The sequence below is a fragment of the Pelophylax lessonae genome (genome assembly GCF_965119305.1).
Source record: "Pelophylax lessonae genome assembly, chromosome: 3".
Taxonomy (NCBI): Eukaryota; Metazoa; Chordata; class Amphibia; order Anura; family Ranidae; genus Pelophylax; species Pelophylax lessonae.
Window position 1 is genome coordinate 141,081,486 of NC_138770.1, and position 144,179 is coordinate 141,225,664.

Consider the following 144,179-nt stretch of genomic DNA (forward strand, 5'->3'; position numbering starts at 1 on the left):
AACTGATATTGCTGATTTTGTAAAAAGGTCACTAGAACTACATCTGCTGTTTGGATAGAAAACCGTATATTATTAATATGCAACATTACACTTACCTGAAAGACACAAAACGCTGCCACAATGCAAAAACGCTGGCAGTGTTATACTTTGCCTCAACCCCTCAGAAAGTGTCACTTTTGCTGGAAAATAATTGTGGAGAAATATATACAAATAAAACAAAGGTAATAGAAATAAATAACAATAACTGCACATATTGAAATACTACAGTCCTTTTAGTAAAAGTGACATTGTTGAGTAATATAAATGCAAATTTGGAGCAAGAATCCTTCAATAGAAAAATAAATTCTAAAATTATCAAGAATAAAATGGCTGATAATATGTATCTCAATGCACCATGTCTTATTTAAATCATTCTTTGATGTGACGTGTCTTTGAAAATACATCTGTCTCTGATTAGATATATATGAAAGTCAAAGTACAATATCTTGGGGAAAGTGGTTTATTTACATAAAAAATACTCTTAGAACAAATTTGTCACATGCTAATTGATTAGTCGGAAAGGAAATTAGCTAGACCATTGTAGATTCACGTAAGAAGCTGATTGTGTGATCAGGAAGCCAAGGACTACAATCAATGAAATTACAGAGCATAAAGATCTGCTCAACTGTGAATGACAGTGACAGGGTCTATGGTGATAAAAGGAGCCTTGACCTTTTCATGGTGAGTAGTGAAAGTGACGTCATGATAAATAATAACATTACAACAAAAGAGAAAGAAATACATAGTTGATACATCTGGTAAAAGTGAACAGAATAGTGATAGAGAACATGGTGAAATTATAGGCTAACTATACACCTAAATGACAAGCATAGCAAAAAAAATATTGTATTCTGGTAACTAACTGCATAGTTTAATGTATGCAATGATATTGATAATGCCAGTTTATTATATTTTCATTTTTTGTTTATATTTTTTGCTGTCTGTGTTTCATTGGGGAACTTTCCCTTCACTTCCTGTCCTAGAGACGCAGCATTTAGTTAAAGGAAGTGGTGGTAAATTTTTTCTTAGAGAGTTGTCCATGGGCAGGTTTCCCCATTAGAAGATTTAGTCTGTTTAAAGAAAACGTCAACATTTTGGTCTTCCCCTAACATTCATTCTCTGTGGCAGTGGTCACCGATGCAAACAGGGGGTGGAGTTAGCTTTGTTTGATGCTTACTTGAAATTGTCATTTGTCCAGCCTGTCCATAGGGTGACAATGCTGCTGTGTGATTTCACTATACATTGCCATTTTGTTAAAGGCAGTGGAAAAATAATGAATCTACCAGCAGAATTAGTAAAACAGAAGAGACTAAACTAACTGCTGTGTTAATGCAGCATATACAGTATCTCACAAAGGTGAGTACAACCCTCATATTTTTGTAAATATTTTATTATATCTTTTCATGTGACAACACTGAAGAAATTACACTTTGCTACAATGTAAAGTAGTGAGTATACAGCTTGTATAACAGTGTAAATTTGCCATCCCCTCAAAATAACTCAACACACAACCATTAATGTCTAAACTGCTGGCAACAAAAGTGAGTACACCCCTAAGTTAAAATGTCCAAATTGGGCCCATAGTGTCAATATTTTGTGTGGCCACCATTGTTTTCCAGCACTGCCTTAACCCTCTTGGGCACACACACTTATATGTATTTATACACATACACACATATAGGTGTGATAGGAGCGAAGCCATATGCATGTTAATTATTTAATTAGCGCAAGCATAGGGTTCTGCTACTTTCACACCTATATATGAGTATGTGTATATATACATACATGTGTGTGTGTATATATACCCCTACACAGAAGTTCTGATGTTATGCCTGCCTCCAAAGACGCCCAAAAAATGCCCAAAAAAACGCCTGCTACAAAAACGCCCAGGTGTGTTGTTGCAGGCGTTTTTTGGGCATTTTATGGGGGTCTTTGGAGGCAGGCATAACATCTGAACTTCTGTATAGGGGTATATATACACACACACTTATATGTATTTATACACATACACACATATAGGTGTGATAGGAGCGAAGCCATATGCATGTTAATTATTTCATTAGCGCAAGCATAGGGTTCTGCTACTTTCACACCTATATATGTGTATATATACATACATGTGTGCGTGTATATATACCCCTACACAGAAGTTCTGATGTTATGCCTGCCTCCAAAGATGCCCAAAAAATGCCCAAAAAAAAACCTGCAATAACACACCTGGGCGTTTTTTTTTTTTGGCGCAGGCGTTTTTTTGGGCTACTTTCACACCTATGTATGTGTAGGTGTATATATACATACATGTGTGTGTATATATACCCCTATTCAGAAGTTCAGATGTCATGCCTGACTGCAAATATGTCCTCAAAAAAGCCCTATGAACGCCTGCAGCAAAAAGCAGGCTGACCGGCGAGAAGCCATATCGCTGTTCTATAAGTGACATAAGAGAAACAATCTTTTCTCTATAGCGGTCACCCTGACATGGAAGGGTTTGGTCACCCTGCCATAGCAGTCAGAGTCAGTTAACCCTACACTACACTACGGTCACCCTGGCACTTAACACTTTCCCTACAGAAACTAGATTATTAAAGCTAACTAAAGTGGAAAATAGCACCCTAACTACACTAGATATCCCTTTCCTCACACTAAAAATTGCTAAATGACACTTTGAAGCAGAAGTAACAGAACTGCTTCCACTCTCTTCCATGTCCCTGTATTACAATGCTAGGAATTTGGCGGGGCTATCTTATATACTGGGGGGCGTATTCACTAATGATTGGCCTCTGGACCCCCTAGTCACTCCAATCACATTCCTAGCATTCTCCTGCTCCCTCAATTGGCTATTACTGATGGCTCTGGTCCAATCACGGGCTTTTAAAGCCCATTTCCTGTCCCATTGCATTTTGGTCGGTTCTGGTTGCCGAATTCCGAACTTTTTCAGCAAAATTTCGAACAGCCAATGTTCGGGTCGAACCGATGGTCGACCCGAACCGTTCGATCATCCCTAGTGAGCAGCAGATTTTGAATCATGCATCAGCTGAAGGACCTTAAATCGTGCCTCTTCAGGGCCATTCTTTTTTAAAGGTCCAGCGGCCCTCATGAAAGTCCATGTGCAAATTTCCTGGTGGATTGTTTAAGAGTGGGTCCTGATCATAGGTTTCTTTATGCTTTGAAAGAAGCGCTGCAGGGTACTCCCAAAAAGTGTCTGTCTTGTAAGATAGCACTTACTGGTTCTACTGGTGCTTTTCCATTTTTACATCCTGGTCTGTAAGAAATTACAAAATTTAATCTTGAAAAAAAAGATTCCTTGCATTGAGCCTCTTTGTGGCTTTAATAAATTCAAGATTTTTGTGGTCAGTAAGAACAGTTACGGGATGTGTAGTGCCCTCCAGTAGGTGTCTCCATTTAGTGAAGGCTTCCTTTATTGCTAAAAGTTGCTTGTTGCCGTATCATAGTTCTGTTCTGCAGTTGTAATTTGGCGGGAATAAAAGGCACATTGGTGTAATAACATTTTCTCACCAATTCTCTGAGAAAGAACTGCTTCAATGGCTGTACTGGAGGCATCTACTTCTACTATAAAAGGAAATTCTGGGTTCGGATGTACCAGTACAGGTGCAGTGGTGAATAGGTTTTTCAAATGTGAGAAAGCCATTTCTGCCTCTGTGGATCACTGGAAGTGTGCCTCCTTCCTTGTCACATGACTAATGGGATCCACAGTTTTTGAAATTTAAAAAAAATCTCCGGTAAAAGTTTGCGAACCCCAAGAACTGTTGCACATCCTTTATGTTCTTGAGGGTAGGCCAGTCTAGGAGGGCTTGGATCTTGCTGGAATCCATGTTCAGCCCTTCAAGAGAGATGATGTAGCCCAAGAACTGTATACAGGTCTGTTCAAAATCACATTTTTCCAATTTAATATATCATTTATTTTGTCGTAGTCATTCTAAGACAGTACGGACATGATCTCGGTGTTCCTGTAAATTAGTCGAAAAGATAAGTATATCATCCAGATAGGCCACCACAAATTGGTCTAACAAGTCTCTGAAAACATAATTTATGAAATGTTGAAAGATAGCTGGTGCATTAATAGGGATTCATAATGCCCATATCTTGTTCGAAAGACCGTCTTCTATTCATTTCCAGGTCAAATGCGAACAAGATTATATGAACCACGCAGATCAAGCTTGGTGAAAATCTTTGCTGTTCTTAGTCTCTCTAATAGTTCTGGAATTAATGGAAGTGCGTAACGATTTTGTGACTCATTTTATTTGATTCTCTGTAATCAATGCATGGGCGTAGGGTTCCATCTTTTTTTCAACAAATAGCGGGGCACCAGCAGGAGAGGTTGAGGGAGGGATAAACCCCTTTGCCTGATTCTCGTGTAGAAAGTCCCTTAACACCTTCAGTTCTGGTTCAGAAAGATTGGAATACCTAAGATAACAGGAAATTGAGGAGAAGAAATCAGATTGAAAGACATTAAATCTTGGTGTTCAGGCTCGATACTATACTGCAGGGGAATGATCTCATGAGTGATTACTCCGGAAGCGAGCAGAGAACTGTTCACTGTCTCCATATGTACTGGAGATGGTTTGAATATTTGGGTAATGCCATTTTCTTCCGCAAACTTTGAATCCATAAAGTTACTACCAGCCCCATAATCCAGCATTGCTTAAGTGGAGAGTAAATGGTCTTTCTTAAAAAAAAAATGCGGACAATGACAGACGATCTCCTTCTCTCCTGGTGTTCTGGAAGACAAGGGTTGTGTAATGGATCCCACTTGCTCCCTAGAAGCGGACAATTCTCTTTGACCGGACGCTGCAATGGTCTGTCTTGTTCATCATGATTTATTTGGACACCTGAGGGTGTAGTGATCTGACTGACCGCAGTAGAGGCAAAAATTCAGTTCATGTCTGTGTCTGCTCCAATCTGCATAGGTTTGGGTTCAGGTTCAGGTTCATAGCTAGCAAACGATTTAGCCGCTGGTTGAAGATTGAATGAGGAACTAAACTCAACAGATCTTTGTTTCTCAAATCGTCTCTCCATAAATCCTCTATCGATCTTAATCGTAATCTCAATTTAATAAAGTCATCAAGATCATTGGGCGTAATCTATTCGGAATAGTTCATCTTTTATATTCTCAGAAAATCCTTTTCCAAAGTAAAAGCGCATTGCACTATCGTTGCAAGTGGTATCAGTTACATATCGATTAAATTCAGCAGCATATTCAGCAACAGGACGTCTCCCTTTGCGCGAGTTCAGTAAAACAGTTTCAGCTGTTGTAATTCATGGTTGTCACAAACCCCTCGAAATCTCCTAGAATCTCACGGTCTTGCTCCAAGTATGGGGAAACCCTTGCCATGGCCTCATCAACAAGCAGAGATATAATAAAGCCTGCGAGGGGTTGCAAATCGGTAAGGTTGCAGCAGAAAGTGCAGTCAACATTTATTCAGGAAGCCTCTATAGAGTTTAGAATCCCCATTGAATTTATCAGGAAAAGGAAGCAGTTTGAATTACTGTTAGTAGCTGTTTGCTGGCGTTGCTGCACAAGTTGTGTTCGCAATTCAATTACTTCTCCTTGTACCTCTTGCACTCATGTTTGTAAGCCTTGAACAACCTCAGTTAGCGAAACAACATGTTCACTCAGGGTTTGTTGAGTTGCGACGGTCTAGATGTTGTGGCCAGATTATTCGGTTAGGAGACCAGTGGTGGAGACCAATGGCCGACAACGTCAGGCAAGCTCAGTTCTCAGGTCTGCGAGAGATAGGAAAGTCTGAATTACTAGACCAACAATCCATGTTGGGGTCACAAGCCAAGTTCGGTGCAGGAGAGAGTTTCGTAGTCAGGGTCACAAGCCAAAGTCATTTTCCAAACAGCAATAGAAGCAGCTCAAGTAGTATACAGGATCAGACCACAATAATCTGGCAACAGGAAATGCAGAGGCAAGGCTTATATAAGAAGTTCATGGGAGGAGCAAGGAGTTTAAGGTTCAATAGCAATCAAGACATGAGGCAGGGTTGTCCATTAGATCAGGCTGCTGTCTAGCATCCCAGATAGCTCAGTGAGCATAATCAATGCCAGATACAGAAAAGGTCCTAGGTTCAAGTCCAGCGCCTGACAATCTGTTTGTTTTAGCAAGTTTTTTCTTTCTGTGTTGGAGGCCCTGTCTAATGAAATCACCTGTGTAGAGAAGTCTGCTGTGATAGTATTCCTTTAGCAGTGGTTAACCCCTTAGGGGTTTTCTCTCACCTAGCAAACAAACAACTGTTACTTTGTCTCTCTGAACAGCATAAGAAACATCTGCAGCTTCCGTTTGTATTGGGAAGGTTATTTAATACATTTCTGCATTGCTTGAGTAGCAATTGTACATGTTATAATATTTATTTTCTTAACAATGGGGAGTTCTCCATTAAACTTATTGAGATTTGTTTATTTCTGCAACAAGTCCTTTGAAGCATTATACCTCTATGCCTTGTCTACTCTATGCAGGTTTTAGCAGGAGGGGCAGTGTCTTCCTTACTGATACTGTTCCTGGATTGTCAGCCCTTCTGCATGCCTATTAAAGCTAGTGTATGGAAAGCTAACTCATGGACACTTGCTATTAACCTTCTTAGCGGCATTCCCGAGCGTGGCTCGGGGTTAAATTTCAGAGCCAAAAGCGGTAACACCGAGCCACACTCGGGGTACCACCAGAAGCATTGCTGGATCCTGTAAAAGAGGTTACTTACCTTGTCACCGGGATCCGGCGTTGTATGTGAGCGGTATGCAACGGCGGATCTTCCTCCTGATCCTCTCCGTGCCCTGACTTCCGTCTCCTGCGACATGACGTTCGCAGGGGGGTGGAACCGGCGGCAAATTCAAATGTAAAACACACCAAACACACTGATACCATTCAAAATAAAATACATTCACATTACATTGCATTACATTGCCCCCCAGTGCCCTTTCCTGCAGTTTTACTGTGCTTTTTATGTATATGTATATATATATATATATATATATATATATATATATATATATATACAGTAAATATATATATATATATATATATATATATATATATACATACATACATACTTTAACTTATTTATAGTTTTTTATTATATTATGATTTATGATTTTGTGTTTCAAACTTTATCATACCCAAGATGTTATAAAGAAGAACGCACAGTAAAAAAAAAAAAAATATGTAAATAGTTGGTTTGGGCTGCCCATTCTCAAGAATTACATGCAAAATAATGGTACCGCTTTCAGCACCTAAAATCTGAAAGAATCATACCGCCAGGGAGGTTGAGCATCTCCAGATCTACACGTATTATGCACACCATAAATTGGGCCTTTGCTGCTCATGCCTTGGCTGGTAAACCCTGCATGAATTTCCTGCCTTGTTCAGGCATTCAGGGAGCAAGATAACAGCGACCATCAGGTTGCCATGGTTAGTCAAGACACTCTAAAGGAGTCTTTTACAACTCTCCCTGTGCAAGGATTCTCTACTCTGACAATGTCAAGTTTTTCCTTGCAGGAACATTCAGTAGCCAGGAGGTTTTCCAGCCTAATGAGTCATCTGTTTGGTTGTGGTATGGGGCCTTCATCAGCTTAGTCATTTATATGGTGTTGTCATTGGAGGATGCTGTGTCCTTCAGGGGTATACTCAATCAGGATGATTGGGTGTGTCCTTGGGGGGTGTAGTATCTTCTGGTGATAGCATTGTGTTGGACTTGTCCCTAGGGGGTATATCTGTATGCAGTTGCAGCCTGGGAGCATTCCCTAACCCTTGCCTCTCTTCCAATGCAATGGAAGTTGGGATGACAAATATTCTATCCTAAATAATAATTCTGAAAAGTGGGACAATATGGTCTGCATTTCTAGATTTTATTCTGCTACCTTCAGGGACTAGCTTTATCTTGATGGCAAATAGCTGGAGATGATTCAAAAAGTAGAACATTCTTGTCTGCATTTCTAGAGTTGAAACAATCCCCTTACAGGGCTAGCTTTATTTGATAGCTAAAAAGCTGGGAATAATTCTACAAGTGGGACAATCATATTTGCATTGTGAAAGCCTAGCAGTCCCCTTCAATGGCTAGCTTAATTTGATTGCAAAAAGCTGGGAATAATTCTACAAGTAGGACAATCTTGTCTGAATTGGATAGTCTAAACAGTTCCCTTTAAGGGCTAGCTTCAATTGACAGCTAAGAGATGCGTTTAGTCTGGCTTCCTTCTCTCAGAGTACATGTCTGCTGAATGAAAGAGGACTGAAGTTCAAGAGTCAACGTCTTACTCCAAAAAGGTTTGCTCCTGCAGTTCTGGCCTGGAGTCCAGAAAATAATTGAAGAGAGAAAGATTCTTCAACCAAGTAGTCTGCAAAGAGCTCCACTTCTGGGGAAGAGGTTGCTTACTGGTCTTTTTCATATTTGTGCCACCCATACACATCTTATGGGTACCTGGTTGCTTCTCTTCTGGTAGGAAGATACAGCTTTGGTCTCAGATGGTTGGATGTTCAGGTCAAGCACTTCAGGCCATGTTGATTAATCAGCCACCTTCAAGCCTCTGACTGTGCCAGGAGGAATCCTTTGCTCCAGCAAAAATAAGCAAGTTCTGCTAGCCAACGTGGTTCTTACTGTCTCTAGGGATGGCAATTCCAATTCCAGCAGATGTGATTTTAACCACTTCAGTATAGGGCAGTTACACCCCCTTCCTGCCCAGGCCAATTTTCAGCTTTTAGCGCTGTTGCATTTTGAATGACAATTGCGCGGTCATGCAACACTGTATCTACACCAAATTTATGTAATTTTTTTCCCACAAATAGAGCTTTTTTTTGGTGGTATTTGATCACTGCAAGGATTTTTCTTTTTTTCTACACAAATTAAAAAAAAAAAAAAAGTTTTTTTTGTTTTAAAATTGTTATAATTGTTTATAATTGTTATAACATTTTGTAAATAGATACATTTTTTCCTGCACTGATGAGCACTGATGAGGCCGCACTGACAGGCACTGATGAGGAGGCACTGATGGGGTGGCACTGATGGGGTGGCACTAATATGCAGCACTGATGGGCACTTATAGGCGGCACTGATATGCATCAGTGATAGGCACTGATATTTGGCACTGATAGGTAGCACTGATATGCAGCATTGGTGGGCACTGATAGGCGGCACTGATGGGCACTGATGGGCACTGATAGGCGGCACTGATGGGCACTGATAGGCAGCACTGATGGGCACTGATAGGCGGCACTGATGGGCACTGGTGGGTGGCACTGATAGATGGCATGGGGTGCAGCACTGATGAGGAGGGCTCCACTGGCAGGCTCCCTGAGCCCACATTGCCATCCCTGGTGGCCATGGTGGGCATCCCTGGGGTCATGGGTGGGCAACCCTGGGGTCATGGGTGGGCATCCCTGGTGGTTCTAGTGGCACCCCCCCCAAGGGTCTGCACTGGTAGTCAATGCTTTTATTACCAGCACAAACCCCACCCCCCCCCCTGTCAGGAGAGCCACAGATAGGCTCTCCTCTACTCGTGCCTATCAGGCACGAACTGAGGAAAGCCAATCAACGGCTCTTCCTGTTTACTATGTGATCAGCTGTGATTGGACACAGCTGGTCACATGGTAAAGAGCCTACGGTCAGTCAGTAGGCTCTTTACCCAGATCGGAGATACGGTGTGTCAGAGGGACATGCGTCCCTGGGGATCATATGACGTCCGGTCAGGATAATGTAACCACCTTCCCCCCATCAATTGCCTTTAGGGTGGGAAGTGGTTAGGAGTACTATTGTTGTTTAGAGTGATGCCTATTTCAAACTCCCAGAGCTTCCTTCTGACATACGTTTGTTTCTACATGGATTAAGACGTTATGCAGCATATATGTCTGCTGGTTGGGTTCTCGAACTATTCTTCCTCTAGACAGGAATTCCTGTCAAGTATACAGAGGGCGTTCTCAGAACCCTACAAGAGATTGGCTGGCTAGTCTTTCAAAAAGGGTCTTGTGACTCCTACATAAATCCTTGTGTATCTGAGAGCTTAGGTAATCAAAAAGAGGAAAGCCGCTCAGGTGTGTCAGTCCGACCTGGTGCTGGCAAGACCCGTGGTCCGGAGCAATGCAAGAGAAGTAGTGGAACCGCACTCAGGTGAATGAAAACAATAAGGTCTCTTTATTCTTCAAAATCATAAGTAGACAGACAGTGCAGGGAACAGGTAGTCCAGGTTTACGCGTTTCACGGCACACACGGCCGCTTACTCATAACCATAGTGAAGGATGACGGAAATCGGTTGCTTTTAACAGACAAAAATTCTTGACTGATTTATGCGATTACTCGCAGGTTTATGTTGTTAACTTCATTATCCTCAATGAGGAACCAATTATTCCGTAATCCAACACCTGAGACTATTGGGAGTACATTTGGAAATCGCTTCATAAAGAAGCTCAACACAAAAACATGACAGTGCATAATTAAACAACAATACATTGATGGAGGAACATGGTAAAATAAACATTGTAATAAAATCATGTGAGCGCAAGAAAAATCCAAAACGGCAAAATACATAAAGGGAGTGAAATGCAATACAAGAATGTATAACTTGTGTATACACAATTCTTATGTATTCCCATATACATATACATTAAGCTTCAGAATAAGGTATATATATAAAGTCAAATAAAATTATAGACCTTCATTTTTATCCGAATAAATATCCACAAAGGAAAATTATACGTGTGAGTGGAAAGAAAATGTGTATGTGTATGAACCATATGTGTGTGCATATAAGTAGCAGAGGGACACATATGTATATGTGCACTTGCATGAGGTATGTTCTAAAACTACAGGAGAACATGCATATGTAGTGAATTGAAAATGAAAATTAAATTGAAAAATAATAAATGAAAACACATGCATGTAACTATAGTATATGCACGCATATTTGGAGTATGTTCTAAAACCACAAAAAGAAATATATATATAATGAATTCAAGTTTAGACACATAGGTATGTTGTTATAGTGTGGTGACAAGCATACTAAACCAAACATAAGGCTCATAAAGTATATATGATAATGAAAATGCATGATATGCGGACACTGGTGACGACAAATGTGAAATTGTGTAAAAAAATGACAAGTGATCAAAAAACATTACGAGTGAAAAAACGGTCCGGTGACACACACTGTTGATGAACAACAGATAAATGTAAATGAAAAGTATTGATTATGTAACATAGTGTATGAATCAACCAATAGTAATGGTGATGGTGATGAATATGATGATAAATATAATGAACAAAAGGCTTGAATGAAAAAAGGCAGATGAACCTTAATGCTGTTGCTGTAAGCAACAGAGTGCAACAACTTATATAGAACACATAACATATATGTAATATAAAATAATAATCATGTGTATATATGTATATGGAAATATTAAATAAATAATGGATAAAAGTGCATATGTGCAAAAATTATGGATTTTTAGTATATATTGTGGATATATTAATGTGAATGGAAAAGTGGATTGGAAGGTCAACTAAATCTGAAGCAAAAAATTGGTGCCGGGATGGATGTCCTAATCGCAATGTACATGAACCCGTTGAAAAGAAGGTCCCAAGCCCGAACGGACAGAATAGTTAGATATCGTAAAAAGATTTTGTATATATAGCCCATCTCTGTCAATGGCAAAAAGGCTCAATTGAGGTAATCGTGAGCACAATTTTGAATCATGATTTCTAGTTAATATACTATTTTGAGTCAAAAGGAAGAAAAAATTGTGCACCATGTCCAATTGAAACATTGAGTGCCAGACTGAGTGGTTTTTCAACAAAGTTTTAAAATAATTCAATGTCAAAAACAATGCGGGCGTGGGACCAAAACTCCACGGGAACAAAGATAGCGGAAGACCCTTTTACCAGTCGCGTCAAGACAATTTATATGTCGTGTGTGTTGGATATCATCTCAATCGTGCATCCACACACACGGTCATCATATTGGCCATGCGAACTAGGCAAATGAAAAAATGTATAAGACCAACTTAACTTGAATCTAAGTCGCATAGTAGAAGATGGGCGCAAAGAGTAATTGAATCAATATAGGCAAACATCATTTAAATCATCATCGTTGAATGGAACATGACACATGAGGCCAAAATTAAGTAAATAAATGATGATAGCCAAGGAGAGGTGTCACTCATAAAAATGAGTGACATCCCATTCCCAGTTTAAACCATGAGGCATCCTAGTATGTAACCTAAAGATCCATAGAACCTCCCTTTTACAAAGTATTCTGAACACATCTCCACCTCTAACAGGCCTCATAATATGGTCTATAATTTGAACTTGTACCAGGGATAAATCGCCACCATGGGCATTGTTGAAATGTTTCGCTATATTGGTGGATTTAAGAGTGCGTATATCACTAAGGTGCTCCCTGAACCGATCTTTTAACCTTCGTGTGGTTCTACCCACGTACTGGACAGAACAAGATTTGCATGTAATTAAGTAAATGATATATTTTGTGTTACAATTGAAAAAATCTTTTATAGTATATGTTTTGTTATCATGGGTAGAGACAAAATTGTCCCTAGGAATAATATGGGGACAGGTGACACAATCTGTCATACTGCACTTAAAGTTCCCTTTACAATATAGCCATGTCTTAGATGTATTTGGTTTTTTAGAAATATATAGACTGGGAGATAGAGAATTGCCCAAAGTGGCAGCCCTTTTAGCAACTATATTTACCCCATCTTCAAGAATGTTTGCACAGATATCATCCATGTACAGGGTAGGTAAATGTTTCTGGATGATCTTTTTTATTTTATTAAATTCTAAGCTATAGGGCAAAGACAATGTAACAGAGGGGATCATCTTATTCGAACTTTTGGACACAGTCTTGTTTCTAATCCTATTTTTTTGTTGTCTGGATTTATTTCCATTACTATCATTGGGAACCTTATCCTGCTGTGTATGGGGTGTATCACATGGAGCACCCGATGAAAGAAGATCTGAACGATCTTTTTTTATGGCTATGGAGTATGCCCTATTTAGCATCCATCTGGGATATCCTCTGTCAAGGAATCGCTGGTATAGTGAAAATGCTTGTTTTTTAAATTCCTGCAGACTGCTGCAAATCCTCCGCACTCTGAGGAATTGCCCCACAGGGATGCCCTTGATGGTATGGAGAGGATGGCTGGAACATGCATGCAATAAACTATTGCCAGACTGTGGTTTCCTGTAAAGATTTGATGTGACTTTGTTGCCTGTGTGGCTCAAAGCAACATCCAAAAACTCTATTGTGTCCATACTCTTGGTGCCTGTAAACTTTAAATTGAGTGAATTGCAGTTCAAGTATGACAAAAAATCATCTAGATCCACGTTCTTGTGACAAACAAAGATCAGGTCGTCTATATAGCGATAATATAGAGCGACCCGATCTCTGTATGGATTGTCACCTCCAAAGATGTGGGGTCTCTCCCACCAACCCATGTAAAGGTTGGCGAGAGAGGGGGAAAACTTGGCCCCCATCGCTGCCCCACACCTTAGGAGGTAAAAATTGCCACCAAATGAAAAAAAGTTATGTGTTAAAAGAAATAGCAACACTTCAAGGATATAAGCCTGTAATTCAACATTGAGGTGGGTGCGTTGTTTCAAGAAGGTGTCTATAGCCGTAATTGCAAGATCATGGGGTATAGAGGAATACAGGCTGGAAACGTCACATGTGTAATCCAGATATAGTCCTCTGCCCATGAAAATGTGTCCATTATATTCAATAAATGTTTGGTGTCTTTTAAGTAACTTGGGAGCTCAAGGACTAAGTCTTGTAGTTGACCATCCAACCATTCTCCTAATTTTTCACAGAGAGACCCTATCCCAGAAACGATTGGTCTCCCCAAGACTGGGTCCAAACCCTTGTGGACCTTGGGGAGATGGTGAAAAATAGGTGTGACCGGGTAATCTGGGATGAGTTTCTCTGCTTCTTTGGCAGAAAAAGCGCCAAGGGTTATACCCCTTTCCACTAAAGTGCAAAGTGCTATTTTATAACTGTCAGTGGGATCCCTATGTAGGGGTTGATAGGTGCAAGCGTCATTTAGTTGTCTAAGGGCTTCTATTCTGTACGCCTCACTATCAAGTATGACTATTGCACCTCCCTTGTCAGCATTCCTAATAGTAATGGATGTGTCTTCTTTCAAAGATTTTAATGAGGCTCTTTCTCTGCTAGTTAGATTGTCAAGAGATCTGGACACAGAGGAAGGGGTTTCAATTGCTAGACCGAATATGTCTCTCTCCACTGATCTTTGGAAGAGATCCATATTCGGTGATCGCGATTGAATGGGATAAAAGGAAGAAAAAGTGGACAAAGCAACTCTTTTAACTCCCTCCTCTGCTTCATCGCCCGACTGGTTCAAATTTTCCATGGCCAGATCCTCCAGCTCGACCACAGCACATGTCTCACGGAAGGTGAGCATCGGCTTGTCAGGATTGGAAGATGTGGCCAGATCGGTGTTATTAAATGAAATGTCGGTATCACTGAAAAAATGCCTTTTAAGGGTTAAATTACGAACAAATTTGTTAACCTGTAAAACTGTTTGAAAAGGATCAAAATGGACATGTGGGCAAAAGTTAAGGCCCTTAGATAACAAGCTTGTATCATCAGTGGTTAAACATCTTTTAGATAAATTTATAACATTGTTACTTGTTGTTTCTATGTCCATGATGGGGCTTTCCATATCTATTTCCGAAAAGACCGGAGGCGAGATCTGCCGATGGTGTCTTCTCCCTCCTCTTCTTGTACGTTTTTTCCTTTCTTCTTTGTATATCGCCTGCTGCGTTTGCTTGAACCGTTTTTTGATGCAGATGATATATTTCCGGATCTAGATTCCATGGATGTGTCCGAAGGGGGGCCATCGATGTGTCTGTGGCTCCCATGTCGGGATCAGAGAAACTGACTCGTTTTTTGTGCGGATGTTGGCGATGCCAGGAATTGGATTTCTTCCATGTGTAGACGTTTTTAGTCTCGTAATCGATCTCGTCTCTGAGCAACTTCTCTTGTTTTCCCTTAAAGATGTCTATTTCAAGTTTATCAATTTTGTCGTTGAGCCCTTGATCCAAATCTGCAAATAGTGAGGAATCTTTGAATGGTAAAAGTTCTGTCTGTAGTAAAGAGATATCATCTTGCAGTTTGTCAAGTTCCAGGTTTTTGGAGTCCACGATTAGTCTCATAAGATCAAAAGAGCATTTAGACAGCGTCTCAGTCCATTGCTGTTTAAGGTCTTCATTATAAAGTTCAAACGTGTGGAATTTTTTGATACGGAGACCTCTTGGGATTCTTGCAACATCGATGTACTCACTCAATGTAGTCTTTTCCCAATAGGCTTTGACCTCCTTGATCATGAATTTCTCCAACTTGTGGAAAATGGTTTTAACAGAAGACGAGGAGTCATCCTTGGCTTTTTTGAGAGTAGCCTGTGCGTCCTGTCTTAACGGGTTATTGCTCAATAATCTGAGCGTTCGACTGGTAGAGGGTACTTCCATACTGTTCCGTGTGTAATGAAACACATGCACCGTCTGTCAGAGATCAGATGTAAAGTCCGTGTACTTGAAGAGATGAAGGGAGAAACTGAAAAGGACTCACCGGGCTGGCTGTAATCACGGAGACCGAAGGTAATCAAAAAGAGGAAAGCCGCTCAGGTGTGTCAGTCCGACCTGGTGCTGGCAAGATCCGTGGTCCGGAGCAATGCAAGAGAAGTAGTGGAACCGCACTCAGGTGAATGAAAACAATAAGGTCTCTTTATTCTTCAAAATCATAAGTAGACAGACAGTGCAGGGAACAGGTAGTCCAGGTTTACGCGTTTCACGGCACACACGGCCGCTTACTCATAACCATAGTGAAGGATGACGGAAATCGGTTGCTTTTAACAGACAAAAATTCTTGACTGATTGATGCGATTACTCGCAGGTTTATGTTGTTAACTTCATTATCCTCAATGAGGAACCAATTATTCCGTAATCCAACACCTGAGACTATTGGGAGTACATTTGGAAATCACTTCATAAAGAAGCTCAACACAAAAACATGACAGTGCATAATTAACCACTTAACGACCAGCCACGTAGATCTACGTCGGCTGACTTTGAGTGGTTATACCAGGATGATGCCTCTAGCTAGAGGCATCATCCCGGTACCGTTGTTTGAAGCCGGCGGTCGGCTTTCCGTCGGTAACGATCGATGCGGCTCGGGAGCCGCTCGATCGTTGCCGGCGGTCGGCTTTCCGTCGGTAACGATCGATGCGGCTCGTGAGCCGCTCGATCGTTACCCGGAGGGGCGGGAGGGGACGCCCCCCCCCTCCCGCCGCCTTCCGCGGCTTTGCTCGGGGCTCCCGTCCCACCGGGAGCCCCGAGCACCCAGCCGGCACGTCCGCCGGCTGGATGGAGTCCCGATGAATGCCGGAAACGGCATCGATCGGGTCTCCGATGACGTAACCCGGAGGCGGCGTCCATGACGTCACATCCGGGTTACTGTGCCGCAAAAAGCGGCAGATTTAAAAAACGGCTGTATGCAAAAATGCCGTTTTTGGCGTTTTGCATACAGGGAAGTGTAGTGGAGGGGTCTAGGGTCTTTTAGACCCTCGATCCCTCCATAAAGTGTACCTGTCACACATATTGCTGTCACAAGGGATGTTTACATTGCTTGTGACAGCAATAAAAGTGATCAGATTTTTTTTTTTTTTTAAAAACCTGTAATAAAGTTAAAAAAAAAGAAAAAATAAATAGGAAAAAATAAAAAAAAAAAATTTAGCCGCCCCGTCACCGTTAGCTCGCGTACAAAAAAAAACGTATACGCAAGTCGAGCCGCAAATGAAATCGCTGTTCAAACCACACATGTGAGGTATCGCCGCGATCGCCAGAGCGTGGGCAATAATTTAAAAAAAAGAGCTACACTCTAACTCTAAACTGGTAACCGTTAAATAAATTTAAAGCGTCGCAGATTGAGATCTCTATTGACTGTAGTTTGTCGCCATCCCACGGGGGGGCGCAATTTTAAACCGTAACATGTTTGGTATCTATTTACTCGGCGTGACATGTTCTTTCACAATATACAAAAAAAATGGGCTAACTTTACTGTTTAGTATTTTTTAAAATTAGTGAAATGTGATTTTTCAAATTTTTTCCAAAAAAATGGCGTTTTAAAGACCGCTGCGCAAATACCGCGTGACAAAAAATTTTGCAATGACCGAAATTTTATTCTCCAGAGTCTTTGCTAAAAAAATATATATAATGTTTGGGGGTTCTAAGTAGTTTTCTAGGAAAAAATACTGGTTTTAACTTGTGAACAAAAAGTGTCCGAAATAGGGCTGGGGGTAAAGTGGTTAAACAACAATACATTGATGGAGGAACATGGTAAAATAAACATTGTAATAAAATCATGTGAGCGCAAGAAAAATCCAAAACGGCAAAATACATAAAGGGAGTGAAATGCAATACAAGAATGTATAACTTGTGTATACACAATTCTTATGTATTCCCATATACATATACATTAAGCTTCAGAATAAGGTATATATAAAGTCAAATAAAATTATAGACCTTCATTTTTATCCGAAATATCCACAAAGGAAAATTATACGTGTGAGTGGAAAGAAAATGTGTATGTGTATGAACCATATGTGTGTGCAACCATATGCACGCATATTTGGAGTATGTTCTAAAACCACAAAAAGAAATATATATATAATGAATTCAAGTTTAGACACATAGGTATGTTGTTATAGTGTGGTGACAAGCATACTAAACCAAACATAAGGCTCATAAAGTATATATGATAATGAAAATGCATGATATGCGGACACTGGTGACGACAAATGTGAAAATGTGTAAAAAAATGACAAGTGATCAAAAAACATTACGAGTGAAAAAACGGTCCGGTGACACACACTGTTGATGAACAACAGATAAATGTAAATGAAAAGTATTGATTATGTAACATAGTGTATGAATCAACCAATAGTAATGGTGATGGTGATGAATATGATGATAAATATAATGAACAAAAGGCTTGAGTGAAAAAAGGCAGATGAACCTTAATGCTGTTGCTGTAAGCAACAGAGTGCAACAACTTATATAGAACACATAACATATATGTAATATAAAATAATAATCATGTGTATATATGTATATGGAAATATTAAATAAATAATGGATAAAAGTGCATATGTGCAAAAATTATGGATTTTTAGTATATATTGTGGATATATTAATGTGAATGGAAAAGTGGATTGGAAGGTCAACTAAATCTGAAGCAAAAAATTGGTGTCGGGATGGATGTCCTAATCGCAATGTACATGAACCCGTTGAAAAGAAGGTCCCAAGCCCGAACGGACAGAATAGTTAGATATTGTAAAAAGATTTTGTATATATAGCCCATCTCTGTCAATGGCAAAAAGGCTCAATTGAGGTAATCGTGAGCACAATTTTGAATCATGATTTCTAGTTAATATACTATTTTGAGCCAAAAGGAAGAAAAAATTGTGCACCATGTCCAATTGAAACATTGAGTGCCAGACTGAGTGGTTTTTCAACAAAGTTTTAAAATAATTCAATGTCAAAAACAATGCGGGCGTGGGACCAAAACTCCACGGGAACAAAGATGGCGGAAGACCCTTTTACCAGTCGCGTCAAGACAATTTTTATGTCGTGTGTGTTGGATATCATCTCAATCGTGCATCCACACACACGGTCATCATATTGGCCATGCGAACTAGGCAAATGAAAAAATGTATAAGACCAACTTAACTTGAATCTAAGTCGCATAGTAGAAGATGGGCGCAAAGAGTAATTGAATCAATATAGGCAAACATCATTTAAATCATCATCGTTAAATGGAACATGACACATGAGGCCAAAATTAAGTAAATGAATGATGATAGCCAAGGAGAGGTGTCACTCATAAAAATGAGTGACGTCCCATTCCCAGTTTAAACCATGAGGCATCCTAGTATGTAACCTAAAGATCCATAGAACCTCCCTTTTACAAAGTTCGAATTGGTCCCACGCCCGCATTGTTTTTGACATTGAATTATTTTAAAACTTTGTTGAAAAACCACTCAGTCTGGCACTCAATGTTTCAATTGGACATGGTGCACAATTTTTTCTTCCTTTTGACTCAAAATAGTATATTAACTAGAAATCATGATTCAAAATTGTGCTCACGATTACCTCAATTGAGCCTTTTTGCCATTGACAGAGATGGGCTATATATACAAAATCTTTTTACGATATCTAACTATTCTGTCCGTTCGGGCTTGGGAACTTCTTTTCAACGGGTTCATGTACATTGCGATTAGGACATCCATCCCGGCACCAATTTTTTGCTTCAGATTTAGTTGACCTTCCAATCCACTTTTCCATTCACATTAATATATCCACAATATATACTAAAAATCCATAATTTTTGCACATATGCACTTTTATCCATTATTTATTTAATATTTCCATATACATATATACACATGATTATTATTTTATATTACATATATGTTATGTGTTCTATATAAGTTGTTGCACTCTGTTGCTTACAGCAACAGCATTAAGGTTCATCTGCCTTTTTTCATTCAAGCCTTTTGTTCATTATATTTATCATATTTTTTTACACAATTTCACATTTGTTGTCACCAGTGTCCGCATATCATGCATTTTCATTATCATATATACTTTATGAGCCTTATGTTTGGTTTAGTATGCTTGTCACCACACTATAACAACATACCTATGTGTCTAAACTTGAATTCATTATATATATATTTCTTTTTGTGGTTTTAGAACATACTCCAAATATGCGTGCATATACTATAGTTACATGCATGTGTTTTCATTTATTATTTTTCAATTTAATTTTCATTTTCAATTCACTACATATGCATGTTCTCCTGTAGTTTTAGAACATACCTCATGCAAGTGCACATATACATATGTGTCCCTCTGCTACTTATATGCACACACATATGGTTCATACACATACACATTTTCTTTCCACTCACACGTATAATTTTCCTTTGTGGATATTTATTCGGATAAAAATGAAGGTCTATAATTTTATTTGACTTTATATATACCTTATTCTGAAGCTTAATGTATATGTATATGGGAATACATAAGAATTGTGTATACACAAGTTATACATTCTTGTATTGCATTTCACTCCCTTTATGTATTTTGCCTTTTTGGATTTTTCTTGCGCTCACATGATTTTATTACAATATTTATTTTACCATGTTCCTCCATCAATGTATTGTTGTTTAATTATGCACTGTCATGTTTTTGTGTTGAGCTTCTTTATGAAGCGATTTCCAAATGTACTCCCAATAGTCTCAGGTGTTGGATTACGGAATAATTGGTTCCTCATTGAGGATAATGAAGTTAACAACATAAACCTGCGAGTAATCGCATCAATCAGTCAAGAATTTTTGTCTGTTAAAAGCAACCGATTTCCGTCATCCTTCACTATGGTTATGAGTGTGTGCCGTGAAACGCGTAAACCTGGACTACCTGTTCCCTGCACTGTCTGTCTACTTATGATTTTGAAGAATAAAGAGACCTTATTGTTTTCATTCACCTGAGTGCGGTTCCACTACTTCTCTTGCATTATCTGAGAGCTTAGTCCATCACGGTTTAGTTTTTGCCACTAGAGCATACTGGTGGTAGAATGCTGAGTATTACTACTGACTTTCCTCTCTTCTTCACCTGTCAGCATCACAATACCTGATGATCAGGACCATGGTCTCTCCCATCCCTATATTGAAGTGTGCTTAATAGAAAAGGCCTCCTGTCCTGAAAGGGTTTTTTCTCCAATGTTGATCATGCACCCAGAGATTCATGTCTTGCAAACGGCCAGATGAGGCCATGGATGCTGGCACATTAATAAATCTTCTGTGCTGCTGAGTTACGGCCAGTGGAGATCCCCTGTTGGGAAGCTGTTTTGCCAGTAGAACGCTCCAGTTGGGAAGTTAGTTTGAACACTCTGGTTTACTGGCCAGCTCTTTCATGCTACCTTTCCCTTTTGTGATCTGACAACAGGCTTTTTAGTCTCCAGTGAGGCTGAACAACTTCACAGTGGTTTCCTACATCAGGGGGAAGGTCCCAGCCTGCAGGGTCAGTCCACTGAGAAGGGGTAGAGATGACTGTGATCTGGGTGGGGTAGAATCTTCCTTATCTCTTTTGAGTCTACATAGAATTTCTGGGAAGAATCCATATTCTGTGGCTCAATTGGTCAATAAGTGGTTCCTACTGTACATACAGGTCCCTCCAAGTGGATTTTATCTCTGGACAAGATTTCAGAGTTAGATCTGGTAGCATCTCTTTACTAATACAAGCTGGAAAGCTTTTCACTAGGGGCCTGAGCCAAGCCCTGGGTGCGGATGCTGTGTCAGATCAGGTCTCACAAGCCATATGCTTTCCAGTTAAATCCATATACAGTTTTTGGGAGGTCTGTTGCTAAGACTGTGGCAATGTTTGCAGTAATTCCCTATTGGCCAAACAGGCCTTGGTTCCTGCCTTTGATACCGGGGTATCGGATTTAAGTCCTTTCTCTTGGATGAGATCTTCTGTCGTAAAGAGCAATATTCCACCTTTGTTCATCTCTTCCACTTTCTCATCCTGGCAGGAAGAGACTAATCAGGCTTGGCTGTTGTTTCTCTAAGCTAATATCTATATATCCTACAAAAGGATTTGAATAAAGCTTGTTCATTTTGGACTGCTTTGTTTTATTTGCTTCAGTCCTCTGGTCAGGTGTATTCCGGACTTCAACTGATCCCAAATCTCTCTTAGAGGGCAGATCTCTGCAGTCCCTGTAATATCCAATGTCTCCTGGGTAGAATATCCCTTACTTATCCAATACTTTGACGGGTGGCTGCATCTCAGACTCAAAAGAAGAACCAAGACTCTCTAGGCAGGGTTTACTTCTTGCTCTGGACTTCCTTGCCGGCTTCAGATGAGATATTTTTGCAGTCCAGCCTGGGTAAAGACTGGTTTTGAAGACATGCACGCTAGAGGCTATCTCTTCAGGAAGGAAGTTTGCCAAGATCACAGCTTTAGGCTATGAAGGATCCTTTGGTGACTTACAGCTCCAGATGGGATCCTCTCCAGTCTGTTGGAGTAAGGATTGAGCCACAATGTCAATCTCTCTAGGGCTACATCCTCAGCAAGAAGCTTGGCCAGAATCAGGGCTCTTAAGGCTCCTTGACAGCTTGCTGCTCCAGATGGAATCTTCTTCAGTTCAGTTTTGAGTAAAGTCTCAGTCATGAAGGCAGCCTTTCTATGGGTTATTTTCCTATGGATTTCTTTATCTATGGGCCTTGTGCCGAGAGGGATCCTTGTGGCTTTCTGCCTAGTACAGGTAGTGTTTGTATCCATACTGGGTGGGAATCTGAGGTGTCTTTGGGATTCTATGAGAACAAAGGATTTGTTCCTCTCATATGCAGGACCACCGAGAATAACTGGTTCCATGCCATGGATATTGGGATTTTTCGAGCATGCTCTCAAGCTACTGTTTTGCTCAGAGTTTTAGGACATATTTGTCACTTCTTCTAGAAGAACCAGCTAGTCATTAGGCTTATAAAGCTTAGGGCTTGGTCCTATGGAAGCAGTCACCACACACTCATCCAGGAGTGTGTGGGCTTCGTGGGTTCCCTAGGAAAGGGCGCCAGGAATAGTTGGAGGATGACAAGTCTTCCATTAAAGCTGTTCTGGCTCTTTGTGGGGTGTAGCTAACTTCCTTATGCTGTCAATATCTACTTATAGGATTTGTTGGCTATGATTGAAACCCTACTTTCTGACATCCCATCCTTGTTTTTTGGGCTAGTTAGTTCCCAAAAGTATGCTACCATGGAAGTCTATCGGGAAAATGGAAAATTTACTATCAAATACTTACCATAATTTTCCTTTCCTGATGGACTCCATGGCAGAAAGAGTTCCCTCTCAGAGTCATGAGTAGGCTAGTTACGGAATGTGATCTCTGGCTCAGCCTGAAAATGTATGGGAGCAGAGTCCTATGGGGAAGGAGCGAGGGCAGGGCTACCCAAACGTATGCTGCCGTAGAGTCCATCAGGAAAGGAAAATGATGGTATTTGATAGTAAATTTTCCATTTTCTGTCTCTCTGTGGCTACACTCATTTCTCTGCTGAATCTATGAGGGGCACTATGGCTGTCACACACTTCAAGCAATTGTTCTTCTCTATTGCATGGTAGGTATTGGAATTAGTAGTGTTTTGACATTGTTTTTTTGCTTATTGTATCTCACAGGAAGTGACAAGGACATTGTATTTCGGGCAAGATCAACAGGTATCAACAGGTAAAAAAACAAGGATGGGTAAATTGCAATACTGTATATTACATTTTTCTCTTTAAAGTTTCGATACATGTAGCACTAACCCTACAGGAGCTGCTGAATATTCTGGGTTCCCTGTTTCTCACTAAACCTTGAGCAGAGCACTACCCCTGCTTACACCACTGAAATACCTTGGCAAGGCGATTCCCTGCCAGTCACACGAAAGAAAAATGCTTTGAGATAAATTATTAGCTTGTATTAATATCAATAAAGAGGTTAAACAGACGGAGAACATTCGATTGAAGTTATTAAATAACAAACTAATACAGAGAAAGGGCAATATGACACAGTACAATACCACTTTACTCACCTGCCCTGCAGGACTGAAGATATAAATGATAGCTCTCAAACCAAGAGATTTTTTCCCCAAGTGAAAAAAAAAAAGTTCAAAACCCACCTCAGGCTAGTTCACTTGTGAGCTCTCAGTAAGAACAGTCAGGAATTAACCTTCAGGAAATGTAACAGGAAATCCTCCCACCGATGAACTATAAACACCTGATGAATTCTTCTTTTGGCTAGTTGGGGCATTGGTGCACAATAGCAACGTAGTCTCTTTAAGAAGAAACTGAATTACTATGGATGGTAAAGTGGCCAGTGGAGTTCCCCTTTTGTAAATGAAGATAGTGTGGAGATCCACTTTAGGAATATTAGATGGTAGGAAGAAGTTACTTTAACAGAAGTGGGAGGAGAGAATTTGTCAGATGTATGTCCCTTTAAATGTAGAAACTGATCTTGAGCACCTAATTCCTTCTTTGGGTGACTTGAGATTGAGCTGGAGTAATTGTGGAGTTCTGCCTAAAAGTAGGGGGAGCATCAAGGATTAACTCGCATATTCTGCAGAAGTATTTGCAGAGACAGTTAAACATGTTAAGCTACAGCAATAGATGGGCTCTGGCACATATGCTATGTTCAAGAGACTGGCAGACTGTAGTAATAGATAGTGCTTAAATGTAGAGGTCTGTACTATTCAATGTGCTTAAACTTACAGCGACTGGAAATGGCAAACACACTTAACACAAGGCTAGTGTCGTATGGGTTAGGAACCCTCTCACCCAGTCCTTAAGCAAAGCAGAGCGAATCGTTTGGCATCCTGTTGGGGGGCCCCTTTTGTCCTCAGTAGATGTGCCTGCAATGACAATGATAACCTGAAAAGACCACCCACAAACTCCTTTAAACTCCTTCCTCCGGATGCTCCGTTCTCCGGGGACACTTGCATCTTTCTGGCTCAACCCAAACCCATCTGGGCCTATGCAGATCCACACAGCTCTTTCTCACACAATCAAACTTCAGCACCGTCTCTCTCTCTCTCTCTCTCTCTCTCCACCCAAAGTGTTCTGGGCTTTGGATTTTATATTCTCCAGCTCTATGGCAATAGAACTGGACAGTGTAGTTCCATCTCAGCTAAACTGCATGAAAGGTTATGCTTACAGCATACAAGTCCTAGTGACCTCAGCACTTCCATATCGGGCCTTATGTTGAACTAAATTGCTGAACACTGTCATCTTGTGGTCAAAATGAAGTTCTGCAGTACAGTAACTATGCACAGTGTTACATACACTTTAACCTCCCTAGTGGTATTCCCGAGTGTGGCTTGGGGTTGAATTTCAGTGCCAAAAGCGGTCACCCCGAGCCACACTCGGGGTACCGACAGGGGTATCTCTGGATCTTGTAAGAGAGGGTACTGACGTTGTCCCCGAGATCCAGCGATGTATCCTGGCGGTGTGCGGCGGCCGGATCTTCCTCCCGATGCTGTGTGCCCCGGCTTCCGTCTCCTGCGACATGACGCTCGCAGGGGGGGTGGAACCGGCAGCAAATTCAAACAGTAAAACACACCAAACACACTGATACGTTACAAAATAAAATAATTTCACATTAGTTTGCCCCCCAGTGCCTTTTCCTGCAGTTTTACTGTACTTTTTATGTATATATATATAGATATATACACATATATCTATATATATATATATATATATATATATAGATATATATATATATATATATATATATATCTATATATATATATATATATATATATATATATATATGTATACACACACATATATATAATATATGTATATTACATATATATATATATATATATATATATATATATATATATATATATATATATATATATATATATATATATGTATATATATATATATATATACATACATACATATTTTAACTTATTTATAGTTATTTATTATATTATAATTTATGATTTTGTGTTTTAAACTTACCCGAGATGTTATAAAGAAGAACGCACAGTAAAAAAAAAAATCATATGTAAATAGTTGGTTTGGGCTGCTCGTTCTTAAGAATTACTAGCAAAATAATGGTACCACTTTCAGCACCTAAAATTGGAAAGAATCATACCACCAGGGAGGTTAACAAAGTTTTGACCAGTAACCCGAATAGGCTGAATTATTGGTCACCAGAAGCCTAGTCTGTTGAGAACTGTCCAAGTGCTTCTAAGTTTTCATACGTTTTCAGAAGCAAGGTGTCGATATGGGATTTCAAACTATATAATCTCACATCCTTGAGATTAAATAAATAAATTAAATGTCCTCTAGTGGCCTATAGGGTCTCAGATCTCTCTTTTCCTGATGGAGAGCAAGCTGTACCTGAGGCCCTCCATTTTATCTCCTTGTCTCAACTATATTCGTTTTGATCCAGGTAAGTAGCAGAACCCTCCTATACAGCTCACACTGCCCTTAAAAAAAAAAAAAAAGGGCTTATCTCCATGCTTCTTCTGAGTCACTGACTCATAAAGCACTGAAGACAAAGTATCAGCATTCCATCCAGGCAAGTAGAACTTATATAAGCAGCAATTACAAATCCCTTTAAAAAGCAATAGCGTTTTTGTATGTTTTTTTTTTTTTTTTAATAATAATAATAATAATAATGTTCAGGGCTATAAAGTTAAATTGTTAAACTTATGTTTAATTTCAACCTAGGAAAACATGAATATTTCTCATGCTTACAGTTTTCAGACAAAACTTGTTGGCTAAATTTTGTAAGTTCACTAGGGTAACTTAAAGTGGATGTAAACCCCATTTATGAAATTTGACCTGGGCACATCTATCTGTAGTGTTTACTTATTTCTCTTCAAAGCCTCAATTTCCATGGCTTTCTCCTGCTCAATTCTTCTGTTATCAGCATGATAACTTCTGACAAATTCTCCGTATACTGAGATAAAACCAGACTGAATTTTGTGTCAGGGTGGGTGCTATAAATAGATTAGCAGAGAGCTGGTCTATTCACAGCACAGCTCTTCATGTTTCTGACTATGTGGAGGGGGGGGGGGGTGCCTTTCCTCCAATCAGCTGCCTCACAGTGTATGGCAAGAATCCACACCCACAGGTGAATCAGGAAGAGAAAAGCCTAACAGGACATGCACTTTCTAAACAGTATAGGAAGCTGAAGACAGCACATATACAAATAAAACTTGTGTAGGTAGATTTGTTTCATCCCTGTGTATCATCTGAGGCTGTTCACTTCAGTGGGTATGTGTTAAGGTTTACATTCACTTTAACTGCTTTGCTGAAAAATGGCTGTTTACAGAGCAGAATACATGCAGTTCAAAGAATCTTAATTAAAGAGATGCTGTCTTAAAAAGCAGAAGCCATGGCTGTATTCTCTCTTTAGAAAACCAAGAATTCTCTACAATGCTGTGCCTTAGTAAGAATACTGTATACATATTTTTATATTGATAATAGAAAAAAACCCTATTAGAAATAAAAATAAAATAGTTAATAAAAAATTTAAATATAATTGATGACAAACCATCGCACTAACACACCATATTATTTTGCTTAAGTACTTTTCCATTAATATATTGCACACTTTCCTGTATTATGTGGTGACAACATATACTGTAAATGCAGAGATTACCACTCATACCTTAGAACGTTGCAGCAAATGTTAGATCTCTTTATCTCCCTGAATGAATGGGGCCAGAGTCATTCATGTCAGCATTCTTTTCTAGGCTGTGTGTGAATGATAGCTCCACTTATCCACAGAGATGAATGGAATCTGCCCTTTACCCAGGAAAGTACATCTAAGAGTAAAGCAATAAACTGTATCTGCATGACACAGTTCATTGTTTGTCTGAATGAGCTCTAGAAAATAGATTTCATCATTTATAATGGCCTCTAGATGGAAGAAGCCTACAATCTAATGTCCCTAACACAGTTACATACTACCATTATCACTCTTCTTATAAATAATAATAATTTTCTGCAAAGAGTTGTGAAATATTTTGTACCGCAGTAGACAAGACACCACACATCATCCACAACAGTTACTGCCCCAGACGAGCAATTGAATGGACCCACAACCACCATACATAGTTATTATGGGTGATTTATGTAAGTTGTGAGTTATTCTGCAGCATCTCTGTGCCTACTATTACTAAATATAAATAAAAATGACTGTGCTACTGTCATAAAAAAAACAGCTGCAAGCACCACAACACAACAATGTTGTAAAAGGACTGAAAAAAGGAAAAAAGTGCTGCACTACTAAGCAACAAGCTTCTAATGAAATAAAGTGTTGCATATAATCATATACAATTGTGTATATCAAAGATATCAATATCCATAAAGCACATATAATTGTGCAAAATAGCAAATTTGCAAAGAAAACTTCAAATAAAGTCCAATATGTGCAATATAAATAAATATGCAATGTGACAATAGTTCCATCAAACATAAAATGAAAACGCAGAAAAAAGATGAAAAAAGTCTTATAAAAAAAGGATACTCCGAGATATAAACTCCATATCCGATCAAAGAAAGAACTTTGCGTGTTCAGAAAAAGGAAATTATCAAGTGCGACCATTACCAGAATAAAGAGTGAGAAGAGCTAACCAAAATATGTGGACTCTAAAACCATAGGCTAAGAATTATTCAACCAGGAAGTGATGTCACTTGTAGTGCAATGGTCTCACAATAGTTGTCACCGTCTCCTCAAGTCTTTTGATTGGCATAAAGGAACAGAAGTTGATTGCTTCCTGGTCATTTCGCTTTGCATACATTTTCAGCCAGTAAGTGGTACTCTCACATCCTAACTGGTATATTCTTAGCTGTCCTTTGCTCATCACAATTAGAGTCTTGTGACTTCTGTCAGTGTCTGGATAAAGCTTGTAGGAGGAGCATTTATTCTCATCTGACTGTCCTATGAGGCTGCATGACCCCTGACCCTCTGGACAGTGCTGAATGGTCCTGTGCCAATCACATGCACCCTCCCTTTAACAGAGCAGCATCTGTGTGCATTCCTTCAGCCCAGAGTATACTGTATACTTACAGTATACACTGGTAGACTTTACGACTCTTTTAAGTCCTGACAGGGCCTTACCCCGTCACATCTAAAGTCGAGTTTGACCAAGAGAAGCACCCCCACAAAGTATCAGGCAACAAAGGAAGTCTCCAATGACCATTACTGTCTTTCTTTGCCCAATGATAAATATGTCCACTGCTGGGTCGTTACCCATGAACACTTTTATTGATTATATAATCAAATTTGATACTATGCTGCTCCAATATACAGCTCCCTTGCTCCTCCTGAAGAAGTAGATCTGTGGTCTAAGAGATGTGTTGAGGAATTTATATCCCCCTGCTTCGGTGATATCATCAGGAAACGATGTGATGCATATTTGGAAGATATAGAAGCAAAACATACAATATAGAATTACTTATTTTGTGTTATAAATCATGTATTTATTTTATTTATATATACTGTGTATATACAGTGGGTACGGAAAGTATTCAGACCCCCTTAAATGTTTCACTCTTTGTTATATTGCAGCCATTTGCTAAAATCATTTAAGTTCATTCTTCTTCCTCATGAATGTACACATAGCACCCCATACTGACAGAAAAACACAGAATTGTTGACATTGTTGCAGATTTATTAAAAAAGAAAAACTGAAATATCACATGGTCCTAAGTATTCAGACCCTTTGCTCAGTATTTAGTAGAAGCCCCCTTTTGATCTAATACAGCCAGGAGTCTTTTTGGGAAAGATGCAACAAGTTTTTCACACCTGGATTTGGGGATCCTCTGCCATTCCTCCTTGCAGATCCTCTCCAGTTCTGTCAGGTTGGATGGTAAACGTTGGTGGACAGCCATTTTTAGGTCTCTCCAGAGATGCTCAATTGGGTTTAAGTCAGGGCTCTGGCTGGGCCATTCAAGAACAGTCACGGAGTTGTTGTGAAGCCACTCCTTCGTTATTTTAGCTGTGTGCTTAGGGTCATTGTCTTGTTGGAAGGTAAACCTTCGGGCCAGTCTGAGGTCCAGAGCACTCTGGAGAAGGTTTTTGTCCAGGATATCCCTGTACTTGGCCGCATTCATCTTTCCATCGATTGCAACCAGTCGTCCTGTCCCTGCAGCTGAAAAACGCCCCCACAGCATGATGCTGCCACCACCATGCTTCAATGTTGGGACTGTATTGGACAGGTGATGAGCAGTGCCTGGTTTTCTCCACACATACCGTTTAGAATTAAGGCCAAAAAGTTCTATTTTGGTCTCATCAGACCAGAGAATCTTATTTCTCACCATCTTGGAGTCCTTCAGGTGTTTTTTAGCAAACTCCATGTGGGCTTTCATGTGTCTTACGCTGAGGAGAGGCTTCCGTCGGGCCACTCTGCCATAAAGCCCCGACTGGTGGAGGGCTGCAGTGATGGTTGACTTTCTACAACTTTCTCCCATCTCCTGACTGCATCTCTGGAGCTCAGCCACAGTGATCTGTGGGTTCTTCTTTACCTCTCTCACCAAGGCTCTTCTCCCCCGATAGCTCAGTTTGGCCGGACGGCCAGCTCTAGGAAGGGTTCTGGTCGTCCCAAACGTCTTCCATTTGAGGATTATGGAGGCCACTGTGCTCTTAGGAACCTTAAGTGCAGCAGAAATCTTTTTGTAACCTTGGCCAGATCTGTGCCTTGCCACAATTCTGTCTCTGAGCTCTTCAGGCAGTTCCTTTGACCTCATGATTCTCATTTGCTCTGACATGCATTTTGATCTGGAAGGTCTTATATAGACAGGTGTGTGGCTTTCCTAATCAAGTCCAATCAGTATAATCAAACACAGCTGGACTCAAATGAAGGTGTAGAACCATCTCAAGGATGATCAGAAGAAATGGAAAGCACCTGAGTTAAATATATGAGTGTCACAGCAAAGGGTCTGAATACTTAGGACCATGTGATATTTCAGTTTTTCTTTTTTAATAAATCTGCAACAATGTCAACAATTCTGTGTTTTTCTGTCAGTATGGGGTGCTATGTGTACATTCATGAGGAAGAAGAATGAACTTAAATGATTTTAGCAAATGGCTGCAATATAACAAAGAGTGAAAAATTTAAGGGGGTCTGAATACTTTCCGTACCCACTGTATATAAATATATATGTGTATATATACATATATTATTATTATTTCAGGTACTTATGTAGCGCTGTAAATTTACGTAGCGCTTTACATATACATTACACATTCACAATCTAAGGTCCCTAACTCACATTCATAGTAGGGCCAATTTTATACAGGAACCAATGAACCTACCAGCATGTCTTTGGAGTGTGGGGGGAAACCGGAGTTCCCAGAGGAAACCCACGCAGGCACAGGGAGAACATGCAAACTCCAGGCAGGTAGTGTCGTGGTTGGGATTCAAACCAGCGACCCTCTTGCTGCTAGGTTAAAGTGCTAACCACTACACCACTGTGCCACTGGTGTGTATATGTATATATATATATATATATATATATATATATATATATATATATATATATATATATATATATATATATATATATATATATATATATATATATATATATATATATATATATATAATAGTAAGAAATCAAGTGAGCTTTGCACCTTCACAAATCAGATCACCCCAATTCCTGCACCATCACACCTCAGACCACCCCAATTCCTGCACTATCACACCTCAGACCACCCCAATTCCTTCACCTTCACACCTCAAATCACCCCAATTCCTTCACCTTCACACCTCAGATCAGCCCAATTCCTGCACCTTCACACCTCAGATCACCCCAATTCCTGCACCTTTACACCTCAGATCAGCCCAATTCCTGCACCTTCACACATCAGATCAGTCCCAATTCCTGCACTATCACACCTCAGATCACCCCAATTCATGCACTATCAAACCTCAGATCAGCCCCAATTCCTGCACTATCACACCTTAGATCACCCCAATTCATGCACCTTCACACATCAGATCAGTCCCAATTCCTGTACTGTCACACCTCAGATCAGCCCCAATTCCTGCACTATCACACCTCAGATCAGCCCCAATTCCTGCACTATCACACCTCAGATCACCCCAATTCCTGCACAATCACACCTCAGACAACCCCAATTCCTGCACCTTCACACATCAGATCACCCCAATTCCTGCACTATCACACCTCAGATCAGCCCCAATTCCTGCACCTTCACACCTCAGATCACCCCAATTCCTGCACTATCACACCTCAGATCAGTTCCAATTCCTGCACCTTCACACCTCAGATCAGCCCCAATTTCTGCACTATCACACCTCAGATCAGCCCAATTTCTGCACTATCACACCTCAGATCACCCCAATTCACGGGGGGGGGCTTAAGAGCACTGGGGGAGGGTTAAGAGCACTGGGAGAGGGCTAAGATCACTGGGGGGGGGGTTAATAGCACTGGGGGGAGCAGTAAAAGAAGTTGTATAGGAGGGGGATGGAACAGCTGCATTTAGAGAAATTGATATTTCCATATTTCTCCTGCAGCCGCAGAATGCCTGCAGAAGGGAGGAGGAGAATCAGGCATCCAGGAGCCGGAATAGGGAAACATCAAATCCTCTATATGCAGCCGGCGGCAATCTTCTTCCAGATTTGACTAATGGAAAAATGCATCAATTACTGTACATGGAGGAAACTTGGTTCCTTTTTTTCCATATTTGGCTGCAAATACAGTATATTTTCCTAAATGCAATAATAGAGCATACTGGAACCATTGCATACTACAACTAAAAACTGAAGATGATGTTCAAACTGGGCTCACAGCTTGCTTGTACTGAGTCAAATATGGCCAGTAAAATTTTTTCATTGGTTTAGTGATCTTGTTGGTGGCTTTGTTGGATGGAGATATTCAGGATTCATAACACAGTCAGAGCTTGATCTTCAATCAATGCCAGGCCAGCTGCTGGCTGTATAGACAAGGTATATAGACAAAAATATAGACAGGAACAGACACCTGCTGGTTAGCAAGAGGGGGTAGATTGGGGATTGTCCTATATATCCCACTGGGGGGATATTCATGCCAATAATCAAACACTGCCCCCAATATGAATATTCCAAATGTGCTATTCCTTGGTAGACACTGCAGATGGAAGAATGAGTGACCCAAATTTACCCAGAAGGGGTTCACAGCCTTGTACCAGGAGGACCCACAAACATAAATTCCATAAACCTCCCCCCAACTTGTACATACAGTAACAGCAATTATCTATATATGAGAGCCTGTGCCCCCTCCATGCTCCCTATGGTGCACTCATGTCTCCAACGCTCAGGGATGAGGTGCAGGTGAGGGTAGTACAGGTCCACTTCATGCTGCAGGACATCTTTGAAGAACCTCTGGCGGTCCCGGAGGTGCTAACTGGAAGTCTGACTCTGGTAAAGGGGGTGTCCCTGGGGAGACAAGACAGCATGACACCACCCGAATCCCTAATCTCTGCCATACACATCAACTACAGAACACACACAGCAGGGCTGCACAAGTGTGCACAGCACTGTCTGAAGGCACTTACCTTCTCCCCATCGCCGCCCCATCCCCCTCCTATTTAGCACACAGCAGGGCTGCATAGCAATGGCACTTATCTTCTCCCCGCCGCCGAACACCCCCCCCCCCGCGAGCAGCCCAGTGGACTGAAGGAGCTGCGGCTGCCACATCTACAGCTGCTTCACAGTGCACACACAGATGCGGGCTGGGCTGGCCACGCTGGGCAGGACACTGGCCTGACACCCGGCCCTATTGAGGTGAAGAAGTGGGAACATTTGCTTGTCCGGCTCCGCGGCCAATCAGCCTTCTGAGCAGAAGGCTGATTGGCCACGGAGCCGGCCTTTAGAGCTGCGGCCCACTGGCAATATGCCCGGTCTGCCCTATGGCCAGTCTGGGCCTGTATATATATATATATATATATATATATATATATATATATTGCAATGTGCTTTCTTATGCACTATACACCCCTGATGAAGCCTTGCTTTTAGATGAAACATGTTGGGTAAAGGAATTTACTATTCACAGTAACCCTCAATATCAATCCATGCCTTTGGGTTGTGGTATGTGGCCAGGATACTGACCCAACACCTATACACATCTCCACTCAGACAGAAAGATTGACCAACCACAGCTAAAGACATACTTGCTGTCTGGTTGTTATCTCCCTATAATTAAATTTTTTCCACAATTTTTTTATTTTTGCACTAATTCCACGTTGCGCTATATGGTTGAACACCTGGCATTCTTATAACTTCCTTGCATTTTCTACATTATGGATTTTTAGATAGCTATAAATAAAAGTGACATTTTAGGTGTGTAGGTATAGTGCACCCCTGCTGATGTTTCTCCATTAACATTTTTATTTACTTTGTTTGAATCATTATACCCTAAAAAGTCCCACTTTTTTGTTCAATTTTTTGCCATTGTTCGATATTTTGGGATGTGGGTACAAATATGTACATATAATCATCGAGCCATACATCCTCATAAAATTATTTCTTTTTCTTTACAGAAATACCAGTCTGACATTATTTCTCACAATGCTTGCAAGTTGCACTACATCCACATCAGTTCAAGTGGCACACAATTCTAAAAACTAAGAGTAGAGGCCAATGTTATAGCATCCTTATATATATGAATCATGCTTGTGCTCACCTGATGTATTGCTGCTAAAATAAATATTAAAATTTGTTTCCTAAAGGATAGGAGCATTTCAGGCAAAGTAGTTATCCTTTCAGCCTTCCAGGACCTAAAGTATCTCCTAATGCCTACTTACCCCACCCCACAGCTGCTACTTGCTGCAATGTTGACATTGTTTTGTAACACTTTTGCTCTGACTGTAAGTACAGTATGTATACATATGGAGCAGTGAAGGGTAGGGATAAAAAGACTTTGTATAAAAGTGCTCTTATTCTGTAAACTAGGCCTGTTATGCCCAAAAAAAAAAAAAAAATCCCCAACTTTCCTCCCAACCTTGTCTTTCTTTCTTTTTGGCTACAGAGAGTGCAGGTATGAATTCTGTGGTAGATCAAGTGAGCTACCATTAAGTTAATTTTCCCTTTTTCATCCAAGACTAATTCAAAATCAAGTCAAGGACAAGGCTTGATTATTGTTCAATGACTGGACAGGCACTAGAATATGGAGAGACACATGTTAGTTTAAGTTGATGTTTTTTAATCATTTTGCGTCAGCATAACACTAACAGATCCTGAGTCGGCCTGTAGTTAAAAGTAGAATTGTTGTTTAGGCCCCATTTACACCGCGTAAAGGAAACTTCACTTCAATGGGCTGCTCTATGAGGCCTGATTTGTTGCCCCAGAAAAAAACTCCTGCTCCCTTTTGGGTGACAAGCTTCATGCAATTTTTAAAGTCGCATTTTACCATTATGAGCAACAAAATCACACCACTTTTGGGGTCCCTTTAGAATGAATGGCACACAATCTTTGGGTTGCACGTTTTGCACTGATTGCAATGCAACTTGGGATTGTGGACAGAATCACTGCAATTCCATCTGCGATTCCAAATTGCTAAGTGTGAATGGGGCCTTAAGGAGTGTGGAAGGGTGAGAACATCTGAGCAGACTTCTTCCCACTGACTGAAGTTTCTACAAGAAATTATTCCAATAGGGACACATACACCAAAAAACACATTTTTAGTAAAGTGGATAAAGGCTTGAGCCTTCATCAGGTTTTTATTGTTACCTGAAATGCTTTTCCCTCACTTTCCGCCTTAGTGGCAGAAATCCACACAACTAACCAGTGCAAAACGAATGAGGACTTATTTAGGGTTTACACACTCTATCCAAAACATAGGGAAAAAGATAAAAAAAACTGGCTACAGTTCTAGTGGAAATTAAACACATTTTGAGCTCTGTTATATAGTCATGCAGTTGACGGGACAGCAACAAGAAGATGACCTCTCCCCTCTTTTCAGGGCCTAGAGTCAAACTCAGACAAGTTAGTAAAGCTATATACACCGCTCAAAAAAACGAAAGGAACACTTTGAAAATGCATCAGATCTCAATAGGGAAAAATATCATGCTGGATGTCTATACTGATATGGACTGGGTAATGTGTTAGGAACGAAAGAATGACACATTGTTTGATAAAAATGAAAATTATCAACCTTCAGAGGGCTGAATTCAAAGACACCCTGAAAATCAAAGTGAAAAAATGATGCAGCAGGCTAGTCCATTTTGCTTAAATTTCATTGCAGCGACTCAAAATGGTACTCAGTTTGTATGGCCCCCACATCCTTTTATGCATGCCTGAAAACATCGGGGCACACTCCTAATGAGACTACGGATGGTGTCCTGGGGTATTTCCCCCATATCTGGACAAGGGCATCACTGAGTTCCTGAACAGTGCAACCTGGTGGCATCGGATGGACCGAAACATAATGTGCCAGAGGTGTTCAATTGGGTTTAGGTCGAGCGAGTATGGGGGCCATACAATGGTATTAATTCCTTCATCTTCCAGGAACTGGCTGCATACTCTCGCCACATGAGGCCGGGCATTGTTATGCACCAAGAGAAATTCAGGAGCACTGCACCAGTGTAGGGTCTGACAATGGATCCAAGGATTTTATCTCGATACCTAATGGCAGCCAGGGTACCATTGTCTAGCCTGTAGAGGTCTGTGCATTCCTCCATGGATATTTCTCCCCAGACCATCACTCACCCACCACCAAAATGGTCATGCAGAATGATTTTACAGGCAGCATAACATTCTCCACGGCTTCTCCAGACCCTTTTACGTCTGATACATGTGCTCAGGGTGAACCTGCTCTCATCTGTGAAAAGCACAGGGCGCCACTGGCGGACCTGCCAATTCTGGTGTTCAATGGCAAATGCCAATCGAGCTCCACAGTGCCGAGCAATGAGCACAGTAGAGGACATCAAGCCCTCAGGCCACTCTTATGAAGTCTTTTTCTGATTGTTTGGTCAGAGACATTCACACCAGTGGTCTGCTGGAGGTCATTTTGTAGGGCTCTGGCAGTGCTCATCTTGCACAAAGGAGCATATACCAGTCTTGCTGATGGGTTGAGGACCTTCTATGACTTTTCTGTTTCCTGCAATCTCCTTCATGCTCTTGAGACTGTGCTGGGAGACACAGCAAACCTTCTGGCAATAGCATGTAATGATGTGCCTACCTGGAGGAGTTGGACTGCCTGTGCAACCTCTATAGGGTCCAGGTATCGCCTCATGCTACCAGTAGTGACACTGACCCTAGTCAAATGCAAAACTAGTGAAACACAGTCTGAAAAGATGAGTAGGAGAAAACAATGTCATGTCCTCCACTTGTAAAACCATTCCCGTTTTGGAGATTGTCTCATTGTTGCCCATCTAGTGCACCTGTTGTTAATTTCATTAACACCAAAGCAGCTGAAACTGGTTAACAACCCCCTCTGCTACCTAACTGACCAGATAAATACCCCAGGAGTTTAATTGACTTGATCCTATGCTTTAATTAACCGCTTGCAAACCACCCCACGCAGAGTTACTGCAGTAGGGCGGCTCGGCTGCTCATAATCACGTAGATCTACGTGATTATGTGCAAATGGTTTTGGCGGCACACGCCGTGCACGCTGTGCTCCTGCTGTTATTAGACACCACAGGAGCCAGAGCGTGGGAGGAGTGGGCTCGATTGCCGCCGGCCTCCCACGATCTTCAGCTAGAATGTTAGAAGAGCCGCCTGCCTATGTAAACAAAGTAGGCGGCTCTTCTGTCAAAGAGGCAGGAAAAGATTGTGATTCAGCTAAGCTGAATCACCAATCTCTCCCTGCCTCTGTCCAACCCATCCCCCACACAGTTAGTAAGCACAAAAGGGAACACATTTAACCCCTTGAACACCCCCAGTGTTAACCCCTTCCCTGCCAGTGTCATTTATACAGTAACAGTGCATATTATTTAGCATTGATTACTGTATTAATGTCACTGGTCCCCAAAAAGTGTCAAAAATGTCAGTTAGGGGTCTGATCTGTCCGCCGCAATGTCGCAGTCCTGATAAAAATCACTGATCGCAGTCATTACTAAAAAAAAAATAAAAAGTCCATAAATCTATCCCGTATGCAAAAAATTGGCAGGACCCCAGCTCTCCCTTTCGTAAAGCGGACTTTACTGGCACGACTAAGAGACCAAATAGTAAAAAAATATGTGTAAATGTTATTATTCAATACTTATTTTTTAAAAAAGACAAAACGCATATATTGCTATATAGAAAATATTTCCACAATGAACATATGACAAGAACATCACAATATACAGAATATAAAACCAGTGAAACAGGACATGGAACAAAGGACACTTGCTCTGTATCCCTTTGGATGGGAGGATCATTGTTGAACACAGAAAATTGGCGGTTGTAAAAATATGTTATTCAGGAAATTATCTGGTTGATATCCATGATGACAATGGCTCCCCCTGTGGATCTGTGAAATTTGCCCCATGCACGTGTTCTCAAATTACAAATTTAAACAAAGACTGATCTACAGCCTGGTCTTGATAAAGCTAAGGTCTGCAAAATTGCGTCGACCCATTGGCTGTATCAACTTTCTGTCACTGGAACGGGGTCACCTCATGGTAATCAAGTGGGGGATATAGGATCATCCCTGTCTCCCCACCAGGAGCAAGTGTCCTTTGTTCCAGTTCTTTTTCACATGTCCTGTTTCACTGGTTTTATATTCTGTATATTGTGATGTTCTTGTCATATGTTCATTGTGGAAATATTTTCTATATGTCGATATATGTGTTTTGTCCTTTTTTTAAAAATAAGTATTGAATAATAAAATTTACACATATTTTTTTACTATTTGGTCTCTTGGTCATGCCAGTAAAGTCCGACTTACGAAAGGCAGAGCTGGGGTTCTGCCAATTTTTTGCATACAATTAACTGGATGTGGCATTTTATAGAGAACTACTTTAAATCTATCCCGTAGTTTGTAAACATAGATACATTGTGACATAGTTACATAGTTACATAATACACCCCTTAATGAGTATGGTGAATAGTTTACAATCCATCTAGCATAAACATATTTTCATAAACAAAAGCAGCCCTGCATATCCGCCAGGCATGTTCCTTTGGTTCTTGGCCTGGGAGCCTCAGTGTATCTCAGCAATAGCGGTTTATATACACCCAAATCAAGGGAATTGTTTTTGATCTTCCCTTGAAAATTTTGATGTAATCATCAAGCATCTAATTTCCCATTGAGGATGCTCTGATCCTAAATAAGCCAAATAGTGTATAGTATTATCTACATGTCCTGTACACAATTCAATAAATATAACTTTAATCCCTTTTTCTTTTTTTCTGTACATCATTTTATATGCTTATTATGTAATTATTTGGATGTTAATACATAATATAATGTGATATGTTTTTTGCAGTATTGTGATGTCGTGGGATACTCTTGAGGTATGGCAACGCTGTCCCTGTTTTCAACCAGGTACCGGCCCTGGACATTTCCGTAAATGGTCACTAGATGGAGATGTGGCACGGTCCCCTTTGGCGAGTGTGCGGTCCTTGGGCAGGCGAGCGAGACACAAATAAATCGTTGTCTCAGCTCTGCCTTGCAGCTTCTGGGAGCCCACAGCGCTGTGGAGCTCCACATTTAGCAGTGAGCATGGTCCGTAATGGCGCATGCCCACTCGAGGACCGGATCCGGAAGTGAGTCATCGCCATGTGCGATGACGACTTCCGGGTTGGGGCTTCTTAATGCCAGTGTAAAGCCGCAATGGCGGCAGATAGGAGATGGAACTCGAGATGGTGCAGCAATACAGGTAAATACCTTTACAGGAACAATGCAAATCTACACCAATATGGCCTGATAGATGCTAATGGCTTTTCTTTCTTTTTTTGTATGCCTTTGTCTTCCCTAAGAATGTTTGATATGCTATTGGCCTAAAAGAGCTAAAAGCTGGAAGTGCTGCAGGGGGCTACACTTTGCCCTTATCGGGTATATATTTCCATCAAGCAGCATCACAAATAGGGATTCATAACAGTGTATCTAGCCACTGCAAATAATTGGAGGTAACTATATTGGACTGTATTTTGCGTTCTTTGTTATCACTTGCTTCCCCTTAAAGTATAAATAGCAAAATTATAAACATGCTTTTCCATACTATTATTCCAGTTGGAACCGCATTGTTTGCAAATCTGCTGCTTCCATTTCCATCTCCATCTGTATTCGCTGATAATCATTGAGTGACAAACCGTTTGGTAGGTATATATGCAATGTTTTTCGTTAAACAACACATAATATAAGATAATCTAAAATACCGTACCCTATGGTAAACCATAAGAAGAAAGCCCCCGCACTCGCGGGGGAGACTAGTTATGTCACATCATTAGCCATCTAATAACACCAACTGACCATGTTTCCGGGAATGCGCATGGGTGGGGGAGGTGTAGATATGAGACCACCATGTTTGCCTTTTTTACTCTCAGAGCTACCACACCATACGCAATACTAACTACTTGCATTTGATATTTCCATAGATGATAATCTTTATTGAATTCTGTTTGCCCCTGAGGAAGCAATAATCTTTTGCGAAACATGTCCCACTATGCCCTCCTTTTTCTTCCAATGCACACTTGGTAAATACTGTTTTACATAGTTACATAGTTTGTGAGGTTGAAAAAAGACATCAGTCCATCCAGTTCAACCTATGATGTGTGTGTGTGTGAGAGGCTCTGAGGTAGAGGCGCTGCCTCGAAACGCGTAAGTCTGCACAGCTTCAGGGGACGATTCAATCCCGATCTTGTTGCTGAGGATTTTATTCTATTTGATGTGCTTTTTATCAAGAAACTCGTTTGTGAGTATTTTTGATCTATTATTTTAATAAACCTGTCTAAGAGATAATGCACTAGGCCGGTCCGCCCTTGTTTTGTTGTCGTTTATAGTGTGTGTGTTTGATGTTAACCGTACATTGTATACCCCCTTATGTTGTGGTCTTTACGGTGCCCATCTAATAGTTTTTTGAAGCTATCAATGCTCCCTGCTGATACTACTGCTTGTGGAAGAGAATTCCACATCCTTACTGCTCTAAAATTAAAGAACCCCTTACGTATTTTAAGGTTAAAGCGTTTTTCCTCTAGTTTTAGTGAGTGGCCACGTGTCTTATTGTATTCCCTTTCTCTGAAAAGTTTGTTCCTTATGCGAGGGTCATCTCCAGTACAGTATTTGTACATTGATATCATATTTCCCCTCAAGCGTCTCTTCTTCAGAGAGAATAAGTTCAATGCTTGCAGTCTTTCCTCATAGCTGATGTCCTCCATTCGCTTAATTATTTTTGTTGCCCTTCTCTGGACTCTTTCCAGTTCCAGCACATCCTTCCTGAGGACCGGTGCCCAGAACTGGATGGAATACCCCAGATGTGGCCAGACCAGAGTCTTGTAGAGTGGGAGAATAATCTCTTTATTTCTGGAGTGAATCTCCTTTTTTATACATGCCAGTATTTTGTTGGCTTTGCTTGCAGCGGCTTGGCATTGCATGCCACTGCCCAGCTTGTTGTCCACTAGGACCCCCAGGTCCTTTTCCATCTTATATTCACCCAGAGGTTTCTCCCCCCCCCCCTAGTGAGTAGCTTGCTTTCGTGTTTCTGATGCCCAAGTGCATTACTTTATATTTTTCATCATTAAATCTCATCTGCCATGTAGTTGCCCACCCTATTATTTTGTTCAGGTCTGCTTGTAAGGTTTCCACATCCTGCATCGAAGATATTGGCATGCTTAGTTTAGTATCATCCGCAAATACCGAGATTGTGCTAGATATACCCTCCTCTAGGTCGTTTATGAATAAATTAAACAGAATTGGTCCCAGGACCGAACCTTGGGGGACCCCACTTTCCACACCCGCCCAATCTGAGTATTCCCCATTTATTACCACTGTCTGGACTCATCTGGACTCGTAAGCGTTTGTGGGGAACTGTGTCAAATGCCTTTGCAAAATCCAGATACACCACATCCACAGGCTTTCCTTTGTCTAGATGGCAACTCACCTCATCATAGAAGGTTAATAGATTGGTCTGGCAAGAACGATTTTTCATGAATCCATGCTGATTACTACTAATAATACCATTCTCATTACTAAAGTCTTGTATGTAGTATCTTAACAACCCCTCCAAAATCTTGCAGACTACTGATGTTAGGCTGACTGGCCTATAGTTACCCGGGATATATCTTGGCCCTTTTTTAAATATTGGTACCTTGTTGGCTTTTTTCCAATCAGCTGGCACCATACCCGTCTGTAGACTATCCTTAAAGATCAAGAATAGTGGTCTGGCTATCACCTGGCTGAGCTCTTTAAGAACCCTCGGGTGCAAGCCATGCGGTCCCGGTGATTTATTTATGTTAAGTTTCTCTAGTTTAGTTCTAAGTCTATCTTTTGTTAACCATGGGGGTACTTCCTGAGGTGTATTATTTAATTTAGCATTACAAGCTGGGTTAGTGTAGCTCCCTAATTATTTTGTGAAGACTGAAGAGAAGAAATTATTTAACACTTCCGCCTTCTCTCTGTCCTCTGTGGCCAGATTCCCTTTGTCGTCTTTTATGAGGCCAATGTGTTCTGGCCTCGCTTTCTTACTATTTATATACTTAAAGAATTTCTTGGGGGGTTTTTTACACTCTTCCGCTATATGTCTCTCGTGTGCTATTTTAGCCGCCTTGATTTTGCCTTTACATTTCTTATTACACTCTTTGTAATGCTTGAATGCTGCCAATGACCCCTCAGCCTTGTAATTTTTGAAGGCCTTTTCTTTAGTATTAATATGCATTTTTATGTTGGAGTTTAGCCACCCAGGGTTTAGTTTTGCTCTTTTAAATTTATTTCCCTTTGGAATGCACTGGTCAATCCCTTTGTTAAGTATGCTCTTAAAGCACTCCCATTTTTCCTCCGTGTTCTTTGTTCCCAGGGTTCTATCCCATTTGATATTTTCTAGCAAAGAGTGCAGGTTTGGGAAATTGGCTCTTTTGAAATTCAGTGTCCTTATATTGCTCTTGTGTTTCCTGTTACTATGATTAATACTTAATACTTATTGACCTATGGTCACTGTTTCCTAAGTTGCCCCATATTTCTATATCCATGAGCAGGTCTGTATTGTTGGTAATCAGTAGGTCTAGTAACGCATTGTTTCTTGTCGGTGCGTTTACCATCTGTCCCATAAAATTGTCCTGCAAAACATTTAGGAACAGCCGAGCCTTGGATGAATGTGCGGTTCCTTCTGCCCAGTCTATACCTGGATAATTAAAGCCCCCCGTTATAATGACATTTCCCATCCTTGCTGCCACTCCAATTTGTGAAAAGAGGTCCGCCTCCCCCTCCTCCCTCTGGTTGGGGGGCCTATAGCATACACCCAATATTACTTTCCCCATAGTGCCTTCCCTTTGAAGTTCTACCCATAGGAATTCTACCTCATCCATAGCTCCATTATTAATATCATCCCTCATATTTACCTGTACACTGTTTTTAATATACAGACATACCCCTCCCCCTTTTTTACCTTCTCTATCTCTGCGATAAAGGGAATACCCCTGAATGGTCGCCAGCCAATCCTCCTCATACATCAGCAGCTCTAACTCTCCCATCTTCTTGGCCAGGCTTCTAGCATTGGTATACAAACCTTGTAATTTTGACCGGATGCAAACTATATCCTCGTTTTATGTTGTTTTTAGGCTGCTCTTGTGATCTTTCCCCATACCAACCTTGGATTTAGGAACTCTGAACACCCTACTGCTAATGTCCCCATTTCTGCCCGCTGAACCTTGCCCCCCACTGGCTAATTCTACATCTGAACCCTCCCCCCATCACCTAGTTTAAAAGCCCCTCAAGCTTGTTGGCCATCTTCTCACCCAGTAAGGTTGCACCCTCCCCATTTAGATGCAATCCGTCCCTACTAAAGAGCCAGTAGCCGACTGAGAAGTCGGCCCAGTTCTCCAGGAACCTGAAACCCTCCTTACTACACCAGCTCCTCAGCCACTTGGTAACTTCCCTAATCTCCCGCTGCCTCTCTGGTGTGGCTCAAGGTACAGGTAGTATTTCTGAAAATACTAGCTTGGAGGTCCTACTCCTCAACTTAGCTCCTAAGTCTCTGAAATCGTTTTTTAGGACTCTCCATCTCCCTCTGTCTAAGTCATTGGTACCCACGTGTACCATGACAGCTGGGTCTTCCCCAGCCCCACCCAGTAATCTGTCCACCCAATCCGTGATTTGCTGAACCCGAGCGCCCGGTAAACAACAGACAGTTCGGCGCTCACGGTCTTTGTGACAGATTGCCCTGTCTGTCCTTTTAATAATTGAGTCCCCTACCACCAGAACCTGTTTTTCCTTTCCCTTTCTCCTGCCCTCACTGGAGGAGTTCTTCCCCTGGCAGCTAGGGGCATTGCTCTGCTCCAGTAATGCTGGTCCCTGACTGGTTTCCCCAACATCACGCAACAGGGCAAATTTATTGGGGTGCTCAAGCCCAGGACCGGCCTCCTTGCATTGTACCCTTCTACTCCTCCTAACTGCCACCCAACTACTCTGCTCTGATGCCTGCACCCTTGTATCTCCGCCCTCCTCTTTGCAGGCCCCTGCCTGCACCTGATGGGTACGCTTCCAGCTCTCCTTCAGTATGGACATTCTTCTCAGTGTTGCCAGTTGCTTCCCTAGATTCAGGACCTGAGCTTCCAGGGAAGCAACATGCTTACATTTTGTGCAGCTGTATTCACCCTCGATTGCATGATCGAGGAACGTATACATGCCACAAGATGTACACAAACCCCATCTCCACACCCGCCGGGCATTGTACCCACTAATCTAATCTGACGGGGATTCAGTAATTTAAGTCTGTCCTGTGTGGCTGTTTTCTAGCTCCCTAACTCTACTGTCTTGCCCTCTGGTACTTTGCGACACTCCCTGACACTCTCACAGGCACTCACTGACACTCACAGGCACTCACTGACACACACAGGCACTCACTGACACTCACGGGCACTCACTGACACTCACTGACACTCACAGGCACTCACTGACACTGACACTCTCTGACACTCACTGACACACTCACGCTAAGGTATTCTCCCCGGTCGCTAAGGTATTCTTCCAGTCGCTAAGGTATTCCTCCCAGTCACTAAGGTATTCCTCCCGGTCACCGAGGTATTCTTCCCGGTCGCTAAGGTATTTTTCCCGGTCGCTAAGGTATTTTTCCCAGTTGCTAGGGTATTTTTCCCCAGTTGCTAAGGTATTTTTTTTCCCGGTTGCTAAGGTATAAACGTTATAACTTTTGCGCAAACCAATTAATATACGCTTTTTGGGATTTTTCTTTACCAAAAAAATGTAGCAGAATACAAATTGGCCTAAACTGATAAAAAAAATTTGATTTTTAATTTGTTTTTTTTTTTTATTTGGAATGTTTTAAAGCAGAAAGTAGAAAAGTTAATAGCGCAAAAAAAAAAAAAAAAAATCGCAGAGGTGATCAAATACCACAAAAAGAAAACTCTATTTGTGGGGGGGGAGGACATTGATTATATTTGGATATGGTGTCGCACGACCGCGCAATTGTCAGTTAAAGCAACACAGTGCCGAATCGCATAAAATGGCCTGGTCATTAAGGTGGTAAAACCTTCCAGAGCTGAAGTGGTTAAAAAGTGTTCCTTTAATTTTTTTGAGCAGCATATATAAGTAGTAGTAGTAGCAGTAGTTTTAGAACGTTGCACAGTAAAAAAAAAAACATGAACACACTAAAATTCATATTCTACTATGAGCCAAGTAGTCTGTGGAATTCTATAGCTCTCACGCTGGAAACTCTGGTTTGTGAATCTTAATTTAAATTTTCCAGGTAGAGTTCTATGTCTGTGCAGAGTGTAACATAATTGTCTTCTGATCATACTGAGTGGTCACGCTGTACTGCGTAGGTGTCATATGTCTGTACAGAGTGCTGTTGTACATAATATTTCATTTATGCACGCTGCCACATCCACCCACAACAAAATAGTTCACATACTTTCACTATGCCAAAATTAATATATATTCATGACTTTTTCTTACAAATCCAAATGAAAACACAACAGGCCACTTGTTATGAACTTCAACAGCATTATCTAAATGGAACTGAATTAGCGCTAAGCAAGAAGCTCTAAAAAAAATTACAGTATATGAAAAATGTACTTAGGGAATACTTACTATTGTATATGAATTTTCTTTAATGACCATCGCATGGCTCCTTCCTTTTTGTATGCCATATTTTAGAAACCTGTGCTATGACTCGGGACCCAACTTAACAGAGTGAACACCCAAACCAGTGGCTGAATACTTCAACTTAGTGAGCAGCAACATGGCTTTACAGAACTGGTCTTCTGGCCTACCAGAGGCCTTTGTGTCCACATTTGTGTTGGTGTCTTTCCCCTAATCTAAGAATGAAGGCCTGGTAAGGCTGAATGTCTGTAATAAGGACATTGGATTGTAAAGCAGGAAGCAATGTAGCAGGTTCTATGTTCTCTGCAAAGCTTTCTGTAATGTGTTGGTCATAAATATGGTAAATATTTTTATGCGGTAACATAGTAGGTTAAAGGGCTCACCACTGAAGCCAACCCTAAAACCCTATAATTGCACGTATAGTGAACCATCACAGAAGACAGTCCTAACATTGTAGGTATAGGGGGTCCGCCACAGGTACCAGTCTTAACATGGTAGGTATAAGAGGTCCACCACAGAACTCAGCTCTGACATAGTAGGTTTAGAGAGACCACAACAGAAGCCAACTCTAGCAGGCAGGAACACCACAGAAGCCAGCCCTAACATGGTAGGTATAGCGGTCCACCACAATTCCTGTCCTAAGAGGGTAAGGTATAGTTGACACTGTAAGGAAGGGTGGCGCTCACTGGTGTCAATGGGTAACTGTCCTCTATAGATACAAAACCAAGAAATGTCTCTGTATAGTATCACTCATATTTATTGAAATCATGAAGGGTTAAAAAGATCAACCATGACAGTCCCGACAAACCTCCCCCACCTTGGGTTGCTGTGGGATACCAAGGGGGGATGTACCAACAACAGGTAGATGACCGATGTTATTTGGGAGTCTGCTGGCATCCCACTTGATGCAGATGTTTGGTAAAAATGGTGGAATAAAAAGTGGGGTACCTCGAGGGGCACATAGGTGCCGTAGTCCAACTGAGGGGAGGACACTGTGCGCGGCCACCGCACGGTCCAACGATAACTGCAGCTTGCCTGTGTCGGATCTCGGGGTTGTCTGCAACTTACGCGATCACCGGAACTGATGTAGGGATCGCGTCACCGGAAGTGACGATCCGGAGGTCGGAAGTCGGGCTGGTCACATGTATCAACAATCTTGCTTTCTGGTTGCCGCAACTACATGTTTCGCGCGCATGCGCTTTGTCAAGTCTGGGACTGTCATGGTTGATCTTTTTAACCCTTTATGATTTCAATAAATATGAGTGATACTATACAGAGACATTTCTTGGTTTTGTATCTATAGAGGACAGTTACCCATTGACACCAGTGAGCGCCACCCTTCTTTACAGTGTTGCCTATTCATGATCTCATCCCATGCTTAGGGTTTGGCAGCCTTGGAAGGTCACAGTTTACAGCTTATTTATACATTATTTTCACAATTGGTTCCATTATTACCTAGGGACATCGCTATAGGATGAGCGCCTGGACTATTTTTTTGTGTATAAGGTATAGTTGACCAGCCACAGAAGCCAGCCCTAAAAGTGTTCACCACAGAAGCCAGCCCTAACATGGAGACCCACTACAAAAGCCAGTCCTAAGATAATAGGTATAGGGAGCCAACCACAGAAGCCAGCCCTAACATGGTAGGCAAAGGGGCTCTCCACAGAAGCCAAGAAAATATAAGCAAACTTTAGCTTTAAAAGGTAACTCCACTTTCGTGGGGAAAAAAATCAGCAAATAAAGAAAACAAAATATAGAGTATACAATTGTGACACAAATCATATTGTTATAATATTAAAATATATAATTTTTAATTACTACTTTAGATTCCTACAGTCTCTAAGCAGACAATTGCAAAGGCCCTAAGTCCACTATGGTATGCTTGCTATAAGCTAAAAACAAGATTACCCAGGCCATAATCCATAGCAAAACTGAAGCTAAACTTTTCAATCAAATTCCACAATATATGAAAGTCTGGTAGCCATGGGTGGGACATTTTTTACCTGCTCAGTTTGATGAATCCTTGTTATTGCCTGGACCATACTCATTTCATTTGCTTCCATGGTCTCCCATCCTCAGTAATAAACAGTTGGTGACCTCCAGGAATATTCTGGGCCTTTTTGGGTCAAATATTTGGAAACCTAGGAAACTGAGACTGACATTGTCTGAATGAGTACTAACCAAATGACCACGCTGTTCATGTATATCTGTACTATGAAGTTTTAAGGTTCCAATAAACATTTTTTGTACTCTGAAAATAAGTATGAATAGAAATATCTGAAAACCCCAGTACCCTGCCTTGTACCCGCTGATGGAAAAATACAGCACATTCACTGTATGTTCTCCAAGGAAGGATGTATAAACAGCTCAGCAGTCTTTCCTTTCAGTAGGACTCAAATATAAGAACACGGAACTTCAACAACTCTATATTTACTCTGCATGTTTTTCATATCCTTCCATTATGTTAATGCTCGCTGTAAAGCAGCTGGAGCACTGCACAGACAACACATCAACACAGCGCAAACATACATTTTATAATAACACCATGTTAGACACTAACATATTTATAGCCTAAGAACTAAAAGATCTTTAGGAAACCACTAGGGATGCAAACTACCGTTGCCAATGAAACAGTTTTCACACACGATTCCCTAGAGCTCTTTTCAATAATTTCTTTGATTGCGCAAAGAAATAAAATTATGCACGCCTCCCCGAACAACAAATAAAACACAGGTTTAAAATCATTACTCTGCTTTGATCTTTCTTTGTCTGAAATGTAACTAAAATCATTCCACAGTACTTTTTTTTTTACATGTAATTGCTTAGAGACAACCCAAATTAAAACGCCAGATAATGATTTCAAGAGAAATTATTTTCACATATGGAGGTATTATTGGAACATTTACCTGAAATAAAATGATACCACAGCTTTCACGTATTGAATTGCTTTCGGTTTTATTTTTTGATTACTGTATTATATGTGCACATTTGTCAATGCTCTCTTTAATGTTCATTGGTCAACTGTATATCAGGAAATGAGATTAGGGATCTGTTCTGCTCAGGCATGTTATTTTTTTAACACAAAAAAAAAAAAAATGTTTTTACTTTAAGTGATATTAAAGGTTTTATTTAAAAAAAAAAAAAAACATCTCATACTTATCTGCCTTGTGCAATGGTTTTGCACAGAGCAGCAGCCCTAATCCTCCTTTTCTCTGGTCCCTCGATGGTGCTCCTGTCTCCTCTTCTCCAAGTTCCCCCATAGCAAAGGCACTTGCTATGAGGACACTCGTGGAAACCTTGGGTCCTGCTATTCATTTGCATGTTACTTGACACGTACCACCTACCTAAACATTGTTGCTGACCAAGTACACCTCTTCATGAAAACAGTATTCCCTAAAAGCAGTGGCCTCTTTTAGCAGAATAATGCACTCTGCCACACTGCAAAAATGGTACAAGAATGATTTGAGGGACACAATAATAAATTCAGGGTGTTTACTTGGCCTTCTTTAGATGTCAATCCAATTGAGCATTTGCGGGATGTGTAGGAAAAACAAGACTGATTCTTGGAGGTTCCACCTGGCAAAACTTGGTGCCAGATACCACAGCATACCTTCAGAGATCTAGTGGTGTCCATGCCTCAACAGATCAAGGCTGTTTTGGAGGTAAAAGGGGACCACCTCAATATTAGGTGGGTGGTCATAAAGTTATGGCTGATTGGTATGTATATAAATGTATTTGTAGCACACTCCTAGGTAGGTGCTAGAAGAGAGTATAGTTTTTGGGTCTGCTTACCAGGAAGATTAAAAGGTAAAATTATAGTGCTCTCTGCCTACCAGGGAGCAGGATCCATTGGCAGGGCATCCAATACGCCAAAAGGAAGGCATATTGGACAGTGGGAGGAAACCTTGCTTCAGCTGTGGAAAACCTTCCTATTCATCAAAGAAAATTGGAATCTGGGACGGTCTTTATACATTGATGGAGTGGAAGTCAACTGTCCAGACAAGAAAGACCAAGCTTGGGCCATCAGCAGCTTGAGTCCTGAAGGCAAGATGGTTTATATACCTCATCATGATCATTACTACTGAGGTATGCCGAGTTCTTGGTCTGCTTAGAAGAGTTGTATGTTACAAAGAGGCTGTTGAGCCCAAAGAATAACCACCATTGAAAGGTTGCTACTAGGGCTAGACGCCCTTTTCCCAAATCCCCTTTTCCCTTCTATCCTTGCAAATGAAGAAGGGGATCATTGAAACTGACATTGTTTCATCGCCTGGGAGAAAAGAACTTCTGCCACTGAGGACTTCTCCTGTTAAAGCCAGACGGTGCTACCTGGAGGGGGTAAACCCCTGGTTCACAGGGACACTTTGTGAAGATTCTTTGGGCGATGGGCCATTACCATTGCCGAGGCAATATCTCATTAAAAAACACTTTGCTAAGATACTTCATATAATGGAAACTTTGCGAAGATACTTACTTTAAAGGACAAGATTCCTCTGGGCCAATGGGTCAGTGGTATGTTGGAGGAAAATTTGTGCGAGTTGCTACCTTTTGAGAAAAAAAAAAGTTAGTGGCTCATTGTCTCTTCAGAAAAATGGGTGCCAGAGAAAAAGGGCCCCTTGAAGAGTTCTTACAGACACTCACAAGTAGGTCAGTTGTTGCTAAGGCTCCAGCAATGACAGCATGCCGCCAGGAGATATGTTGCCTCAGTGTTGCAGAGGGAAGGACACTGTGAACACCAGTTGGATGGACTCCGCACCTCTTCATCCTAACTTGTGGGTCTAACTAGAGTATGAAAGCATCAATACCCTGGTAATTGAGAGGGCCTATTGCTAGTCATGTGGTTCCTGAGTGGAACAATTACAGAATATGTTTAGTTAGTCCGAATGGCAGGTTGTTCTGTTTGTCTATTACAGGAACACAACAGGACGACGAGTCAAGAGTTGCCCTTAGGGGGCTGGATGCATCAGCTGTCTTTACATGAATGCTAGTGGTAGAGATTCTTCGGGTGAGAAGGTCACCTCTACCGAGGGGACAGTCTCACTGTAAGTAAATGGAAAGTAAATTTGCTACATGCTTGTGTTCTCTTTGCAAATTTTTAAGGAATTTCAATGCCTCTGGGGAGGTTGTCCATGGTCCATTTCTTTGTATATGTGTACAAATGTTATTTGTAGTATAGTTAGTCAGGGTGTTTAACCATTTTCCTGTCAAGCTGTTTTTGTATGGCGGGGGGTGCATTAATATAATGCACTTGGTGGATACTTTAGTGTAAATTTGTAAATTCTTGCACTGCAGATGTCTATATTTTTTCACGTAAATGATTGTGCTTACTGGCCACATAAGGGGTTTGCCCCACGGCCCTGTACATATGTTATTTCACTTTTCCCCCTTTTCCAAGTTTGTGGTATACTCCTTGTATATTTTTGTACAGGTATTTTTGTAGGATGCCCAAAGCCTGACATGGCTCAGTTTGGCAGGGGGTGGATGGAGCACCCTCCTAGGTAGGTGCTAGAAAAGAGTATAGTTTTTGGGTCTTTCTGCTTACCAGGAAAATTGCCAGGTAAATTTATAGTGCTTTCTGCCTACCAGGGAGCAAGATCCATTGGTAGGGTCTGCTCATGGTGCTCAGGCGCAGCTCAGCTTGTCTGAATGTTTCACACTGGTCCAATAGGGAGGCATATTGGACAGTGGGAGGAAACCTGACAAGTGAGGGCACAGGCATTGTTACAACCTTGGTGATTGGCAGAGGAAACTGCCTCAGTGCATCCTGGGTGACTGTATAAATGCCAAGGGACTGTATAAGTGCTTGGGGTCTTCGGCTGGAGATCGGGATCCCAGAGGGAGGGGGCGGCTGTCCTTCCTCTGTAGAAGCTGCCATGTGGCCTCATGTAGTCGACCTGAGAGCCTGAAAGTCAGATAGGAGCTGAACCCAGATGTCCTGACTAGAAGAGAGATACTGGAAAGGATCTGATTCTGCCTACAGTGAGTACAGATCTGTGTCATGGGGCCTGTCATGTGAGGGCCATCCCTTCAGTGGAAGAGTCAGTGGACAGGTGTCAGTCAAGGGGATGCTAGAGTGTGTCCTAAAGATAAAGTAGTTGCATCAAGTCTGCTGCAATAGAGAGAGCAAAAGGACTTAATTCTTCCAGACAAGTAGCAGTATGGTTAAAGCAGTGTGTCTGCTTCCACAAATAATCTGGTGAGGCCAAGTGAGAGTTGTCCTCATCTACTGAGAATAGTTCAGTTGGAGTATCCCACCATCTTCTTCTTCCATCCAAGTTCCAGAATAAATACAAAACCAAATACCCTAGACTGTTTTATGAGTAATTAGCAAACGAGAGTAAGGGGGGGATTGAGGTGAAAAACCCCCAGCAACTGCCTGCAGATAATCAGTGGGAGGCCTAAGAAGTCAAAACACAACAAGCCCTACGGGGACAGTGCTACATACATACTGTATATATATATATATATAGTGCCTTGTGAAAGTATTCGGCCCCCTTGAACTTTTCAATCTTTTGCCACATTTCAGGCTTCAAACATAAAGATATAAAACTGTAGAAGAAATGTGAAGAATCAACAACAAGTGGGACACAATCATGAAGTGGAATGAAATTTATTGGATATTTAAAACTTTTTTAACAAATAAAAAATTGGGCGTGCAAAATTATTCAGCCCCCTTAAGTTAATACTTTGTAGCGCCACCTTTTGCTGTGATTACAGCTGTAAGTCGCTTGGGGTATGTCTCTATCAGTTTTGCACATCGAGAGACATTTTTTGCCCATTCCTCCTAGCAAAACAGCTTGAGCTCAGTGAGGTTGGATGGAGAGCGTTTGTGAACAGCAGTTTTCAGTTCCACAGATTCTCGATTGGATTCAGGTCTGGACTTTGACTTGGCCATTCTAACACCTGGATATGTTTATTTGTGAACCATTCCATTGTAGATTTTGCTTTATGTTTTGGATCATTGTCTTGTTGGAAGACAAATCTCTGTCCCAGTCTCAGGTCTTTTGCAGACTCCATCAGGTTTTATTCCAGAATGGTCCTGTATTTGGCTCCATCCATCTTCCCATCAATTTTAACCATCTTCCCTGTCCCTGCTGAAGAAAAGCAGGCCCAAACCATGATGCTGCCACCACCATGTTTGACAGTGGGGATGGTGTGTTCAGGGTCATGAGCTGTGTTGCTTTTACGCCAAACATAACGTTTTGCATTGTTGCCAAAAAGTTGGATTTTGGTTTCATCTGACCAGAGCACCTTCTTCCACATGTTTGGTGTGTCTCCCAGGTGGCTTGTGGTAAACTTTAAACAACACTTTTTATGGATATCTTTAAGAAATGGCTTTCTTCTTGCTACTCTTCCATAAAGGCCAGATTTGTGCAGTACACGACTGATTGTTGTCCTATGGACAGAGTCTCCCACCTCAGCTGTAGATCTCTGCAGTTCATCCAGAGTGATCATGGGCCTCTTGGCCGCATCTCTGATCAGTCTTCCCCTTGTATGAGCTGAAAGTTTAGAGGGACGGCCAGGTCTTCGTAGATTTTCAGTGGTCTTATACTCCTTCCATTTCAATATTATCGCTTGCACAGTGCTCCTTGGGATGTTTAAAGCTTGGGAAATCTTTTTGTATCCAAATCCGGCTTTAAACTTCTCCACAACAGTATCTCGGACCTGCCTGGTGTGTTCCTTGTTCTTCATGATGCTTTCTGCGCTTTAAATGGACCTCTGAGACTATCACAGTGCAGGTGCATTTATACGGAGACTTGATTACACACAGGTGGATTCTATTTATCATCATTAGTCATTTAGGTCAACATTGGATCATTCAGAGATCCTCACTGAACTTCTGGAGAGAGTTTGCTGCACTGAAAGTAAAGGGGCTGAATAATTTTGCACGCCCAATTTTTCAGTTTTTATTTGTTAACAAAGTTTGAAATATCCAATAAATTGCGTTCCACTTCATGATTGTGTCCCACTTGTTGTTGATTCTTCACAAAAAATTACAGTTTACAGTTATCTTTATGTTTGAAGCCTGAAATGTGGCAAAAGGTCGCAAAGTTCAAGGGGGCTGAATACTTTCGCAAGGCACTGTATATATATATATATATATATATATATATATATATATTTATATATATAGTAAGAAAATGGGAACTTTGAATCTGTGATTTTCCTTCATACTTTGTTTGAAAATGTTATCATTTGCAGGATGGGTTGGTCTGTTTACGGGACCACAGAATTAACACTTTAGAGGAAAGGGGTACAGATGGACAGTCTGTGTATGAATCCTTAAACTGAAGGAGATTGGTAATCGCTGTGCTGGGGCAGGCTAAAAAGTCATATGGTACTAAGTATGTTCTGTGTGCATCCGGAATGAAACTTAACCAGCACAGCCACAGGATATTTCAGTAAAAGTTGTGCACTTCCATTATGGAAAGGAGCTGGAACCTCTCCAGCATGCACAGGCCAGCCAGTCATGGATATCCTGCTTTGGCCACAAAGGGCCTGTGGAGGAAGCAAGCGCACAACAATTGGGGAAAGGTTTGTAACCACAGGAGTCAAATAAATGAAGCCAACAGCAACTGCTGCCAAGTGATGCAATCCATAAAAAAGGCTCCTACACTGCAACATTCATCATTCGCTGTGACCTTCCAGGAATGCGCTGACAGACGCAAAGTGTTTTGTGTAACATTCTGCCAGTGAACTGGAACTCACTTTACATACAGCTGTGCATCTTGATGAGGGGAGCCATCTGCTGGCTGATCAAGGTACAGCATTATAAATGCCACAAATTAAGCCTTTATTTAGAGGTGAACTTCATTTAATTGTATAAATCTTCCATTTGATTCAAATACCAGTACAGCTTACATATATTAAAATAAATAAACTCCTCCGCACGCAACTGACAGATTTGAATCCACACAGTAAGCTTGTAATTCAATCCAGATCAGAATGGTTAGCAGGCTGCAATTTTTTTTTTTGCCTTTTTTTTAATAGGTAAAGGGCAATTTTTTAAAGCTGAACTTGAGAATAAACAAATATTGTCTTATTATAAGAGGCACGTGTATTCTTACTGTGATCTCGGTGTCCTTTGTGTATTTCTTCCTGATCTGTGCAGTAATTCAGTGTAAAACGTTGTCTCTGTACAGAAGCTTCCTGTAAAAAAGACCAGTCATTGCTGCTACTCACCTTGTGCAGGGTGACTGGACTTGTTTCCACCCCCTCCTGTAGTTGTCTACAGGCAGCCTGTAGTGGGTGGATCTGCTATGCCCCACCCACAGTTCTGCCCTCTCTGCACAGGCTATGTGCAACACAGCGATGATACCACTGATACTTTTACATTTTAATATCTGGGTTTTCTAACCCATTTGGTGCATAAAAATAGGATTTATATTGTGCGGACTAGGGAATATATCTCAACGGGCAGCTGGAATTCAGCTTTAAATTCTCATATAACTTTTACCATGTTAATCTAATTTTAAACATCCCATTTTTCTAAGTCTGCACCTTTTATTAAAATATTATCTGGGAATCCTGCCATGAAAGACATTGTTCAGACACTTCCTTTTCTGGGGTAACAGCTGTCTGCTAGATATGTTCCTGCATTGCCACCCTGACCAATGTGCTCCTGTTGGAGACTACAATTAGAAATGCTGACACACTGTGCTGGCATCATCCACCACTGTCAGGAAGCCCATCCAGGACAATGATGTGCAGCTGATGCCGAAGTGAATGTTTACAGACCAGTGTTTTTCAACCTTTCTTTCAGTCACGGACCCATTTTAAGTATGCAAAATCTTGAGACACCCCAGTTTAAAATGTAAATGTAGCACCCTCTAGTGTATGCTGGATGTAAATAGGTTTGTTAGTGTTGTTAAATTGGTTTTGCTTAGAGCCAGGCCTGGGTTGAATCTTGGTTAGGGTTGAGTGACTCAGTGAGGGTGGATGACTCAGTAAGCAGCATCTCTGGTAACTTCCCCTGCTTTCTGAAACCTTGGAGAAGCTTCCAGAAGTAGAGCGTGGAGTCTAGGAGGAGCTGCTAGGCATATTTATGAGGTCCTTGACCAATCCCCAGCAAAAGGCCTGGAAGGAGGCCATTTTACTTATAAATGTGCATTAATCATTTCAGCAGGGGCAGTAGGGTTTAAGATGGAGAAGGAGTGCTAGGGAGGGTGTTGTTGTCCCTTGAGGGTGCCCCCTAGTCTTGGGGGCGGGGGTGACCTCAAGCCTGGGTTTCAGTTGCTGAAGGGACCCTCTACAACACACGGAGGAAATCCTTCCTGGAGGCACGGGAGCAAGGAGAGGACAGTGGGAGCAGGTCAGCACATTCAGGAGTCTCCAGAGGAGTCAGCCTGGAGGGCTGGTGAGTGAGCAGTCTGGGAGGACTGTGGAGAAGTAGCCAGGGGGGCTAGAGAAAGGGGCAGCTGCAAGTAGGCGGGCTGGCAGTGCCTGAAGAGGTGGTGCTGGGATCAGTAGCTACAGGGATGTAAGAAGCCTGGGGTCCCTGCCTGTAAAGGGCTTTTTCTTTTAAATCTGACTGAGATCAGTGTCAGAATAACTATCTATGTGCCAGCTGAAATTCTACAAGCAAGTGTGCTGGAGGAAGTGATGAGTGTATATATACTGTGGTGTATATATACTGTGTATAGGAGAAGTTGTCCCTGAAGTTGTTTTAGGTCAAGTGGGCATCCCATAATACCCCATTCCCTATCCAAGTTCAATACCCTCAATAAAACAAAAAATAAAACAAAGTACTGCACTGTTTTGTGACTCTAAATTGACTGTGAAAATGTGGTGTGCCTGGCTATGCAGGGTGGGGGATCCCGTTTCACCTGTGCTTCCTTATGGGTTGTGCTACATAAAAAATGTACATTTTTCTTATCAATGGAAAAACTAACAATCCCCTTAATGAATTTAAGTTCAAATCAAAAGGCCCCCATCAGAAGCTCATTAAATTAGCATCCCCCCAACGTTCCAATCAGAGTTCCCACATCACTTTTGAGTCCCCCCATCAAATCAAAAGCCCTCCCCCCACTTAATTCATTGCCATTACATCAGAAATGACATCAGAAATCCTCCTTCCCATCAGAGTCCTTGAAGTCTCCCATTCCCATCACAGTCCCCCCCCCCCCATCCCCCCATCACATTAATCAGAGGTATCCCCTAGACATGAGAGCCCTTCATCACATAACAACCAAAGGTTTCCACTTCCGATCAGAACTCTACCTTACAGCTTCAGCAGAATGGCAGAGAGTGGGAGGTGAAGCATGTCTGGATTGAGGTGCACTTCCATCCTGTCATGAAGGCCGAGGGCATTCTTCCTACTACCCACCAGTGTATGGAGCATTATATCCAAATACCACCAATGTAAGGAGCACTCTTCCCACTGACCTCCAATGTGAGGAGCACTCTTCCCACTGACCACTAATGTAAGGAGCATTGTTTCCACTGACCACTACTTGACTTGACCATTACTTGACTGACCAATAATGAAAGGAGCTCACTTCCCACTAACATCTAGAGTGAGTGGGTCCTTTTCCTACTGACCACCAATGCAAGGGGATTCTTTCCCACAAAGAAGCAATGCAAGGAGGCATTTCTCCACTGACCACCAATGTAAAGGGGCATTATAGTTATTATCTTCTGCATTCTTTTTTTGCTACTCGTTTTTATTAGTTACATTTTGTAATTATCACAAAAAAAAAAAATTTTGGTGTATTGAGCAAAGAGAAGGATATTTGTAATAAATTATTCACACATTACACCATTCATTTTTTTTAAACTATGTCTACAACCTAAAGAACATCTGAAATCGAACAGGATAACAATAAGTTTGCTAGCCCTTTGTATCATACAGTATATAAGTGCCATGATTGTTTGCATACAATACTGTTAAAATCTTATTTTCATCTTTTTTTGCATCTCAGTGCATGAGTGCATCTTCTACAGCCTTATTTAGACACATTTTCCCAACATATTTTTGCTGGCCAATGTCTGCACATTATGTGTCAGTTCAGATGTTTTTAGCAGCCAGCAGGGGTGCATATGATGCGTTGACATCACAGGACAGCAGTGGGGAGACACTTGTCATCCCGAACAAGAAGTGCCTGGACGAAGAAACGTATTAATAATAATTAGGCTGCACCCTTCTAACCAAAAAACTCTGTTGTTAAGCAGATAACAGGATAGGGCACACTTTTTTTTTCAAGCTCTTTTTGTCCAGCAGTAAGTTTAAAGCTTGGTCGAGCTTCTGGGTAATAAAGTCCACAGCCCATTAGCCTCCATTGTACAGCGCTCCTTGTGGACTACATGTCCCATGATACAATTTGGCTGCTGATTGTCTCAAGCACTGCTGCCAGGAGGAATAGGGGGCAGGAATAGGGGGCAGGAGTGGGGGGGTGAAGGAGGAAAGTGGGCGCAGAGCATATAGCCCACTCTACCAGCTATTAGTTAGAAGACTAACAAATGGCATACAAAACCTATTTGCAGTCCATTTCATTATTTAAAGTGGTAACTCGGATTGCAGGGAAAAATATAATACACTGCTCAAAAAAATGAAAGGAACACTCTGAAAACACATCAGATCTCAATAGTGAAAAATATCATGCTGGATATCTATACTAAAATTGACTGGGTAATGTGTTAGGAATGAAAGCATGACACATTGCTTGATAAAAATGAAAATTATCAACCTACAGAGGACTGAATTCAAAGTGAAAAACTGATGCAGCAGGCAAGCCAATTTTGCTAAAATTTCATTACAGCAACTCAAAATGGTACTTGTATGCATGCCTGACAACGTCTGGGCATGCTCCTAATGAGATGACAGATGGTGTCCTGGAGTATTTCCTTCCAGATCTGGACCAGGACATCACTGAGCTCCTGTACAGACTGAGGTGCAACCTAGCAGGATCGGATGGACCAATATATAATACCCCAGAGGTGTTCTATTGTATTTAGGTCAGGCGAGCGTGGGGGCCATACAATGGTATCAATTCCTTTATCTTCCAGGAACTGGCTGCATACTCTCGCCACATGAGGCCAGGCATTGTCGTGCACCAAGAGGAACCTAGTAGTACTGCACCAGTGTAGGGTCTGACAATGGATCCAAGGATTTCATCTTGATACTTAATGGCAGTCAGGGTACCATTGTCTAGCCTGTAGAGATCTGTGCATCCCTCCATGGATATGTCTCCCCAGACCACCACTCACCCACCACCAAACTGGTCATGCAGAATGATTTTACAGGCAGCATAACATTCTCCACGGCTTCTCCAGACCCTTTCACGTCTGTCACATGTGCTCAGGGTGAACCTGCTCTCATCTGTGAAAAGCAGAGGGTGCCAGTGGCGGACCTGCCAGTTCTGGTGTTCAATAGAAAATGCCAATCGAGTTCCATGGTGCCCGGGCAGTGAGCAAAGGACCCAGTAGAGGATGTCTGGCCCTCAGGCCACCCTCATGAAGTCTGTTTCTGATTGTTTGGTCAGCGACATTCACACCAGTGGTCTGCTGGAGGTCATTTTGTAGGGCTTCGGCAGTTTTCATCCTGTTCCTCCTTGCACAAAGGAGCAGATACTGGTCCTGGTGATGGGTTAAGGACCTTCTACAACCCTGCCCAGCTCTCCTAGAGTAACTGCATGTCTCCTGGAATCCCCTACATGCTCTTGAGACTGTGCTGGGAGACACAGCAAACCTTCTGGCAATAGCACGTATTGATGTGCCAACCTGGAGGAGTTGGACTGCCTGTGCAACCTCTATAGGGTCCAGGTATTGCCTCAAGCTACCAGTAGTGACACTAACCCTAGCAAAATGCGAAACTAGTGAAACACAGTCAGAAAAGATCAGTAGGGAAAAAAATGTCATGTCCTCCACCTGTAAAACCATTCCGGTTTTGGAGGTTGTCTCATTGTTGTCCATCTAGTGCACCTGTTGGTAAAGCAGCTGAAACCGATTAACCACCACCTTTGCTACCTAACTGACCAGATCAATATTCCAGAAGTTTAACTGACTTGATGCTATACTCTGATTAAAAAGTGTTCCTGTAATTTTTTTTGAGCAGTCTGTAATATAATATAATATAATATAATACATACAGTTATTATACAAGCTATACTGTATTTTAATGTTAATGTTTAATGTTAATGTTAATTAAAATATTACCTTTCACTGTAATTTTCTGTAAAATGTAATGCAATACGGCAACGTTCAGGCTTTTTGTATACAGCTGGTGTACACACCATCCCCAGAAATGTTGTTTCCTGTTTGTGTGATTGGCTCGCTGATTTTCCTAGAAGTCTCCATTAAGATTCCAGTCAGATTTTAGACATTCCCTGCAACAGGCAATTCATATTGGTGAGATTATTATATTATATTATATTATATTATATTAAAGTATCTCACAAAAGTTGAGTACACCCTTCACATTTTTGTAAATATTTTATATTATATCTTTTCATATGGAAACACTGAAGAAATGACACTTTGCTACAATGTAAAGTAGTGAGTGTATAGCTTGTATATCAGTGTAAATTTGCTGTCCCCTCAAAATAACTCAAAACACAGCCATTAAAGTCTAAACCGCTGGCAAAAAAAGTGAGTACACCCCTAAGTGAAAATGTACTGAATTGGACCCAAAGTGTCAATATTTGGTGTGGCCACTAACATTTTCTAGCGCTGCCTGAACCCTCTTGGGCATGGAGTTCACAGAGCTTCACAGGTTGCCACTGGAGTCCTCTTCCACTCCTCCATGACGACATCCTTGCTCTCCTCCACCTTCTGGTTAAGGATGCCGCACAGATGCTCAATAGAGTTTAGGTCTGGAGACATGCTTGGCCAGTCAATCACCTTTACCATCAGCTTCTTTAGCAAGGCAGTGGTCGTCTTGGAGGTGTGTTTGAGGTCATTATCATGTTGGAATACCCAGTCACCGAAGGGAGGGGATCACGCTCTGCTTCAGTATGTCACAGTACATGTTGGCATTCATGGTTCCCTCAATGAACTGTAGCTCCCCAGTGTCGGCAGCACTCATGCAGCCCCAGACCATGACACTCCCACCACAATTCTTGACAGTAGGCAAGACACACTTGTCTTTGTACTCCTCACCTGGTTGCTGCCACACACGCTTGACACCATCTGAACCTAATACGTTTATCATGGTCTCATCAGACCACAGGACATGGTTCTAGTAATCCACGTCCTTAGTCTGCTTGTCTTCAGCAAACTGTTTGCGGGCTTCCTTGTACATCACCTTTAGAAGAGGCTTCCTTCTGGGACGACAGCCATGCAGACCAATTTGATGCAGTGTAAAGCATAGGGTCTGAGCACTGACAGCCTGTCCCCCCACCCCTTCAACCTCTGCAGCAATGCTGGCACCACTCATACATCTATTTGCCACAGATAATTTCTGCATTTGACGCTGAGCATGAGCACTCAACTTCTTTGGTGAGGAAAGGCCTGTTCTGAGTGAAACCTCTCCTGTTAAACTGCCGTATGGTCTTGGCCACCGTGCTGCAGCTCAGTTTCAGGGTCTTGGCAATCTTCTATTGAAGTATGTACAATCAATGTACAATGTATTGTACAATCTTGAATGAGAACCTTCTTCCTTCAGCCAGGACACAGAAGATGGGTCATGGGTGGGTCTTCTAGCATGACAATGACCCAAAACATACCGCCAAGGCAAGAAAGGAGTGGCTCAAGAAGAAGCACATTTATAATTTATGGAGGGAGCTGACACTTCAAGTTGCCAAGTGACAGCTAAGAAACCTTAAGAAATTTGAGAAGATCTGTATAGAAGAGAGGACCAAAATCCCTCCTGAGATGTGTGCAAATCTGGTCAACATCTACAAGAAACATCTTACCTTTGTGCTTACCAAAAAGGGTTTCTATATCAAGTACTGAGTCAGGTTTTTCTTGGGGATCGAATTCTTATTTTACTCACTGAACTGCAACTCAATTTATAACATTTGTTTTATGTGTTTTTTCTGGATTGTTGGTAATATTCTGTCTCTATCATTTAATATACACCTATGATAAAAATTATAGACCCTTACTTTTTTTTTTAGGTGGGCAAACTTACAAAATCAGCAGGGGATTAAATAATTATTTTCCCCACTGTAAATGGCAACTCAAGGGAAAACGTGAAACCAGTCAGTGAGCTATTGATGCTAAATTCACACAATTGGCTTCATCTGAGTTCTGTGTAAACCAAATCAGCAAAAATTCTGAACTCACCCCACAGAGTCACTTGGGATGTACTACCATAATCCTATCCTATATAAGTTCCTGTATCTCTGTTTACTATACTACCAAACACATCCAAACATTCCAAGACAAGCCTGAAGATTAACTCCACTTTTGTTTAGAAAAAAAATCCCCCTTTGGGGGATCTATATATGTTGCAGGGATTTTAACAGATTTTGTTGCAGAGTCTGTTCTGAAGAAATAGCTGTTTGTCTTTTAGATACTGATTCTGAATAGGAAGGACTGTTTCATTATATTCAGCTGGTGCACTCTCAGTGTTCTGATGAGAAAAGTTGCTGGGCCTACATACTTTTATAAGTAGTTAACATTTAGGGAATATCTTCACGCTCCACGCAAGTATACACCCCAGGGATGTCAGCCTCAACAGCTCAGGTTCCTGTACACCTCATAAGCATACATTTGAAGAGTGCTGGATTCTGATAATCCTTCACAGTACAAGTGACTAGGGACATCCAAGCAAACCCAGCAGCCTTCTTCATGGTTAATATAATCTAATATAATCGAATATAATATAATATAATATACAGTATCTCACAGAAGTGAGTACACCCCTCACATTTTTGTAAATATTATATTATATCTTTTCACGTGACAACACTGAAGAAATGACACTTTGCTACAATGTAAAGTAGTGAGTGTACAGCTTGTATAACAGTGTAAATTTGCTGTCCCCTCAAAATAACTCAACACACACCCATTAATGCCTAAACCACTGGCAACAAAAGTGAGTACACCCCTAAGTGAAAAAGTCTAAATTGGGCCCATTTTGCCATTTTCCCTCCCCGGTGTCATGTGACCCGTTAGTGTTACAAAGTCTCAGGTGTGAATGGGGAGCAGGTGTGTTAAATTTGGTGTTATCGCTCTCACTCTCTCATACTGGTCACTGAAAGTTCCACATGGCACCTCATGGCAAAGAACTCCCTGCGGATCTGAAAAAAAGAATTGTTGCTCTACATAAAGATGGCTTAGGCTATGAGAAGATTGTCAAGACCCTGAAACTGAGCTGCAGCACGGTGGCCAAGACCATACAGTGGTTGAACAGGACAGGTTCCACTCAGAACAGGCCTCGCCATGGTTGACCAAAGAGGTTGAGTGCACATGGTCAGCGTCATATCCAGAGGTTGTCTTTAGGAAATAGACGTATGAGTGCTGCCAGCATTGCTGCAGAGGTTGAAGTGGTGGGGGTTCACCTGTCAGTGCTCAGACCATACTCTTTACACTGCATCAAACTGGTCTGCATGGCTGTCGTCCCAGAAGAAAGCCTCTTCTAAGTATGATGCACAAGAAAGCCCGCAAACAGTTTGCTGAAGACAAGCAGACTAAGGACATGGATTACTGGAACCATGTCCTGTGGTCTGATGAGACTAAGATAAACTTATTTGGTTCAGATGGTGTCAAGCGTGTCTGGCGGTAACCAGGTGAGGAGTACAAAGACAAGTGTGTCTTGCCTACAGTCAAGCATGGTGGTGGGAGTGTCATGGTCTGGGGTTGCATGAGTGCTGCCAGCACTGGGGAACTACAGTTCATTGAGGGAACCATGAATGCCAAAATATACTGTGAAATACTGAAGCAGAGCATGACCCTTTCCTTCGGAGACTGGGCCGCAGGGCAGTATTCCAACATGATAACGACCCCAAACACACCTCCAAGACGATCACTGCCTTGCTAAAGAAGCTGAGGGTAAACGGGATGGACTGGCCAAGCATGTCTCCAGACCTAAACCCTATTGAGCATCTGTGGGGCATCCTCAAATGAAAGGTGGAGGAGCTCAAGGTCTATAAAATCCACCAGCTCCGCGATGTCATCAGTGGCAACTTGTGAAGCTCTGGTTAACTCCATGCCCAAGAGGGTTAAGGCAGTGCTGGAAAATAATGGTGGCCACAAAAAATATTGACACTTTGGGCCCAATTTGGACTTTTTCACTTAGGGGTGTACTCACTTTTGTTACCAGCGGTTTAGACAATGACTGTGTGTTGAGTTATTTTGAGGGGGACAGCAAATTTACACTGTTATACAAGCTATGCACTCACTACTTTACATTGTAGCAAAGTGTCATGTATTTAGTGTTGTCACATGAAAAGATATAATAAAATATTTACAAAAATGTGAGGGGTGTACTCACTTTTGTGAGATACTGTAAATGATTCAGAGAAGAATTGGGAGAAAGATGAGACCAAAATTGAGCTCTTTGGCATTAACTCAACTCGCCGTGTTTGGAGAGAGAAAAATGCTAAATATAACTCTGAGAACACAACCCCTACAGTCAAGCACGGAGGTGGGGCTGTTTCTCTGCTAAAGGTACAGGCCGACTTTGCCACATTGAGGGGTAAAGGGATGGAGCAAATTATTGTAAAACCTTGAATGAGAAAATTCTTTCTTCAGCCAGAACACTGAAGATGGATTGTAGATGGGTCTTTCAGCATGACAATGACCCAAAGTATACCACCAAAGCAACAAAGGAGTGTCTCAAGAAGAAACACAATAAGGTCATGGAGTTGCCTAGCCAGTCTCCAGACCTTAATCCTATAGAAGATTTATGGAGAGAGCTGAAACTTCAAGTTGCCAAGTGACAGCCAAGAAACCTTAAGGATTTAGAGGAGATCTGTGAAGAAGAGTGGACCAAAATCCCTCATGAGATGTGTGCAAAACTGGTAACTAACTACAAGAAACATCATACCTCTGTGCTTGGATATGTGCAGTCAAGAGTTCAATTATGTTTTGCTCGGGTTTAAATTAGTGATCGACCGATATCGTTTTTTTATTTTGTAATTATGTAATTTTGTATTATGTTTTGTCATCGCATATTGGTATCAGCCGATATTGGCCGATATTTTCATACATTAAAAAAAAATGTTTCACATTTTTTATAGGTACTCTTGTGGAGGAATCTGGGGGTCTAAAAGACCCCAAACGCCTCCTCTGCACTTAAAAGCATTCAAAATGCCAAGTTTGGCTGTTTTGAATGCTGTAATTTTTTTTAATTTGGCGCCGAGTATCCGAAAGTGATGTCATGACTTCCGGGTTTTTACAAGGAGACCAGATCAGAGCCGAATGCGGCTTTGATCAGGTCTTCTCTTTGGCGGCCGTGCAGGCTGGTTGGCCGGGTCTCCCGTCCCACTGGCGGGAGGGGAGACGTCCCCTCCCGCTCCTTATAAGGCAGCCGAGCGGCTTCTCAGCCGCATCAGCTGTCATTACAAGACAACCGATCGTCGGCTATGGACACTGGTACCAGGGTGATGCCTCTAGCTGCAGGCATCACTCCGGTACAAGCCCTTTCCAGAAATATCGACAATATCGGTAACCTCCGGGGCCAATTCCGATATATCGGGGAAAGTGCAGATCGGCCCTCGATATATCGGCTTTGCTGATAATCGGTCAATCTCTAGTTTAAATGCTTATTTTACTCACTGAACTGCAACCTAATTTATATTCATTTGTTTTATGTATTTTTTTCTAGATTGTTGGTTAATATTCTGTCTCTATCATTAAAAATACACATATGATAAAAATTATAGACCCCTAATTTCTTTGTAAGTGGGCAAAAATTTAAAATCTGCAGGGAATCAAATAATTATTTTCCCTACTGTATATCAAGTACAGAAAGAACAGATCAGTTTTTTTTCATTCATTAATATCTTATATTTTTTCTTTAATTTAAATGTGTATAGGAGTACAGATAAAAGTGCATGTATACTATATGACAGGCTTTTTGGACACTTGACCATCAAACCTCATATATGGCCAAAAGTATGTGGACATCCCTCCAGATTAGGCTAGGGGCTTCCACTCTAGGATATTGTTAATGCTACAGTACACAAAGACATTTAAACAATTGTTTGTATCCAACTTGGTAAGGGCCCTTTTCTTTTCCTGCATGTCCCTGTGCACAAGGCCAGACTGATAATGATATGGTTTGATGAGTTTCGGGTGGTGCAACTGGTGTGGCCTGTACAAAGACCTGACCTTAAGCCTGTGAAAATTAATGAGGACCCTGGGGGTAACCAAGGAAGGTGGGGGGGGGGGAAAGGAAAGGGGGGGAGGTGTCACCGCAATGAAAGGGAGTGCAAGTGAGGATAAAAAAAAGGTGCAAAGGTGAATGGCATCGACTAGGCAAGTGCCCAGTGGAGCGATGTCCAAGTGCAAGCCAACCGTGAACAAAGGGTGTAAGTGAGAGAAAAAATGGTGGTGATAATTACCCAAGTATAAGATGAAAGGATTGCTAGTCCGGTCCGAGCTGCTGGTCCCGAGATGTGCGAGTGAGTCCACGCCAACGCCATGCTGACGTCAATATATATGGACGGCCATGAGGTTCGGTTTCCCTCTCCTCTACTGGATTGCTCATGGATCTGCGACACTACTTCAGGTAGTGCTTTTTCCATATTACCCTTTACTATAATTTTGATACTACTTAGTTCATTTTCATGATGTATAATTTTACTTTTAGACATACAAATTTATCTTCAAGCTCCTGATGAGTGGACGGAGGTCCACGAAACGCGTAGAGTCGACAAATTACTCAAATATACTATTGTAGTGTGACATACTAGAGAACACTAGTTGTGAACCAGGTTTTCTTGTTAAACATTCGTACCTGACCTTGTGTTTTTTTTTTTTTTTTTGCCTGAACATGCACAAATACACAAAGATACACTCCTAAATTTAGTGGAGGCTGCTGTAGCCACAAAGAGGGGGACCAAATTCATAATAATGCCCATGCAATTGGACTAGAAGGTCCAACAAGTTCAGACAGGAATGGTAGTCAGCTGTCCACAAAGTTTTTGTTTATATGTATATGAAAAATTAAAAAATAGAGTTGAGACCAGGAAATAAAGGAGAAAAAATGTGACTTTTAGATATATTACACATATCGTATTTTCCGGCGTATAAGACGACTGGGCGTATAAGACGACCCCCCCCCCCCTAATTTTCATCTACCGGTACTACTTATACTTAGGTTACCTTGGAGATATTGTAATTGGCGTATAAGACGACCCCCCATTTTTGGGGGATTTTTTTGAGGTTCAAAAGTAGTCTTATACGCCAGAAAATACAGTATTTGTATTTTCCCCACTAGTGGCGTTCTGTAGGTCAAACAGTGCAATCGGTATCCATGTATCCATCTACAGCTGAGAGAAAATTAAGTACAGAATAAAAAAATTACCTAGAGACTAAATTGTTTAAATGATTATGGATTTGAGCAGACTGATGAACCTGCCCTTTAACACCAGATTGATTTATGTAGCCAGCCTATAATATGTGATTGCTTTTTGGAAGTCATATCCTTTAACCGACAAGCTCTTTGCAATACAAATTGCCCATTACAAGGCAAGGTCAAATGACAGGTACAAAGTGCATATCACAAAAGACAGTATTATATATCCTAAAGGTCATATGTCAGGCACCTGTCTCATAGTCTTTGTCCTTCTATGGATCTAGCCAATTCATTAACTCGCTTTACAGTATTCAGTATCAACATGTCAGCAAATAAAGAACAGACAGAGATAACAATATGTTCTGTCATTTGTTTTGTCTTCTCTTCCCATGCATATGCTTCTCCAGACAAAATTTAATTAGCCATCTCCAAACTCTGAACGAAGCGAGTCAGCCTGTACAGCAAACAAGGCGACAGCTTCATTAGATTCCTTCGGCAAAGCTGTATATTTGATACGCAGAGTTTGCAGAGCTATGGGAGACTCACACTCTGCTTAAATTGTTGTTTTTCAGATGGCGGAGAACAAAAAGAGCTCTGATAGAACCACTGCCGCACAGTCCATGTGAGGTTTCAATTTCCAGTAAACAAGCAGTGGGATGTAAGAAAAAACAAATTATTTTACTTTATAATTGATATATTCTGCAAAAGTGATGGGTAATTGTTTGAAAAACAGGTAAATCAGAAAATTGAATATAGGCATACAGATCTGTCAAGTTTGCAGACAGTCATACAATTTATGAGTCAAAAACGGCCTACATTCTTAAAGCTTACAATTTAAAAACTTGTGAAATTTCTAAAAAGATATTAAATAAATTTGACCAAAAAAAATTATAAAGTACTTTCCCAATAATGCAGTTATTGTTAAACAAGAGCCATATCATCAAAGATCTGTTCCTGTTCAGTGTTATCAGCTGATTAATATGTAAAAGATTAATGTGTAAAGCTGGTTATACTGTACATGTTACAATGTTTCTAGATATACTAGCAACTTTGTACAAGGATAAAAACAAGAGTGTGGGACTTTGAGTGAGGAGACTGCACATACATCTTTTCTAGGATCAACCAGGATCTCTCAAGAAAAAATGGATACAATAAAACATCATAATCTCCGTGTATTCACGAATTGAAGTATGTCACACTACAATAGTATATTTGAGTAATTTGTCGGCTCTACGCGTTTCGTGGACCTCCGTCCACTCATCAGGAGCTTGAAGATAAATTTGTATGTCTAAAAGTAAAATTGTACATCATGAAAATGAACTAAGTAGTATCAAAATTATAGTAAAGGGTAATATGGAAAAAGCACTACCTGAAGTAGTGTCGCAGATCCATGAGCAATCCAGTAGAGGAGAGGGAAACCGGAGCAACTCCGGGGGATGCCTGACCCGGTACGGAGGCGTGGATGGTCTCCAGCACATCGGGACTGCATTAGGAAAGGGGCCATAGACAGAATGGAATACAGCTAAATGGCTTCAGAATGATACTTCAAAGGAAGGAAGCAATAGAGGCACACTGGAACCACAATGGAATCTGAAAATATATATGTACCAAAAGAAAAAGAATTTGTATATATAAATAGATGGAGATCCTCCATCTCAAACCTTTTCTAAAAATTATTAAAAATATATATGCTCAAAAACGTGTGGACTCAGAGAAAGTGCCAGGACAGAAAAAATGGGGTGGTATTAGTTGAACGAGACCAGTGGTGGTATGGTAAAGTGCCTGTGAAAATTAATGAGGACCCTGGGGGTAACCAAGGAAGGTGGGGGGGGGAAAGGAAAGGGGGGGAGGTGTCACCGCAATGAAAGGGAGTGCAAGTGAGGATAAAAATAAGGTGCAAAGGTGAATGGCATCGACTAGGCAAGTGCCCAGTGGAGCGATGCCCAAGTGCAAGCCAACCGTGAACAAAGGGTGTAAGTGAGAGAAAAAATGGTGGTGATAATTACCCAAGTATAAGATGAAAGGATTGCTAGTCCGGTCCGAGCTGCTGGTCCCGAGATGTGCGAGTGAGTCCACGCCAGCGCCATGCTGACGTCAATATATATGGACGGCCATGAGGTTCGGTTTCCCTCTCCTCTACTGGATTGCTCATGGATCTGCGACACTACTTCAGGTAGTGCTTTTTCCATATTACCCTTTACTATAATTTTGATACTACTTAGTTCATTTTCATGATGTACAATTTTACTTTTAGACATACAAATTTATCTTCAAGCTCCTGATGAGTGGACGGAGGACCACGAAACGCGTATAGCCGACAAATTACTCAAATATACTATTGTAGTGTGACATACTTCAATTCGTGAATACACAGAGATTATGATGTTTTATTGTATCCATTTTTTCTTGAGAGATCCTGGTTGATCCTAGAAAAGATGTATGTGCAGTTTTGTTGATTCAATATGTATTGTATAATTCATTGTATACGATATCTCTGTATGTATTCACGTTATTAATATTGATATATGTTCAGCTATTTATTTAATAAACTCCTTATGTCCAGTCTCCTCACTCAAAGTCCCACACTCTTGTTTTTATCCTTGCATATAGTTAATTAGGGATGGAGGAGACCAGACAATGTGTGTGGCTAATTATAGACAAAATCTTTCCCTTTCATACTAGCAACTTTGTATTGCAAGGGGCCTGGCTAATTGGATACAAATTGATGGATTGTTTAGGGTCCGTGTTGACAGATTTTGGGTTTATGTCAATAGCATCAGATTGATTTGCTTATGAGATCTCCTTTTGCCCTTTAGTTAACCTACGTTAAGCAGGGTTTGCATTCCTATAAACTTGTATGAGAATGGAAAACCTGTTTCATGCAAGCAAAAGCCCAAGCACACAAGCTCAAAGGTAGGCCCTCAAACAACTTAATTTTGACAGATCTAAAGGAGATTGTGCAGGCATTGCACAAAAAGATTGGAATGTGTGTGGCTAGCTTCAGTTTAGGTTATCTCTAGCCAACATTAAAGTGGAGAAGGGTTAGGACCCTGTCAGGTTTATATTGTTAGCAGTCCAATTTCATAACACACCAATGACTTCTTCATCAGAAACAAGAAAAAGGATGGGGCCAGACAGTCAAAGCTTCATGTCCCCAAAACTTTAGTGTATTTTTTCGGAGTTTCTAATTTTTACTCTTGGTGTGCTGGCTATTTTTAGTTTTGTTTTTATACCTGTGTCTCCATGGAGCGATCCACTCTATCCACTTGTCCTGGTGACCAATGTAGATCATAAGGTGATGAGAAATCCAAAATTTTACAACTGTCACTGCAATTGATATTGATGGAAAATCTCCCATGTGGGGTCACCTGTATAGCATCCAAAGGTCCTTCTCCATTGGCAGAACAGTCCTTTTGGAACCAAATCCCTCTGACCTTTTTCCTCCTCAGTTGTTCATCTTTTTGTAATATGAATACACCTCTCAAATGTACTATGTAACTAGCAAGTATTAAACTACTGTAAACCTTTCATCCAACTAGGGATGAGTTTGGAGTTTGAGTCGAACGTAAGTTCGACTCGAACATCGGGTGTTCATTTGTTCGCCCGCCTTAATACAATGCTTGTGATTGGTCAAAGCATGCACCTTGACCTGTATGCTTTGGCCAATCACAGCACAATGTGTGTGATTGGCCAAAGGCAGGGTGCCTTTAGCCAATCATGGCTCAGGGGCTAAGTCCACGCCCACACTATAAAAATTGCTGTACCCCCTTGTGCATCTCAGGCACTTTTCCTTCTGCTCCGGATGTGGGTTTTTTTTATGGTGAACCAGCACCAATAATATTAAGGGCATAATTGCTGTACCCCCTTGTGCATCTCAGGCGCTCTTCCTTTTTCTCCAGACATGGGTGTTTTTTTTTGGTGGTGAACCAGCACCAATAATATTAGGGGCATAATTGTTGTACCCCTTGCGCATCTAAGGCGCTCTTCCTTTTGGTCCAGACACGGGTGTTTTTTTTGGTGTTGAACCAGCACCAATAATATTAGGGGCATAATTGCTGTACCCCCTTGTGCATCTCAGGCGCTCTTCCTTCTGCTCCAGACGTGGGTGTTTTTTTTTGGGTGGTGAACCAGCACCAATAATATTAGTGGCATAATTGCTGTACCCCTTGTGCATCACAGGCGCTCTTCCTTTTGCTCCAGACGTGGGTGTTTTTTTTTTTTGGTGGTGAACCAGCACCAATTAGGGGCATAATTGCTGTACCCCCTTGTGCATCTCAGGCGCTCTTCCTTTTGCTCCAGACGTGGGTGATTTTTTTTGGCGGTGAATCAGCACCAATAATATTAGGGGCATAATTGCTGTACCCCTTGTGCATCACAGGCGCTCTTCCTTTTGCTCCAGACGTGGGTGTTTTTTTTTTTGGTGGTGAACCAGCACCAATTAGGGGCATAATTGCTGTACCCCCTTGTGCATCTCAGGCGCTCTTCCTTTTGCTCCAGACGTGGGTGATTTTTTTTGGCAGTGAATCAGCACCAATAATATTAGGGGCATAATTGCTGTACCCCCTTGTGCATCTCAGGCGTTCTTCCTTCTGCTCCAGACGTGGGTGTTTTTTTTGGTGGTGAACCAGCACCAATAATATTAGGGGCATAATTGCTGTACCCTCTTTTGCATCTCAGGCACTCTTCCTTTTGCTCCAGACGTGGGTGTTTTTTTTTTTTGTGGTGCACCAGCACCAATAATATTAGGGGCGTAATTGCTGTACCCCCTTTTGCATCTCAGGCCCTCTTCCTTCTGCTCCAGACATGGGTGTTTTTGTTGTTGGCGCACCAGCACCAATAATTTTAAGGGTATAATTGCTGTACCCCCTTGTGCATCTCAGGCGCTATTCCTTCTACCTTAGCAGGGGTTTTCTCTTTTTTTGGCTTTATTCATTTTTTCTTTATTAATAAAAAATATATAATAAAATGGTTTATAGTGCACCAAGCACAAACGTTTTGCACCAAAGCACCATATTCCCTTTCCACACTCTATAATAAAAAGTTATAAAAATCCCCTCCAAAAAAATAAAACACAATAATAAAACAGTTTATAGTCCACCAAGCACAAAATGATTGCACCCAAGCATCATATTTCCATCACACATTCTATAATAAGCAGTTATAAAAACCACCCCAAAATCCCCATCATGTTCGAAAGGCCGACAAGGAGAGGCAGACACTCACAGGCCACTAAAAGCGGGCAAGCAGCCTCTGTGTCCACAGTGAAAAATGGTTGCCACGGACATGGTGCATCCTCTGCAGACGGGGCACACTTGTCCTTTTTTGCCGGTGCTGGCTGTGTTATTGAGCCACAACAAGAGTTGGTGGAGTGGATAACTAAGCCATTCTCATCCTCCTCGTTTTCTGTCACACAGGCTCATACTAGTTTGCCTTCCACCGCAGCTGCCAAAGTGGCCCGTTCCACAGGCTCCTTGTCTCTACAGCTACTCCTGCCATAGCCTCACCATTATGCATGGAGGAGTCACCTGAATTATTTGATCATAGTGTCAGTTGCATGATGCTGGAGGATGAGCAGCAACTCAAATGCTCCGATGTTGGTTCCCAAATTGAGGATTCATTGGTGTGGGCTTTTTTTAACACATGTGCAGTAGACCACAGCATTGATGTTTGCAATCTCTGTCTGAAGCGGATAAAGTGTGGCCAGAACACCAGCCGCTTGGGCACCACATGCTTGACAATACATATGACTACCTGCCATGCAGTCCGTTGGCAACAGCACCTGAAATACCAACATAAAAAAAAGCACACTTCACCTTGCTCCTCATCTGAGATCTCTACCCCTACTATACCTCATGTCTTCTCAAAAACCTGCACTGAGAGGGATGATGGTATAGCAATGAGTGTCACAGATACTTGCACCCAATCTGCTGGCAGTATACCACCTGTTGATTTGACCAGCAAACAAATTTCGCTACCTCAGTTGCTGAACCATAAAAAGAAATACCGTTCCAGCCATCCACATGCTCAGCGTCTAAATGCTAGCTTGGCCAAATTGCTATCACTACAACTGCTGCCTTTTTATCTGGTAGACTCTGCCCCCTTTTGTGTATTTGCCGAATGTGCTGTACCACAGTGGCAGGTTCCAAAAATGCATTTCTTTTCATGTAAGGCCATTCCATCTCTTTACCATCATGTGGAAGGTAGTGTTTTGGCCTCCTTGGACAGAGCAGTAAGCAGGAAAGTTCACATTGCTGCTGACTCTTGGTCCAGCAGGCATGGGCAGGGACATTATTATTGCACGACGCACTAGGTAACTCTGCTGGCAGCTGGGAAGGATGCAGGACAGGGTTCAGTGCTGGAGCTTATTCTGCCCCCATGCCTCCAAAAAGATTGTGCTAATTCTGTCACATCTGTCTACTCCACCCCCTCCTCCTCTTCTTCTTCCTCTATGTCCTCTTCTGCTGACTTGTCCTCTGAACCAGCAGTGCTCCCGAAGCGTTCAAGGGGCCATGCAAGCAGTCAGGCTAAAAGATGCCATGCAGTGCTTCAGTTGGTCTGTCTAGGGAACAGGAGCCACAGGGGGCCAGAGATTCTGTCAGCTCTGCAGGGGCAGGCTGAGAGGTTGTTGACGCCATGGCAGCTTGAGCCAGGAATGGTTGTATGCGACAATGGCACCAACCTTCTCTCCGCCCTCCAACAGGGACACTTGACACATGTTCCATGCTTGGCACATGTCCTGAATCTGGTGGTGCAGCGTTTCCTGAACAGGTACCCGGGCTTACAAGATCTTTTGAGGCAGGCCAGAAAAGTCTGTGGCCATTTCCGGCGGTCGTACAATGCCAGTGCTCGGCTGTCTGACATTCAACGGGAATTCAACCTGCCCACCAACCGCCTCATTTGTGACATCCCCACCAGGTGGAACTCAACATTGGCAATGCTGCAGCAGCTGCACATGCAGCAGAGGGCCATCAATGAGTATCTGTGTGAGTATGGCACAAGGACAGGTTCAGGGGAGCTTGGCTTCTTTTCGCCATGCCAGTGGCTAATGATAAAGGATGCATGCACTGTCCTGTAAACATTTGAGGAGGCCACAAGGATGGTGAGCCGAGATGATGCATGCATCAGTGACACTATCCCTCTAGTCTTCCTGCTGGAACACACGCTTCATGGAATCATGGACAGGGCACTTGAGGCAGAACAGCGGGAGGAAGAGGAGGACTTCCTTTCCTTACAAGGCCCCCTTTATGCAGATGTTGGGGCGACAAAACACACAGGAGCAAGAGGAGGAAGAGGAGGATTGTGGCAGTATGGATGTAGAGGATAACATACAGGAGTCTTCAAGGGATGGTTGTCATTCCCCAGAAACCCCAGGAGTTGTACGTGGCTGCTGACAATGTCATCCTTAGTGACCTAGAGGACTCAGAATCTCATGCCTCCTCAAACTTACGCTGCATGGGCTCCCTGATTCTGCAAAGCCTGCAAAAGGACCAGAGGATTTGTGGTATCAAGGAGAGGGATTATTACTGGTTGGCAACCCTTCTTAATCCCCGTTACAAGGGTAAAGTTGCAGAGCTCATCCTGCCTTCACAGAGGGAGCAGAGGATAAAACATCTTGGGGATGCCTTGAAGAAAAATTTGTGTAACACCTTTCCATGCACTGGGAGGTTAACATTCTCTGTACGTGTTTCTGAGGCATTGTTCAGTCAAAAGAGGAGAGGTGGAGAAGGCGGCTGGCTGACCAATGCCTTTAACCAATTCTTTAGTCCTCAGCGCCCAGGGCTGTGAGGTTTAAGCAACCACCAGCAGCGTCTCCATCATATGGTGCAGGATTATTTAGGGGCAAGAGCAGACTTGGAGACCTTTCCAACTGAGCATCCACTGGGTTACTGGGTCACGAGGATGGACCACTGGCCAGAACTTGCTCAATATGCAATGGAGCTACTGGCCTGTCCTTCTTCCAGCGTGCTTTCCAAATGGACATTCAGTGCTGCTGGAGGTTTTGTGATGGACAAAAGAGTGCGTCTGTCCACAGACTCTATTGACCAGCTGACTTTTAATAAAATGAATCAGCCCTAGATCAACAGAATCTATCAAGCCCCTGATGCTGATGTGACTGATTGCATTTGCTAGGGCTTTGCCATCTCTCAAAGACTGCATATGCTGCCTATCCAATTCCTCAGTCTTCATAATGCTAGCTTCCGGCAATGTTTTTGGTTTAGGGCACCATCAACACCCAAGGCCTAATTTTTCTGCACTTGTATGACAGGTGCATGCAATTTCAATTTTGTATCTAATTTTTAACAGCAGGGCCCGTTCCTGCTCCTAGCAAAAGTAACTGCGAGGGGTTGCGTTGTTCAGGCACCACCAACAACCAAGGCTCAATTATTCTTCACCTGTATGACAAGTACATGCAATTTTATATTTGTATGGAATTTTTAACAGCAGGGCCCATTCCTGCACCCAGCAAGAGTAACTGCGAGGGGTTGCGGTGTTCAGGCACCACCAACAACCAAGGCTCAATTATTCTTCCCCTGTATGACAAGTACATGCAATTTTAAATTTGTATGGAATTTTTACAGCAGGGTCCGTTCCTGCGCCCAGCAAGAGTAACTGCGAGTGGTTGCGGTGTTCAGGCACCACCAACAACCAAGGACTAATTTTTCTGCACCTGTATGACAAGTACATGCGATTTCACATTTGTATGGAATTTTTAACAGCAGGGCCCGTTCCTGCGCCCAGCATGAGTAACTGCGAGGGGTTGCAGTGTTCAGGCCCCACTAACAACCAAGGCCCAATATTTCTGCACCTGTATGACAAGTACATGCGATTTCACATTTGTATATCATTTTTAACAGCAGGGCCCGTTCCTGCACCCAGCAAGAGTAACTGTGAGGGGTTGCAGTGTTCCGGCACCACCAACAACCAAGGCCCAATTTTTTTGCACCTGTATGACAAGTACATGGGAAATTCTATTTGTATGGAATTTTTAACAGCAGGGCCTGTTCCTGCGTCCACCAAGAGTAACTGTGAGGGGTTGCGGTGTTCAGGTACCACCAACAACCAAGGTCCAATTTTTCTGCACCTGTATGGCAAGTACATGCAATTTCACATTTGTATCAAATTTTTAACAGCAGGGCTCGTTCCTGTGCCCTGCGTGTTTTTTTTTTTATATATATATATAATTTTGGTGTACTAGATCCAAATCCATACCAGACCCAAAGGGACTGGAGGGGACCCTACGCCGTTTTTTTCTTTTTTTTTAATCTGTATTGCGGGGAGCCGACAATACATTACAGCCGCAAGCAAGTTTAAATTACATTTTTTCCTTTAGAAATGTCAGTATTGCTGTAGCAAGATATTTACATCGTACAAATGTGCCACTTTGCAGGCACATTAAGGGGACCCCCCAGGCACAATATTTAAAGGGATTTTTCATTTTTATTTTTTCACTTTAAGCATCACTAAAATCACTTTTACTTTAAAACGATCTTTAAAAAAAAAAATTTGCATTGGTACATGTCCCCCAGGTCAGTATCCGGACCCCCTACACTTTTTTGGGCAATAACCCAAACTCAATCAAAATGAGGACTTTTGATTTTTGACGTCTGAGTCCCGTAGACTAGTTTCCGGTGTTCTAGTGCGAACCGAATAGGGGGGTGTTCGACACATCACTACATCCAACTTCTATATTATTGCATGTAAAAAAAGTCCAATCCCAGTGGACGCCTTCTCAGGGGAAACGTGTCGGGTGGAGAAGCCTGCGCTGTCACTTCTCGCGGTCCGCGCTGCAGAGCGGCCGCGATCATCTGTAACCATTTACTTGCCCATCTTATCGTCTGTTCATGTAAGTGTTCTACCTTTTTTGCATTAAACTTATCATTGAGATAATGCACTATTGCCTGCTCCTTACTTTCTTATGTGGGGACTTTCACTGTGAATGATATACACCGGGAGTGACCCATAGAGGAAGTTTTTATCCATACTGATACGGAGCTGCAGTAGGACTGTTCAGAGGGAGACAACATGGATATCAGAGATACCGGTGGTTGCTGGCAATATTTCCAATACCTGACCTGTAATAATTTACATCTGATAAGAGTTTCCTCCTCACTATCTTACGAGGTGAAAGATTCGGTTGTGGGAAGACTTCTAGCACTACACCAGCCCTTGCAAGTTATAAAGTGTATGCTATCTTGTTAGCTGGTAAGGGTACCATCACCATTCCCACTTTTCATGTGGTGTTGTGGAGGACACAAGTCTGTGAACCTTTATTGCACTTTCTCATTTGCACTTTATCATCAAGAAGTTTCATGTACACATGTTTATGGACTCTTGGGACTTGAATATTATATGCATGTTTTCACACACACAGTGCACTTTTGTTGTGAATTTTATGTATTGATCTGTATATTTCATTCTTTTATTTTATTTTTAAATAATTTATAACCTTTGATGGTTTTTTGAGCATCACTTTTCAATTTCGATCACATTTTTGATGATTTTGATTATATATACTATCAAGCGCACTCATACATCTTTTTCCATACACTCACTCCACTCAGGTTGGAGTTTCAGTTGCTGCTGATAGGAAACTCACCAGTTTGCGCACCTTCATTTTTTTCTGATCATATTATTGCATGTGCTATGCCTAAAAGCCAGTACAAAGGAAAAATAGTTGGGTAAAAAGCAATTGTAGGTTTTATCACAACTTCATTTTGAATTGTTTCATGATCTAAACGGTGTGCCTTTTTCTTATCTCAGAATCTTGGAAGATATGCACTTGTCCCAGTGTGTCCAATAGATTTACATCACTTTGTAGAGATCCTCTATCCTTTACTCTTTTGTCTCTGTAAAGGGAACATAAAGAGGAATTCCACAATGGGACACAGACAATAAAAAAGCAAGCTCCCACTGCATTCAATGAAAAGTTTTGGTTAGAGATACACTTCAATTTTGTACTTTTGCTTTCAAGTTGCTATTATTATTTGTTATTTAAAGTTTGTACTTTGGAAGCTGGTCAACAAAAGGCTGCTACGCCATTTTTAATCTATGTGACACAGCTGTGCCCCCCTTATTTTAGGGTTTTAAGGAAGGAGGTACCGTAGGTCAAAAATCCTTAAAAAATTTCACTCTACAAAACACAGAACACGATTACTGAAGACAAGGCTAGCTGCATTAAAAAACTAAAGTTTTCAGTGGCAGGCGGTGGATGATGTTACATATTCTGACAGTCATACTGAACTCTTGACTGCACATGTCCAAGATGTTTACATCATTGCACAAACATGCAAGCTGTCTCCAATTTGTTTTAATTTACAATGGTGTGGGTCTCTCTAGGGTATATCATAGCGGTGCCTTTGCCATATGTCATTCCAGCAGATACACACAGGAGAAACCAAAAGCCTCAGGAAGGAAATGAGATGTGGTAAGGAAAGAGTGGCCCTGTGGTTAGGGAACCAGACTCTGTAATGGAGAACCACAGTCTGAGATCTATTGCCAACTGTGTGTCAAAAGTCAATTTATGATTGTCTATTCTAGTCCTGAAAGAACATTGTGCCAGGACTATAGGCCACCAGGAGGATGTCTTGTGTTTAGGTTTCGCAACAACCTTAGCAGATGTGTGTCAGGTCATGTTCCTTCTTCATATTATAGTGTAATTTATAGATCATTGAGAAGAATACTTTAAAAGGGAGAAATTGTCCAACAGGCTTACAGATATGAGCGAAATAAGAGGCACTTATTTTGGCATAAGAAGCTGTGAACTGACATGGATGGCACCAATGTGTCTGATGCATATCAGTGAATTTTTAGTCAAATGACATCAAATATGTTTGCACAATTTACAGTTTCGGGTGACATTTGGAAAGCTTTTTTATTTTACTTGTATGATTCTATTTTCTCCTATACCTGTCTATAATTATACATAGTCTGTCAGCTAAGGATGACTGAAACAAACCCAAAATAAAAGCAATGCATTGGTATAGTGGTCACTATTTTCTGCTCAATGTCATCATCAGTCATTAGTTATTTACAAATCGATGCTATCAATAGGATGCTCCCCACTCTGCCCCCTCGCTATAGAGACACATTGCCAAGTGGACTTTCTATGGTTGTGCTTCTTTACTCTGCAGCTATAGCTGTATGTTTCATTAGCGCAAGCATAGGTTTCTGCTACTTTCACACCTATATATGTGTATGTGTATATATACATACATGTGTGTGTGTGTGTGTGTGTGTGTGTATATATACCCCTACACAGAAGTACAGATGTTATGCCTGCCTCCAAAGACGCCCAAAAAATGCCCAAAAAAAGGCATTTTTTGGGGGTCTTTGGAGGCAGGCAAAACATCTGAAATTCTGTATAGGGGTATATATACACACACACTTCTATGTATTTATACACATACACATATATAGGTGTTATAGCAGAGAAGCCATATGGGTGTTAATTATTTCATTAGCGCAAGCATAGTGTTCTGCTACTTTCACACCTATATATGTGTATGTGTATATATACATACATGTGTGTGTGTATATATACCCCTACACAGAAGTTCTGATGTTATGCCTGCCTCCAAAGCCCCCCAAAAAATGCCCAAAAAAACGCCTGCTACAAAACCCGGCAAGGTGTGAAAATAGCGGAGCCACTATCCTGTTCTATTGCAATTCTAATACAAACAAACTTTTTTTTCTGGTTCTGGATATGCTACAGAGCTGAAACTTCACAGGTGCACTTTTTAGACCCCCCAGACACTAAATCCAAAGAAATCTCATTTTTTTTTTCAAAATTTTTTTCAATAATTGGCTCTCTATCAAAAATGACAATTTTTAAGAACTTTTTTGTGTGATTAATAGTCCCAGGGGCATGACCCAGAACCCTAGGCACTTTTTAGGGGCATTTATTGGGTTTTAGGGCTTCAAAATTGTGTTTTTTTTATTACCGAAGTTCGGGTCCCATTGATTTCAATGGGGTTCTGAAATCCGGGCCGAACTTTCGTGAAGTTCAGTGTTCTGATCGAACCGAACTTTTGAAAAGTTCGATCATCCCTAATTGAGAGCCCATTCACGGCATTGTGTTGTGTTAGCACATGTTACTGGCATTGCTATACTGCATTGGCATTCATTTTGAATGCCACTAAAACCAAAACCTTGATTCTTGAAAAGGACACTGAGGGCCCTTTCACGACATTTTTTTATTTTGTCCTATTAGCTCATGCTATGGGCATTGCTGCACTGCAATGCCATAGATTTTGAATAACACCACAACCAACATGTGCTACCATACATTGTGGTATGCTGCATTTGTTGTGACTTTTTTGAGCTTGTGGTAGCTGAACGTGGTGGAGCTTCATATGGGGGGGGGGGGGCTTGTGGTGGCTGAATCTCATAAAATAGGATTAATTCACTAAGCTATAATATACAGATTAATCAAGATAGAGAGTGAAAGGTGCGCGAAACCAAAAAATGTGAACTGGAAGCAGCACTGTAAATAGGGTGAGTGTGTGAAAGAGTTATAATAAATACATAAATATCAATTATAAAGGTGCACTTCCTAAATGATAAACAAGCATATCATTACACCATACATAAGAGTACACAAAAAAACATGAATGGTGAAAAATGAAAAGTCTCTTTCAAATGAAGATGAGTGATAATCTCTAAATTCCGTGACGGAGTCACCAATGAAAGAAATCAAATAGATGTGTTGTCACTGTGATGAAAAGTGCTCAGGGTGGCCTCTTACCGAAAGGTAAATCCAAATAGCAAAAAAATAGGTGAACCAACGGTGAAAAGTGACGGTGACACCCTTAAAGTGAAGGTGGGCTCTTACCACAATTAAGGGAGTAGTGAGCTGTAACTGAGATACCCAAGGATCCACTTCCTGGTCAGCTTAGAATGGAAATATTCTCTACTGGGATGGATGGATGGATCAAGCAACTCCTTTATTGCATGGTTCCGGAGTACTCCCGGATGTGGGAATTCATAGAATAGCCACCATAAAAGAGGAGGAGGGGACTGATAGTGCGTTACCCAAATAATTTATTAAACAAAAAAATGGCAAACACTTACAGTACATAAGTCCATGGTATAACAGCAATACTCATAAGAATCACAGCCGCCTGCAGTGCGGTGCGCGACTTCAAACAGCGTGGCTGGCTCCCTCCGACGCGTTTCCACTAAAGAGTCGGCATCTGGGACTGGAGCTGTCTTTCATTGGTGACTCCGTCACGGAATTTAGAGATTATCACTCATCTTCATTTGAAAGAGACTTTTCATTTTTCACCTTTCATGTTTTTTTGTGTACTCCTATGTATGGTGTAATGATATGCTTGTTTAGGAAGCACACGTTTATAATTGATATTTATGTATTTATCATAACTCTTTCATATAATATACAGATTACTTTCCGTATGATTGTTATTTACCAATATGGTCACTAGTGTTGCCAACTTGCCAGATTGAAATTTACTGACACAGCCATGCTTTTACTGGCATTTCCAAAAAATACAAAATGTTTTTTTTAAGTGCAAATGTCAGTATTTAGGCTACAAACAAGTACAATATGCAATAAGCAATGTAATTTAAGGAAGATATGAAGGCAAAAAAACATATTTCTTATTTTATTTTTTATATAGTACATAAGTAGCTCAGGGCAGGCACACACACATGAAAGTGACTCACTACGTGACACTGAAAGCACTGTGCAGAAGCACAGATGATGAAACCTCACCACCGTGACATGTCCCCTATGTATTTCTCCACGCCAGGAGGTCCCTTCAGTCCACTTTAGTCCAAACAGCACTGACAGTCCCGCTCCTGTCCCAGCTTGCTCCTGCCCGCAGACACGCACACGGGGGTCCAGCCGCTCTGCTCGGCTAACTTGCATCATGACATCACACAACACACTCAGGCACCGCCTTGGCCAGACCCACCCTCTGTCGCCAAACACACTGTAGCAGGCTCTCGGATGGTCTCGGCTGGCTTCGGACTAGAACTGCTCATGCAAAGTTCTGAGCCGAGCATCACAGCCATATTTGTAACTGGTAATCTTTTCCTGTCACTGACATTTACTGGCAGGAGAAAAGTGCCTGTTTTTTACTGGCTGCCAGTAAAAATACTGACGGTTGGCAACACTGGTGGTCACCTCCACACAGAGACACTATTTATTCAAGGCATGTCTAGCACTACCCCCCCAAGGGCTGCTAGTAAGTGGCTCCCTTATTCCTGCACAGCCAGGCAACACGCATTTCGAACTTGCATCCAGACATAAGAAATCAGTCCATGGGCTTTTTTTTTTTTTTTTGTTTTATGGGGAAAAACAACTTGGATAGGGTATAGGAATTATGGGATGTCCAACTTAACTTGAAGAACAACAGATGAGGACAACTTCCTTCCTATATGCAGAGGACAGCGTGAGAGTCCAGAGAAAGTGTGTGAGAAACGACCAGTCTCTTGGATCAGTGGCCGTAAAGTCTAGGACAGGCATGTCCAAAGTCCAGCTCGCGGGCCAATTTCGGCCCCCAGGCTGCTTTAATACGGCCCCACAGGTCATTTGGAAAAGTCTATTGTTGTGGCCCCTGTGAATCCCAGAGCACTGCTCAGGACCACTGGGATCTCTGGATCTTTCAACGCCCATGTTACTTGTGAATTGTTAACACCCACCGCCCATCCCCACCAGCTTTATATCCCTTGCTCAATATGGCCTCAGACTTAGCCTGATTAGGGAGCACTAAAAACACGAATAAATTTGGCGCTACTATGACAGGACCAGCGCTCTCTCCATGATAACTGGCATAACACCTGTTTAGATTTGTCATCCATGTGACGAAATGGAAAAGTATGCCATTTGCAATAAACTTTGCATAAAATAGTTAATTTGCATTTAATTTTAATGGTCCAAAGAATGTCAGGCAAAATGGTCGGCCCTCACGGATGTTCACTTTATCAAATCTGGCCCTCTTTGAAAAAAAGTTTGGACACCCCTGGTCTAGGAGCTCTCAGCCCCTTTGGAAAGTAGCACAAAATAATAAAAAGCTGCATGCAGGAGTATCTCCTCTCCTCTTGTAGAACTGCTCCCAGCTCCACCACCTGCAGGAACTACTAGTTCACCTAGCTGCATGACTACTGGCCCACCCAGCTGCTCCGAAGATCTCCCAAGACAAGGGATAAAGGGTTTAGCACAGCGCTGTCCTTTGAAAGCTTGCTTCATGTGGCAGTCTCTCCCCTTGTGAATCTCAGGGTGTGCTGTTGTACTCACTCTGTCCTCCTTATTCCCATTGCTCTCAGGCAAGAATCCTGTTCAAACCTTAAGGCTAAATGGATCTTCCTAAGCCAGCCCGAGCCCAGCCTTCCACCCAACTCTCCTCCTGGCATGGCTCCACCATATTTAAGGGATGACCTAGCTATCCTTCCAGAGCGTTCTGCCTGGGGATTGGCCAAGTTCCCTCAGGTATGCAGATCAGTCCTCCTGGCCTACAACCACTAACTTCTAGAAGTTTCTCCATACTTTCAGACTATTTTAGACCAATTCACAAACCATTGCATTTAAAAAGATACCAAAGGAAAGGCAGTACTTACTGTCACAATAGGTGATATACAGGAGTTGTGGATACATTTGTTAGCAACTTAATACCTGAGCTGGAAGTGAAATTGTAAATTATAGAAACATCCACAAAAGATTCAAACCTAGTTTGCTTCTGGTGGTAAAACATTTCTCTGTGTTGAAGAATTTAGTATCTAAATATTTTCCTAAAAATTGGCCAGCCTTAGTGTATCAGATACTGTTGCCTTAGTGTATCAGATACTGTAACTAAATTTCTGTACAGGTATTGATTTTCTAAATTGTGCTTCATATGAAGTAAGATTGGCAATATCTTCTTCGGTTGTAAACCCTTACAAAATACTCCCCTGAAGTGACTGGCCTCAAGTGATACACAGAGATGAAAAAGTCCTCCTACATAAGCTGTACTTGTTTATCTGCAGCACTCTCTTCTCCAGAGCTATTCAAAGTGGAGAACGTACCCAGCATTATTTAGCTCCAGTAGGCAGAAGAATCTGATATCATACACTGCAACAGCAGATTTGAGTGTAATCTGAGACATGAGTCGAGGGAATGGACACCGACACACACACATACACAGACTCATGGGGAAAGGCTGTCAATCACCTTTTGTGTGCTGAGAGAGGTAGAGGGGGGCTGAGTCATCCACCAAGATCCCTTGATGACACCTTAAATGTCGGACATCAGAAGTGACTTATTCAGATAGCAGAGTAAGAAGACAGCAGCCAGAAATTATACTAGATGCTTTGGATTGAGGCAAGCACTTACTATAGAAGGATATATTTTGTACATTTTTCATTTCAGAAGTTTAAAATTGCTAAATGTTTATCTATCCTTGAGGGAGTCATCAAAGGCCTGTTTGCCGCCAAGTCGCCAGGGCATATATACAGTATTTTAAATCGTGTCTGCCTGCATGGAGACTTTTTAACAAACTGGAAAACTTCTCTGTGCAATGGTAAGCACCAGGGGCCTACCTAGAGTATTTGGCACCCAGGGCAGATCCCATATCTGGCACCCCCCCAGGCGGCAGGTGACGCACCACACATCGACTTGTCGTCAAATGACGTCACGTGTAGTAGAACGCAAAATAATCCTCCTCCCTCTGCCCCCCTGGTGGCCAGGCCCCTCCTCCTCTGCAAAAACAGCGCCGACTGACCTGAGGCGCCAGACAGAAATACATGTAACTGGCAGTGGCACACTTACTATGTGCTACTGCCAGTGGTGTCACTAGGGTTGGTTTCACCTGGTGCAGTAAAACATGGTGTCGCTTCCCCCCAAAAAAATAATTATCCTGTTTTCTGAAAGTGTGCCAAAGATGCAGCGTGCGGGACTTTTGGTGGGCTTTCAGAAAATGCAGAAAAAAACACGCAACCTAAAAGAAATCTATAGGACTGCAGCATTAACTGCGGGTAAAATATTGAAAGACCCCCTTTACAATACACAGCCCCGTAACTCTGGACCCCTTTACATTACACAGTCCCCATACCCCTGGAACCCTTTACATTACACAGCCCCCGTACTTCTGAACCCCTTCACATTACACAGCCCCCATACCTCTGGACCCCTTCACATTACACAGCCCCCATACCTCTGGACCCCTTCACATTACACAGCCCCCATACCTCTGGACCCCTTTACAATTCACAGTCGGCTGCACCTCTGGACCCCTCTACATTACAAACCCCCCCAGCTCTGGACCCCTTTACATTACACAGCCCCTCCACACCTATTTACCCCTTTACATTACACAGCCGCCCCCACCTCTGGAACCCTTTGCTTTACACAGCCCCCCCATGGGCCCCTTTACATTACATAGCTCCCCCATGGGCCCCTTTACAATACACAGCCCCCCATGGACCCCCTTACATTACACAGCCCATCCATGGGCCCCTTTACATTACACATCTGCCCTCACATCTCTGAACCCTTTTTACATTACACAGCCCCCCCATGGGCCCCTTTACATTACATAGCCCCCCCCCCATAGGCCCCTTTACATTACACAGCCCCTCATGGACTGCTTTACATTACACCGCCCCACATGGTTCCCTTTACATTGTAAACCCTCTCTTGGAACTTGTACCTATAGTAAGCCTTTAATAAGGCTTATCTATAGGTACTGTAAATATCTCCTAAACTTGCACTGTTTAGGAGATATTTACCTTTAATGCAGCCGATGACGTCATCGGCGCATGCGCTCTGAAGGAACGGCCACCCATGCCCTTCCTTCAGAGCCCTGTGCTGTGAGCGGCGGCTCCCGCGTGCATGCGGGAGTGATGTAATTGCGCCTCCGGCCAATGAAATGACTGGAGGACGCGAACCAGGAAGCAGGGCGGCCTAACATGTCGACCGTCCTGTCGCTGAGCAAGTGGCACTGTGGGGGCTTCGTTCTAAGGTAAGTATTTCATAATGAGCCAGTATGCTATGCATACTAGCTCATTGTGCCTTTGTCTTACAGGGGGTTTTTTTTCTCATTTTTTTGGGGAGGGTTTACTTCCTCTTTAACAGGAGGTGATTGGTTGCTTAACTCCGGCAGCACCCTCTGTTTATTCAGGGCTGCTGTCTCTCTCTCTCCCATTCTGCTTCAGTGCCTCCTGCTCCACTCTCTTGTGTTAGTGAGCGGCGGAGGCAGTCCAGTGGCCAGCCCTGGGTGTCACCCCTCAGGCAGGTGTCACCCTGGTGCTCTCTGACACCCAATGTGTGGTATCCGGGGTGGACCACCCCCGCCCCCCTGTTGGCATGCTACTGGTAAGCACCTCTGGTTTCCAGCAATTATTGTCCTTCAGAAAACAGCAATGGCCTCGCAGTACAGTCTCATTTTACCTGAAAATACATTTGTTCTGGTTACCATATTTTTGTTTATATTATCCATAGTTGATCAAGCTGTAATAGCACTTAAAGAGAAGTGCATTTTTCCAACAATCTGTTGTTGTCTGAACTCCTCCCAGGATACAATGCTTGTGCCTAAGTTGTCAAGCTTAAACCCAAACACTTATCTGATGATGAGAGGGGCAACGTTATCAATGCTGTGTAATTTTTTACACCATTTAATATGGAACCTAAACAGGGTAAGACGAAAATACTAAAATGGCATGCAGTAATACTGAATGAATGGCCATTTTATTATTTTATTTTATGCATGAAATATTATTTCGCACACTTTAATAAGTGGGGAGTGGGAAAATGAAAAGTCAGCAGCTATAAATACTGAAGCTGCTGACTTTTAGGAAACTGCTGTCTTCTATGAAGTTTCTTAGGGTGATTGTTTCTCTGAGTTGCCATCTTGGCTTCGAGAGCTGGTGGTCACTTCCTGATGACCCACAGCCAACTCCCTACTGCACCTGTGCAAGCCATGGCCTTCTGTGCAACTGGTCCTGTGGCCTTCTGGGAGGTGTAGGATTACCCCGGAGACTGCGTGCGGGGCATGGTGGTCAGAGGTGACATCATCCTCACTTAGGCAAAGAGCAAGAAAGTGGGAGTGAGTACCACCAAAAAAGCAAATTACTAGAAAAAAAAAAAATTTTTCTTACAGTCTGGGTGAGGAAATTGGAAAAGGTAACTTACATTTTTGGATAAAGATCCATTTTAATTGCTGTTGCAGGTTGAAGAACTAGGTCCAAAAATTAAAGGAGCATGTGCATCAGATAACTACAATAATATGCTATAGTACTGTATGGCAATGTAATTACATTTTTTTTTTCAAATCTGAAGCTTTCAAAATAACACTTGGTGATTCTACTATGAAGGTCCATGTTTAGGGACTTCCTGTTATAAGATGATAACGGCCTTACCCTACAGTACCTTGAAAAAGTATTTATACCCCTTGAAATTTTCCACATTTTGTCATGTTACAACCAAAAACATAAATGTATTTTTTTTGGGATTTTATGTGAGAGACCAACACAAAGTGGCACATAATTTTGAAGTGGAAGGAAAATGATTAAAGGTTTTCATAATTGTTTACAAATAAATATCTGAAAAGTGTGGCCTGCATTGGTATTTAGCCTCCAATACTTTGTAAAACCACCTCTTACTGCAATTATAGCTGCAAGGTCTCTACCAGCTTTGCACATCTAGAGAGAGAAATGTTTGCCCATTTTTCTTTGCAAAATAGCTCAAGCTCTGTCAAAATGGATGGAGAGCATCTGTGAACAGCAATTTTCAAGTCTTGCCACAGATTCTCAATTGGATTTAGGTCTGGACTTTGACTGGGCCATGGGATCACACGCAGCATTTATTCTTAAACAATCTTCAGACATGCAAATAAACACACAACTAGACTTCTTAATGGCAAAATTTTGGCCACGGCCTTTATTAACTGGTTTGAATATACACTTTATTAAAACTTCAACTTCATACTCATAACGATATGACTTATAACTTTTGACTTCCATACAAATTTTCAACTCAGCTATTAGAGCTCGAGCTGAATAACCATATCACAATATTATTACACTGTCCCCCTTTTCTTACGAAAAGGTGACCCACCACATTAATAAGGCCGCGACAAGGGGAGGGGGGGTTGGGTGAGCTGTGCAGCTTGTGTCATCCCGCGAAGTCTGGCGCCAATTCCAGTCAGAACCTATTATTTATAGACCCCAAAGGGGCTTCCAGAAGCTTCTAGCAGCTTCCGAAGCCCCCTACCTATCAGGTATAAGCCCCCCATGAGACCACGCCCTCACCTGCTAGGGGGAGCCTTGAAACCCTTAGGCTGCGGTGATCCCATGAGGAAAAGGGGGGCCTTGAAACCTATTTCCCCCTTTTCCCAACATGGGATCACACGCAGCATTTATTCTTAAACAATCTTCAGACATGCAAATAAACACACAACTAGACTTCTTAATGGCAAAATTTTGGCCACGGCCTTTATTAACTGGTTTGAATATACACTTTATTAAAACTTCAACTTCATACTCATAACGATATGACTTATAACTTTTGACTTCCATACAAATTTTCAACTCAGCTATTAGAGCTCGAGCTGAATAACCATATCACAATATTATTACACTGTCCCCAAACAGACAGAGGATGTGCACCTTGCACAACCTCTGTCTACCCCCATACCGCGGCCTTCTCAATGCATGTCTGAAGATTGCTGTTGAATATATCAAGTCCGATATCGGACAACTGAACTCCATCAGCTCTATATAACCCTTTAATGCTACCTTCCAATTCTAAATGGCGAAATGAAAAACCATAACCCAAAGACATGAACTTTTCCATTATCCTGTTAATTTTTTTACAAATCTTTTCCCCATAACGACAAAGACTTAAACATGACCATTGTAACCTGGGTATAATCTCGGAGAAAATTATCACTGACCCAGGGTATAAAGCTTTAATCGTTCGGACATAGTGCTTCATTTGAAACACCAAATCCAACGTTCTCTTATGACCTATATCATTCCCACCCAGGTGCACCAATAGTACATCCGGGTGGGAATACATATCCACCATAGTTCCCAACTCAGCCAGGAGATCCGCCCACACCATTCCCCTAATACCATGCCAACAAACAGAATATAATTCTTTATCCAGACCAAGGGATTCCGTATAGCTTCTAGCAGCAGCTCTTCTGTGTGCCCAAAATATATATGAATGGCCGACTATCCACACTATCCGATGGATACCTAGGTAAGTCAAAAAATATTGTTAGGTCTCACGTATAATTTAAACACGTTCGATTTCCATCTACCAATTTGCTTAATTTTATCAGAATTTAAACCTAACCTTGCAGCCTCAGTGGCTGCTCCATACGGAATGAATGCGAGGATATGACTAAATCATTCAACTTACAATATCTTACCACTTTCTTCAAAACTGCTTGGAATTGGAATCTTGTCAAAGGCGAACCATCCTGGTGAATAAATAGGAAACCCTCCTTTCTTGGTCTAAACCCTAAATAAGTATTTAACAAACTCACTGGGCACACTAACCTTTTTTTTACACCGAGCCAATGTGATCCAACAGCCTTTTCCCATTTGGTCAGTTTTTGACCGCTGCAAGAATAATTTAATATTCTTTGAAGTAGCCAAAATATCGTCCCATTTTAAACCGTCCCCACTCTTACCATTTTTAGGAACTAATTCCGATATTCTCAGAGCAGCAAAGAAACAAATTGAGAATGCTGCCCTGAACATATCAGCCTCAAACTGTGAATAGCAAACCTTAGCTAAACTTTCACATAACTCACACAAAATCTGAAGCGTAATAGGACGTCTTTTGTCCTGAACCAAATTAGCCCTTTTATAACCTTTCATAGCTTGTCTTATGGAGGAGAATTTTAATAAAGATGGGAACGAATGCCACTGCAGAAAAAAGGATACCCCTGATAACACCTTACTAATATGTGACCAAGAGTATCCCTTTTCCATCAAATTATTCAAAAACAATAAAGCTAGACTTTCAGATACTTCAAAAATTCCCATATTGTGAGAATTCAAAAAGGCCAACCATAATAACCACGCCGCCCTGTAACCCGACCAAGTTGAAGGAGCCAAGGATTTTATAATGTTATCCACGATCACACTATTTCCCATAGTTGCGGGGGGCAAGAAGATCCTTTCGCGTCTGCTTCTGGAAAAGACTGGAAGAAACGGTTCATTTGAAATCTAGATAAAGCATCAGCTACTACATTACTTTTTCCTCTTACATACTGAGCTTTCACCCATATATTAAGGCACAAGCATTTATACACTAAATACCTCAGAAAACGAATCACAGGCTTAGATCTAGATGATAGGCATTTTAGAGCATACAACACTCCTTTGTTGTCCGTAGAGCATAGGATCCTCTTATTCTTAAAATAAGTTCCCCATATTTCTATAGCTACAATTATTAGAAATAATTCAAGTAACACTATATTCTTTACTAAACCATTCTTAATCCAAGCTACTGGCCATCTGGCAGCACACCAATCGGTTCTCCATATTGTCCCAAAACCAACAGATCCAGCAGCGTCAGAATATAATTTAAAGTCTTGGTCGACAATAAATTCTTCCTGCCAGGCTGCTCTACCGTTAAATTCTACCAGAAATTTATACCATACTAACAGGTCTTCCTTTATTTCTGCTGTAACTCTGATGTGTGCATAAGGGTTTGCTAAACCTGCGATTGCTAGGTACATCCTGCGGGAGAAAATACGCCCCATCGGAAGCACCCTCGTCGCAAATGCCAACAAACCCAATAACTGTTGCATCATTTTTACAGAAACCTTCTTAAGACGCATTACCTTCAGAATTGTACTACAGATATTTTCAATTTTTCTAGAGGTAACCTATATTCTATACTTACAGAATCTATCGTTATTCCCAAAAATTCAATACATGTAGTAGGGAAAACAGTTTTATCATGTGCCAATGGGATGCCAAATTTCTCGCACATTTCAAAAAATTTTAATAATAACCTGGCACAATCCTGAGAGTTAGGTTTTCCTATGAAAAAGAAGTCGTCTAGATAGTGTACTAAGTTACTAGACCTTGCCTCTTTTGCTACCACCCACTCCACAAATGACGAAAAATTCTCAAAATATGCGCAAGAAATTGAGCATCCCATTGGTAAACATTTGTCAAAAAAGTACATACCTTCGAATTGGAAACCCAATGAATTGAAGCTTTCGGGGTTTATGGGTAACAGTCTAAATGCTGATTTTATATCGGCCTTTGCCATCAACGCTGCCTGACCTACATTCTGTAGTTTGACAATAGCTTCTTCAAAAGAAGCATATGTAACGGAGCACAAATCATCCCTGAATTGATCGTTCAGAGCAAATTTGCATGGGTATGATAGATGATGGATTAGTCTATATTTTCCTTGTTCCTTCTTAGGGACGATCCCCAGCGGAGACAAACGAAAATTTGAAAATGGAGGAAAAATAAATGGACCCGCTATTCTATCTTCCTGTAATTCTTTTATTAATTTACACCTAACAATATCAGATAGCTCTTTCACCGATTTTAAATTTTCTACCCAACTACAACCAAATCCATCAAAAATTGGTAGACTAAAACCAAATGCAAAACCTTGTCTAATTAGCTGTGCTGTCAACTGGTCTGGATATTGGCACAGCCATGGCTCCATGCTTTCCACTTTCACCGGCGTTCTGGCTTTTTTGAAAATTATCCTTACTTGATTGCTGAGCCAATTTTTTTAAAGCATTTGCTTATAGGGTGAGGACCAGTGCAAAAAGCACATTCATGACGAAATTTGCATGAATTCGGCCATTTGCATTGTGTGTCATTAAATGCGAAACACACACCTTTTTAATATACACTAGCCTGGCTACTCACTGCTACACTGTTCGATCGAGGTAGAGCAGGTCTCTGTGGGACAAATAGGTTCAACCAGAGACCCACATCCTTATTACCCCAACCCATATTAGAGTGAACCGCCATTTTTTGCCTATATGCCTCATCATAGAAAAACCATCCAAGCCCACCAAAGTTTCGGTAAGCTTCCAATATTATGTCTATGTGTTGGAATAGACCTGAACTAAGTTCAGGAAACTTCTCACATAAAATACTGGAAAATGTAACAAAGGCTTGCAGCCAATTGTTAAATGATCTTGGAATTGGTTTATTTTTATCCTCTTCGCTTTTCTCCTTTTCAGACTTAAAATAATATTCTTTTTGATTAGGAAGTAATGAAAACAATTCAATATACTCTCTCCGCCATATCTTTTCTTTTGTACTCAATGCTACATGAAAACCAAGTGGAGACTGTATACAAGGCATAATTTCCCTGCATGCTGCAGATGAGGAGTCTCTAACAGCCATATCGTTTTTTATAGCTGAACTTGTTGCTACTTCAATTGGCAGCTTTTCTATCCTTGTATTCGTTGCCCCACTTTCACCTAACCATACTGACGCAAAATCATCACTCCTCCTAGCTGTGGGGGCTGTAGATAAGTTATTTACAAGCTGCAACAAAGTTGCTGACAGGGAAGACAAAATATTTAGCTGCCCACACTCACCAGTACTTAACCTGTCTTGCTCTTCCAAAACCTCTGTGTCATTAATTGAAGCTGCTCTTTTCCTGCCAGGACCTGTGTTAGCACCTACAGCGTCCTGCCATTCATAACTCTGTTCTTCACTTCTTCTTTGAAGCTCAGGTGAATTGACCCTTGTCCCCGCCTCCCAGCGGGACGTGCATGGCTTCTGCTCTGCTCTGCTTCTTCTCTCACTGCCTCTCTTCTTCTTGTCTTCTGCCGCCGCTCTTCTTTCTTCAGCCCTACTGGGCACTGATTTTGGGCTATATGGCTTCCTCATCCCTCTTCCTTTACGCTCCATCTTCCTGCCTCTTCCAGCACCGCCTTTATCTCCGCCTTGCTGTACCTTCCTCCATGTCATGTCCTCTTCCCTCACAGACTCCGCTCCGCTGTCTGCATTTTCAATGCTGTCTTCAGCCGCTTGAGGTGCCATACAGCTTCCACCGGCTTCTTCACATAACACTTCTTGCTGCGCAGGTAAGCTCAGGCACTGTCGAATCCAAGCTTCTCCACCTTCTGCCTCAGCCCTCTCAATAAGTTGTCTGAGGAGAGTCTTCATTTCTTGAGGTGAATTGCCGTCCGCTATACAGTATAGCTCTCTTGCCTGAGCTCTGCAGCTTGTGTCATCCCGCGAAGTCTGGCGCCAATTCCAGTCAGCACCTATTATTTATAGACCCCAAAGGGGCTTCCAGAAGCTTCTAGCAGCTTCCGAAGCCCCCTACCTATCAGGTATAAGCCCCCCATGAGACCACGCCCTCACCTGCTAGGGGGAGCCTTGAAACCCTTAGGCTGCGGTGATCCCATGAGGAAAAGGGGGGCCTTGAAACCTATTTCCCCCTTTTCCCAACATTCTAACAAATGAATATGCTTTGATCTAAACCAGGCATGTCCAACCCATGGCTCACAGGCCACATGTGGCTCAGAACCAAAGGCAATGCAGCCCACAGGCTGTGGAACTCCAGACAGTCTCCCGCCTTTGGCCGGCGGCTCACGGACACCCGCAAGTGTCGTGCGTTCTCCCGGCTGCCACGGGAGACTAAGGATGTCTGCAGTCAATGACAGAGCCACTGCTTCCTGTATAGTTCCGGCTCTGTCACAGGTAGAGTGATATGAAATGCACTCTGCCTGTGACGGGCACACTTGTATAAAGTACTCGAAACCCATACTTGAGTAAAAGTACAAGTGCTTGATCAATAAGTAACTTGAGTAGAAGTGGAAGTGCTCTATCAAAAAGTGACTTGAGTAGAAGTACTAAAGTATTTAACATTTTTTGTACTTAAGTATTGCAAGTAGTTTTATTTAAAATGTTGCTACTCAAGCACTGAAAGTAAAAGTACAAGTACTGTGTTATGTAGTTATTAAAGAAATAAGTCAAAAGTTTGAACATCATATTGTTTTTTATTATTTCAAATGATTAACCTAAAGGACAATCACAATTAGTTTGGCTGTAACTTTTTCTAAACAAAAACAGATAAAGTATGTCCCTCCCTTCCCCCTTTAAAGCATCTCTCCTTCTCTTCCGTGCATGTTTTTTTTTCTCCACAGCTTATTGGTGCGCAAAATCATATATAAACCAATGTGATATACAACAATATATTCCAATAATGAAATAAAGGAAGAGTGTATGAAATCAAAGTCAATAAAAAGTCCATATATATAATGCCATAATACCATATATATGTGACAAAACAAGATGAATATATTTTCAAAGGTGCAGGAATCAAACAGGTGCTATTCCAAATAATAGGTGCAGACTCCCACCACCTTGTGGATTTCCCCCTTACCCGGCGGATGAAGGGAAGTGCAAAATAATATCCAAATAGACTCTTCCAGTGAAACAAAACTGCAAAACCTGTGCTCTCAACTTCCAGTGAAAAAAGCAAAATCAGCCTCTTACCAGAAAAAAGGTCTATGTACGCTTGTGACTCTCCTTGGTTGGGGGAGGTTCTCTTTCCCCTTAACTGCAGATATGTAGACCATTTTATTTATACATACAGTAGCATTTATTTTCGTATGCGCTGATTTACACATGACATTATACACATTTTTTTGAACATCATGAAACCTGCCATCTACTGTTCTGGCAGTGGTAATTTTTATAATTGTAACGAGTAACTATGCAGCACAAACAAAAAGATATTGGAGTAGAAGTATTGAAATCATTGAAAAAATGTAGTGAAGTAAAAGTGGAAGTAGGAGAAAAAAATTCTACTCTAGGAAAGTACAGATACCGCCTTTTGGTACTTAAGTACAGTAGTGAAGTAGTTATACTTAGTTACTATACATCTCTGGTGACAGGAGCCATACAAGAAACATTGGCTCTGCTGTCTCCTGCAGCAGCTGCTTCCTCCAACAGTACCCGACATCACGTCATGATCAGCAGTACCCACATGACCAGCATTACCCACCAGCAGTACCCACCAAGATTACCCACCAGCAGTAACCACCAGCATTACCCACAAGCAATAACGGCCAGAAGTACCCGCCAGCAGTACCCGCCAGCATTACCTACCAACACTACCCACCAGCAGTACCCACCAACACTACCCACCAGCAGTACCCAACAGCATTACCTGTCAGCACAGCAGTAACCGCCAGCAGTAACCGCTAGCATTAGCCACCAGCAGTAATCACCAGCAGTACCTGCCAGTACTACCTGCAAGCAGTAACCACCAGCACTACCCACCATCATTACCCACCAGCATTACACGCCAGAAGTAACCGCCCGCAGTAACTGCCAGAAGCACCCGCCAGCAGTAACCGCCAGCAGTAATCGCACCAGCAGTACCCACCAGCAGTAACCACCAGCAGTCTGCAAAATAAGTAGAAAAGCTATGTGCATTAGCCTGTGTAAATTGGTGCAATATGTTTTTTAATAACTAGTTGTGTTTTCTCATAATATGTCATGTCCTTGTTCATACATGTATGAATAAGGACTTGACATTTTCTGGCAGCCTAAGTCATATGTGCTAGGGGTGCAACTAACGCCCAGCACATAACTGTAAATGTCCCAGCATGTGCAGTGTTTCTGACTCCTACCACATGACCACTTCAAATCACACGAGCAGGAAATTATGTTTCGGGGGGCAGTACACATTCTACAGAACAGCTCCAGGTAGCCATAGTGCATTGCAGTTTCAGAAAATTACAACAGCTGCAGATTGAAAAAGAAAGGTAATTTTTAATAACAGTCAATTACAATATGATTTGTGTCGCAATTGTATACATTATATTGTTTTTTCTTTATTTGCTGATTTTTTTCCCCACTAAAGTGGAGTTACCCGTTAAAGCAGGGTTAGGTTCTAAAAAAAATCCCAAGCTTTAAACATCTCATGGAGCGCTGTTCACTCCATCATCCAAAAATGGAAAGAGTATGGCACAACTGCAAACCTACCAAAACATGGCCATCCACCTAAACTGACAGGCCAGGCAAGAGCAATAATCAATGAAACAGGCAAGAGGCCCATGGTAACTATGGAGGAGCTGCAGAGATCGACAGCTCAGGTGGGAGAATCTGTCCACAGGACAACTATGTGCACTCTTATATTGGGCAGACTAGATGGGCCAAATGGTTCTTATCTGCCGACACATTCTAAGTTTCTATGTTTCTATGTTTACTCCACAAATCTGGCCTTTATGGAAGAGTGGCAAGAAGAAAGCCATTGTTAAAAGAAAGCCATAAGAAGTCTTGTTTGCAGTTTGAGAGAAGCCATGTGGGGGACACAGAAAACATATGGAAGAAGGTGCTCTGATCAGATGAGACCAAAATTGAGCTTTTTGGCCTAAAAGCGAAACGCAATGTGTGGCAGAAAACGAACACTGCACATCACCCTGAACACACCATCCCCACAGTGAAACATGGTAGTGGCAGCATCATGTTGTGGGGATGCTTTTCTAAAGCAGGGGCAGGGAAACTGGTCAGAGTTGATGGGAAGATGGATGGAGTTAAATACAGGACAATCTGAGAGGAAAACCTGTTAGAGTCTGCAAAAGACTTGAGACTGGGATGGAGGTTCACCTTCCAGCAGGACAACAACCCTAAACATACATTCAGAGCTACAATGGAATGGTTTAGATCAAAGCATATTCATGTGTTAGAATGGCCCAGTCAAAGTCCAGACCTAAATCCAATTGAGATTTGGCAAGACTTGAGAATTGCTGTTCACAGACGCTCTCCATCCAATCTGACATAGCTTGAGCTATTTTGTAAGGAAGAATGGGCAAAAATGTAACTCTCTAGATGTGCAAAGCTGGTAGAGACATACTCAAAAAGACTTGAAGCTGAAATTGCAGTGAAAGATGGTTCTACAAAAGTATTTACTCAGGATGGCGCAACATTTTTCAGATATTTTTTTTTTTTTTTTAAACCCATTTATCATTTTCCTTCCACTTCACAATTATGTGCCACTTTGTGATGATCTATCACATAAAATCCCTATAAAATACATTTATGTTTTTGGTTGTAACACAACAAAATGTGGGAAATTTCAAGGGGGCATGAATACTTTTTCAAGGCACTTTATCTCCCCACTGGCTTCTGATTAGGCCTACATGTGGCTGTTCCAAAACACAATATGAAGGCATGGACCATTGTTGTCACCATTAGGAAACTGACCCAGAAAATTGCCATACAGCTATTGCTGGAGTGTATGTAAATAGGAAGAGGTTGCAGCACATATGCAGCAGTAAGAAGCAACGAAGGACAAAGAAAGAGATGAACACACAGTATTTTATATTTTAAAAAGGAAATTGTTAGTTTTTACACAGTGCTTTAGTAAACTAAATTTCAGGGTATAAATGTAGAGTTTACATCTACTTCAGTGAAAAATACAGAGTCCGCTTTTATTCTGTTTTTTTAATCTTTTGTGCAATGACCTTTTGTGCAATAATCTCTTACTTATGTGCAACTGCCAGTGAAATAGCATGAACTGAAAACTAAATGAAACTGCTCTGCTGTTTAAAGGCCAGGTTAAATAAAAAAAAAAAAAAAAAAAAAGATTAGGGGAAACATGTTATGATTGGGATTATGCAAGCATCTAAACTACCAGTCTTATTTACGCAGATTTACACACGAACAGTTTATATATATTTATATTTGGCTTTACTTAGTTTGGCTCAGAATGGCTTTCAAAAGGCTCTAACCCCAATAACAAAATGTTAACATGCAGTATTTTGGCTTGCTAGTCCTTAGATATGGTGACTGCATTCATTTTCATGTTTAAGGCTAAGAATATTTTCAGCAAGTACAGAAAATACAGATTTTTCCAGAAATGCAGTGTCCTTGTCACTTTCTGCAAACAGAACTGATAGGTCAAACAGTTATCTTATTTCCAAGCTATTGAACGTTCTTTACTGGGGGGATGCTATATGCTTGTCATAAATCTTGTTATATACAGTTAGGTCCATATATATTTGGACACAGGCACAATTTTCATACTTTTGGCTCTGTATGCCACCAGAATAAAATTAAAGCGAAACAATTGAAATGAAGTGCAGACTTTCAGCTTTAATTCAAATGATTAATCATAAATATCAAGTACAGATTTTAGGAACTGCAACCATTGTTTTGGCACAGTGCCCTCATTTTCAGGGGCTCAAATGTAATTAGACAAATAAATATATTCATAAATAAAATGTTTATTTTTAATATTTTGTTGAGAATCCTTTACTGGCAATGACTGCCTGAATTTTGGAACCCATGGACATTACCAAAAACTGTGTTTCCTCCTTTCTGATGCTTTGCCAGGCTCTAACTGCAGCTGTCGTCAGTTGTTCTTTGTTTGTGGGTCTTTCTGCCTTTAGTTTTGCCTTCAACAAGTGAAATGAATGCTCAATTGGGTTGAGATCAGGTGATTGACTCGGCCATTGCAGAATATTCCACTTCTTCTCCTTCAAAAGCTCCTGGGTTGCTTATGCAGTGTGTTTTGGATCATTGTCTATCTGTACTGTTAAGCGCCGTCCAATCAACTTTGCTGAATTTGGCTGAATCTGGGCTGACAGTATATCTCTAAACACTGCAGAATTCATCCGGCTGCTTCTGTCTTCTTTCACATCATCAATAAACACCAATGACCCAGTGCCACTGGAAGCCATGCATGCCCATGCCATCACACTGCCCCCACAATGCTTTACAGATGACTTTGTGTACTTTTGATCATGAGCTGTTCCAAGCCTTCTCCACACTTTTTTCTTCATTCTGATACAGTTTAATCTTAGTTTCATCCATCCAAAGATTGCTTTTCCAGAACTGGTCTGGCTTTTTTAGATGTATTTTTGGCAAAGTCTAATCTGGCTTTTCTATTCTTCAAGCTTATGAATGGTTTGCACCTTGTGGTGAACCCTCTGTATTTGCTCTTGTGAAGTTTTCTCTTGATTGTAGACTTTGACAATGATACACCCACCTCCTGGAGAGTGTCCTTCACTTGTCTGGATGTTGTGAATGGTTTTTTCTTTACCATAGAGAGGATACTGCAATCATTAACCACTTTTGTCTTCTATGCACTTCCAGGCCCTTTTATGTTGCTGAGCTCACCAGTGCGTTCTTCTTTCCTCTGAATGTACCAAACTGTTGATTTGGCCACTCCTAATGTTGCTGCTATCTCTCTGATGGATTTGTTTCATTTTTGAAGTCTTACAATGGCCTGTTTCACTTGCATGGACAGATCCTTTGAATGCATGATGTAGGTTCACAGCAATAGATTCCAAACGCAAATATCACACTTAGAATCAACTCCAGACCTTTTACTTGCTTAATTGATAAAGAAATAACAAATGAGTAGCCCACACCTGGCCATGAAACAGCTTTTAATTCAATTGTCCAATTACTTTTGGTCCCTTGAAAAAGGGGGGATGTCTATTCTTAAGAGCTGTAATTCCTAAACGCTTCCTTCAATTTGGATGTTCATACCCGCACTTTCAGCCCTTTACCATTATATAACTATAGCTTGAATATGTTTTGGTAAATACCTGAAAAAAACTAAAATTGTGACTGTGTCCAAATATATATGGATCTAACTGTATCTTGCAACAGAGTTCACCTATGGAGTATATAATTGATTGCTTCTTCCCTTTGTTTTAATGCTTTCCGAAAATCAAAATATTAATTTGTAATGTGAGGAGCACATTCTGTATAAACAGAGCAAATTTTGGTTAAAATTTTGCCATATGTCCCCTCACCTAGAAGACCCATACCGCTTGGACCTTATTAGCGATCTCTGTTGTACGAACTTAATTCTTAGTTATTATTTACCACTATAGCTACACATTTAGCCATAGGTATAGTAGAGTTGCTGAGAAACCACTGTTGGTAAGTATACAGTGCATCCGGAAAGTAGTCACAGCACTTAACTTTTTCCACATTTTGTTATGTTACAGCCTTTTTCCAAAATGGATTCAATTAATTATTTTCTTCAAAATTCTACAAACAATACCCCATGATGACAATGTGAAAGAAGTTTGTTTGAAGTCTTTGCAAATCTATTAAAAATAAAAAAATCACATGTACATAAGTATTCACAGCTTTTGCTCAATACTTTGTTGAAGCACCTTTGGCACCACCTATTTTTGGGCAGTTCCCCCATTCTTCTTTGCAAGACCTCACATGCTCCATCAGGTGGATGGGGAGCGTCGGGCACAGCTCATCTTCACATCTCTGCAGAGATATCCAATGGCGTTCAAGTCTGGGCTCTGGCTGGGCCACTCAGGGACATTCACAGAACTGTCTTGTAGCCACACCTTTGTTATCTTGGCTGTGTGCTTAGGGTCGTTGTCCTGTTGGAAGATGAACCTTCACCCCAGTCTGAGGTCCAGAGCGCTCTGGAGCAGGTTTTCATCAAGGATGTCCCTGTACATTGCTGCATTCATCTTTCTCTCGATCCTGACTGGTCTCCCAGTTCCTGCTGCTGAAAAACATCCCCATAGCATGATGCTGCCACCACCATGCTTCACTTTAGGGATGATATTGGGCAGGTGATGAGCGGTGCCTGGTTTCCTCCAGACATGACGCTTACCATTCAGGCCAAAGAGTTCAATCTTTGTTTAACCAGACCAGAGAATTATTTTTTCATGGTCTGAGAGTCCTTTAGGTGCCTTTTGACAAACTCCAGGCGGGTTGTCATGTGCCTTTTACTGAGGATTAGCTTCTGTCTGGTTACTCTACCATACAGGCCTGATTGGTGGAGAGCTGAAGAGATGGTTGTTCTCCTTGAATGTTCTCCTCTCTCCACAGAGAAACGCTGGAGCTCTGTCAGAGTGACCATCGGGTTCTTAGTCACATGACTAAGGTCTTTCTTCCCCGATCGCTCAGTTTGCTCGGGCGGCCCACTCTAGAAAGAGTCCTGGTGGTTCCAAACTTCTTCCATTTATGGATGATGGAGGCCACTGTGCTCATTGGGACCTTCAATGCTGCAGAATGTATTCTGTACCCTTCCCCAGATCTGTGCCTCGATACAACCCTGTCTCGGAGGTCTACTGAAAATTCCTTGGACTTCATGGCTTGGTTTGTGCTCTGACATGCACTGTTAACTGTGGGACCAGATGTAGACAGGTGTGTGCCTTGCCAAATCATGTACAATCAACCAGATTTACCACAGTTGGACTTCAATCAAGTTGTAGAAACATCTCAAGGATGGTCAGTGGAAACAAGATGCACCTGAGCTCAATTTTGAGTGTCATAGCTAAGTCTGTAAATACTTCTGTACATGTGATTTCTTTTCATTTTTTTTTAAATAAGTTTGCATAGATTTCAAACAAACATCTTTCACATTGTCATTATGGGGTATTGTTGGTAGAATTTTGAGAAAAATAATGAATTTAATCCATTTTGGAATAAGGCTAAAGGTATAGCTATAGTGATAAATAATAGCTAGGGATAAAGTTCCTACAACAGAGAGTGCTAATAAGGTCCAAGCGGTGTGACTATAAACAAAAATTCTTTAGTAATAATTACATTATTCAACAATCAAAACTCAGTTTTAAAAAGCACCCCAGATTTTTACCTGGTGTTTTCCACTTACTCACGACAATAAAAGGATTGACAACCTTGTCAATTCTTTTAATGTCCTGTGTTGGTGGAAACCGCCCGGTAAAAATCTGGGGTGCTTTTTTTTATACTGAGTTTTGATTGTTGAATAATGTAATTGTAGCACCCTCTAGTGCTAGAATTGCAGATAGGTTTTTGGTGTTTAGGTAAAGGTAATTTTTTGCAGGCTTGGCTAGCAGCTGTGTTTTTGTTCTGTGTTGGGCAGAAATCCAGGGAGAGCTGGATGACTCACAGGCAGCATCACTAAGACCTCCCCCCTACTTCTTGAATGTTCTTATACCTTCTAGAAGAACGGGAGGGGAGGTAAGGGGGAGTTGCTTGGAGTATTCTGAGGGCCCTGACCAATCCCCAACTTGGGTTGGCAGGGGGCAGGCCCCGCTCAAATACTCAGGGTCAGCACAGCTGTGGAGGAGTTGTTTTCAGGTGGAAGAAGAAGATGGAGTGTTAAACTGTCTGTGGCCTTTGGGGGAGCTCCCCAGTCTAGGGGGTGACCTTGGGTCTGGGCTCGGGTGCAAGCAGGACCGTCTTAAAACACATGGAGGTGTCCTGGACAGGAGGCACGGGAGCAAGTGGAGGACAGCAAGATAACAGTACGGGGCAAGTGAGAAACAGCCAAGAGGGCTGAGAAGTGACACACAGTCAGGAGGACTGGGATGCAGCAGTCGGGAATGGGTCCAAAGCCAGTCAGGAGGACTGTGTTGGCGCAGGCAGTGGAAAGAGGCAGCTGCAGCCAGGAGGGCTGGCAGGGCCTGAAGAGATGGTACTGGGAGCAGTAGCCAAATGTAGGACAGCTAGCACTAAGGACTACTGTAACGGAACCACAACCCACACTGTACTTGTGGACTTCCGTCAGTATACGGCTTTCACCCAGTCATGAACATAGATACCAGATTTTCCCAGCCGCCCCATACAAAGCTAGCTGACAACTTAGCTTGTACTGGAATCTCAGTTTATTGAATAGTCACACAGAATTTATATACAGCATGGACCTCCCCCTCCTGATCAGATTACCACACACACAGGTCAGGGTTTTCCTGATACATTATCATGTGCAGATGAAATTGTATACAGAAATATACAGAAATAGAATTAACCTGTACTAATTATCTAGCCATCTGGACAGAAACAATGTGAGGTCATTAACACTGACAATGGAACAGATGGACTTAACACAGTCCACATCACACCTCAATAGATAGACAATAGGGAGAGCCTGCCAGTGACAGTCTGTCCTTCTCCTACATTGAAGTAGATGGAGTACACATCTAAAGCATTGCTTTGATTTTTTAGGAGTCACAGACATCATGGCAACAGACAATAGGTCTCACAGTGTAAAGTGGGATCAAATCTTCATATTTCTTGAGAGATATTGTTGATAAATATTACTCTCCCATTTGAAGTTATCCAAACCATATTCTCAGTGTCCATTAAATATCTGTCTTTCACTCCCAGTGACGGTAAGTACCGTCATAACTATCAATTTTTGCTACACCATAGGGGCCTGCAAAGGGCATTTGCTTTGGGTCTGACTGAGCCAGTGTCAGATCCTCACATCAGTGCTAGCTGGTCCTGGGAGTGATAGTCTGCAAGCAGAGTTGTATAAAGTACTCGAAACCCATACTTGAGTAAAAGTACAAGTGCTCGATCAAAAAGTGACTTGAGTAGAAGTGGAAGTGCTCGGTCAAAAAGTGACTTGAGTAGAAGTACTAAAGTATTCAACATTTTTTGTACTTAAGTATTCAAGTAGTTTTTTTAAAAAAAATTGCTACTCAAGTACTGAAAGTAAAAGTACCACTAGTTTTGAAAAAAAAATTGCTACTCAAGTACTGAAAGTAAAAGTACAAGTACTGTGGTATGTAGTTATTCAAGAAAGAAGTCAAAAGTTTGAACATCATATTGTTTTTTATTATTTCAAATGCAGCTTTTATTTATACATACAGTAGCATTTATTTTCGTATGCGCTGATAATACACGTTTTGAACTTCATGAAACCTGCCATCTACTGTTCTGGCAGTGGTAATTTTTATAATTGTAACGTGTAACTATGCAGCACAAAAAAAAAATATTGGAGTAGAAGTATTGAAATCATTGAAAAAATGTAGTGAAGTAAAAGTGGAAGTAGGAGAAAAAAATTCTACTCTAGGAAAGTACAGATACCGCCTTTCGGTACTTAAGTACAGTAGTGAAGTAGTTCTACTTAGTTACTATACATCTCTGTCTGCAAGCAAGTGTACAGTATGTGCTGGAGGTCAAGGAAAAGTAATTGTACATATTGGAGTGTACTGTATATAGTTCAGTCCCTACACATTTCTTCAAGCAAGTGGGCATTCCATATACACCCTTCCCCATCTAAGTTCTATTCCTCTAATAAAACAAAAAAAGAACTAAGTACAAGGACTGCTTCTTGACTCGGTGTGTCTGAAAATTTGTGTGCCTGGCTGTGAAGGGTGGGAGACAGACCATAATCACCAGCAGCCCCTACGGGGGTACCACTACATAATTATTAATAAATAATTTTTGTATATAGTCACACCGCTTGGAACTTATTAGCACTCTCTGTTGTAGGAACTTTCTTCCTAGGTATTCGTTTTGGTCTATTTTTAGGTGCTAGGTCCGCACCTTTAATTTATGGTAAGTCGGTGTACCTAAAATATATATTTTCGTCGTTGGTTGTCCTCTAAGTTCTATGTACCTATAGCTGTGCATAAAACCTGCAGTTTTCTATTCTGTGATCAATTGATGGACCCCGAAGATCACTTTCTATTTGTTAAAGGGGGGATACAGGGTCAGAAAATACCTTTGCTAATATTTATGGAACCAATTCATTTCTTGCACACATAGACCACCCTAGCTGATTTCTCTGAAAGCTTGCTAAAGTCAATACCTAGAAAGCCATGCATGCTCATCCAAGGATTATAGCTATTGTTCTAAAATCTATAATATGTACTGAAGAACTAACCTACTTTATATCAATAAATTTAATTCATATACCCTGGAGCATGCATCCTGTGAACAAATTAGTGCTTCTGATCATACACTGGTCATCTGAAAGTGGTAATAATCGCAAAAGCAAATATTTATTTCATTGTAGTCTACCAATTCTTACATGAGATTGATCTTAGATGGGGGTTAGCTTTCTTTTTTTAGACTTTCTTTTATTTTCACCTAGTGATCCTGCCAGTAAGTCTGTTGGTTTTTTTAACAGATCAAGCCATCCAGACAAAGTAGCAGTTAGTTGATTGAAACAAACCATTTACCACTGACAGGGGTGATTACAATGATCAGGTAGTATTTTTTTATGTAAAACCTTTATCCCAAAAGGATAAAAATGGTTTGCTGCAACTGCTTAAGAGGTGGTAGCTTGAGTTTGGCTTCAATTGGTTAGTTTATCCAAATATGGTAATACATCTAACGCTCATGCCCCCCCCCCCCCCCGGACTACTGACCGTGCTGCTGTCCAAAGATGTTTTTGCGTGTGCCAGAGGGTAGACACTCTAATACAGGAAGTGTGTTACTGGCTGCCTGAACATACAGGAAAAAATTAAAAAACTATTAATAATTGGTAAACTGTAATTTATTGCATTTTTGGTTTAGGGTTTATTACCACTTTAACCCTCACAATCCTAATATGACTCAAGGAAAATAAATATTTTTTTATCAATGTTTGGGCAGATTTTTCTGAGCAATTTGTATGAAACGGGCATAAAGCAATAATTAGTGATGAATTTATTTTGAACAGAAAACGTTTCAAAAAGCAGAAACAAGAGGAGGATCTCTACCCTAATATCAGATATTAGGATTGTGGAATCAAAACATACTAGCAACCTACCACTCATGCATCTAAACAAGTCTTAGTCAATTGGGAAGTCAAACACTAAAAAATAAAACAAAACTGTGTTCAGGATCAGAACAGCAGCAGTGCATAAAGTTTCACCCTGCTTCTAATAAACAAAAAAATCACATGGGAGTGTGGTCTGAGCATGCTCGCTCATAGAAATTTGTTCATAGTGAAAGTTCAGTAAAAATCTAACTAAGGTTAAATCTACTCCCACCCCCCTTCTAAGCCTATTCTATCTAACCCTGTAAAGAAAAGATGTGTATACTTACCTATTCTGAAGCCGCTGCGGTCCAGTCACATGATGTCTCCAGTGACTTCTGTGTAGGGAGATCGCCGACAACAGCTGCAAATGCCTAGGAGATTATGTCACCCATAGGCTTACTATGGGGCATCTGTTGTAGGCTGTCATTCCTCTACATTGCTGGCAGCCATCGCTGCCAGCAGATCATGGCACCGGAGCAGAATAGGTAAGTATACACATATTTTCTTCAAAAGTTTAGATAGAATAGACTTAGAATAGGAGGGACTAGGTTTAGCCTTAGTTAAATGTTGGACTGAACTTCCCCTTTAAGGGATGTATGGGAATTTATTTATTTTTTTTGTTAAATTATACTTACCTAGGTGGATGCAGAATCAGTCTGATGCTGCATCTGTCCTCCGCCAGCTGTAACACTGAGAACCGAGCCATCAAACACTGCCGATTGCATGGTTTTCACAGCTCCCTGAGTGCGGGCTGTGGAGGGGGGCGGGAGCAGCCAGTTCAGGCGCTCAGCAGCTCGCTGAGAGACTGAACCAAGTGGCAGTCCAGGCATGTGGGTAGATATCGACTAAATGGTCACGATCAATCCCGAGCCTGCACCGGCTTTGTGACGTCAGCCAGTAGTGGGCTTCAGCCCGCTATCTGATGAAAACAAGTCACGGGAGTGCAGAATGATCTGCAGATACTAACATACCTGGAAACAGAGATCACCCCCCCCCCCCCCACACCCAACCCCCATCTGAGTGACACCCTGAAATCCCACTCTGGTGCGCTTACTTCCTTAAGAGCCAGATGATCTGAGACTGGGTTGCAGGTGTCTTTCCACTCCACTATATGAGGTGATTCCACCACAGCACTTCTGCCACCCAGGTACAAGATGCCAACCCTACTCCTTCAAATAGATCTATGGGTAACAGATCTAATACCTCAGAACCTGATGACACTAAAATGGGATCCCCCAGCATATATCCATGTTCATCCTACTAAGTGGGATATCAGATAGCTGATAGGGGCAGTGGAGAGCACCTTTAAAGAAGAAATAGAAACTCTTAAATCAGAAATAAAGTTCTACTATCATAATTTGAAAGCAGGTAGGCTGTTTACTGCAGACGAGACATGCAATGTCTCTTCTGAAATAAAATACACACACCTGCCTGATCGCTGTCTTCCCTGGTATGTAAACTGAGCTGCGCATGTGTGCGCTGGGATGACTGATTTCTGTGCATGCGCAAGAATGACATCATCCCACAACAGCTTAATGAACTTGGCTAAAGACCAGCACCCAGCAGAAGATTCATGGGCCAGCGAGGGATGGGGACTATTGAAGAAAAGGTATGTTTAGCTCCACTTTAAGGGAGAAACTATACATAGGAACTAGATTAGTACAACCAAAAAGATTCCCCTAAGGGTTTGGGACTTTTTAGGCACTTTTAAAGTATAAAAAGGCTCATAATATAAAAATATAAATTTTATTGTCACATATTAATAAAAACCATGTAGATACAAAATTGTACAGAAAAACAAATTGTGCAGCAAACAAAAGATCATATACATCAATACAAGAGAATTTAATCTATGATATAGCATCACAGAACCCAATGCGTTTCAAAGCTATATAAGCTTCTTATTCAGGGGTATATAGCTAGTGCGCTAATTCTCTAGAATTAAAAAAATATAGCACTCAATATATATAATACAACATTATTTCGATCATGAAATTTGTATTTTTAAATCAAAGACTTACATAGTATGTATTGATAGCACATTTGTGTTTGCATTACAGAAGTAAAAGCCACTTTTCTCACTTCTTTTTGCCAGTCCAGCCTGCTTCAGGTGTTCAATCTATTTGTTGCTTTTTGGCCCTTCATTAGACATATAGGTGGAATGCAAAGGCCCAGGGCACAGTGGCGACTGAAGCCAAAGGAAATTGAACTCTGCCAAAATATAATGAACAAATCCTCCCAGATAATTGCTTGCTTCCTAGGTACCTGTATATATATATATATATATATATATATATATATATATATATAATCTTATAAGGTAAAAAGATTAAACCGATCTTTTTAGGGGGTGTGTATTCTATAGGAACTAGATTAGAGACGTTTGAGGCTTCATATGAAAATCAAGTCTAAACTCTTGAGCACCTTAAAAGCAAATCTATGCGCCAAGATTTAAAGATTATAAAAATTGTGAAAGGCACCATAACAGCAGAGTCAGGGATCTGCCTGAAGCGTTAGCACCATCATATCTCATAACCACATTGCAAGGAGTATTTACACAAATCCTGAGTGATCATGCACTAAACCATTTTAAAATAAACAGGGTCAATACAGATTTAGTAACATCCACACAGGATGCAAATATGCCCCATGATGTAACCTGCAGACTACATACATATTCCACTAAAGAAGCTATTATGCAGGCCATGTGCAATAAACCACAGATAGACTTTGATGGTGTGAAGCTTTCACATTTTCTAGATCTTTGTGTGGGATCCTTGATGATGCAGAAGGACCTGCGACCCCTGCTAAAGCTACTTTGTTAGGAAGGGGGCAACATATCTCTGTTTTCAGGGACAGGTCTGACCTTCTTAGATTCCTGAGTCAGCTCAGTCTGTCTGTGCTCAATTGGAGAACCATGGAAGAAATCCATTTTCCACGCTGCCAAAATACTTGGGAAACCTCCACACACATCCAGGTGGAGGCATGCCACACAGCAAAAAGGGTCGCCTAGGACTAAAGCATAGCCTGCCCCATGTCTCCTTCAGCTCACTTGATGGCCTGAAACACTCCTTTATCCTCTGTTGTCCTGCAATATTCTGCTACTTGTACCTAATTGCTCAGAGAATTTCATCACCAAATTTGCAGCAAAGGCTTCTAAACCTCAGGCGATACCGTCAACCGCTTTCAAAACCAAGGGGAAGGCACCACTCGATCAGCTGCAGACTCACTCCTCACGTGGCAAAGGTCTCGACTCTGCCTCTGCCATTTTGGTGCCAGCATCTTCTATACAGCGCTCTGGTCAGCCAGCCATGAGGAAGGAGCAGGTAATGGACACGGCGCTGCAGCGCCCTGAGATGCCTTCCTCCCCATCCCAGGAACAGAAAGCAGACTCAGAGGCCATCACAAAACCAATCATAGAAGCTATAGATGCATGTAAGGCCACACTTATGATCCGCATTGACCATTTAGCTTCTGAATGCACTTCAATCAGCTATGATCTGGATAAAATCAGGGGTCGCCTCACATCAGCAGAAGATAGGATATCCGAAATTAAAGATAATACCCATTCCCATGGCACTCAGCTTTCTGAACTCCAGGGCCTAGTGAGATCATTAAAGCAAAGGGCTGATGATGATGAAGATAGAAAGAGACAGAATAATATCAGGGTGGTGGGGCTGCTAGAAGGGGCTGAAGGGACTAAACCTGCGATCTTTGCTGAACAGTTCTTTAAGCAGTTACTTTCCCTGGAAGATCTCCCACCTACATATGCAGTAGAGAGAGCCCATCGTGTTTCCACAGGTGCTAGACCCCCTGGAGCCCCCACAAGGCCCTTTCTGGTCTGATTTCTAAATTTCAGGGATAGGGACCTGCTCCTATCTGAGGCAAGAAAACACCAGGTTTTTCAATTGGAAAATGCACACATAATTTTGTTCCCTGATTTTTCAGCCAAAACGCAGAAAAAGCAACATTCTTTTACATAGGTCCGGGAGTGCCAGAGGGAGAAGGACGTCAAATACAACATGTTATACCCCAGCAGGCTTCATGTCCAACATAAAGGGTCGGTAAGACCCTTTGACAATCCACTGGAGGCTTCTGAGTGGCTGGATAAGGAACATTGACACATGTTCAACCTCACCGGTTGCTTGGCACACGGGAGCTCCTAACTGGTCTATCTATTGACTTTCCATTTCCCTATCCGCTTCCAGGGATGGGTGCACACTCTCCCAGAAGTTGTATTTTCACACTATGGTAGCTCTACACATACCTTGTCTTCTCCACTGCAACCTATTCTCCTCCATACCATATGTACAAACAGTACCTTAACAATGGTGGTTTACCATGACCAGGTACTAGCACTAAACCTGACTATACGGAGTCTCCCGTTGGAGAGGTGAAATAGTCATGTGGGACTGCCGAACTGTTGTGATCAATGGTTGAATCTTCACGAGATTCTTCGTTTGGTTTTTGGGATGAAGCTGCATACCTGAGGTTTTTGTTCTAGTTTGTTGAGTTTCTGGTATAATGGCAAAGGGTGTTTGAACCAGCTGACCTACAGCAGTACTTTTACTTCACTAGCCAAAACTATGTAGAGCCATTCACATATCCCCAGCCTTTTCCTTTTATGCAACAAACTGTTTCTCACCTATTGGGACTGTTATTTTGGAATGTGTTCTTATGGCTAACACTATAAAATTTCTTGCTTGGAATGTTAGAGGGATAAACAAAAAGTTTAAATGGGCAGCAGTTTTCAGGTATCTTAAGCAGGTTAAGCCACATGTCATCCTCCTACAGAAGACGCATCTTGATGGAAGTAAAATTCTATCCCTATGCAACCCATGGGTACAAAGAGCTCTCCACTCTACATATTCTACATATGCAAAGGGGGTTTCTATTCTACATAGCAAATCAATCCCTTGCACCATTAATTGGGTGGTCTCCAAACCGGCGGGTCGATATGTGGCTGTAGTGATGGATATCAGTCCTCAGAAGATTTTTTTCTAGTGAATATATATGTACCGCCTCCTTTTTAGGTTCAATTGCTATATGACTTAATGGTTAAACTGGGTCATCACGCCAATATGCCCATGATATTGCTTAGTGATTTTAATGCCATACTAAACCATACTCTGGGTTCCTCCAACCCCAGAAGACCAGGATCCACGGAGTTACTCTCCTGGGCCTCGACTGCGGGGCTGGTTGAGCCTTGGAGATGGAAGCATACCTTAGCCAGGAGTTATTCCCACCTCTCCACGACTCATCGCTCCTCAGCTAGAATAGATCCAGCCTTTGCCATTACTTCAGGAGATTGATTATTTGGCAGGGGGCATTTCTGATCATAACCCATTATCTGTCACACTGTTTGTTCCCACTGGGACTAGTAGAGGGGGATGGAGACTGTCTCCGGGCTGGTTACAAGTTGATCAGGTTGCTACCCACTTACAAAAGTCTATCTCATCATATTGGTCCACTAGCGTTGACTCAGCTGAGCCGGCGGTGGTATGGGAGGAGTTCAAGGCGGTAACTAGGCGGGAATGTATCTCAGCAATCAAAACCATCCGAAAAGACCAACATTTCTGAAATGTTTGCTTTACAAGACAGAGGGCGAGGGTGTGCGGAGGAACATGCCACTTATCCATGGGATACTTCTTACATTTCTATGTTGGAGGCGTGGGTCTTATTTCCTTGCACTTCATGGACTCGCACATACTGAAGCTAGATGTACAGCTGAATCGCCATTTGCACAGGATGATAAAAATGGTAAGCTATTGGCTATGTTAGTGGCTGACCAGAGGACCCCAGTGAGTATACCTGCTATCCGACTGTCAAGTGGTGATATAGTGATGGACCCCTCGGCATCCTGACAGAATTTGTGAACTATTATTCCTCCTTGTATGCCCCCATCCCATGACCCTACTGCTTTAGATGAGCTGTTGGGAGGTCTACAGTTGCCGGTGCAGAATCAGACAGGTATTCGCTCGAGGCTAAGATCACCCCACTAGAGGTAGAGGTGGCTATTTCAGCATTCCCCCCACACAAAGCCCCTGGGCCAGATGACCTCCTGGCCGATTTCTATAAATCCTACTTAAAATAGTTGGCTCTTAGAATTAGTAATCTCCTAACACACTGGAACAAAAAATCCTCCCCACCTCCATGTTAGACGCCTATATGGTACTACTTTTAAAACCTGGTAAAGACCCCATGGCCTGTTCGTCCTATTGTCCCATTGCCCTACTAAACATGGAGCTGAAAATCCTGACCAAGGTGTTGGCGACACGCTTGGCCAGGGTCATTACCTCCTCGGTTAACATCGATCACACAGGATTTATGTCTGGGAAATCAACGGACACAAACTTGAGGAGTCTGTTCACTCACCTCCAAATATCCTCCGATGGGTTGCACTTAAGGGTTTTCGTATTGATAGATATCAAAAAAGCTTTTGATTCTGTGGACTGACAATATATACATAAGGTATTGGAGCTTATGGGCTTTGGGCTGTACCGAAGCCCTCGTGCGGCAATCCGACTTGGTTTTTCTGTCTCTCAATTTTTTGATATTAGGTAGGGGTACAAGACAGGGGTGCCCACTTTTTCCATTCCTTTTTCCTTTTCGTCCTTGCACTTAGATCGTCCCAGGCCGTTGAAGCTATCCGTGTAGGTTCCATAAAAGAATGCCTGGCTCTATACGCTAATGACCTACTTATATTCCTCAAAGACCCAGGTCTATCCTTACAAGCAACACTAACCATTCTAAATGAGTTTGCTAAGTATTCTGGACTTAAAGTAAACTGGGGGAAATCATCCATACTGCCCTTAGATGACAATGCAAAATTGATGCTGGATCCCAACCTCCCTATACAGTAGGTCACCTCCCTCACTTATCTGGGTGTCCAGATTAACACTAGGGTTAAAGATTACCTCACTTTATATCTTCTTCCACTGATCACACAACTTCAACAAAATATACAGACTTGGAAAAAAACTTACCTTGTCATTGTTGGGGAGAATAAGTCTTCTCAAAATTAAGGTATTGCCAGTTATATTGTACTTCCTGCGACACTCCCCAATTTGGGTACCCAAATTATTCTTTAGGAAGCTAGATAATATTACTGGATCTTTCCTTTGGTCTCCTGTGTCACCTTGCATAGGACTTAGGGTCCTGCAAGAGCCCTGGGGGCCAGGGAGGATTGGCATTGCTGGATTGGCAAAAATATTACCTGGCGGGACAGATGGTGTTTGCAAGACGCTGGCTAAGGACAGATGATGGGTACTCAGCCACGGTACTGGAGGCCGCACAGGTTGGGTCATACGAGAGTCTGAGACTGGTACTTTACAGCAGGGCTTTTTTTCTCAGAGAATAGGTGCAGGAACTTCCTCTTTTAGAGGTACCTCTTTTCTCCGCCCTCTAGCCACCTCCAAGCACTGTTCCTTGGTTCCATCCCTTACCCACCTCTCAATGCTGCCCTTTAAGACAATACTGAACCCAGTAGGATTTTGTGGTGTTAAGTAATGTGTATGGAATTTGGGAATGATAACAAGAAAAGCAGTAAAATAAATCCCCTGCATCCAGCAACAATAGATTCCTCTAACAACAATGGACCACCCGCAACAAAATTTCCCCCTCAACAACAATAGACTCCCAGCAGCAACAACAACATATCTCCCTACAGCCTGCATCAATAGGCCCCTCCCTTAACAGTAGATCTCTCCCAGCAACAACTGACCCCCCAGCAACATAAGACCCACCCCCAGCAACAATAGATCCCACAGCAGCAACAATAGACCTCAGTAACAACAGACCCCCCTGAAAAAATATATCCCTTCCAGTTAGAATAGATCCTCCAGCAGTTATTATCAATAGACCCTGCAGCACACCCCAGCACTCTTTGCCATTACATACAGTCAGTCCTGGAGGTGCCAGAACTGCATTCCCCCGCTTTCCCCCGCGTTCCCCCGCATTCCCGCTGAAAAAAAGCCCTGCTTTACAGAGGCTTAAGGTCCGATCTTCCCTTAACTCTGATTATGAAAGCCATCATTAGAGCATGGGCAATGGCGACAAAACTGGCATGCCCGAGCTATAATGGCATGTCACCATCCACCCCCTTTGGATGAATCCTACTCTGTCACATTTTTACTCTATGCCCAACCCTGTGATCTGGGCGACCAGAGGCATCAAGACCCTGGGAGACATCACTAGGAAAGGGAATCTCTTAACATTTGACCAACTGAAGGCAAGACATGACTTACCTAACTCCCACCTGTTTAGATTTCTATAACTAAGCCATGCTTTTCATAGCCAATTCTGTTAGATGAAGGTGGAGACCCTGCCATCGGATCTCGAGGACTTGTTATCAGCTGAAAACCTGGCCAAAACTCTCTCTTGTTTATAAAGAACTATTCAAAAAGACCCTGACTACTGTGGCTAAATGTAGGGAAAGGTGGGCAGCAGAGGTACCAGCTATTCAGGGAGAAGGCTAAGACGACCTCTAGGAAAAACCTTTCAATCACCTTTTAGCATTCAGGGACAGGCTAATTCAATTCAAATGTATCCACAGAACTTACTACACCCCAGCCAGATTAGCAAATATTTATCCTACCTCTTCAGCGGAGTGCTGGCCTTGTTCTACTTCTACTGCCAATGCAGAGCATATTTTTTGGGGGTGCCCTCAGATCCAGAATTTCTGGACTGAGGTCAGTTCTTGTGCCTCTGAGGAGGTGGAGGAGGTGGTGCCATCTGTTGCACATAGAACACTCCTAAATATTCTGCTGTTTCATGGAAGGAAAAGCCATACTTCTGCACTGGAAAAAACAGTTAGCCCCCTCCATCTCTTTTTGGAAGGGACTGATAAACTCCATGATACCATTCTGTAGGGCAACATATATATCCAGGGGCTGTGGGAAAAAATTGATAAAGTATGGCAGTCATGGCTTGACTCAACATCTACTGTGGGGTAGTAACCTACATCACGAATGATATCTTGAGATATAATAACAGAGCTTGATAGTCCATATTAGCTGCAGACTTGGTTGAGAGGGACACACGCCTTTTAAACCAAAATGACGGGAAGGCTCATAGTGAAATAGTACCTACACACATATCCATGATATCTGGTGCACTTTACATCCTGAAAGTTGATCATATTTGTATCTTTCCAGTTGTGGGTCGAGCTGGTTCGAGTTGAAGGTGGGACTAGGGAATGAGGGTGGGACTAAAGAAGGAAAGGGTGGGGAGAAATTTTTCTATTTTTCTCGTTTTAGAAAGTTGTTTCATGTCTAGTCTAGATACTGTGTCACAACCTGGGGGATTCAAATTAGGTGGTGTATATTTACTTACTCTGCCTTTAGGGTTGTTTTGTTTTATACTTTCTTTGTTATGTATGATGTGAAAATCTTAATAAAAAGAATTTTCAAAAAAAATGTAATTTCATGCACTTGACTTTGTGCAAATAGTTTGGGGATGGCCCCTTCCTGTTCCAACATGACTGTGCACCACAAAACAAGGTCCATAAAGAAATGGATAAGTGAGTTTGGGGTGGAGGATCTTGACTGACCTGACCTCAACTCGATAGCACACCTTTGGGACGAGTTAGTGCAAGGACTGCAGGCCAGGCCTTCTCGTCCAACATCAGTGCCTGACATCACAAATGTGCTCCTAGAAGAATGGTCAGACATTCCTATAGACACAATCCTAAACCTTGTGGACAGCCTTCCCAGAAGAGTTGAAGATGTTATAGCTGCAAAGGGTGGGCTTACTCAATATTGAACCCCATGGACTAAAACTGGGATGCCATTAAAGTTCATGTGTGTGTAAAGGCAGGCGTCCAAATAGTTACATAGTTAGTAAGGTTGAAAAAAGACACAAGTCCATCTGGCTCAACCAATAAAAAAAAAAAAAAAAAAAAAAAAAACAGTATTGAAAACCCAACCATACAATCCGATATACACAATCCTATACCCGCAGTTGATCCAGAGGAAGGCGAAAAAATCCCAGAAAAGCATGATCCAATTTGCTACAGCAGGGGGAAAAAAATCCTTCCTGATCCCCCGAGAGGCAATCGGATATTCCCTGGATCAACTTTACCTATAAATATTAGTACCCAATTATATTAAGCCCACCCATAGTTACATAGTTAGGTTGAAAAAAGACACAAGTCCATCTGGCTCAACCAATAAAAAAAAATAAAAAATAAAAAAAAACAGTAATAAAAAAATACTTTTGACAATATAGTGTATTCCATAGTGTATTCCCAAGCAAGTTAAAAAATATATTTGGTGGTAAGTAAAACGGAAAATTTATATCAAATACTTACCGTAATTTTCCTTTCCTGATGGACTCCATGGCAGCCTACGTGTGGGTTGGTCACGCCTCCTTCTACCTCATAGGACCCCACTCCCATAAATTTCACTCTGCCCCAGAGACCATGTTCCATAAAATAGCCTCCTCCGGCAGATGGGTGGGGACTCCGGCTGCCATGGAGTCCATCAGGAAAGGAAAATTACGGTAAGTATTTGATATAAATTTTCCGTTTTCCTGACAGACTCCATGGCAGCCTACGTGTGGGAAATAACTAGCCAAACACACCAGGGTGGGCAATCTGCTGTTCAAAAGAAATTTAATTTGCACCATCAACTGATAGTATCCGCAAACCAAAATCAACAGATGATAAAGAAGCTGGCTCCACACAATAATGAGCCATGAAAGTATGAATTGAGGACCATGAGGCCGCCTTGCATACAACTTCAGGAGCCACATGACGGAACGCTGCCCAAGAAGTCGACATTCCTCTTGTAGAATGCGCTGTCACAGCCTCCAGGGGAGCCAACCCTTTAGCTCTATAGGCCCACTGAATGGACTGGACAATCCAAGATGCGATCGTTCTAGACGAAGCACGCAAGCCTTTATTCTTCCCATAGAACAGATAATCCATATGGCGGAAATGAGATGCGGCTTCCAGATATAGTTTCAGAATTTGCCTTACATCCAATGGATGAGTCGCAGAGTCAGAGGATCTGAATGTTGGCAAGACAATTTCCTGATTTTCATGAAAAATAGAGGATACTTTGGGATGTGAATCCAACATGGGAATCAGAACCACTCGATCCGGGAAAAACGTCAAAAAGGGTTTTTTGCAACCCAAAGCTCCCAGCTCAGAGACCCTTTTTGCTGAGGTGACTGCCACAAGGAACGCTACTATAAGCGACAATTCTTTGATGGAGAGATGAACCAGGTTATCTCTTCTGAGGTCTGCAAAGAAATCCAGAACAAGTGGAAGAACCCACTTAGGGAATATAGGCTTCCTTTGCGGTCTGAGCCTAGAGGCTCCTCTGAAAAATTGCCTCATTAGAGGATGCTTTGCCCAGGATGTTCCTGTGAAAGCCGAGATAGCTGACACTTGAACTCGAAGAGAGCTGACTGATAAAGGCAGATCCAGGCCAGACTGTAGAAAACTCAAAATGTGTTGAACCTTCGGAGCGCCTTGCACATCCATACTCCCGGTGATGTGAGACAGCTGTAGTAGCATCGGAAACCAGGGCCTGTTCGGCCAATATGGGGCTATCACAAGAGCCTCCACTTCTTCCGACCTGAGTCTCGTCAGGAATCGAAGGAGGACTGGAACCGGTGGGAAGGCGTAAGCCTTGTGAAACCTCCACTGCTCTGTTAGGGCATCCACCCCGAAAGCTTGTGGGCATTTTAATCTCGTGTAATACTTCTCCAACTTGAAGTTGCACGGGGAAGCGGACAGATCCACTTCCGGAAGGAACCCTAGGGATTTGAGCCACTGGAACACATCGGCATACAGACTCCACTCGTTGTTGTCCATGGAGACTCGTGATAGAAAATCCACCTGGATGTTCTGTGTCCCTGGCAGATAAACCACAGTGAGGTTGGATAAGTATTTCTGAGCCCAGACCATCATTGGCTTGACTTTTCAATAAAGAGTGACTGCGAGTTCCCCCTTGTCGCTTTATATACGACACTGCCGTCGTGTTGTCCAGCCTCAGGAGGACAGATGTTCCTACTGTAAGGTGATGAAATGCTTGAAGAGCCTGAAACGCTGCCCGAAGCTCCAGGATGTTCGAAACTTCCCTGTGTAACCGAGGATTCCATTTGCCCTGGGCTATCTCTGATAGGCAGTGAGCGCCCCAACCTGTGTTGCTGGCATCCGTGGTTATCGTGACCCAAGGGATGGGAAGGATAGAATGGCAATGGAGTAGATTCCTCTTCTGCAACCACCACAGGAGACTGTCCCGCATTACTGAGGAGATCCAAATCAGATGATCCATGTCGCCTGGGCACCATTGGCGAAGAAATCCTGTTTGAAAAGGACGCATCCTCCATTGAGCCCATTTCACCATAGGTGTCGTGGCCACCATAGTACCTATTATTTTGAGGCACTGTGAGGCCCGGAGATGAGATGATGACATGGCCAGCTGTACTCTGTCTCTGATAATCGGCATTTTCTCTAGAGGCAAGGAGATGGTGCCCTTGACTGTATTGAATTGAGCCCCGAGAAAGATAAGTGCCTGTGTAGGCTCCAACTGGCTCTTTTCCAAGTTTAGCAACCAGCCGAACTGGAGAAGAGTCGCCGTGACTAGATCTCTGTGAACCAGGAGTTGCTCTCAATCTTGCGACAGAAGTAGTAAGTCGTCTAAATAATGGTGAAGACGAACTCCCTTGATTCTGATCAGGGCTACCACAGCCAATAAGAGTTTTGAAAATACTCGAGGAGATGTTGTGAGCCCGAATGGGAGACATGTAAACTGAAGATGGTTTTGATCCACAGCAAACCGCAGGTATTTCTGGAACTCTGTTGCTATAGGCACATGGAAATATGCATCCTTCAAGTCTATTGACACAAGCCAATCTCCTGGCTGAACCGCCTGGCGGATTGTCAAAAGCGTCTCCATTTTGAATTTCTCCTTTTTTATAAAGGAGTTTAGATGTGTGAGGTCTATGACCGGTCTCCAGGAGCCGTTCTTCTTCATTACTTAGAAGAGTGGAGAATAGAGGCCTTGAAACCTTTCTTTGGCTGGTACTGGAACTACTGCGCCTTGAAGTATCAGCGCATCTACGTATGCCGAAAGGATTTGCCCTTTTTCTTCCGACTGTGGAAGAGATGTGGGAACAAACTTGAGGATAGGTGGACTGCAGAACGACCAAGTGTGGCCTGTGGAGATTGTCTTGATGACCCAAAAATCTTTTATCGAGGCTGCCCAGATGTGTCGAAACTGGAGAAGGCGAGCACCGACCTAATCCGTCTGGACAGGCCCAACATCAAAAGGACTTAGCCGCTTCCCGGCTACTAGAAGAGGCTCCTTTGGAAGCCTTTTGGTTTGAAGATGGATTTTTCCTCCATGTTTTCCCGGAATTCACGACCAGGCTTGTAACTTCGAGCATCCTTCGCTCTATCCGAAGATTGTCTGGACTGTGTCCTTTTCTGACCCAGCAGGCGACGATCCTGCGGGAGGAACCCCGACTTACCGCGAAATAGCGCTCTCCAGTTTGTTTCCCAACAAGGAAGACCCTTCGAATGGAATACGGCACCAAGTCTGCTTGGAGGCAGGATCAGCCAGCCAGGGGCGCAGCCATAGAGCCTGTTTAGCTGTCACTGAAGAGAGCATGAACCGGGCCACCAGACGAATGATAACTAGGGAAGCCTCCCCCAGAAAAGAAGCCGCCAGTCTGAGCTCACTCACTGCTGAAGCTCTGGCTACTTCTTCTGATACGGACCTTAGATCCGAATCCACCTCTATTGTCCAGGCCTCCATGGCTTAGGACAAAGCCGCAATGGCTAGGGCTGGCTTACAAGCCATTCCAGCAGACACATAAATCTTCCTAAGGTCAGTGTCGATTCTTCTTTCCAGCCCATCTTTAAAAGACACTGTGTCTTCCAGTGGAAGAGTAACGTGCTTCGCTAATCTCATGACGGCGGCGTCCACTAGGGGCGCTGACTCCAGGTGTTTCACATCCTCACTCTTGAATGGGTACATCCTGGAAACTTTGGATACCAGAGAATTTTTCCTCTCTGCACATCCCCACTCATCCGAGATGATTTCGCCCAGCTCACCTAAAAAGGGAAAGTTATTGCGCTCTTTCTTTAGGTGCTTGAAATACCTTCTTTGTTTAGATGGCTCCTCCCACTTCAGGGCTTCCTTAACTGCCTTAACCAGGGTAGGAACCAAGGCAAAATAAAAGCCTGCGCCAGGAGTATCCGATTCGTCCTCACTATCCGAGGAGTTGAGGCCGGAAATGCTCTGCTGAGAAGGGCCGGGAGTACTGAGGCTATCCCTAACAGGGATGTCTGCCAGACCAGCCGAGGGGCTATGGGTGCGGTCAACCTCCAGGTTTTGTAGGGATTCTTGGACCACCCGTCTAACCAGGGATTCTACCTGCTGGTTAACATTCTCCCTTTCTCTAGAGGCTTGGGCAAAACATGCATCGCATAGTGAATTGCCATCAGAAACTCGTGCTCCACAACCCCAGCAAGATCTTCTATCAGGGTGTCTGTGTGCTGATGCAACAGTGGAGCCTTCCCTGTGATGTTTGGTAGAAGACTTGTGGCGATTAGTGTCAGGAGATGTGTGATGACGTTGTGACCTGGTAAGGTCCTTATCTTCGATCTTTGCGTGCTTTAGATTGTTTATCAGACCTAGAAGGGCTAAGAGAAAGGGAAGAATTACCCATACTGCCCTAAACCCAAACCGTACGGAGATAGGTAAAAAGGAGCCACTCTTACCTGTAGAGTAAGAGTTGGCCACTGGGGGCGGTGAAGTATCCATACTGCTCTAATAGGAAGACTGTAACAAACACAAGAATAAGGAAGTGCTACACACACCAGACTGCACAAAGACATCCAGCAGGATTAAGCTTACCACTAGCAGAGACCGATCAGACACAGGGAAGCCGCCGCATATGCCCGCAGTACAATCCCAATGTGGCCAATGTGGCCCCCCCCCCCCCCCCCCCGTGACAGACAGCATTCGTGCGCATGTGTGCCACTCCACTGCTCCACTCCACCCCCAGACACCCAGCGGTGACCCGGAAGCTGCGCTGGGACACAGGAAGAGCCAGGGCCGCAAGATGGAACGCACCTGCGTTCCAAAACACCGCAAGACAAAATACAAATACAAAAAACGGCTGCCATACGTTACCAAGCACACTCCAAACCACGGTCAGACCTGGGACACGAAAACCACCAGCGCATCGATTTGGGGTGTATTAATGGGCCTCCTGCTAGTAGCCAGGACAATTGGCCGTATTCAGCTTGCCCGCCAGTGGCCAGGTTTTATGCTTCTCCAATGCATGTGATTGCACATCCGTGTCCTACCCTGCTAGTAGCTAGGGCGTACTGGACTCAGGAATTCAGCCTGGAATCAATCATGTAAATCACCAGGAAATAGACTGAAAATCTTCATGAAGTAAGACTTGATATCCATCCAACAGGAGGAGGACAAAAAAGGAACATGGTCTCTGGGGCAGAGTGAAATTTATGGGAGTGGGGTCCTATGAGGTAGGAGGAGGCGGGACTAACCCACACGTAGGCTGCCATGGAGTCTGTCAGGAAATTGCTGATATCAAACAGCACAGTGAGTAAAGAATAGAGATATTGCATTCTCTGTATGTTCACACTATAAATCTTTAGCAGTGAATAGGCTATATTTATATCTATTTCTTCTAAATTATGTAGTACTGTACAGGGGACAGCCATTACTCCTTCACAATGTCACCCTACATTTATTTTATATTGATTACATACGAGGACATGATGTGTTTTAAATGAAAAAAAAAAGAATCAGACTATTTACTCCCAACAGAATCTATGTCACATAAGTCACTCAGTAAATGTATTTGCTAGTCGCATCCAGATAAATGATTCTGTTAAGCCAGCTCCAATGAGCTTTTAAATAGGCAATATTTCAAAATGTTTAGCTGGCTGTTAATATGATGTGTTATACAATTAGAGGGTATGTCGCTAGTTTTTGCAGCTTTATAAGAATCTTCCTCACATGCCATCAGCTAACTTGCAAATATACACTGGCTTTATCAAATGACTGGAGCAGTGTTAATTTTGGCGACAAAAAAATTTTCAGCATAATTTTCTTCAGTTGCATGTTTTCAGTGACGAAAACTAAACGAAAATAAAATTCAAATTAAAGAGGAAGTAAACTTCCATCTTTAAGTTTTACCTATAGGTAAGCCTATATTAAAGCTGTTGTATGCTCAAAAAAAAAAAAAAAACCCTGCAGGACAAAGGCATAATGTGCTAGTATGCATTGCATACTAGCTCATTATGAAATACTTACCTTAGAGCGAAGCCCCGACACGGTCGCCCGGACACCGCTGAGGCAGCTGACATCTTCCCTCGGCGCCTCTTCCGGGTTCGCTGGCTCCGGCGCTGTGAGTGGCTAGAGTCGCGATGACGTCCCTCACGCGCGCGGATTTTCAGTTTCCGGCAATGAGCCGGCAAGGAGCTCTGAAGGTCCGCCGGATCTTCAGAGCGCATGCGCCGCTGGTGTCAGCAGCTGCATGCAGGGCGAATATCTCCTAAACCGTGCAGGTTTAGGAGATATTAATTTTACCTACTGCTAAGCCTTATTATAGGCCTTATTACAGGCTTACCTGTAGGTAAAAGTTAAAAGGCGGAGTATACTACCACATTAAGACTTACCTATAGCATAGCTCCCAGCCTCCCAACTGTCCCTGATTTGGAGGGACTGTTCCTGATTTGGAACAAAGTCCCTCTGCCCCTCTTTCCTCCTCATTTGTCCCTCATTTTGGTCTGACCTATACAGCTGTATATTAAATGCATTATTTATCTATTAAAAAGTCTTTCCCAGTGCTAAATCTTTCATCCAATTTCTAAATTGCTGCATTTGTAAATTTCAATAGACAATCTAAAGGAATGGTAGTGGTTAAAAAAAGCACTTGCAGGTTTAACTAACCTTTTTTTTGTATAATTCTCCTATAGGGGGGTGTGGTTGGGGGGGGGTGTTCTGTGCCTACATAATTTTGCTAACAGGGGTCCCTCGTTCCCATCACAAAAAGTTGGGAGGTATGCCTATAGGTAGTGTAAATATCTCCAAAACATGCACCGTTTAGGAGATATTTACTGAGCTAGCAGCCAGTTATGTCACTGGCGCACGCTCTCTGAAGGAACAGCCACCTGTGCCAATTCTTCAGAGCAGTATGCCGGGACTGGCAGCTCCGGTCAGTCACAAAGTCGGAGCCAGGAACCTTGACGGAAGACCGGGTAGAGATGGACACTGTAGATAAATCCAACAAAAAGCCGGCAACTCGGTGCTTCTTCTTAAAAGATCCTTTATTGATGCACAACAGTAAATACAATGTCCATAGATACTAACGCGTATCAGGAAGGCTGAGGCTGAAACGCGTTAGCATCTATGGACATTTTATTTGCTGTTGTGCATCAATAAAGGATCTTTAAAGAAGAAGCACTGAGTTTCCGGCTTTTTGCTGGATGCATCTACAGTGAACTGGTTGGCCTGAGCACCGGCACTCTGTCTTCACATCATTTATATGGCGGTAGAGCTTGGGTGAGTCTTGTATATGTAGAAAATGGACACTGGCATCGCATCACTGGAACGCTCCGTTTTCAGGTACGTTTAACATAATGTGCTAGTATGCGATGCACACTAGCACATTATACCTTTGCCTTGCTGGTAAGAAAAAAAAGGTGCAGCGGTTTGCAACTGTTTTAAGTCAATTGACGAAAACTATGACGAAAATCAATTTTAATATTCATCAACTAACGAAAACGGAACCCAAATGTGAAGAAGGGACTTTACCCACCTAAATGTCCGCTTTCCTCTGAGCTCCTCCTGTCTGTTAAAGCCCCAGCCCTCTGATCATCAAACTGTTCTGGCTGAGAGATGCAGGCTCCCATCAATTCTTTCCCTTTCCTATGCAGTTACACACATTCTACTTAGTCACAATATCTCTTCGGTGCCTTCTGCTGGCCTTTTCTAAATCAGCAACACAATTTCATCACCAGCCTATACTGTAATGATAGCACATTAAAGTTTAAACATACTGTATATTGCACTACTAAATAGGAATAAGTAGGGGGCATCTACTAAACTGCTGAAAGAAAAAAAAAGTTCTTAAAAGAAAAGTATGGTGTTAGTTTTTTTTTGATAATTATACTTACCTAGGTGGATGGAGCATCAGTCCAATGCTGCATCTGTCCCCCGGTGCCTCTGCACTGAGAACCGAGCAATCAAACACTGCAGATCGCTCAGTTCTGACAGCTCACCGAGCAGAGAGCTGCTGACTGTCAGTCACCGCTCTCTGCTCTGCTCCTTCTCGCTCATTGGAGTGCTGGGCTGTGGAGGGGTGGGAGCAGCTGGCTCAGGCTCTTAGCGGATCGCTGAGAGGCTGAGCTGGGTGTCGATCCAGGCACCTGGCGGATCCCGACTTCCATTGTCGCGATGACACGGTACCTGCACTCACTTCTGTGACTACAGCTCTCCGCTCTCTGCTGAAAATGGGTCACAGGAGTGCAAAACAAACTGCACTCCTGTGATCCATAGGGGATGTATAGCCAAACAAGCTTTGGCTGTGCATCTCCTTTAGGCCCCTTTCACACTTGTGCAACTTGTCATGCAACTTTGGACATCAAAGTCACATGACATGTCGTTTCCCATGTTTTCCAATGAAATCCATTCATATATGCGCAACTTAAAGTTGCAGCAACTTCGGAGTAGTTCATGCACTACTTTGGTTCGACTTTCATGCAACTTTAGTGCATCAGACATCAATGTTAACCCTCAGAAGTTGCATGAAAGTTATACAATGCAACTTGGGTGCAACAGTTGTCCATTAAAACTGGTCAAGGCCAAAGTCATATCCAAGTTTCACCTATCCAAAGTTGCATCAAAATTGAATCAAAGTTGCACTAAAGTTGCACTCTAAAGTCAGCACAACTTTGGATTCTTACGAGTGTGAAAGGGGCCTTAGTGCGACCTAAAAGTCACATGATTTTGCTGCAATTTTTTTGCTGCGATTATGACTGGACTTGAAGCAATGCTTATGTCTATGGACCTCAAAACACATCAAAGTCGGAACCATAGCAGTGCAGGGAATACTTTAAAAATGTTGCAACTTGAAGTTGCACAGATATGAGCAGTACTCTTTGGAAATCATGGAGTACGACTTTTCATGCGATGGTCATGCGATGCTGTACCCAAATAAAATTGATGTCTTTTTTTCCCACAAATAGAGCATTTTGGTGGTATTTGATCACCTGTGCAATGTTACTTTAGCTGACAATTGCGCGGTCATGCAACATTGTACCTAAAGAATTTATGTCATTTTTTTCCTACAAATAGCACTTTCTTTTGGTGGTATTTTATCACCTCTGTGTTTTTTTCTTTTTTGCGCTACAAACAAAAAGAACGACAATTTTGAAAAAAAAAAAAATAATAATTTTTACTTGCTGCTATAAAACATATCCAATAAAAATTAAAAATAAAATCAAATTTCTTCATAAATTTAGGCCAATATGTATTCTGCTACATGTTTTTGGTAAACACAATCCCAAAAAGTGTATATTGATTTGTTTACCCAGATGTTATAGCATCTATAAACTATGGGATATATACTGGAATTTTTATTTATACATTTTTTTTTTATACTAGTAAGGGTCCTTTCACACGGGGGCGGACCGTTTTTTGATCCGCTCCGGCACTTTTTTTTTTTTTAACGGACACGGATGACACTTGTGTCATCCGGTCCATATGTCCGTTTATCATCCCATCCATTTGCAGGTGATAAACGGAGATAATGCATGTCAATGGGATTGCGGATGTCAGCGGATGACACCGCTGACATCCGTTTTTGCGTCCGTTCCGTCTTTTTTAAACGGAAGAAAAATAGGGTTCTGTTCCCTTCAAAAAAACTGAACTGATCGGAAAGGATGCAAATCGGATGTCAGCGGATGGTCATCCGCTGACATCGCAATCCCATTGACATGCATTATGTCTGTTTTTCATCCGCAAAAAAATGGGATGAAATACGGACATACGGAGCGCCTGTGTGAAAGCATCCTAATGGCGGTGATTAGTGACTTATAGCAGGACTGAAATATTACAGTGTGCAATTGGACTCTAACTGACACTTTTGACACTTTGCGGAAACCAGTGTCACTAATACAGCGATCGGTGCTTAAAATATGCACTGTACTAATGACATTGGCTGAGAAGTGGTTAAACATCTAGGGCGATCAAAGGGTTAACTGTGTGCCTAGCCAGTGTTTGTGTTTACTGTATGTGTTGTTTTTACTAGGGGAAGAGTTGGATTTGAGTCCCTGCTTTGCAGGAACAAAGAATCCATCCCTCCCCCCCTGTCCGAACGGAACTCTGCCTTGTTTAAAAAGGCATAGCTCTGTTCGGAGTCTCTGCCTGACGATTGGCGGGTGCCAGCGGCCATTGAGTGCCCAGCAGTCGCAGATCGGCTTCTGTTGTGAATAATCACAGAAAATGCGGTGCACCAGCAGAGCACTCACACCCCCTGCTGGCAGAAATGCGGGATCATGTATCTGTACGTCACAGGTGTCAAACACAAGGCCCGCGGGCCGAATGCGGCCCCCCAGGCCATTTCATGTGGCCCTCACTCCTCTCCTGCAGCTGCAGCACCCCCTTGTCTCTGCCCCCACCTTGTCTCTGTAGTCCACAGCAGAGAGGACCGAACTCGTTTGCCAGATCCTGCACTCCTCTGTGCAGCTGTAGAAAGGCTCCTCTTTGCCCCCCCAGGACATGGGGTGCTCTGGACATCTAATCCCACAGACGTAACCGGCCCTTTGAGGGCAACCATAATGCTGATGCGGCCCGCGATGAAATTAAGTTTGACACCCCTGCTGTACGTCATCTGACGCGCAGTTGTCGCCTTGTAGCAGTAAACTGCTATAGGGCGGTCAGCAGGTGGTTACAATGTATCTAAAGCCATTTTTTCATTTAGACAGAGTGGAGAAGGGTTTAAACCTTTGTCAAAATCGTATCATTGTCTGTGTCCCCACAGGGGAGATCTACCCTTTCTATTTGTCTCTATTTGCCACCAAGACTTAGAGTGAGAGAACACTAGAACTAGGATGTGAATAGAAGAGGCAACTGTCTAAGAGGGGGAATTCCTTTCCTTTAGAGAAGCCAAACTTTGCTTGGATGAAGGGGGGTTTGTTCTGGATAGTATTAAGAAGGGTTATAACCTCTACCAGGCTTTAATAGCCATGTTGCCATTGGTGGGAGTTACCCTCCTAATTTGCCCTGGTGACTACTGTCATTAAAAGTAAGAGAAAATACAAAGTTTTGAGTTATGACCAGAACAAGATTAGAATGGAAATCTTCCAGTGAGGGTACGTATTCTGTTGGCAACTAGAGAAGGTCCACCTAGAGTGGACCTCCCTTACTTTGAAAGAATTCTTGACATCCTCTTGTAAGCAAAAGAGAGAATATCCCCCCAACTGGATATAGATAGTATACTACATCCAAAACTAAATTAAAACATTTTTGCTTTAGATACTGTATACTTTGACATTTATATTAACTCTTAACCTATCATTCAGCCCCTAAATACAGTACAAGCATTACCCTTACACTTTACTTTCTAAAGCTCCATTCCTAGAGTAAGAAACTTCCATATCAAGCCCAGAAGACCATACATGAATTAAACAATTACATTCACTGAGCTAGACCATATACATCAACAGGAGTTTCCAGGCCCCACTAGAAGCCAGTACCACCCAGGCTATATCTAGCAGCACAATAGCATCAGAGACGTAGCCCCATCCCACTGCAAACACAGATAGACTTTCACTCAGTGGTCTCCCGCAGTACACAGAACATGGAAATGCAATTATTTTATTAAATACAAACTGATCAATACCTTTCCTCGTCAGCAGTATATACTGTAGCATCTTGTGACTTCTATCAGTGTCTGATTAAAGCTTGTAGGAGGAGTTTTCGTTCTGCTCTGACTGTCCTATAAGGCTGTAGGACCCCTGGCTCTCTGTCAGTAAAGTGCTGATTAGCCCTCTGCTGATCACATGAAAAAAACTCTCTAGCAATACACACCAAACTGAGCATGTGCAGCTTGTCCCCCTAGCCTCTATTCTATCAGGAGATAGTTTGGGGGCAGTGGAAGAAGGGGAAGAACAGAAAAGACAGGATCAAACAGCCTTTTTATAAAATGCAGAGATTAACCCCTTAGGTTCCACAGTGAGTATAACAAGCATGCTTTACTGCATGTACACACTGATTTTACTGTTATTTGTTTAGTAACAAGTAAGGGGAACAGATATTAAAGGAGTTGTGAAGTCAGAAGTTTTTTTTATCCTAATGCATTCTATGCATTGAGAGAAAAAGCCTTCTGTGTGTAGCAGCCCCCTAGCACCCCCCAATACTTACCTATTCAGGGATGTCCATGAGTCCCTTATCCATCCAAGACTCTCTCTCCTGATTGGCTGAGACACAGCCATGGCGCCATTGGCTCCCGCCCGCGGCTGTCAATCAAAGTCAGTTAGCCAATCAGGAGAGCACGGGGGGGGGGGGGCCAACAGCAGCTCCGTGTCTGAATGGACACATGGAGCTGCAGCTCAGCTCGGGTACCCCCATAGCAGGCTTTTTGCTGCGGGGGCATTCAATAGGAAGGAGGGGCCAGGAGTAGCGAAGAGGGACCTGAGAGGAGGATAATCTGGGCTGCTCTGTGCGAAACCAACTGCACAGAGGAGGTAAGTATAACAGGTTTTCTATTTATTTATTTTTTTAAAAAAAGACTTTACCATCACTTTAACTTCCCATTTCTATCCTCATCCCCCCTTCTATTTTCTTCACTCTTTCTCTCCCCTCTAACTATATGTAGCCACCTTGCCATAGATAGCAGTGACTGTCTAAATTGACACTGCTGGGGGGGGGGGGGGGGACAGGCAAAGCTGATTTATAGTGCTGCACTAATTTGGTGTTTCCCTAAACCCAATGCTGCATTTACTTCTGCCTATTGCCAGTAGGTATCACTGGTAACTCTGGCAATATAGTGAGAGGCCGCAGTAATACGGGGTTATTATTCATATTCAAATCCTCCATTTCCAACCAAGAACTAAGCCCTGGGGGTAAATACTACCCCACTCTGGCACTGGGATCCCTTACATGCTTCTGGGGTTAGGGGTGCGCCACACATATTTTAGGGTAAACTAGGAAGCGCAACCCACCAAAAAGAAAAGGATACTCTGCAAAAGTAAGCAGATTAGAGTAAATACTTGCCTTTTCTGCTGCTTGTGCAACTGACAATTGCTTTATTCAGTAGAAATCATTCATTGAGTGTCAATCTCGTGTGACCTGTGGTTCCTCCTGGGACCTCCCCATCACTATGGTACACCGTAATTAAAGCCATGCCTACAACCCCCCCCCCCCCCCCCCATGTTTTTGTCCCTCTTACCTGTATTTCTTCAAAACTCATATTCACCACCACAACAAATCCAGCATCGCGAAACACTGTTCGGTCGCTATACTGTGTGTCCCGTGCAGCCATCTTGGTCCTCAGCTTGCTGTCCCTTCTGGGTGCAGGCAACCAGCTTCCATAATGGCTGAAATGGTGGCAAGGCTGGAATGACGGCAGGGGGAAAATAAAACATTTATATATATTTTTTTTTTTAAGTTTTACGCAATTGTGCCCGGGAGAAGGTGTTTTAGTTAAAGTGGAACTTCAAAATAGGAAGTTCCACTTCTCCTCCTCCTCCTTCTACCCCCTCCACCCACCATTATTGTAACTGGGTCTGGGTGAAGACAGAACTGGATCCCTGAGCTAGTGAGTGTCTGTTAGCAGCTTCAGTATTTCTAGCTGCTGACTTTAAATTTTGCATTTTTTTTTTTAAAACACAGAAGTTCCTATTTAAAGTGTTAAACTCACAACAGTAAAATCAGACTGTATATGCTTTAAAGCATGCTTGTTATACTCACTGTGGAACCTTTGCATTGTGTGTAGCGCCATCACCCCCCCCCCCCCCCCAACCCCCCAACCCCCAGAGGCCTGGTGGTGACCCCCAGAGATAGGGAGGGCCAACATTCCTCCTTAGTGTGCAGGCACCAGTCACTTTTATGCGTAACAAAGAGAAGTTTATTTCTCACAACAGAAAAAACGTGGGAGAGAGGGGTAGGGCACAGGACACCCTTAGTCAAAAACAGCAGATTGGCAGACTCCTTAGACAAGAATGTAGAAAAGGTAGACAGCAGTACAGAAGTACCAGCAATTTGTACTTTGTAGCATTAACTGTCTCCTGTAGTACCAGTATTCAACTCATGGAAGGTGCAAGAACTCTCTGGATGATTCCATCTTGATGCTTTCCCAGGCTCTCCATGGTTCCCCGCTTCATGGCAGAGTCACCTCTAGTACTTCATCTCAGGTCTCCATCCTTTCCTTCATGCTTCCAGGTAATGTGCAGGCTCTCCCTTACAGAGCCCTGAGCACATGGCTAGGCCTCAGGCTTCAGACCTACCCAGCAGCAGCTGTTCCTCACACACCCACCCAGACAGGAGTCTGGGTGGAAAAGGACAAAGATCACCAGACTTCATCCAAATAAATACCTTCTCCCAGCATGCTCAGCGACCAGTGTGATTTGCTGAGAAAAGTATACATATTCATAGCCTGACTCACTGTAATTCATCACACTAATGCCAAAGGTGCCACCTATTGACAAAAAGGAGAAACACAGCTAAACCAGGCTGATGATCACAAAGACTACAAACTAGCCAGGCTAGCTACGACCTAGCACTGCTAAATTTTGTTTGCAGCCCTGTTTAGGACAAGGGTGCTACATTGGTATAAAGGCTGTTTAATCCTGTCTTCTCCAATCCTCCTCTTCTTTCACTGTCCCCAAAAAATAACCTGATATTTTCCTCTCCAGTGGATGAGTTGCACATGCTCAGTTTGGTGTGTATTGCTAAAGAGTTTTTTTTCTTGGGAGAGTACATGTGATCAGCACAGGGCCAATCAGCACTGTCCAGACAGAGGGTCAGTGGAGAATGAAAACTCCTCCTACAAGCTTTACTAGGAACTGATAGAAGTCACAAGACTGCTATATACTGCTGATGAGAAAAGGTATTTAGCAGTTTATATTTAGTAAAATAATTGCATTTCCATGTTCTGTGTGCTGTGGGAGAACAGATATAGTTTATGCAGGTTCTGGCATTAGTAACACTTTAGGTTCCATTTTTCGGGCTAAGTTCACACTATTGCATTCCTATGCAATTCACATGCGATTCAGTGGAGTGTGATATGAGCCCATCAATTTTGAATGGGTTCAATTTGTACTGCATTGCACCAAATTAGTGTATGCACTACGTTTGGAAATGCACTGCAATCAGATCACATGGCACTTTTGTACCATACAATCTAGTGTGGGCAAACGCACTGGATTTGTCACCTGTGTTTGGGGTGTCATTAGCATTGCACTGACACCTAGTACAGATTGCAAGAGCAGAGCGTTTTAAATGTGGCATGGGGAAACATTCACAGATCGCAGCTTTCCCTGCATTTTAGTGTGAATCAGGGATAAGCGGAGGACAGCAGAATTTAATGTTTCTGATAGGGTCACTGTAGACCTTTTACAGTTTCTGTTTATATATATTAATCACCTCCTAACAAAGCAGGCAGCCAGGCAAATAGCACTTGCAGGAGAAGATTAGAAGAGGCATCCTCATATTTCTACCAAAACAGGTTTCCTTTAAAAAAATCATCATTTTTTTACAGCCCTATTTTTAATAAATAATAAAAGAAAAAAGTAAAAAATGACCGTGACCCTTTAAAGCAAATGATTTGGAATAATCAATTAAATGATATGATATGGAGCTTAATGAAATATTAGAAACACACACTTTGTGATTTAATTTAATTTTTGTTCCTGCCGATTCCCTGCAGATTATCACTTGCAAAGAACATTTTAATGAAATATTGATTCCATACAGATCACGCACCCCGATAACTGTTACTGTGATTAACTAGCCTTTGTTGGGCTGTGTTTGGGAATAATCGCTCGGGCAAGGATTGCTCTTCAAATCCACTTCAGTGTTGTGCATTTTAATTGCAAGTGAAAGTAATCACCTCTACGCCAAATACCTGGCTGAGAGATGCCGTGCGTTCAAGGTTATTCTTTTCTATGAGCTGCTAAAGCGAAGGAAAATAAAGTTTATTATACTCTGGCTGTACACTGCCATTGTTCTGTTATACATTTATTATTTTCTTTCTGTTCAGAAATGCAAATCATTTTGAAACAAAACAAAAAAGGGATGTATAGGATATAACTCAACTGATAAACTACTGCTGGGTTCTCTTGGCTAAGCTGCAAACCTCTGCAAAATAATGAGATAGATAAACCACCATATGAGTTTATGTACTGTATGTGAGCCAATTATTGGCCAAGTTAGATTGGCAGGCAGTGTTTATTTTAGGCCATATGAAGGCCCATTGTCAAGATCGCTCAACGGAATCCTTATTACTTTTACAACACCAGCAGCCTAATTTAAAACCAATTTGCTAAGTGTTAAGATAGTCTTTCAGAATAATGGTTAACACATTTGAAATGTCTGAATAGCACTGCAGCATCACATGACAGCTGGAGGTGTTCTCTAAGAAAAGTTGGTATTCAGAAATAACTTGGCGAGAATAGATTTGGGCCTGTTCAAGTCAGCCGCGTCTGCTGCGGTAAATGCGTTAGAGCAGTCCCATGATTTGAATGGGCTACCCAACACACTAAAACAGGCCAAAAATCCCACATGCAGCATTTTTTTGAGCAAAGCACACCCCACATTAACCACTTGCCGACCGCCGCATGACTATTTACTGCGGCGGTCAGCCCCTCACAGGCAGAGCGATGTAGGTCTACGTCGCTAGCCTGTGAGGCTTCTAGGGAGCGAGCGCGCGCCGCCGAAAGGCACGCTCCCGCACAGTCACGGACCCCCCCCGCGCGTGTGCCCGGTGGACCCGATGTCTGCCGGGCACTCGCGATCGTCCGTGACACTGGAAGAACGGCAGGCGGCTGATGTAAACAAAGCCGCCTGTCATTCTTCCCTGTGTAAGAATGGAGATCAGACGGTTCTACTATGTAGGACCGTTGATCTCTGTTCTTACACTAGTAGCCATGTCCAATCACAGTTAGAAGCATGCCCCTAGGACACACTTAACCCCTCCCTCTCCAATACAGTTAACCCCTTCACTGCCAGTGTCATTTTTACAGTAACAATGCATATGTATAGCACTGATTACTACAGTAATGTCACTGGTAACCCCAAAAGTGTCAAAAATGTCAGTCAAGGGTCCGATCTGTCCGTCGCAATGTCGCAGTACCGCAAAAAAATCGCAGATCGCCGACATTACTCGTTAAAAAAAAAACAACAAAAATGACAAAAATCTTTCCCTTTGTTAGTAAACGCGATCACTTTTGCGCAAACCAATTAAAAATACGCTTTTTGCGATTTTTTTTACCAAACATATGTAGCATAAAACAAATTGGCCGGAAATGTTAAAAAATTTTGATTTTTACATTTTTTTTGGGGGGGAATTTCATATAAAAAATGTGAAAAATATTGTTATTTTTGCAAAATTGACGCTCTTTTTTTGTTTACAGCGCATGATCAAAAGATCACACAGGTAATCAAATACCACCAAACGAAAGCTCTGTTTGTGGGAAAAAAAGGACGTCAATTTTGTTTAGGTACAGCGTCGCACGACCGCGCAATTGTCCGTTAAAGTCACGCAGTGCCGAATCGCAAAATAGGCCCTGGTCAGGAAGGGGGTAAAATCTTCCGGGGCTTAAGTGATTAATATGTTTCCACACTTTGTGCTGAGATGCAGTGCAAGTGGACTGAGAAAGTGTGTTGGGTTGCCATTAAAAATGAATCTCACTACATTGCATGCATAACCTGCCAGTTACTGCAGCACAATAGTGTAAATGGGCCCTTAAAGTGAGCCTAGAAATATATATATCTCTTACGTCCTCCGACAGTCGCCGCCTCTTCATATTCGTCACATATGGGGTATTAGACTTTGCTCCGAAGGAGTAGCTAGGCAACAGAATATGTTAACATTAAACCTTTTAACATATCCCACCCTCAAGGGGTGGTCCCCTCAGTCAATACCCTCCTACTTCCTGCAACCATATCTCAGTTTTAATGTCTAGCTTGTCAGGAGTGGCTGGCTCTCTCTGTGCTGGGGCTTTCTGCCCCAGACTCTTTCTTCTTTTTTGAATTTTTGTTTGAGTTTTCTCTCTACCTTTACTTAGCTGTTCTTTTTGTCAGCGTTAGTTAGTTCTTCGGATGAAGAGGATCATGCGGGCTGGGTCTCGGGCTGATCCCCCTGGTCGCAGGTCGTGGGTCAGTGGCTTCCCAGCCTGCCATCGAGCGTTCAGCCAGGTAACGCTCCTGGCACAGTGAACGACCCATCCCTGTTCGGTGCAGGGATGATTGGTGAGGTGGCTACCTCACTGGACGCTGTGCGGTTTCTTAACCCCCATTCTGTGCGTCTTGTATGCGACTCTCCCTGCCTCATGTGCAGCGGCTTGTTCGCCTGTGCTGGTCCCCCACGCCATGTGAGGTAAGTGTATTTATGTGGGGACCTGTCTGTCTGGGGGGGTGTCAGTCTGGGACTGTGTAACCTGCCTCTATTCACACTGTTTGTCTCCCTATCTCTCGGCTGCATGCTGTGGGCTGCAAGGGGGGGGGGGGGGAGCTGTGTGACACTGTGTGTGTCAGCCTTGTCAGTGTGAGAAGCTGTGTGCTGTGGGGCATGTTTTGTGGCATGTTTGGGCATTATACAGCGATCGCTGCGGCGATCTGACATGTGTTTTTTTATACATGGATGACATGTGTGCATTACTGTACTGTGGAGCGGCGGTTTCTGCGCCAAACGGCGCCATTTTGCCTACACTCGCTCCGGCCGCATGTTCTACATGCATGGCGGCCATTTTCTTGTAGCCTCCCATAGGCTTTCATAGAGCGCCCTGGCAGCATCACTTCCTCTTCTCCAGGAACACCGATCGAGGCAGCAGCAGCGGCGAGGGTCTCCTCAGGTTTTATCCTTCTGTTCTTGCTATCCATTGCCTGTGTTAAGTTTGATATTCCCTGTGGGGGTCTCATTGTGCTTGTGTGCGGTGCGGTGGGCTGTGCTCACCGCGCTTGATTAAAGGGGCAGTTAACCGTTTATTATCCGGCATTTGTTATAGGGGCAATGGATTCTCAGGAGGGCAAATTTCCTACCGCCTTGGTGGAAAGCCAGGGGACCGCTGTTTCCCCCCCAGGGGGAGATTTAGCCACTATTGTGGCTGGCCTTGCTGCTCAGGTGCAGATGCTGGTAGCTGCTCAATCTACTAAAAGACCCAGAGTTGCTCTTTCCTCTGATTCTGAGGGTGAAGGTGATGGGGCTGTTATGGCGGGGGCCTCCTTATCGGGGTCCCGCTCCTACCTGGATCTTGTGGGGTCCGAGGTGGAGGCTGAAGTTGAAGGGGTTGATAATTCTCCCCCTGGCTCGCCTGAAGAGCTTGCAATCATGGATGAATTGATTGCTTCCATAAAGCAAACGCTGCGTTTGCAGGATGAAGTGTGTCCCCCCGCTGCCTTGGCGGCTTATGGGACGCAGAGAAAACGCAGGACGCCGCAGGTTTTTCCCTGCAATGATGATTTTCAGCGCACTGTTAAGGAACAATGGCGCAATCTGCGCAAACCTTTTGCTGTACCAAGTAGGTTCAAGCTGCGTTATCCTTTCTCGCCTTCCACTGATGAACGGTGGTGTGTGCCTCCCCCAGTGGATCACGCAATTGCGGTTTTAAACAAATCCACTGCGATTCCTGCAGAGGATTCCCCTGTGTTCCGTGATGCCACGGATAGGAGATTGGAGTCTCTTGCCCGTCATACTTATTCTGTTACGGGTTCTATGCTTAAGGCTCTGTTTGCTTCTCTCATGGCGGCCCAGGCGATCGCTAGTTGGACGCAGATGCTTAGGCGCGTCCTAGTGGCCGATTCGGCCTCGCCGGCGACCCTGGATATGGTGGATCAAATCCACCAGGGTGTCATGTATCTGTGTGATGCGGATCTGGACCTGGTTCCGTTGGCTGCACGTGTGCACAGCGTGGCGGTGTTGTCTCGCAGCCTGGTTTGGTTGAAATGTTGGTCGGTGGACCAGTCTTCACGTAAGACCTTAGCCAATCTGCCTTATGATGGGTCTCGCCTTTTTGGGGAGTCCTTGGATGTGTTGATTAAGGGGATCACCGGTGGTAAGAGCACTCTCTTGCCCCATTTCCCCAAGGCTAAGGGGGCTTCTGGGAAGAAGCATGCTAATTTTCGGCCCCCTCAGGGGTCCTTTCGTGCCTTTCGGCCGCACTACAAGGGCAAGCCGTTCAAAGGTCAAGGCTCTCAGAAGAAGCCCTGGTCTGGTAAACAGAAGTCCGGATCCGCAGCCCATAACAGTGCGGCCTGAAGGGGCGCCCTCACCCAGTTTTGGGGTGGGGGGACGCTTGTTTGGTTTTCTTCAGCCCTGGTTGGCCCGTGTGCGGGACAGATGGGTTCAGGAGATCGTTCGATCTGGTTACAAGATCGAGTTTCTCTCTCGGCCGGAGAGCAGATTTTTTCCCTCAAATCTTCAACTGTCTCCAGAGCGTTTGCGGGACCTACACCTGGCGGTGCGGGACCTGAGGGCTCAGGGAGTGGTGGTTCCGGTGCCTCATCGGGACAGATTTCGGGGGTTTTATTCCAATCTGTTCACCGTGCCCAGAAAGGAGGGCAAGGTTCGTCCAATTCTGGACTTGAAGGCTCTGAACCGCTCTGTGCGGGTTCGCAAGTTCCGCATGGAATCCCTGCGGTCGGTGGTGGCTGCCCTGGTTCCGGGGGAATTCATGGCCTCCATCGATTTGAAGGATGCGTATCTTCACATCCCCATTTTCGAGGGTCACCAGAGGTACCTTCGATTTGCCATTGCGGAGGATCACTACCAGTTCGTGGCGTTGCCTTTTGGTCTCGCCTCGGCTCCGCGGGTCTTCACCAAGGTGCTTGCACCGGTTCTGGCATTGTTGAGGGCCCAGGGCATTTCTGTCCTGGGGTATCTGGACGACATTCTGGTTCGGTCTGCGACCAGCCAGGGTCTGGAGGAGGACCTGTCTGTCACGATGCAAACTCTACAGGAGTTTGGTTGGACGATAAATTTTCCAAAGTCGACGCTGAGTCCGTCGGTTCGTCTTCCCTACCTGGGAATGATTCTGGACTCGGTACAGGCGAAGGTCTTCCTGCCGGAAGACAAACTCGGAACTCTTCAGGAGGAAGTCAGGTCCCTCAGGGACGTTCCGCACTCGTCTCTAAGGACGTGCATGAGATGTCTGGGATTGATGGTCTCGGCCTTCGAGGCGATTCCCTTCGCCCAGTTTCACACGCGGGGTCTCCAAGCGGAGATCCTGTCCAAGTGGGACGGGCGACCTCAGTCTCTGGATCTTCAAATCTCGTTGAGTCATCGCACCAGAAGAGACTGTAACGTGAGAATTACCTACCCCGTGAGAAAAACCTACCCTGGCAGTGCGCATGCTCACAGCCCCTAGTGCGCATGCGCACTAGTCTGAAATGATGACTGTTCCGTGGAAAAAACCTACCATCGCTGCGGGTACATTAAAACAGCTGTACTGCAATATGAGTAAGCTCCGCTCCTTGCCCTGTCACTTCCCTGATCTTGTCTACTAAATATAAAAGCGGCTGGCGGCTCCGTGATTTATGTTGTCATACAGCCGCCGCCGGTTTTATATTTAGTAGACAAGACCAGGGAAGTGTCAGGGATAGCAGTGGAGATCACATGATATTTCTGGCGAGCTGTTTTAATGTAATTCCGCGGCGTTACAGACACTTTCGTACCCTGGAAGTGACGTGGGTAGGTTTTTCTCACGGGTAGGTAATTCTCACGGAACAGAGACCTTCTGTGGTGGCTCCAGTCCCCGATGGTGTCCGGGGGCAAGTCGTTTCGTCCTATCTCGTGGACGGTGATCACCACGGATGCCAGCCTGTCAGGCTGGGGTGGTGTTCTGGGCGTTCTGTCCGCCCAGGGGACTTGGTCGGAGGGGGAGTCCTCCCTTCCGATCAACATTCTGGAATTGCGTGCGATAAATCTCTGTCTTCATCGCTGGACGGACCGGCTGCGGGGCTGCCCGGTTCGGGTGCAGACGGACAATGCCACGGCGGAGGCCTACATCAACCACCAAGGGGGCACCAGGAGTGCCCGAGCGGCTCGAGAAGTAGCCGACATTCTGACTTGGGCCGAGACTCATGTCCCGGCGATAACGGCGGTTCACATTCCGGGGGTGGAGAACTGGCAGGCGGACTATCTGAGTCGCCAGACCCTGGATCAGGGGGAGTGGTCTCTCCACCCGACTGTCTTCCAGATGTTGTGCGCGAAGTGGGGTCTTCCAGATGTGGACCTGTTCGCGTCTCGTCTCATCAACAAGGTGAGAAGGTTCATGACAAGGACGCGCGACCCTCGGGCAGACGCATCGGACGCGTTAGTGGCCCCGTGGCATCAGTACAGGCTGATGTACGCGTTTCCACCGATTCAGTTGCTGTCCAGGTTCCTTCGCAGGTTACACTCGGAACGCAGCACGGTGATTCTTGTGGCACCGGACTGGCCTCGCCGGTCCTGGTACGCAGACCTCGTGAATCTGGCGGTCGACGCCCCGTGGCGTCTGCCTCTTCGAGACGATCTCCTGTCTCAAGGTCCAATATACCATCCTGCTTTACAGTCGCTGGCTTTGACGGCCTGGCTGTTGAGACCGAGGTCCTGAGGGAGAAGGGTCTCTCCCCAGAGGTCGTTCATACCTTGATCAACGCGAGGAAGTCTTCCTCGGGGAAGGTTTATTACCGTACTTGGAAGGCCTATTTTGCTTGGTGTGAGTCCAGGGGATTTTCTCCCCGCACATACTCGGTTTCCCGAGTGCTGTCCTTCCTTCAAACGGGTGTCGATCAGCGTTTGGCGCTGGCTACTATAAAGGGTCAGGTATCTGCGCTGGCCGTTCTGTTTCAACGTCCCGTGGCTTCCAACTCCTTGGTTGGCACTTTTGTTCAGGGTGTGCGGCATCTGGTTCCTCCTAGGAGGGATCCTCTGCCCCCTTGGGACTTGAATCTCGTTCTATCTGTGTTGCAACGTGCTCCTTTTGAACAGATCTCGTTGTCTCTGTTGTCCAAAAAGGTCTCCTTTTTGGTGGCGATCACTTCGGCTCGCAGAGTGTCGGAGCTGGCAGCTTTGTCCTGCAAGTCTCCGTATCTGGTTGTTCATTTGGATAAGGTGGTCTTGCGACCTAATCCTTCTTTTCTTCCGAAACGAGTTTCGGAATTCCATCTTAATGAGGATATTGTCTTGCCTTCGCTGTGCGCGAAGCCTAAACATCCAAAGGAGGTGAGATTGCATTCTTTGGATGTTGTTCGGGCGATAAGGGTTTACCTTAAATCGACTGAGTCTTTTCGAAAGACGGATTCCTTGTTTGTTCTTCCAGAGGGTCCTCGGAAGGACATGGCGGCGTCGGCCTCTACCATCGCCAAATGGATCAGGCAGACCATTGAACAGGCCTATGCTTTGCAGGGGAAGGTTCCCCCGGTGCCTGTGAAGGCGCACTCTACTAGATCTCTGAGTACGTCTTGGGCCTGTCGTCATGGGGCTTCTGTAGCCCAGGTGTGTAAGGCGGCGACTTGGTCGACCGTGCACACTTTCACAAAATTCTACAAAGTAGATGTTCAGGCATCGACGGATGCTTCTTTTGGCCGCAAGGTTCTTAGTGCGGCGATTCCCTAGGGTCCCTTATGGGGACCACTGGCTGTTGGGATAAGTTTTTTATCCCCTGGTTATTTGTCTTTTCCTGGGTTGTTGCTCCTGTTGAGCACCTGTTTTTTCCTGTTGCCCAGCTGGGTTCCTTCCTTTGGTAAGGTTCCTTTCTTTGATGCGGAGACTGCGTTGCCTTTCGGCGCGGATGCGTTTCCCACCCCTCATGTTTGCACTGCTTTGGGACGTCCCCATATGTGACGAATATGAAGAGGCGGCGACTGTCGGAGGACGTAAGAGAAAACGGGATTTTTGTAAAATCTTACCTGTAAAATTCCTTTCTCTGAGTCCTCCGACAGTCGCCGCCCCCGCCCCTCTTTTGGGGTTTGGTTGTATACTCTACTGCTATTCCACTAAAACTGAGATATGGTTGCAGGAAGTAGGAGGGTATTGACTGAGGGGACCACCCCTTGAGGGTGGGATATGTTAAAAGCTTTAATGTTAACATATTCTGTTGCCTAGCTACTCCTTCGGAGCAAAGTCTAATACCCCATATGTGACGAATATGAAGAGGCGGCGACTGTCGGAGGACTCAGAGAAAGGAATTTTACAGGTAAGATTTTACAAAAATTCCGTTATTTTCCATTTTAAGTGTATGATGATGTGAATGTGTAATGTATATGTAAAGCGCTGCGTAAATTGACAGCGCTATATAAGTACCTGAAATAAATAAATAAAGAGATCACAGTATCCCCATCCCCCCACCCCACCCCCACATTCATGCTTTCATCTGCTATTCTCTTCAGCAGGACATAGTACAGTTTGTACAGGATTTATCCAGGATCGGCATCTACTTCCTAGAGATGGTGGCTCAGAGATGATATAGTCGTGTACTGTACATCCTTGTGCCTATGCAGTTCTTAGCTATCTGTACAAAAGGATGACACACGTAAGCCCCTGTAGCCTCTCACCTTGTGACTTACGATATTATAGTGTGATCACTGGGAAGAAAGGAGACTGCGGAAGTGAGTTCTCCTGCCTGCAGCAAACCTATGACTTCATCTCAGCCTAGGCAAAGTCAGTGGACTCGAGCTCGAGGACTGATTTTTAATGATGAAATGGACAGTTTTTCACATTATACTACTGCTGTAGATTGTGGAATTTATAATTGCAGATGTCTAAAGCTCATAAAAGATCTAAGTTAATCTCATAACTCAGGCTTGACATATACATATAAAACATAATTAAGTTTTATAATGTAGATCAAATACAGTGAAGGAAAAAAGTATTTGACCCCTGCTGTTTTTGTAGGTTCGCCCACTGATAAAGAAATGATCAGTCTATATTTACATGGTAGGTTTATTTTACCAGTGAGAGAAAGAATTACAACAAAAATATCCATAAATACGCATTTCAAAAAAGTTATAAATTGATTTTCAGGAAGGTTGTGCTGGAACTGGAAAGAGTCCAGAGAAGGGCAACAAAAATTATTAGGGGAATGGAGGACATCAGCTATGAGGAAAGACTACAAGCACTGAACTTATTCTCTCTGGAGAAGAGACGATTTAGGGGGGATATGATATCAATGTACAAATACTGTACTGGCGACCTTAGCATAAGGAACAAACTATTCAGAGAAAGGGAATACAATAAGACACGTGGCCACTCACTAAAACTAGAGGAAAGGTGGTTTAACCTTAAAGTATGTAAGGGGTTCTTCACTGTCAGAGCAGTAAGGATGTGGAATTCTCTTCTGCAAACAGTCGTATCAGCAGGGAGCATCGATAGTTTCAAAAACTATTAGATGGGCACCTTAAAGACCACAACATACTGTACAGGGGTATACAATGTACGGTTAACAGCAAACACACACATCATAGGTTGAACTGGATGGACTGATGTCTTTTTTCAACCTCACTAACTATGTAACTATGAGCGAATTAAGTATTTGACCCCTATGCAAAACAGGACTTAGTACTTGGTGGCAAAACCCTTGTCGGCAATCACAGAGGACAGACGTTTCTTGTAGTTGGCCACCAAGTTTGCACACATCTCAGGAGGGATTTTGTCCCACTCCTCTTTGCAGATTCACTCCAAGTCATTAAAGTTTGGAGGCTGTCATTTGGTAACTCGAACCCTCCAGGACCTTAATGTGCTTCTTCTTGAGCCACTCCTATGTTGCCTTGTCCGTGTGTTTTGAGTCATTATAATGCTAGATTACCTATCCACGGCCCATTTTCAATGCCTTGGCTGAGGGAAGGAGGTTCTCACCCAAGATTTGACAGTACATGGCCCCTTCTATCATCCCTTTGATGCAGTGAAGTTGTCCTGTCCCCTTAGCAGAAAAACACCCCAAAGCATAATGTTTCCACCTCCAGGTTTGATGGTGGGGATTGTGTTCTTGGGGTCATAAGCAGCATTCCTCCTCCTCCATACACGGCGAGTTGCCAAAGAGCTCAATTTTGGTCCTGCCCACAACTCTTTAACCCAGTTCTCCTCTGAATCATTCAGATGTTTATTAGCCAACTTTAGACGGGACTGTACATATGCTTTCGTGAGCAGGGGGGACCTTGTGGGCGCTGCATGATTTCAGTCCTTCAGAGCGTAGTGTGTTACCAATAGTTTTCTTGGTGACTTTGGTCCCAGCTGCCTTAAAATCATTAGCAAGATTCTCCCGTGTAGTTCTGGGTTGATTCCTCACCATTCTCATGATCATTGAAACTCTACGAGGTGAGATCTTGCATGGAGTCCCAGACCGAGGGAGATTGACAGTTATTTTGTGTTTCTTCCATTTGCGAACAATCGCACCAACTTTTGTCACCCTCTCACCAAGCTGCTTGGCGATGAACTTGTAGCCCATTCCCTCCTTGTGTAGTTCTGCAATCTTTTCCCCTAACATTCTTGGACAGCTCTTTGGTCTTGGCCATGGTGGAGAGATTGGAATCCGATTGATTGCTTCTGTGGACAGGAGTCTTTTATACAGCTAACAAGCTGAGATTAGGAGCACTTCCTTTAAAAGAGTGCTCCTAATCTCAGCTCATTACCTGTATAGAAGACACCTGGGAGCCAGAAATCCTGCTGATTGATAGGGGATCAAATATTTATTTCACTCATTAAAATGCAAATCAATTTATAACTTTTTTGAAAAAAGTTTTTCTAGAAATTTTTGTTGTTATTTTGTCTCTCAGTGTTAAAATAAACCTACCATTAACATTATAGACTGATCATTTCTTTGTCAGTAGGCAAACATACAAAATCAGCAGGGGATCAAATACTTTTTTCCCTTACTGTAGGAGTTATTCTACCTTTTTTTGCTGCCAGAGGACAACCCTACAAGGAAGCCCTTTTTGCAAAAAGCCTAAAAAAAGCACTGTGAGGAACTTTTGAATCATCTATACTGCATTGCTTGTTGTCATCTATATAGATATACACAGCATGCAAGATAAGCACAGTGTACCATAGAGCAAAAGTGCTGTCCTTGGATAGTGCACTTAAACCAAACAAAGAGGATCTAATAAAAAGCTGTTTTGTTATTCATTTTCAAAAAAAGATCATACTGTACAATGTACACATTCGGCAACCAATATAAGAATGTAAAATGACCAAAACAACATGTAGCCACCCTGTATCTTAATGCGTGACTAGATTTACATTTCCTAGGTAGTAGTTTTCCTGGGATCATTGCTAGTTTCTCATTTGGCTTCCCCCGTGTTTCAGAACTGCGTCAGTATCCTAATGTTGCCACTAGGTGCCACTGGCACTTAGAGCTTTAGCACCAAGTGCAAATCTTGTGCTATTGAGCATTTGTGTCCTCTTTGGCTCCCACTAGTACTTACTTTCAGTGGTATGTGCTGGGAGAAGTTATAAAAGCTTGGAGAGTGGTCTGGTGAGCTCTGAGTTGGAGCAATAAAAAACTACAAAAAGCTAAACTGACTGGTGCCTTTCCTTGTTGTGCAATGCTCTCCATTGTGGTCACTGATCCACCCTGAGGTAAATCCTGGCCTTCTCCCTGCTGGAGGTGAGTCCACTCCTCTTCTGCATGCAGGAGGGGTGCTACAAACATACACTTAAAATGTAACTCCACTATTGTTAAGAAAAAAAAATAATATACATTAATACATTGTTAGTGGTCTGTGCTGCTTTACATTGGTGTTCAATGGTTTGTGCTCCTTTTTACATTGGTGTCCACTTATTTGTGACCCTTATTAAATTGGTGTCCCCCTATTTGTGCCACATATTATACTGGTGTCCAGTGATCAGTGACCCTTATTACACTGGTGTCCAGTGATCTGTGACCCTTATTACACTGGTGTTCAGTGATCTGTGACCTTTATTACACTGGTGTCCAGTGATCTGTGACCCTTATTACACTGGTGTTCAGTGATCTGTGACCTTTATTACACTGGTGTCCAGTGATCTGTGACCATTATTACACTGGTGTGCAGTGATCTGTGACCCTTATTAAATTGGTGTCCCCCTATTTGTGCCACATATTATACTGGTGTCCAGTGATCAGTGACCCTTATTACACTGGTGTCCAGTGATCTGTGACCCTTATTACACTGGTGTTCAGTGATCTGTGACCTTTATTACACTGGTGTCCAGTGATCTGTGACCATTATTACACTGGTGTGCAGTGATCTGTGACCTTTATTACACTGGTGTCCAGTGATCTGTGACCTTTATTACACTGGTGTCCAGTGATCTGTGACCATTATTACACTGGTGTGCAGTGATCTGTGACCTCTATTAC